The following is a 143,555-nucleotide window of genomic DNA, read 5'->3' as shown; positions in this document are numbered from 1 at the left end:
TCTGGGGAGAGTCACCTCTCCTCCCATTCCTGCTTTGCTTTTCAGGGAGGTAGCAGTAATTCTGCTGGGCACAGGGAAAACGCACCAACAGGAACACACTGAGCCAAAATTTTTAAAAATCTTCTGAAAAGAGGAAAAATAAAAGTAAAGCAGTTTTCTGTCTCTTTCTCATTTATCACCCCTACTGTTTTCAATATAAAACCAGGAGAGGACAAAAAAGAAACACTGAGGAAACAGCAGCCTTTCCATTTCTTTCATGCACGTGAATTGTTCTCATGAATTAGGATACTTTTGTTTTGGACAAGTTCCCCAAAATTAGGAGGGGTGAAAAAGCAAAAAAGAACTTCTTGGATCAAATTTCCCAAGCAGGAAGCACTTTCCTACTCTGCTTTCCTTACCTTAGTCTGGATTCTTCCTGTTACCTGGTGGCTTCATTTACTTCTGTACATTTACAGAGCAAACCTCCCTGACATTAACTAACCCCAGCTTTTTTTTTTTTCCTACAGACCACCTTCAAAACCATCACAAATGTGAATTTAAGGAGGAACACACCTTGAGAAGACAGAGGGGAAGATAAAAGACACGGAGCAAAGCCGTGGCCGACGCGTGTTTGCTGCTGCACAGAGAGATGGGGAAACAACCAGGCACGAGGAGGAGAGTGAAGAATTGGAGCCAGCTCTGCAGGTCACACACTGGCAATGCCTCAAGGACAGGAAACAAATGATCCACTGCTGTGTTTGTAATAGGATGGAGGGGAAGGGATGGCAGGCAGGCAACACACTCCCGTGGATGGGAGGAGTAGGAGGGAGATGCTGGCGGAGGCAGGAGAATCCACCTGCTGAGTGACCCCTTGAGGAATGTTATTCCTTCATTTTTTCCTGTCTTGTTGCTGTCCTGATGGAGTTGACAGGGTTCTGGGCATTTACAGGGTGAGATCCCATCCAATGAAGGAATGGGATGAGAAAATGGGACTGAAAAGCCAAGGGACAAGGAGAGGAGGCTGCTGGTTGTGGGACATGAGATTCCTCCTGAAAGCACCTTGGAGTTTCCTGGAGAGAAGGAAGGCTGAGAACAGAAGGGACAGAAACCATCAGAAGGGGACACAGAGGTTGGGTGATGAGTGCCAGAGAACCTCAGCGTTATGGAGCACAAGGGAAGCAAGAGGGATATGGGCAAAAAAATAAACAATAATAAATATTTCAGGACCTGCACTACTCCTGACAGCTGTAACGGGTGTATATCAAGAGCTCCCACAAACCCTGGAAATTTCATTAAGAAGCCCACAATGCTTGGACACATATGAAATTATGATACTTCTCATCCTTTCCTGTGTCAAAATCCTCCAAGCCTCAGCTGCCTTAAAAAGTTGTTTATAATAAATACATCTTCTTAATGCTACCATATAGGGTATTTGCAGCTGGGTAGATTTGACTGATATAGCACATTCTTTATGGCGATCATTCCTTGATTAAAAAAAATATTTTTTCCGTGTCAGGCTCTTTCTGTCACTATCGACCATAAATCAATTTGTCACATAAATGGTAATAAAACAAGAGATGTTTGTTCTCTCAAACACCACACAAGTGGGTTTTGCAGCATGGTTACAGCTCTGCTCTCATGTCAGGCTCGGTGGTCCTTGCCCTGATGGTCCCGGGAGGGCAGCACAGCTCCGTGGCACTGCAGGCACTGGGGGAAGAGCCACGGGCTCATCCAAGCATCACTGGTGTCACAAGGGTGATGTCTGCAGTGAGCACTGGTGTCACTGGTGTCACAAGGGTGATGTCTGCAGTGAGCACTGGTGTCACAGGGTCACAGCTGAGTCCTGGGCCAGTGCTCACTGCAGACCTCCCCACACAAAAACCCAGATCCAAATGGAATTGTTTGAAATTCTGGCTGTCCCGCGCTGTTCAGGGGTGCTGCAGAGTGAGGGTTTGTACCTGCGAGTGCCTCTGTGTATTTTAATTAGAATAAAGCTCTTCACTCACTGCAATGTCTGTCAGAGTCCCACAAAGTGATGCTGGAGCTGCTTCTCCTTTCTGTGTAAGATTCCCAGAAACACTGCTTTGCAAAAAACACTTTCTCCTAGTGAAGGGCTCTTATTTTTTAAGATTTCCTAGCCTGGGAACACAGCACAAGTGTGTGTGCTGCAGGGACCCAAGTTGCAGCCTGACTTGCCGGCCATGCATCTGCCACTCCTCACTCCACGAGCGTCTCCAGTTTCAGCCTGGCATCTCCGATCATCGTAAGTCTGCTTAGCCATTTTAATAGCACTAAATGGAGCCTGTGCTCCTGCCCTTATCTGCTCTCTATGTCTTCCGGGTCACACATGCTTAGTTTACTGTCAGAGACAAGTTTTTACTGCTGTCAGCACTGCAGCGTGCGGTACCTGCAGAGCAGCAGGCTGCGGGCTCTGCGCTGCGTCCTCGCTGGCAAGGAAATTACCACCCGCCAGCTGATTCCCCAACATTTGTCTTGTGCTTTCTTAATTGGTACCATCAAGGAAAGATGCTGGAGAAAAAAAAAAACAAAAAAAAAGAAAGCAACAAGAAAAAACAACCGACTACATGGTGCAAAAAAAAAAAAAAAAAAAAAAAAAAAGGTGATGTTATCTATTTACAAGCCTTTTGTGCGGCGGTAATAATAATTAACATAACAACAATGACTAATAATTAGGATTGCCTGCACTGAGTTAAGGACATGATTTTGTTTTCCTTTGTGCACATGCAAATCTGGACTCATTTTCCTCTCGTCACCAAAGGAAAAAAGTGTGAGAGGAGAATAAGTCCACAAGCAGGGAACATGCATTTATCTGGGCATATTTAACTCTGGTTACCCCCAGACCCTAATCCACTGCTGGCAGGGTAACCCCCAGCACATACCCGTGTTCCCATGTAGGATGCTGGGGCTGTGCATGTCCACTCCCTCTGTATTTGCCACCTGGAAAACCTGGTCAGCTGTCTTTAAAATCACATCAAACAGAACAATGCAAGTGGAGACGATAAAAGATGCAGAAAAGATGCACACGTGGCTTCATTCTCACCCCCCTTCACTCTGAGCCCTGCAGGCTGGATCTGCAGTTCCAGCAGCTCAAGAAAATCTTTGTCAAATTAATAGATTTAAAAGTAGAAAACCCCAGCCGAGAGTCCAGGCACGCTTCTGAGATCACCTGCTCGGGTTCTGCACCAGCAGCACTGATGGAATTACTTTTGCTTTACACCAGCATAAATAAAAGCAAGATCAGTTCCACTATCTGGAAGGTAAGGATGAAGTTTTACAGCCTCCTTTTTCCTTATCACACCCAGACTTTTTAATACCCTGGAAGGATAATGAGCAAGGTTGTGCCAATGCCTGGCTCTCTGGGCTTGCAGGCACTGCTGGTGCTGGGGCTCTCACCCCCTTTGCCTCTGGAAATTTGGGATGCGAGCAGCAGTGGGGCTGGAAAAATGATCAGCTGTTTATGAACAGATCATTTGTTAAATCCCCTTGGCTAAAGTAATTCCTGCCAGTGTGAAGGTACAACAGAGTGAAAATGAATAATCTCCCCTGCAATTCTCAGGGGCGAGGGACCACACTCCCTGTGCGCTCTGCTGCTAAATTTAGCACAGATACAGTGAGTGCATTCCTGCATGGAGCTGCTCTCCCCAAAGAGCATTTTTTGGACCAGGAGGGGCTGCAGAGCAGCTGGATCTCCCTGGCTGTGTTATTGGGGTGGGCTCTGCTGCAGGGTTGCTGTAAACCGAACCCTGGGGTGCAGGGTTGGAGCCCCTGAGCTGGGATAAATCAAATGGAACAGCTGTGACTTACCCCAGCGGTCACTCCAGCTCTGGAGTTATCTAGTTACAGGCACGTTGCTCCTGCTCCATCCAGCCCCGGACCTTAATATAACTTTTAAATCGTTGCAAAATGAACTTGGCATTTTAGTTCCTTGGACTGTGTAAAAACCCCATTGCTGTATGGTGCCCTGGGACAGGGACAGAGACAGCTATTTATATCATTTCCAGCAAAACACCCCATGAAACATGAAGGAAACTGGAAAATCAATAATCATTATTACAGTGTCTCTGGGTCTCGGGTGTGGGGGGCACTGCACATCCCTGCTCCAGGATCTAGCCCCTGCTCAGAGCATTTCCAGTGACGCAGTGCGGGAAGGAAAGGAAGAAACAGGGAAACTGAGGCACAGAATTGTTTATAAAGAGTTTATGGTGCAGCAAATCTTCTCTATCCTCACTGCCCACAGGTCCTGGCAGGGAGGGAGGGTGTCCCAGCCTGTGGGAGCAGCTCTGCAGCAGTGCAAGAGGCACAGGGCCAGTGCAGCATGGTGTGGGGCTGATGTTCTGAGATGTGTGCGATTCTGGCAGGGATATAAACCTGCTCAGATGATGCAGCTGTGCTCTGGACCATTTCAGGACGGGCTCATGTGCCATGCTCCCCCAGGGTTGGCTCCTTCAGCCTGTCCTGCTTCCATCCTCTGTGCCTGCAGGCAGGGCAGGGTGAGGGGGTTTGTCCCTTCCAGCAGGATTTCCATCCCTTGGAGGGGCTGTAGCCCCACAGTGGGGGCTTGGGCTGGGTTCACCAAGGTGGGCTTGGGTGCCACACCTGTACAAAACCAGGGTGGGCTTTTGTGCCACACCTGTGCAAAGCCAAGGTGGGCTTGTGTGCCACACCTGTGCAAAGCCAAGGTGGGCTTGTGTGCCACACCTGTGCAAAGCATCCTGACAGAGACACCACAGAGCCCATCAAGGCTGGGAGGTGACAAGGAGAGCAACCAGCACTGCTCTGACTGCACTAACACTTACCATGCTCTAAAAACACTGAATTAGGAAACTCACTCCAGCACCCAAGAACCTTCTGGGTGAAGGAAATCACTGAAGAGAAACCCCAAGGGAATTTCAAAGCTGATGGCGCTCACACATTTCTTTCAGAGCAGTCTCCTCTCTTTTGGGGGCAGTACTGCAGGGAAAATCCCATTGCATTTTTTCTGGTGCAACCAGCACCTATCTCCTCACTGTGACAGAGGGCTCAGGAGGGAGGTGAACTCAGTGGTGGGGAGTCCTTGCTCTCCCTCCCTCCTTCCCCTGCACCCCTGATGCACCCCAGAGCAGGCTGGTAGCTCCATGGGTCAGTTGTGAGAGCTGCCCCTGTGCCCGCCTTTGTCTGGAGTGTGTGCACAGAAGGCAGATGATGGCAATTGATGTGCTGCTTCCTTCAGGTTTAGGTTTCCTGTCAGCTGAGCTGCAGATAAACCATAAACACAAAGAACAAACAAACAATTAGCCTCCCTTGGACCCAGCACACAGACACTCTGCTGAGGTTTATAGCCATTTTCCAGCTTTACTGCTGGGATAAATCTTTCACCACCCACTGCCCAATCAACCTCAATACAAAAAAGTTGTTTGTTCTGTTGGTTGGTTTTTTTTTTTTCTTTTTTGTTTTATATTTGATTTTTATATTCAGGAAACATTAAAACAAGTGTGCAGAGAGAGAGGTGGGGACTGACATGTAAATTCTGTATTGATCCAAAGGATGTGCTGGCTTGATTCTTCCTGGTGTGGGACCAGATGAGAGGCAGAATAACCTCTGCTTCCTCTGAGCAGTGTTTTCCAGCACTGCTGGACCTCCATGTGCAGCATCCTTCAGCCCCACGCATCCACCATCGCCCTGGTCACACACCAGTGGGTGCATCAGGCCAGGGGATGCTGCCTTCCATAAGCCCCTAGTCTGCTTTATTACCCAAATTTATTCTTCAATCTGAAAAAAATAATTAAGATAAATCTGTTTGTTTTCCATCCTGCACTTGTATATAGCCCCAGGTAGGGTTTTCTTGTCACTGGGTAAAAATTGCCTTCATGGTGTCACTGGTGCATCACTGGCACAAAAGGCTGATTCAGATTTGGTGGTAAATTACCCATAGCTTTTTTTATTTTTTTTCATAGGACTGTGAATTTTGTCAAAACTTTCTGTGGCAGTTTCATTTTGTGTCTTTATCGTCCAGCGAGGGGGAGCTGGGAGTGCTAAATTAATTTCTGTGGTGAGACCAACAAATTCAGCTCTCCTGCTGTAAAAGATACATTAATTTTGCTACATTCCCCTTTTTAATAGGCACAAAGCCACCTGGATAAATACAGGTAGCACAGAGAGAGCAGCCATGGACCTGGGCACAAGGACTGTCAGCTACAATAAATAAGTCAGACATTAAGAAAACAGTACATGCAGAGAAATTGAACTTTCATTTTACTTTGGTTTTTAGCATTTTTTTGTGTGAGGTGAGGGAAAATGATAAGCTCCAATAATTTCATCTACCACAAAGATGTGAAAAGAAGATGAAGAATGTCCTCTGGGTTTAAAATATTTAGATGTTTTAATGTTTAATGTCAGATACATTGGTTTTGATAAATACAATAAAGGAAGTATTAATCTCACATGCTGCGCAGTTGGACATGGGGTTACTCCCTCATTACAGCTTCACTGCCAGTGGACAAACCTGGGGAGCATTTCTCGGGGATCTGCTGATCCATGGGACTGTTTCCTGCAGGAGTTCAGGGTGACGTTTTGCAGAAGTTGGACGAAGATCACCAACCTGACTGGGAGAACAATCCTCTGATACCCACTGGCAAGTCACATCCAGAGACAGATAAATGAGACAGCCAGTCCATCCTGGGAATGTGACTGGGTTGATTTTATGAGGACAGTGAGGAATTTGTGCTTGGCGTGTGCCTTGGTGTTCCCATGGCATTCCCTGCCCAGCCCTGGGAGAAACTGGAGACACCAACATTGGCACCTGAAACATTGAATCACAGGCAGAGGCTTTGCTAGAGGTGCAGATAAGACAATTTGGTCCTTGCCACACTTTGGGGCTGTGCAAACAGCACTGGCCAGAATTAAGAAATTATTTTGTGGGGGAAACATCTTTTAATGAGCTCATTGCAAAACCTCTTTTTATACTGCAACTGGAAGGTAGCAAATCTCAGGCTGGTGGCTGCTGAGGGAAATGCCCCTCCAAGGTCAACCAGTTCGGAGCTCTGGATTGGTAGAAGGTTCTCAGAAAATGCTGATTTTATCATTGGTTTTGTGCCCAGTTCTGCTCTGGAGGTGATCTTGTTATCGCACATTCAGAAGTCAATCAAAGATACATTGAACAATGTTTTGGATGAACAGTTGGATGGCTCTTCAGTCTCTGAGTCTGAAAATCAAGCCCAGGGGCCTCCAGAGGCTTGTTGAAGTGAGGACAGGCAGTGATGCCAAATGATGTCTGAAAGAGCTCCATGTCCACAAGAACCCTGCTCACGGCAACGCGTTCCCATTTCTTAGACGGATCTGTGTCCTGTGCTGTCTAGCCAGAGCATAGATTTCCTGCCAAATTCTCCTTGCTGTGCTATTACCTCATCCCTCTGACACACTGTTTGTCCAATGCCACCATTTTTCCTGCCCTGTCTGGAGGGTGAACTCTCTGAGACAAGGACTTTGCATCCGCTGCAGCTCCACCTTGTCCCCAAACACTGTGGATGGATCACCCAGAGGTTCTGCAGTGATTTCTCTGCAGGAACACAAGGGACTCTTTTCTTGCGTCAGTCTCAGCTGGTTTGGGGTAGGTAGAGTGAGGTGGGGAGCACAGCCAGGGCTTGTCAAATGCAGTAGGAGAAAATCCATAGGACAGAAGGCACCTTTCCTTGCAGCTCCTAACACGGCCCCATCACTGAGAAGGAAACAAAGCAGGGAAATCATGGAGAAAAAACCCACAGAGCCTTTGTGTGGCAGAGCAAACATGGCATGTAAATCAGCATGCAAATGAGGCTGGCAAGGCTCTAACGAGGAGAAGTTACCACCAAGCTTCCCATGCAGCCCCAAGGCTGAGAGGAGCATTTCACTGCACAGAGCATCCTGAGCTCAGGCACAAACCGCGCTGGCGAGGAGTGGAATAAAAAGGGCAATTTAAGACGAGGGTGGCTGTAAGTAGCAGATGAGAAAACACAATAAAAGGGAAGATTTCTTACTCTGCAAGTGAATCCATTTACTTCAAAGGTACCACATTTCTTTGATACAATAGCATAACGTTTTTATTGGGGACTAATTGAGCCAGTGATATAATTACGACAGTAAATTAAGGCCTGAAGTATACTTTGAATTTAGGAATAAATTCGTAAATACTTCCTTATCAGTGGCATGTAGGAAAACGACCAGACTGATTTAGCAGGGAGGGATCCTTATGTATTGGCCACCTCAGGAAAACGATGAGCCCTCTTTCCACATAAAAATGAGTGATACATGAACTGCTTTGACTGCAGCCTTTTAGTCACTGCTTGCTATAATCAGCTTTACTAGTGGGTTAATAAAATTTAATTAATAGTTAATTAAGGCTTACAGTCAAGTATACCCATTTTTGATTACTTTATCATCACAGTGTTTACATGAAGGTGAAAAGCAGAGCCTAAAATTCATCTGTCTCTGAGTGTTGCTCAGGACAAGCAAGGGAGAAAAGCTGCATTGCCTTAGAGCCTTGGGAAGGGGACAGAGGTGATCAGAAAAGCTTTTCTTGGGATCTCAGGCTGTGTCTGTGTCTTTCACTTGCAAGTCTGCAGCTGAGTTCTTTAAAACCCTGCATTCCTCCAGTCTGACTTTCCTTGCTGGTTCCAGATCAGCTATTGCTCAGGAAAACAAAAAGGCAAACACCAAAGAGCCAGAAGTGTTCTCAATCAGTTCATCCTTTCCCCATCACTGTTCTGCCAATTAGTGTCCAGATATCCTCAAAGAGGATTAATAAATCCAACTTTAGCTCCAAATCTGAACCACGCTTTCTACAGTTCAGTGACAGTCTGGGTGTCTGACATGTTGAAGGAAGCCTCAACCACATGTACACCCAGCAGAAACTGGATATTGGAAAGGAGAAAAGCCCTTGAATAATGTGTTTAATGCAGAAAAATGCCATCAAACTGTTTTTTATGGAAGTGTATCCCTCAGAAACTGCTGACTTCTCCTTTATTATATTTAGCAATACAAATAGCTGAGAACTGTGTTTGGGCTCATTGCAGATAAAGTGCTGGAAAGATAGTGGTGGAGTGAAGGGACATTTATTTCTCTTACTGAGACCTGCACCGTGCTGCCACAGCTGGTGAATCTTATCTCTAAGGCTTTTCTTGGGAATAAAGCATTTAGCCTTTGTAGCTGGGTCTTGTTACAAGGAGCAGGAGAGAAGATTCAATTATGTGCCCTGGCACGGGGAGAGGGAACGAGCAACAACGGAGTGCTGATGCAAAGGGAAGAAAGCCATGCAACCATCACCAATGCCCTGAACTGCACACAGGAGATCTCATTGACCACAACAGTGTGATCCCAGAGAGAAAAGGAAAGATGAGAGCCTAGAGTGCCCTCCAAGACAGATACGATCTCAGGAATCTGCGGATGGGCTGTTGCATGCTATCAAGATCTCTCTAGTGTTTCTCCTTGGAGGGGTTTACAGACAGAGAAATATTGCTCTCCCCAGAGACCACCCTAAACAAAGCAAGAGCTCAGTGAGCCTCCCTTCCTCAAGTAAAACAGTGCAGCACAGTCCCTGGATTTATTATTGTAATTGCTAGAGGAATTACTGATATCCTTGCTGTATCCTTGCTCACCTTGCCTCAAAACCAGTCAAGTATCAGCCAGGGGATGATGATACTGCACGAGTGCAGCCCATCAGGCAGTTTTACACTCTGACAATATGAAACCCTGGCCAGGTTTGGCCCAGTGTGCTGCCAACCCCTCGCTGAGCTGGATCCTCACTCAGAGGATGGTGTTTGCTCCGAGCTGCCAGCGTGCCCTGAGCCTGCTGAGCCTCACCTCCCCATCCCCAAACAGGGCAACCTGCTGGGCTCCCATCAAAGGCTCGTTTATCTCTTGTGAAAGTACATGACGTATCAAATGTTTTGCCTTGATTAATGATGCTAATTAAGCTAATGGATTTGAGCAATTTTACAATTGATATTTTTATGTAATTTTGTTTTCGCTCTGCGGTAGCCAGAACTTAGTGCCCTGTCAGCTTCCCTCCGTCATGTTCAGCATTATGCTCAGACATCATCTTTAAGGTCATATAAATAAACAAAGCAAGAAAGCTCCTCAGATTTATCCCAGCCCTCTCCCCCCCCACTCACTGCACACTCCCAGGATGTGCAACGAAGCAGATTTCAAAAGCAGGGAGCAGAGTCACAAAAAGCAATATCCCAGCAGAGAAAAAGATTGGATTTGGGGGGTCAAGAGGTTGGATTTGGCTTCTAGAAACCCAGGTCCTTGTCTCAAGTCTCCTGTGAGTCCTTGGGGGCCATGAGGAAGCTGCTTCCTTTCTCCATCAGTAAATTAGATAAACTAGAGGGATGTTGTCTTGCTGGGGAGGAGGCTGTGAATTCAAACACAAAATTCTGGACTTGATGACCTTAAGGGTCTTTTCCAATCTAAATGGTTCTATGATTCAATTCTATAGCACAGATGCGTCAGAGAGAGGGATGCTGACCTAAATTTGGGGTCTGAAGGAGATGCTGTGACACTGACTGAACACCTGAGCTACCGAGCAGGTGGTGCTGCAGGGAAAAGCTGTTTGCATGGCAAACACCAGGAGCAAAGGGCAAGAACTGGGCATGCAGTTTCCTCAGTGCAGTATTGCACACACTGAGGAGGCTTTAAAAATCCTGTCGTTTTTATGGAGTGCCTGAATCCCCACAGGTGGAATTTGTGGGTCTTTATTTGTTTACAGGACACCATCAACCGGAGGGCCATGTAACTACTCACCATGTAATTACACTGTGAGGCAAGTTCCACATGTTGACAGGGTAAATAAAATAGCAGGTTATTTTTTCCTGTCTGCTAGGGAGAGGATTATCATGAGATCCTACAGCTGCAAATGATGCAGTAATTATGGCTTCAATAACCAGGCAACTTCTAATATCATTACCAAGTGATTGCCAGGAAGACTGTCACGTTCTGGGACACATGAATCATGGATACTGGAGAATGAATGACCTGGCAGCTCCAGGCACCAATCCCACCAATTCATTTCCCACTTTTGTCCAGTGTATTTTTAAGCACCTCAAAGGAGGCTTTCCACCACCAGCCCTGGGAGATGCTGCTGCCCATCAGGAGGAGGAATGCTGGCCTTCATCCCTGACCTGGCTAATTATGCCCCACACTCCTCGCTGCTAACAACCACCCTGGCTCCTGCATCAGCCTCCTGAGAGTGCCTGGGTCTGAGGGCTTTGAAGGAGCCAAGCAAGGAGCCAAGAGCAGGAAAATCTCTGTGGAGCCTTACTCAGCACCCTGCTAAAGCAATAATTACCTATGCAGAGCTCCAGCTCAGCTGAGAGCACTGGGCACTATCTGTAAGCCTAAATCTTGGCCAAACTTGCAGAAATGTATAATCTCTCATGCTGAGCATGCTTGCAGGAAGAGGCACACCTGGAAAATGAAAAGGCTGTGTGTGGGTGAGAAAAAGAAATGAATAATGATTTGTAGGGTTTCATATACTCTAGGTTTTGTGCCTGAAATGAAACAGTGTTTGATCACTCGTGTGTGTAGTGAACCTAGAAACCAGGTCAATGGGTCAGCAAGGAAATAGCTGAGAGGCATTTGGGTGTGTGCCCTGCTCTGCATTAGGGCTCAGAGGAAGGAGGCAGGAGTGAAAGCTTTGGCTCTGCCAGAGCTGCAGCAAAATTGCACTGTGGGATGGAGTCCACATTGCTTGGAGAGCCCAGTCCCTTCCCAAGGGAGCTGCACCCCCGGGGTTTGTGGGGTGTCCAGATTTCACAGACTGCATGAAGGAGGTTCTGCCTTGGCAGATGGGCCATGGACAGGCCTCTGCTGAAGGTGATGGAGCTGTACCTGGACTGCTGCCCTGGGGTATCACAGCATCACTCCTATTTCCTGAGTATGTGCCACTTTTGTAAAAACAAAGCCACATATTTTTCCTTAAACTTTACAGCCCTCTAATTCAATTTTTAATTATTGTTCCTTATCATGCTCAGTGTGCTTCTGCTGCACTTAGGAAACTGTCTCTTGTGGTTAATTTAACACCTGCAAATTCCCAGAGCTGTTAACCTAAATCTAGTGGATAAAATCTTTGCCATACATTTAAAAGATCACGAGGTCAGGTCTACTTGGGGCTGAACTTTTGTTACCAAGCACATAAGTGTCTATTTTACTTCCTCTATAAGACAGACCACTTTATGCTTATTTATCATCATTATTGGAGACATTCTGGAGTTGACTGAAATGTTATGCAACAGACAAAATCTCAGAAGTGAGTGCTTTTGGGAATATTTCTTTACCATACCCTGCCTGAGAAGGACAAATATTGATTCAGAGACTTTGGGTACATCGATTATCCTTTTAGGGAAAGCATGATAGCATTAATAAATCTTGGAATTTTACTCTTTGTGTTTCTGACTGTATTCTCAGCATGGTCACATGCTGAATAACTGATTAGGGTCTCTTGTATCTGTTTTGGGGTTTTCCCTTTAACAGCACAGTGCCAGCTGTGTTGAAATGAATGTGAGTCTTTTCTCTGCCATTACGTGAATTCCTCCCTTTCCCCCTAAGCACATGTACAGGAGAGAAAGGGTCACTAATCAGAGCTCATAAACCTTTTTCAAATGACAAGCTATTACTTCCCTGGCCTGTAAGAAGTAAGGCTTGGCTGCCCTTTTTCTTAAAAACGGAGGGGAAAAGAAAAACTTTGAGGGCTAAACCACAGCCAAGCATTTCAGATGGTTTTGGATGAAAAGAGAGGAAAATTTCAGTGTCCAAGGCCACCACTCATCAAAAATTTTAGCCATCCTCCTCTTCATTCGAACTAAAGAAGTGGTGAGTTGATTGTCAGAGAAGATCTTGTCTGCCCCTATAATTGGCTGAGGAGACCCAACATTGCTTCAAACCTGAGAGGAGGAACTGTGAGCTGCCAGCAGGGACCAGAGGAGTGATCTGATCTTCTCCCTGTGAAATGTCAGATCAACACGCCCTAGACCTTAGCTGGCCAAGAGATCAGCAGACTTACAAGCTCTTAGGAAAAAAAACCAGCATAATTGCTCAAAAAACCTATTCCTTCCACCTTCCCTGAGGGTATGGAAAGCAGATGACGGGTCAGAAGGGTCAGGAGGAGGCTCTGATGTCCCCTGGCAGTGGCCCTAAAGGAGTGGCTGTTTTTCCTCAGATGAGGAGCCAGCAGGACAACCATCACTGCAGCAAATTATGCCGCTCTCCTCGAGCCTAAAGGAAATCTTTCAGGGGACATCTGTGACCCCAACAGATCAATGGCAGGTCAGATACCACTCAGAAACATGTATGATATTGGCACCTGCCTGGCACGGTGCTCCAAGGAAAACCACCGTTGGCCAATTCCTGCTGAAGGCAAGGCAGCTAATTTGGGCTCATAAATCATGGCTGGTGGGGAATCACATCCCAGGACCAGGCTTGCAGTTCATTCTTATCAGTGTTTCTCAGGTCTTTGCTTGTTGTCAATAGCCCTCCACTTGATGTGGCAGAAGGCATTATCATAGAGCTGTAATTACAGGCCTCTCATTTTGGAGGCTCCTTAGCAGTTATAAACGTGGGTTTAAATCAAAGGAATTGCGCCGATGCGCAGCCGATGAGGATCTGCCCTTCAGTTTTAGAGGCACCACTTACAATTTGCTTCTATCATTTTCCTGCAGGGGAGCAACATGGCAAACTATCTGCACACAGATGAGAAGCAAACAGTGTTTTCCCAATTCTGAACAGATTTAAGCATGTTGGTTTAAAGCAAGGGCAAGTTGGGAAGTACAGTCCAACACAAACTGCACCTTCCCACCAGAGCACAAAGAACATGTTTTCTCAGTTTTATGTGGCACTTTACTCTCAAAATGAAAGCCAATAGGAGGCATTCTACAATATACTTGTCCTCTAAGGAAGTGGGAAAAATCTACTGGCAGGGCAGTATTCAAACCTGCCTCCTTGTGTCCTGCAGAAAGTTGCTTGGTTGAACAGAAAGATGCCATGGTTGAACTGACGGAAAGAGCAGCACCTGTGTCCCCAAACCCTTTCTGCTCAAAAAACCTCCCAAATTTGTAGCCTGTCAGTGCTGGGGCCAGGCTTTCAGCTGGGGTGACTCTGTGTGATGCCACCATGCCGGTGACAACTGAGGAGATGCCTCATGTTTGGCAGCTCAGCCCCCCCAATCTGCCCTTCCCCAGCACTTGCTCTGTCCCTTCCCCTGCGAGGAAGGAAACCTGAGAGCCCTTTCTGGTGAGAGCAGCGAGCTTGACAGGCTCATAAATACCCCACCACGTCCCCTTTCCTTTCTGTCCTTTGAAAGCAAAGACTGACACTAAGGAAGCATTTGATCACGCTGGATTTGTGCCATTTTGCAGCTTACTTGAATGAGCTGAAGGCGAGAGATGGGAGCAGCAGAGCCTGGGGAATTTCATGGCTGCAGCAGGTTGTTGATGCAGAGAAAGGGCAGCCAGGACTGAGGTATTGGCTGCTCCATCGCCCAGGCCAGCTGGAAACAGCCCCAGTGCCTGCTCAGGAGTGAAGAGGAGGGAGCACAGCAGGGCTGGGTGCTGAAGGTGCCTTGGTTTGCAGAGCCCAGGGCTGGTGCATGTGGCTCCTGGGTCACCCCTTCTGGTGGCTTGAAGTGAGAAGGGACAAAGACACCTCTTAGAATGGTAAAGAGTGTTTTAATCCTCCTTAATGGCATTTACAACAGGAAGAGCATTTCTCCTTCTCCACTAGCTAGATCTGTGTGTCACTGTCATGCACAGAACAACCTACAGTGGGATTTACCCCAATTTACCCAATTTACACTGGGCACTCAGTGTCTCCGCCCCATTTAATACATTTCCAGCCCCATTTTCCCACTCTGTATATCTACACATGAGAGGGATCAATGCTCTGCATTTGCAAACTGCTAAAAGCTGGTGTTAGTTTTATTTTAAATGGCCAAGGCAGTTCTAACAATGTAACTAAATTCTATATCTAATTTCTCATTTTCAGGATTTGTGGCTGTAAATCTGAGCTCTCGACACATCCTCTAGTTGGGACAGATTGGCCTTTTGAAATACATTCCTGCTCTCACTTTGGAGCTCTGCTTTGCCCTAAGATATGGGCTCTTAGTTTGCAAATGCAGTGTAAATTTATAGTGCTATGTAGAAGAGAATAAATGAGTCTTTATACCGGGTTCTCGGATTTTTTACAGCTCCTATGAATAAAATACAAAGCGACTTGAAAGGCTTTATTAAATAAGAAGGTGGGTGTCTTAAGAGCGATCAGTTATAGGCATTGTGTCGGGGTGGAGAATTGTTGGTTTTAAAGCCTTTGGGGCAATCTATAGTTGATCCAAATGATAAAACCTTTGCAGGCTTCAGGGAGCTATGACAGCTCACACCAGCTGGGACCTGTCCTGCATTCCCAATGAGGATTAGCACAGCTCTGCATTTTTGGCTGTGTTTTGGTAATGGGATGTCCCCTAACAACCCAAAGGGAAATCAGCTTTGGTGTGAGGAATTGCTTGGGGTGTGAGTGCAGCATCATGAGCACTCTGGGCCTGCTGGGCCTCATGTGGGACTGGAAAAGGCTTTGTGTGGAATAGCCCAGGAATGTGCCAGCAACAAGCTACTGTCTCTCCAGGACCTTGGGATGAAACAGAGAAGGTTTTTATTCCTTTGGAGGGTCTATAGCCCATCTTGTCTCCTTCTCAGGTGAGATCAACTTCATCTGTGAAGCTGACTCCATGGAACAAAGCCTCATCCTGGCACTAATCCTGAGGCAGCCTGTTTGCCTGTTGCCTACACCATGGCACAGCTTCCAGTGTGCTCCTCTCTCCTTTGACTCCTTTTCCTGTGCAAGCCCTTTTTTCCTTTTATCTCTCCACCGATATCAGCAGTTGGAAGAAAACTGGTTACCCCAGCACTAGTGTGGAGCAGAATCTGGAGCTGAGGGTCCCCACAACCCTGCCAGGGCAGCACAGTGACAAACCCAGCCTGGCAGCTCATGGCAGAGTGGGGATGGATATCCTTCCTGGCACATCCTGGGATGGGGTGGGATGGGATGAGGGCTCCTCGCTGCCCTCCAGCTCGCAGTGTGCTGCAGGAATGCATGTCAATGAGAATCTCTCCTGGCTCCTGCAGCTCTGAGCACAGAGCAGCTTTTAATTACCCACGAAGGAGAGAGATCCACAGCTATCCCATACTAATGATGACCGAGTGTCATCCTCCACACCACCTTCCTCCTTGTACCTAAGGGTATCCATGGAGAGGAGCAAGTGGGAGACAGGAATATATGCCTGACATATGTTGTATAGGTGTATAAACACATATATCTGTGTATAAATGTATCCTATAAAGGTTCTGTCTGACAGGGCGATGATGCAGTCAACTCACATGAAGAGCTAGCAACAGTAAATAATTTTGTCATTTTTACCACCAAAAAATATTTTCATTAGTAGATGTGGAAGCACCATACAAAGACTTCACTGATGCTTCCCCTCCCTTTTTTCTTTGTCTTTTTTTTTTTTTTTTTTTTTTTAATAAGGAAGTAAAGAATTGAAGGATAAAATAACTTTGCAAACACGGTACCATGGTTTACAGATTCACATCTTACCTGCAGAATAACTCTTCTTTCTTGCTAGGGAAATCCCAAACTAAGCTCTTTCTTACTGTGTTTACTTTCTTGTCCAATATACTTGGGGTTTTTTTGGTGTTTTTTGCATTATCACTTGCTAAATATATCACAACCTATCATTTACTTGGCTCTGCAGCTCCAAGACCTCCACATGCCTTTCCCTCCTCACAAAATGAATTGCTGGCTCAAATATTTAAATATTAAAAAAATACCACCATACAGTATACAAGCAATTTGTTATCACAGTGTGCAAACAAGGTAGAGAGGGCAATATGCTAAAGTAAATTTTATGTATAGTTACTGTGTAAATTTGCCTATTTCCCAAGAGTGGTATTGTCACTATTAATCGTCAGAGCGTTTCTAATATGGCATATTTCCAATATTTTGCCCTTAATTAGGATTCTGATCATACAATCCCATTTTATTCCTTTGGTGCTTCCCCTTGGCTTTCTGAAGCCTGCCCAGCTCTGGTGTGAGGGGTCATGGTTGGTGGCACAGGGGAGGAGCAGGCAGGGGCTCCTCAGCTCTCTGTGCCCACCTCAATCCCCCGACACCCTGTGCCCACCCCACCACCCAAGGACAGTCACTGGTGTCTCTTGCATCCCTCCTGTGTGTGGAGCCCTGAGGCAGCAGAAAAGGGCCCCAGCCCCTGTTTCTACCACCAGAAGGGGAAGTTTTTGTGAAATTAAGGCTCTCATGGGCAGTCCCTCTTTCTAACACCAGAACGGGAAGTTTCTGTGAGACGAAGGCTCTCATGGGCCCCTCGCTGTTTGCTCAAATGTTGTGTATGGGTTTAGGGGAGAATGAGATTGTCTATAGAGTGACACTAGAGCGATGTGGGAAGGGAATAAGATCATTTCCAAGTGGGCTGGGCTGTGTGAGTGTCCTTGAGTGCGGCTGTGAAGGGTTTCTGCCAGCGCTGATGCAGCGCAGCCGCTCCCGTGGGCAGGAGCCTGGGGACTGCTGCTCCAGGTGAGCTCCACGGGCCAGGGCAGGTCAGGGACTCTGGGTGAGTGTTTGCATGAGCCACCCGCCTGAAGGATGAGCAAACTGCTGCCTTTAGCTGCTTTAAAGTGCAATTCTCCTGTTTATGGAGGCATGGCTCAATACAGGCTGGCCTCTGCCTAAACCCAGTGGTTCTGTGAGACCCTGGCACACACACCCACCTCAGGCTCTGCTGCTTCAAACACACATTTATGTCATTATGTCATATTCAAACACACATTTAAAACAAGCAGCATCCTTGCACACAGGTCATACAATGCACATGTGCCTTCCTGCTGCCACAGTCAGGCACAGGATGCTGATGCTGCACCACTGGAGGGTTTTTTCCAGGGGAAATGCAACCAGATCAATAAACCCCAGTTGAAAGGAGAGAGGCAAGAAAAGACAGCAAGTGCTGGTAGCACTGAAACGGTTAAAAAATAATCTGGTTTTGTGTACAAGCTAAAGTAAGTGCTGTAGGAAAGCTTCACATATTCTCTTGGTGGGAGGGTGGTATTTTATAACAAGCTTGGTGAGCTCCTGCTCTGTGGTCTAAAGCAAAACCTTTAACCTGCTCCACGTCTGCCTTCTCAGCATAAAGAGAGAACACCAACTCACCCTGCCCTGGCAAAAAGCTTCAAATGCCATGGAAGAGGTGCATAAAAGAGCTTCTTGTGTCCCCATGAGATGAGAAGGGCAGGGCCAAAGATCTTCACACACGGTGGATCAGGAGAGCTCCTCTGACTTCAGTGCAGCATCACCAGTTTGTCTCCTCTCCCGTTTTATGCCCACCTTGGAAAGGGCAGAAAATGGGTCATTCTCAGCTGGGCTTGACCCAGTTCAGCCAGGGCTGGGGCTATTCCAGCAGTTCCACTATTAACCCTCCATGGTTATAAACTGTTCTTAGGGCACAGCTAGAGCAGATTATCTTCTTTTTTTTTTTTTTTTTTTTTTTTTACTCCCGAGAAGTGTGTGAATGGAACAATTTACAAGGCACCGATAATTACCTTCAGTCCTTTCAAATATCCAGAAGAATCATTCAGAATCCAGTAAATAAAAAGGGACAGTGTTGCTGTGACCCTTCCCAGCTTCTCTTGGTCTGAGTTACCCATTACGCAGTAAATAAATATCTGTTATATGGCTATTTTTTTTTAATAAAAACACTTCAAACTGCTTTGCTTTCCTTTAATTAAAAACACATCAAGCCATGGATAAAGCATTGTGGAATGGCTTGTTGTGGCATTGCCTTTTACAGCTGGGAAGCAAATTTCTAATAAAATGGTTTTTGAAAGGAATATTGCCTTCATTCAAATCTCCTATAAAAACTACCCATCCATTAATTCCAATTAATGACACTACAGCATTTCCACTAACACTGGTAGTAATTCTTGGCTAATGGATGATTTTCAAGAAAATCAGAATCAATGTTATTTTGGACAGGACCCTTGCAGAATTAATTTACTGTCCCCATGTTAGTTAAATCAGCATATAAATCACAGTGGTTTGAACTGGTTTCTCAGTGACATTGAACACAGCCCATGGCATGAGTTTCCTGTGGGCTTTACAGGGAGAATATATAAAATATTTTAAAAAATATTTAAAATAAATATATACACCCCATCCCCCAAATAGATGTATAATATGTAATGTTTGTTGTTTATGACAAAAATGGAAGAGGAGAACCAATTACACACTGAACTGGTCAGGAAATATTGAGTAAAAATGAAGTGTCTGTCTGATAACTTCTAGTGAAAACTGAGGAGCAAAGCACACAGTGATGGAGACTGCATGGGAATAGAAGGGTTTGACAGGCAAGCAGGGAAAATTTCACACTGCCCCTAATAAGAGGCTTCACACAGTGGTGGGAAGGGTTAAGTAATTTCTTCCTCCTCCTAAAGGACTTTAATTAACAGCTGATCATGTTGCTTAATCTATGCATCTCTGCCTACCTGCTGCTGTTCTTTTGTCCTTTTGGAGAAAGGGTGGTAAAACTTAAATTGTTGACCTTGAAAAGCAATCATTCTGCAATCACCTCATTGGGAGAGCTAACAGCATCTCTGGAAGCCCCACATAAACACCAGAAAGGGTGGACAGCAGTAAAATCAGGATGGGCTTGGACCAAGTAACCCCCTTTCTCCCTTCCATATATCATCAGTTTTACACCCTCACCAGCGACCTTGCTGCAAATGGAAACCTTTGTGTGTAAGAGCAGAATAAAGTGCAATTAATGTAGAACTAGCTGTTTATGTGGGCAGTTCTGGGTTAATTTAAGTCTGTTCACCAAAATGCACCCATCACTGGAGCAGGAGCAAGGCAGCCCCTGTACCAAAATCCACTGGCAGTGTGTCCGCAAGGCCCATACCCTTGAAACGCCCCAAAAATGTTGATCACACCCCGTGACTGCTCATCTGTGGATAAAAAAATTCCCACAGTACACCTGGAAGGAGACCAAAGAGGTGCCTGATGGGATGACAGCACATCCCGGATGGTGACAGGACAAATTTCCTAAGCTCATTGACCGTCGCTGCCGACTTCCAGGCCAGCGGATGCTGAAAATGGTCTTATCAGGCTCAGGGTGATCTGGGATCGAAGGCTTAAGAATAGAAAGGGAGGTTATTTATGCTTTATTTCATGTATCAATACTGTGAGAAAAATGCAGAGAGCAGCAACATGAGAGATTTCTGAAAGAGAAAAGACACAAAGGCAAGCTGGGGGATCACTAATGTAATTCTTTTCTTTTTTTTTCCTCTCTCCCCCAAAGCATTCATTTTCTAATGATTCAGCTGGGCAATTCAAGTCAACTCCCCTTTTGTGTGGTGGATTTAGGTAGAAAACCCAAAGGGTGTTTATTTTGCAGTGTATTACAGAGAAATGACACTAACAGCCAGGGGTACAAGGATGGCATTAGCCGCTCGTGTTCGAGGGCTCGGCTGGGGCCCACTATCACCATCCCTCCTGCCGCCACCAGACAAGAAGGCAACTTAATAGAAGCAGTTTCCAAATCACAGAGCCCTGTAACCTGTCATTTTCTGGATGGGTTTATTATAGCTTTCTGTATCTGAAAAAACCCCAGGTTGATCCCTCGCCAGGTTAAAGGGATTGCGGGGTTTCCCGGCTGATGGTAACGCCGTGCTGTGCGAGAGCTGGCAGCTGAGGAAATATTATTTCAGCTGATAATAAGGGGCATTAATGAAAAGAGCTACATCTGCTCTGTTGTAGCAGCGTGTCTGAATGCAAACAGGCTCCTGGAAAACCTCACCTTTGCCCCAGGAGGGCTCAGGCTCAGATTTTGGGAGCTATGGGGTGCAAATCATCACCTGTCCCCCATGCAGGGGTTTCCCAGAGAATCTGTCCTCACACCACATCTGGATGCTGCATTTTGAGGACTTAATTCCAGCTCTCTCTCAGTGGAAAATATGCTTAACACTGAGCCATTCAATAGGACTTAAGCCCTTGCTTGAAGCTAAGCAAATGCTCAAGCATTCACCTGGTTAAGGATTCTTCCCTGAACGAGGAGTGAGACATGGTGTTTTTTAAACTGATTGATATATTTGGAGTAAGTCAGTATTAATGATCATGTAAATTAAAATCTGGAAGGCAGCCAACTTTTTAAAAGCTTCATCTGACACTGCAACTCCTTGCAAATCGACTTTGTGTTCCAAAGATACCAACATGGAAATGCACTTTTACTCACAAATATTTCTGGGCACAGGATGCTTTTAAAAAAAACCTCCAGTAATTACCCTGACAAGGTGATCACAAGGATCAAGTAGCATTAAAATCAGTTTGGAATTTATTCAAACTAACCCAAACATGCTCATCATTAATGAATTCTGTAAAAAAAAAAATAATGGTGATATACACTGATGTTCTTAGCCTTGTTAACTTACTTCTTCTTACTGTGGCATGAACTGGGCTACAAGGAGAGGTGAGGATCTGCTCTGAATGTGTTGAAAGAAAATAGAGCCAGGGAAAACAAAACTGACGTGAAGGAAGACCTATAATTCTGTGTCACATGTTAATCTCAGTGAAAAATAATGCTGTCAGGTTTTCCCCTCACTGATTCCCATTTGGTACTCATCCAGGGAAGTTCAGCATGCCAGGAACCGGCACGTTGCATTAGTCAGGGCTTGTTGATCAACCCCACTGAAGGACACGGAGCTGCCCTTATGTCTCACAGCATACTCAGATTAATTCACCTTAATAACATCCTGGGAGTAAAACGGGACTCTGCCTCCTTCATCTGCCAGTGCAGCAGGGAAATGAATGCTGCTCGTGGTTACACAGCTCAGAAATTCAGTTTGTGGGGACTGGGTGTGTGTCAGGCTCCACCCTTCCTGCAATCAGTGGGATTTTTGCTGTGCTCCCTTTTCCTAAAGGGAAGAAGTGACTCCTGTGGGCACGAGGATAGACAGGCAGGGAGCTGGCATGGATTGCCTTGGATCAGAAGGTGGGATGGCACCTTCCAGAACATAAAGGGGCTCCAAGAGAGCTGGAGAGGGACTTTTTACAAGGACATGAAGGGATAGAACAAGGGGGAATGGCTTCAAGCTGACAGAGGGCAGGGTTGGATCAAATTTGAGGAGGGAATTCTTCCCTGTGAGGGTGCTGAGGCCCTGGCACAGGGTGCCCAGAGAAGCTGTGGCTGCCCCATCTCTGAAAGTGCTCAAGGCCAGGTTGGATGGGGTTTGTAGCAACCTGGGATAGTGGAAGGTGTCCCTGCCCATGGCAGAGGGTGGAATGAGATGGTCATTAAGGCCCCCTTCCAACCCAAGGCATTGTCTGATGCTGTGATCTGCCCGGGGCAGGGTTTGGGGTGTATCAGACACAGAGGGCTGGCAGAGGGATGCTCAAGAAAGCCACTGTGGCATGGCCAGGGCTCTGTGCTGGGTATGACAGAGGTCACCCCAGAGAGACAAAAATCTGTCAGGATTAGGAGCAATCCACTCCTTTCCTGCATCTTTGCTGCCCCACTAATGCCAGAGCCACCAGCTCTTCCCCCTGCAGCACATCCACATGCCAGAGCATTGCACCCAAGAGAGCCCCAAACACACCCCCCAGTGCAGGTACCTCTGACATCATCCCTGTCCTTCAATGATGTCCCCTTGGCTCCATCTGAAGCTTTTCCAAGAGAGAGATCCCGGGGCTGCTGTGTAAACTAATCTTGTAAACGTTCCTCATTTTTGCCCAGGCTATCAGAGCAAAATGTCTCTACAGTGCAGTACATTTATTAAAGTCCTAATGGAATTAGAGTCCTCCCACCAAAAAGCCAGATGGTTGGTGTTTTTATGTTATTAGTTAATGCAATTTAGTATTAAAGTTTTGAGTTCAAAACAGTGTATGTTGTTTTCTTTATGACATCTGCTTATATTCTGCCAGCAAGATGAAGTTATGTTTAAACAGGGCCTTTCCTTTATTAATGAAGTCAATTAAAAAAATGACCCAAAGGAAGGGGATATTCAGTTTTGGAAGCAATCACCTTTTATTACTGCGGGCAGGGCTGGCTCTGGGAGCTGCAATGCTGAGCCTGCACTGGGAAAGGCCCTCGGTGCCCATCGTGTTTAACAGGCAGGGGGAATAAAACCTGCAGAGTGTCGCAAGGGACTTCATATTTCTGAGGCTGTAAAACATCTTCCTCATGGTGATTGGCAGCTGCCAGCAGCATGCAGGGGCTTGAGGAGGGATGTCCTTGGGCAAAGAGCACGCTGACGGCCACAGGTTTGCTCAGTCCTCTTCCTTCATTTCCAAACCCATCACACACGGTGCAGAGGCAGCTCCAGGATTATTTCTCAGGCGGGCAAAAGGCTCGATTGCACAAAATGCCACTCTCTGCCTTTTATTCTCTCTCTTCCTTCTTCATTTTATAGATGTGGTTTATGATATAGCAGCAAGGACAGGTCCCTCTCACTGATTTTAGCACAGTATTGGGAATGGGGAGGTGTTTCTGATCATGCCAGGCTGCCCTGATGGTGGCAAAGAGAAGCTCGAAGGGGGAGGCAGGATCCTGTGCCAGGCACAGCCTCCATTCCCTGCACCAGGACAAAGCCCAGGTTTCCCTGCCCATCGGGGTGATGGCTGGTGTCCCCTAATTCCCCATGCTGGAGCTGCAGCCTTATGGAAAACTGCCGAAATTTACTGGAACTCACCTCTACATCAACACCACAGCCTTTCCCTTTTCACAGTGCCTTCCTTCCTTCCTTCCTTCCTTCCTTCCTTCCTTCCTTCCTTCCTTCCTTCCTTCCTTCCTTCCTTCCTTCCTTCCTTCCTTCCTTCCTTCCTTCCTTCCTTCCTTCCTTCCTTCCTTCCTTCCTTCCTTCCTTCCTTCCTTCCTTCCTTCCTTCCTTCCTTCCTTCCTTCCTTCCTTCCTTCCTTCCTTCCTTCCTTCCTTCCTTCCTTCCTTCCTTCCTTCCTTCCTTCCTTCCTTCCTTCCTTCCTTCCTTCCTTCCTTCCTTCCTTCCTTCCTTCCTTCCTTCCTTCCTTCCTTCCTTCCTTCCTTCCTTCCTTCCTTCCTTCCTTCCTTCCTTCCTTCCTTCCTTCCTTCCTTCCTTCCTTCCTTCCTTCCTTCCTTCCTTCCTTCCTTCCTTCCTTCCTTCCTTCCTTCCTTCCTTCCTTCCTTCCTTCCTTCCTTCCATTTCCTCCTCGTTCTTTTTCTCTTTCTTTCTTTCTTTTTTATTTTTTTACATATACACATTCCCAAAAGCCATCCAAGCAGCAGCAATGCCATCAAGCAAAAGCTCTCAGCAGTCATCATAGCTGCTCTGGAATGTGAAATTGTGAAATACCCACAGCTATACACTGGAAATATTACCATAGCATTTATGGACAGACACTGCCAAGAGAGCTGGGTCAGATTTTGGCTGGGTTAGTCTCTAATCTCACTGAAGCCAGTGAGAAAAAGTCAAATTAAACCAGCGAGCACCTCAGCTGTAACTTGGTTGCTGTTTCCTGCATATTAACATTGGTACTAAGTCAGTAACTATCTTTTAATTAGAAAACTAAGAAAAAATTTCACATCCATCTCAGACAGGCAAAATGAATCATCAGAATAAAATGAAGTGAGGTTTATTTCATCTGCCTAAACATCAACCTTTTCCTGGCACATACAGAGTGGATTTCATGGCTGCTGTTAGGACAGTAAATTGGGTGTATTAAAAATTGGGGGCATATCTGTAAAGCTGTTAACCTGCAAAGCACAGCTTGATACACAATAATGTAAAATAACATAAAATAAAATAATGTTTCCTATTCTATTCTATTCTATTCTATTCTATTCTATTCTATTCTATTCTATTCTATTCTATTCTATTCTATTCTATTCTATTCTATTCTATTCTAATGATCTATTCTAATGATCTATTCTAGTGATCTATTCTATTCTATTCATCTATTCAATTCTATTCTATTCTAATGATCTATTCTATTCTATTCATCTACTCAATTCTATTCTATTCTAATGATCTATTCTATTCTATTCTATTCTATTCTATTCTATTCTATTCTATTCTATTCTATTCTATTCTATTCTATTCTATTCTCTGTTCCCCACCCTTGGCAGAGCTCCCTGCCACGTGTGCACTGAGTGCTGCAGCTCACCCACATCTGTCATGCATGGCAGGTTTCCTCTCCTGCCTCCTCTCCTCAGGCCTGGAGCTGGTTTGTGGCTTGGTGCTTTGCATTGCTAATGATCAGCTTGTTAGATTTGATGCCTGTTCAGGAGAGGAGCTTTTGCTGACTGGGGGCTGTGGGGTGATGGACACTGGGGTGGTCTTGCAGAGGGTCCCTCTCACAGTGCTCTGAGAAGAGCATGGAAAAGCTCACACCAACCAAAACAGCCTGTCCCAGGCTGCTCAGACATGGCCAAAGCAAAGGGTGACTGGTGGTGTTTAACAAAGAATTTGGGCTGAGAAAAGTGGGAATGGCTATGGCTATGGAGTTCCTGCATCTGGGGATCTCAAGCAGCTTGCTGCAATTAAGATGAGATTCACCAGTGCAGAAAAAAAGCAGAGCTTAACTTATTGTTTGCATGAAAAAAGCTTCAGCTTGGTTTTTCTTTCCCGTTTTCATATTCTGCAGTGGCTCACCTTGGAGAGGGCCTTGGGGGAGTGGGGCAGGGGACACAGGGGCTGGGGTGATGCTCAGAGAGCACAGGACAGAGTTTCCCTCACTCCACGCAATACTCATCTCCATGAATCCCCTGGCTCCTCATTCCAGCAGCAAAGGCTCTCCATGAACCCCAAGTTAGCTGGGAGTCAGGCTTGGCTCTCTTGGGCTCCTGCAACCTTCAGGTAATAACACCTTGGCAAGAGAGGGTCAGAAGAAGCTGCTTGAGCTCCCTGAGATGCCCACAGCAAGGTGTGGGCCCCAGCATTTGCTCATCAGTGCTTCTGGAGCAGGGAAAATCATCTGCACCAGGTTGCCTTCCTTGTGTTGGGGTCAATAAAATGGAGCCTGGCCAGTGTTCAGCTGGGGATGAAGCTCCCTTCTCCTCTCTGCTCCTTGGAAAGTGTTCTTTCTTTTTATTTTTTTTTTCCCTTCACTTGAAGCACTTCCTGTAAAGCAGAAGATATATGGCTGTTTCAGGGAGTTTTAGTACTTTTCCCAGTAACTCCACTGCTCTGAGCAGCGAGGCGCTGCGGGTGAAGGAGTGCCTGGCAATTTGGAAGATTTAATAGAAGTCGATTTTACACTTACACACATTAACATTCACACACACATTGATAAGGAAAAAAAAAAAGCACTGTCCAGTATTCTCACAGCTACAAGATGCTGTTTGCCAAAGTCTTTAGTTATAATTAGTCAGATTAAACGCCATCCATAGATAGCTCCAACTCCATCTAGAAAAGCTACCTCACTTTCTATTTTTACAAGCCCTGCTGACAATAAGTACTCTCACATCTGACAGGATATATTGTCTTTGCCCATTGCCTCTTATAACCTGACAGTGAAAAATGTACACTTCAGCATCCAGGGAGTCGTTTGTTACCTCTCCACTTCCTTCTAATTAATGAAAACATAAGGGAAGAAACAATAACTGGGTCTACTGTTCAGGCAGAAAATGATTATTGCTCGGATGAAATAAAAAAAAATATTTTTGGCACCTGATTGCCTCAGCAATGACATAATCAGCAGGGATTTTTACTGACTATGCAATAAAGCTGCATATAACTATAAATGCAAAATGCTTAAAGGGTTTTCCCCCCCTCCTTCCTTTGCATGGAGTTACACCTACCATAAAGGCTATCTTAAAGATGATAAAAATGAGGTGCTTTATAGACAAATGATCTTGTTACAGAGAAGTGAGAGATTGGACCCAAAGAGCAGTCTAGCCTGGCTTCACTCAGGGAGATGTGTGGTTTGGCATGCAGCACTTAGATTGCTGTATTTGGGCCAGGGAGCATATTTTTTATACTGGTACATGGGAAAATGATTGATACAGATGAAACCTGGAATTCAGCAGAGCACTTCCCAGGCTTTTACTCCAACAGAGACAGTGGAGGGGCTGGGGGCCATGGGAGCTGGGGAATGCACACTCACTGACACAAAATGAGCTTCCCCAGTGGCTCTGGGGTTTCTGCTGTGAAAGGTGGGGAATTTCTCAGCCTTTTTTTGAATTTTGTTGTTTTTCATGAGCACCAAACCTGGCCAGGGCATTTCTGCTTGAGATCTACCTGTAAAACATCTCTGGGGTATCCAAACTTGTTTCAGAAATCTGATTTTTCCATTCATCACCCATTCCTTGAGACTTTTCATGGAAATGCCCTGAATATAATGACTGTCCTGACCTCCATAAATACAGGGCAGTATTTTCTCAGTTGATCAAAATTGCTGAAACGCTGCTATTCCATTTCCCAGGCAGCAAGTTGCAGAGAGCTATTGGGATGAGAACAGATGTCTTCATTACCCACCAGAAGTAAATGGAAAACCAGTGCAACCAAGGGAACAGAAAGAGAGCAGCAGTGATATGTTGATATTCTGGTTGTTGCTGAGTGGTGCTTTATTGCCTACTCTTGAAGGAGACTATGAACAGTGCAAGATGCTTTAGGACACCCAGGTGTTAAACCCAGGCCTCAAGTAACCTGTGACTGTGTTTCATCTTCACTGTAAATCCAATCTTTGGCTTGCACCAAAGTTTAAGCAACATATCAAACTGGAAAAGTGTGATTATAGGCTGGAGACAGTGGCCAGCAAGGATGGATGCATGGCTACCTGTGAGTAACTCACCCAGAAGAGGCTGAAAGTCTTTTATCCTGTTAGGAAGAGGGTGGATACTCAAGTTAATAATTGTGATGCACAGCCAGAAATAATTAGAGACTGCAAGACTGGCAATCATAAATTACTTTTCTTTTAATAACATAACGAAGGCAGAGTTGCAGAGGTAATAGAAAAGTGCAGCTCAAGCAGAGAAGTTCAAATGAAAAAATCAAGGCCAAATCCATTTCTTTAATTCCTTTCTCTCACAAAGGACAATAAAATATTCACGGTTTCCAATTAACTAACTTTAACTATTGGTGATTTTTTCCACAGCCAACTCGTCTAAGGGAGAGAAAGAAATAAAATCTTAAAGGGGAGCTCCACTGCCTATTTCAATCTATTGAATATAGCACTGGAAGGATTTCCTCCACATCTGCAGTGGGATGCTCTGACCAGGTGATGGTGGTTGTAGGCAGGAGTGGCTCTGGTCTAGCAAGCTGATTTAGGTTTGAAATTCCAGGAGAAATTCTGGATGCTGGCCAGGGATGCTAATGGGAGCACCAAAAGCATAATTCTGCTGTGGGATTTCCCTGGGACACATCAAAGTGAGAGTTCTGGTGTGGCTGGGGACACTCTCCAGCCTCCTGCCCTGTCTGCCCCCCGAGCCAGTGCAGGAGACACTAACAGGCTGAACACAGGTGGCTGAGCTGGCATGGGACAAATCATCCCCCAGTGAGGCTCTGACTGATGCAGGGCCTGTCTTTAGAAGCTGGATTTGGGAGAGATGAGCCCTGAGAGCAGCAGCCTGGAGACTGGGGCTGTTTTAGCTCAGCATGCAAAGAGCAGCAGAGTTTGGAGTGCTGAAAGCAAGATCATTGGAATCTGCCGGGTTGATGTTATCCATTGCAGTGATTTTCTTTAATTACAGCAGAAGCTGAACATCCTTTTGTCTGTACAGTATGACAGACTTATTAAAATATAATGTAAAGCTTGAAATGTAACAAAAGAAGATGAAATGATTCCTAAATCATTGAGATTCCTTCAGAAAAGAGGAAAGGCTTTGCTTCTGTGCCCAGACCTATCTTGCAGAGATAATATCAGTATTTGAATTACAGTAGTATCTTAAAGTCCTGAACTCGAGGTTCAGTTATCTTGGGTGGCATCAAGAAAAAAAATAAATGATACAACATTTCTCATGGATATAATTAAATACAGTTTAATATATTTTCCAATATGAATGTAAACATGTCTGAGCCAAAAACGGGCTCAATTTGAATTTTACAAATAATGTAGGCTGGAGGTTCCTGTGTGACTTTTACGTAGGAGTCTGCAATTTGTTCTACTTTAATTTGACCCATCCATCTTGATGGGTAGTCTCATTAATGCAGCAGAGTTTTACATCAGAAATATCCCCTTTGAATGATATGAAGCCTAATGCATTCCTCCCACACTGGAATAAACATAATATGTGGTAAATACTACATCTGGTGATCCTTAACGTAACTGATCAATCATCAATTTTCAAAAAGGGAAACCATCATTGAGTAGAAAACAGATCAGCTATTGAGCCAGGCAATTATCTCCCTCCTGAATGAGATGCTTCCTGCCAAACCAGAAAGAAATAGCTATTTGGCAGACCAGTAAATATAACTAATACCTCCAAGACATGTTGGACAAAATTCCACGTTAATAGCGCTCCAAGGACTGGAAAAGGCTCCAGGACCGAGGTACATGTCACATTACTGGCATGAAAACCTCTTCATGGTGGTGCAGGGCCCTGCTCTGAGCAAGGAGCTGTCTCTGCTAGGAGTGGCACCTGTTGACTTCAAGACTTCTGGTAGGACCAACCATGTCCTCCAGTCCTCCCCTGCATGGGGAACACAGTGCCAAGACACATTGCTCATGGTGGGAAGAGACATGGGTGTCAGGAGCAGGCAGGAGAGGATTTTCCATCAGGAGATCATTCCCACTTGGCCACCTACAGCACCAGCACCACCCCATCCTGGATGGGACTGTGCTGTGGGGCAAGGGGGTTTCACCTGCCTGGGTTTCTTTTGCAGAAAAAATGAACCTTGTCTTACCTGAGCTGCCTGTGGCTGTCTCCAGGTGTGGTTCTCACCAATAAGAGGACCAATCCTCTGACGTGGGTGACAGGTTGACTCTCTCTGCAGGAATTTCAAATGTATGGCTACATTCTCCTGCCCCTCAATATGTGGTTGCTGGCTTGACAACCTGCTGCTCCTGGTGGAGACCTCAGCCTCCAGCTAGAGGCACCAAGAAAGAAGTCCTCCACCAAAATGAGATTATCAGCTGTTCCAATCCAGCTTGCTCTTTGATAAGGTGTGTGTCTCTTTACATCAAACCCTTTGCTGGCTACTGAAATATAGCAAAGGGACATTGCCAAGGGTTTTCAGGCCACGGGTTTGACCTACCTTAAAATAGGTCTTATTAACCGAGGTAGTTCTTTAAAATCAAGATGGTTTTGTTGGGAGTTTTTTTTGAGTAAACTTGCTCTTGTAAATTTGATGCCCGCAATTAAAGAAACGTGATGAGGGGGGAAAAGCGTGATTGAAATCGAAAGAAAAATGCTGGGTTATTCTGTTAGGGTGCTCAGCAATGGAGGCATTTCCCCTTCAGCAGCTCCCAAGGCTGGCTGGCTGGAGCAGCCTGTTGCAGGAGCTGCACTGTCATCGCTGCTGAGCCCGATGCACACGCACACAGATTCTGGCATGAAGCTCGCTTCCATTAACATATTTTTTCTATGAATGGCACTGTTTGTCCTGCAGAGTGGAAAATCCCTCTGCCTGAAAAAATGGTCTCGAGGGACCACCTCTAAAAGGGAAGGAAGAAATTTATTCATCCAGGCTCGCACGGTCTTGGTCCCTCTGCTGAGAATGACAACTAGCGTGACTCTGCGTGTCAGCAGAGGTCCTGGCAAGGAGCTGGGCTGAGAAATATGGGGTAATTTGAAGTTGACATTAAAACCTGTCACCATCTAAAACAGCAGGGAAGAGAAGAAAAAAAAAAAAACAAGCCACCAAACCAACAATATTTGCTAAAAGGCAGGAGATAAAATCACTAGATGAAATTGCTGCTTCGGAATGACCTAAAAATACCTGCGGTGATCCGTCTGGGTGAGCTGCGAACCGGAGAGGAGGCGACTCCGGGTCCTCCCTGGAGGAAGGCAATTTGCACATTACAAAAACAGTGTCCCCAAATAAATTACGGCCTTAATGAGCCACAAAGACACCAGACAAAAGGAGCCCTTTCCTTGTAAACAAAGTAGCGGGAGGGAAAGCTCCAGCTCCAGCCTCAGCCAAGAGTCTGGTTGTTATCTCTCATTAGCACAAAGGTTAATGAAGAAAATATTAGGCTGGGGTTGCAGTTTGGGCAGAGCCAGGCGGTTTCTCTTGGTGCAGCTGCCAGCGCGTGTCCCAGGCATCTTCCCTACACACCAGGCAATGATTCAGCTGCTGCTCCACTTTTCCCGCATCCAGCGACACCTCCTTGAGTTTCCCGGGGAGCTCGGTGCCGCAGGAACTTGTTTGCACTTCCCACTGCCTCCCAGCAAGGGTGACATTCCTGATGGACTCATGGCAGGCCTGCACTTCCTATTCCTCGACTTTTGATTTCACAGCCTCTTTGCTTCAGGAGCACAAATATTCATCTGGGTACAGATCACCCACGGGCCCAGGAACACTCTTAATTTCCAATGCATTAGCAGCACACTCCAAAGACTCCATTCCAAGGCACAGACAATAAAAGTGAAGTAACTGAACAGCCATTAGGATATAATCTGGTAGCGTTAAGGTGAGTCGCAATGTAATTACCATTATTTCTAATGGAGTTACCACGCCATTGCTGCAGAACAACACAGCTCACCCCTGCCACGGAATGGGCACACACCTCACTCACACACACTCAATTCCAGGACTAAAATCAAGGAGAGGTCTAGAACTTGCTTGGAAAACTGTAGCCCCAAGTCAGATGTGTGGAAAACCCACGGATGCTTTCAGAGGCTGGGCTTAGAAAATCTGGGTCTGTGCCGCTGGCATCAAAATGAGCCATTTATTGACTGCAGTGAGTTTTGGATGATGACCCTCAGGCTTCCTGGCATGGAGTCCTAAAGGAAGGTGGACTGGGCATTCACAATCTGTGGGCATTTCACTAAGTTTTGAACATGAAAGCTGAATTTAATCACATTCATGGGAGGAATAGCAGACAAAAGGATTTTGACTTCTGTCTATGCAGCAAAACATGGCTGAGGAAAAGGCTCAGACTCCTGATGCCCCCAAAGGGAGAAGGTTGGGCTATCTGCTCTCTCTTTCAACCTCCAAGGAGACCTTTGGCTTTAGCATGATCCTTCAAAGGTCTGGGGTTTGTTTTCCTCAGGACTCCTGGTTTACAAAGTGGTCAGTGAACTTCTCAAAATATTAATTTTGCTCCTAGTTTTGGGGCCTGTTGGCTGGTTCCTGTGGGATTCTCAGGAATAAGGAGCTGGCAAAACCAGGAAATATGGAAAGTGACATAAATGTATTCTGCTAATGCTGTAAATTAGTCATCTCAAATATGTATTTAATATAATAAATTTGGAAGAGAGCTTCTGTAGGTTAAGTGGCAAGTGGCAGCACTTATAATGAAGATTAATATACATACAGATCCTACAGATTTGTTAAAATTCAATAAATATTTATTATAATCCACTGGTTCTTAGCTTACACTTGAATAAATTGGTAATGTTAAATAAATAGAGAAGCATGACCAGAAGGAATGGACAAAATCCTGTTGGTGCCATTGTAAGTTCGTGGCTCACGAGGGCTATGTCCTAGCTAAACCTGGTTTAGGTTTCTTGGATCTTTCAGAAGAACTTTTCCCCATATTTGGTGATAAATTACTTTCTCCTGTCAGTGCAATATGGTGCAGACTCTGCTGTGGCACTGCTGTTCATTCCCTTCCTTCATGGATCAACTTGTTGGCTTCTTCTGCCATCATTATGTCTTTGCCATGATAACCTTTGCCATGACACTGTCTCACTGATATTTCCTTAGCCTTCCTGGACCCTTTTCCTGCTGCTGTCACACACAGGTTTGCAGTGAATATTTCCTCATTCCCATGTGACAGATAATAATGTTTTTCTTAACTGCTAATCATGTCTATTAGTGAGTAACTTGCAGGAGAACAGTTAATTCCGGATCGCTTAGGAATTCTGCAGAAGGGCTGAGGGTACGTGCTGGGCTTCCCAGGTGACTCCCAAACCTCGAGCCCTGAGAGCTGATGAGCCCTGCACCACCAACATTGCTTCTAGAAGTTCTGTGGTTTCATTCCCAGCTCTGGAATGGCACAAAAGAGGAGAAGATGTTATTTGTATGGATGAGGTTGGTCCCCAGTCATAGCCACACATACAAGTCCTGTATAATGCATTTTGGGTGGGAACACAGACCTTGTAGGAAAGGTGAACTTGCAGAGGGTTTGATCAGAGCCCTGGGCACAAAGCTGCTGGCACCGGTCCCTCAAAGATGTCTCACCTGCTCCTGGGCAAGCAGCACAGCCTCACAATGCCCCTGGCTGCTTGTTTTTAATGCCACAGTGCTGCCGGAGTTCCTTGGCTCAGACGCTGTGAGAAACTCAGAAATAGTCTCCTAGATTAGATAACAGTGCTGGGGTGACCCTCAGAGCCAGGCAGTCCCAAGAACTCCAGGAAATGGAAGTGAAGGCAGAGTGAAGGGCTGAGTGAGAGCCTGAGGCATCCGCGGCGCAGCCTGACTCGAGATAACGGCGGGGGAGCCAGAGGCAGGGAGGGGGTAAAATGAAGCAGTGAGCATTTGTAAATGGGACTCCTCGGGAGCTGAACATGATTGCCTAAAAACTCCTGCACTGCCTCTGAACAGCTGCTTTCCCCGTGCTAAATAAATCATGCATCTTGTTACCTTAGCCGGTGCGCAGGGAGAGGATGTGTTTGAGCAATAAAGCGCGGAGCCCTTGCAGCACTCTGCCTTTGCCTCTGCATCTCCCCTGTCAGCTCCTCACCTGCTTTCTCCCCATCCTCCCCCAGCTCCTCTGCTCCCAAACCAGTCTGTACAGCCCAGACTCTAACCAGCCACCAGCAGTGACCCCAAGGCACTCCTGGTCTGAGATTTGCAGTGGAGAATGAGCCTGGTAAAATACCCAGAGCAGGTTTGTGTGCAGTAGGTGATGTGGGGGTGCTCAAGGAGACCTGCACCTTCTCCACTAGTGTGTCCCTCATCCCTCCAAGGATGCTCTTCTCCCTGCTTTAAAATCTCTCTGAGGACAGTGCCTTGCACCTGGGGGAGCAAAGGGAATTTCTGCATTTTAGGAATGAGTTGTTTGAGGAAGTGAGTCTTCTCAGAGGAATGCTGCAGAGCTCCACGACAATCAGGAGATATATTCTGTAGAGTGTACCAAGCCACAAGTGTCCTTGTTTGCTGTCAAGCACCACCAGAGTTAACCTGGGAGGGGCAGGAGGCATGCTTGCTCAAGAAAGATGCGGGAAGCCAATTACAAGTTCTTATATAAATCCAAATGTGTCTTCTTAAATATGCTGCCTCTCAAAATGAGGCTGAGATTTAGTCTTCACAATAAGCCTGAACTGTGAACTTTTTAATTTGCACATGGTTTCAGGAAATCTAACTCATCCTATCAAAAAAAATAAAACAAAAACCACCCCACTTTAAAAAAAAAAAGGCAACAGCGCTCTTTAGCTTGTTTCTTTATTCCAGGAGCAGAGTAATTTATGTACTCATTTAATTTTGTTCTGCCACAAACAAAACCACAGTATATAATGCAATCCCTGTTGCTGGAACACGTATTGTTGGAAGAACATTGGAGAAGACATAAATGTCCCTGACACAAAAGAAGATCCCAGGTTTCAGAGACATCAGACAGATTGGAAAATATGGGGAGTTTGGTTAAATTTATGAGTGGTCCTTTGTTCTTTCCCTCAGAATATGATGGCATAATCTTTTAAAACTACAGTAAGAGCCAAGTATTTGAGAGATGGGTACTTTAAAAGCAAACAGAGTGCTATGAAAATATTTTGTTCTGTATTTTTGCCCCACTGTTCATTTTGCTCCAGCAATGAAGGGGAAAAAACCCTCAAATAATTAAACAACATTTGTGCTGGGAGGTGAGGTGGATAGTGCCTTCAGGGAAATACCTTCCAAAACAAGAGTATTATATTACACATGCAAACTGCAGGCACAACACGCTGGATTTGCATATATGTGCATACAGAGAGAGCCAAAGCTTCCCACCAGCCCCTGGAACAGCTGTATTTCATCCTTGGGAGAGCATCCCACAGCTGGATTCCACAGCTTCTGAACAGTCCAGGAAAAACCCAACCCTCACATCTTGCTGAGGAAAAAAAGAGGCCCCAAGATGTGAATGGACTCAAGTCAGCTGTGGGTAATGGCCTCAGTTATCTCTAATGTCACTGTTTCATCTGCCAGCAGGGAGAAGCTGATAAGCCTGGAGGTGTCTGGGCTGGGGAACCCAGCCCCAGCATCCCCTGGCTGCTCCTTCCCTTCCCAGGGAAAGCAAATCCTGCTCCTGCCTCAGTTTCCCAGTTAAACAAGGAAGACCAACACCACAATGCCTCCTGTATTGCGATTTTGAGGGGAGAAGGTGTCACTACTGTGCTGTCAATGAGCATCACTTCCGTTTGTCACTAGTTTGGAAAACAATTTTATTTCTTTCTCTTGTTAAAAACACCAAATGAAAGGAAAAAAGCATGGAGGAAAGAAAAGACCTAGCCCACATTTTTCATTACATGGCATGAATTGTGTGTGTCACTACTGTGCTGTCAATGAGCGTCACTTCTGTTAATCAATAGTTTGGAAAACGATTTTATTTCTTTCTCTTGTTAGAAACACCAAATGAAAGGAAAAAAACATAGGACGGGGGGAAAAAAACCTCTAGCCCACATTTTTCATTACATGGCATGAATTGTGTGTGTCACACAGATGGGTTATGTCTGTGTACAGCAGAGAAGGTTGGAGCTGGCCTCTGAAGAAGTTTTGAGATGTGTTTTTAAGCAGTGTTATGTTGCAAAATGGTGATGCAATTGCTGCTTTCATCTGGTGGCAGAGCTGTAGGCAGCATCTTCCCTCCATATTTCCTCACCAGTGGGGCTGAGATTTTCTTAAGTAATGGGAAATGTTGCAATGGGCTCTGTTACTGGAGAGGTGAGTCACTGAAAAAAAAAATTGATTTTTATTTAAATAATAGAACTTAAATGACCAGAAGGAAGAAAATTAGCTCCAGGGAGATGAAATTGAAATAAATCCTTTTCTTTTGGGTTAAACTGTGTATTGTATGTTTTAAAAGCCTGATCTCATGCTGACTTTGGGGACTTTGCAGGCAGCTCCAAAGCCCAGATTTGGTCTTTCCCAGATATTAATGAAAGACAAAGTAATAAAAAAAAAAAAAAGATTGCATTTATAAAACAAAGCATAACTCATTTTTCGCTAACTGTTTGCAGTATTTTTTGGTAAGAACATGCCAAATTGTCAGAAGCTTAATTTTTTGAAAGAATTTATCTGTGTTGAGACAACTGCCATTGGCAAAAGCTAATTCCACCTACTGATGGAATTTCGTGTCAAAGTAGGGGAAGAAAAAAAAGACCAGAAAGGGAGAAGGCACATCCCCAGCAACCTTATCAGCTTGGAACAGGACAGAGCCACACTCAGGCTCCTGTGCCAATAAAAAATTAATTATTCATACAAGTTCTTGTGGAGAGCAGAGGAAGACCAACCACTGGGTGACCAAGAGCCTCCTCAGCAGCAGCAAGGAGGGAAGGTGGCTGGGCCAGCAGGTTGCTGGAGGTGCAGTGGGCATCCCAGGAGCTCCCTTGGGCCAGAGGGGTTTGAGGAACTGGCAAGGGGAATGGGGTGCATGGTCCGGTCACTTTGGCCTCATCCCAGCACAGTGCAGCAACTCCTGCAGGATGTGAAAGCCTGACTGACCTGACTCATTTCACAGGGTACTGGCCAGTTTTATGGTTTGAGATCAGCTTTTGGCCCAAAGAAAAGGAGAAATCAATTTTAAAAAATGCTCCAATCAAGCCAATAATTCGCGTTTTTAGTTTTTATTATTGGAAATATTTATATTACAGTAGCTTGGTATTTTAGAAGGCTATAAATGCATTTTTATATAATCAGCATTTTTAAAAGTCTATAAACATCCACTATGTTTGCCTAATGCACTATAAAAACTTCCAAAGGAGCTGTTATTATCCAGCTTGTCACCTCACACAGGCTCCAAGGAGGAATTTTTTTTTCTTTTCTGCTGTTAATAAAATGAAGCAAACCATTAACAGCTTTGGAGTTGAAGGGAGAAGCAAAGGGGCTTGTAATCTTGGACTCCAAAGGAAACGTCTGCAGCTTTGCTCCTCACCTCTTTGAGATTCCCAACACGCAACAACAATTTTAAACAGACAAAATCAGTTTAGGTTACATAAATTCAAAAGCCCGAGCCTGGTTCTTTTAAAGTAACATCTTGCATTTTGTTTGGAGTGTTGCAATCTCTCACATATCACTTTGAACTGGCTCAGCCTTACAGGCTGCCGAGCAGCTTCCCCAGGTTTCTTCGTTTAGAGGAGTTTTAATGCAGAATTATTATGTGCACACATGAATATATTATTAAGCATATGTGTATATATGTATGAAAAAAATATATTTATATATATTTTTCGTACATATATATGTATGAAATATATGTATTTCATACATATATATGTATGAAATATATATATCTTCCTAATAATATGTATTTTTCATATATATATATACACATATACATATATATACATATACATATATACATATATACATATATACATATATACATATATACATATATACATATATACATATATACATATATACATATATACATATATACATATATACATATATACATATATACATATATACATATATACATATATACATATATACATAGCCTGTGTGATGGTGGTGGTTGCACTTCCAGGCCCCATCTCTCCCAGCACTCCCTGCATCCCCAACTCCCAGCATTATCAGCCCATGGAACAAGCCCCAAACCAAGTCCTGATAAAAAGATGCCACGTACTTTGGAGAGAACACAGATATTTTAGTCCCATTAGGAGCTCAGGGGTGAGTGTGTTTTTTTAAAGCAATTAGTGAAGAGAGGAAATCTGTGTGCAAAACCCAGGTCTGGGTTTTAAACGGTCTCTTAATTCGCATCTCAGAGGTTTGCTCTTGGTTCATCTCCCTTTATAGTTTGCTCCTGACACATCTCGGTGTGGGGATGGATTCTCCACCCCGGGGAACCTGCCAGGGAGGTGATAACAACTCGCTCAATCCAAAGAAGGGCATGGCTGTGCTCTAAGAGTGAGTGGTTCCTAAGGGCTCCCCTGTGGCCAGGGCAGGGTCCTGCTGGGGCACAGGCAGCCACACACCCCGGGCACTCTGTGGTTTCAGATGTGCCCCAAAACAGCATGAGAACCTGTTGCTCCTGGCGCTCGGGTTCTCAAAATCCCCAAGTGCTCCCCAGGGAGTACCAGGCAATGTTTCCCTGTGCTGGCTGGGCTGGGATTTTGGGGAAAGGCCTTCCTGGGGTGATCCTGAGGTGAGTCAGGGTGGGGAAGAGCTTCCATGGCTTCAGTTATTGAAAGCTGGGAAAGCACTGACAGTCCTGACTGATGTCCAGGGAGGAGCAGCTCTGACATCCCTGCAACAATGGGAAAAGGGAGGAGAAAAACTCAACGGTGGTTTATGTCACTGGGGAGAAATTCCCAGCTGCTCCATGGGGAAATGAGCTGAGGGTACAGAGGGGACAGTGGTGATCACAAGGACCATGTTGGGGCCGAGGAGTGGGGACGGGGGACAGGCTGTCCTGCAGTCTCTGTCCCCACTGCCAGTCCCATGAGGGGTGGCAGGTTTGGCTCCTGGGCTCAGACAGAGCTGCCTGAGGGCTGCTCTGTGTTGTGGTCACTGCAAAGATGGCTCTGGCACCAACAGGACACCAGAATTTGTGGCTTTGCTGCCACAGACCTGTTCTGGGCTGTCCAAGCACTGATTATATGGAACAGCTTGTCCTGGAGTGCGGGGCAGCAGAGGGAATCCAGGTTCCCAGCAGAGCTCAGGAGGAGACATGGAAAAGGCCAAAGCAGCCCAGCACAGAGAGCAGACACGTCACTGGTAGTGGCTATTTCTGGCATTGTCCTCGGAGCTGGGGACCTGAGAGCGCAGGGACACACCTCTGGGACCTCCTGGGAGCCCTTCCCACCTCATGGCATTATGAGGTGGTTCCTGCAGGCATTTCCTGTCCTTAGATGTCTTGCTATCAGCTCCCAACAGCCTCAGAGGTGTGTTGCCTGATGGTCTCCCAGGAATGTCCTAAGTGGAGGTGTCCTTTGGGGTCACAGTGCTGGGTGTCTGTGGGTGGCTGTCCCTGCCACACACCACTCCACATCCATGGATTGCTGACAGGAACAGAGGGTGTTGGGCACCTCACCAGGCTCATGCAAACTTCCCGACCCAGATCCACATCCAGCCACCACCAGCCATGCATCCATTGCCAGGCCTGGTCCCTCCCTGATCCCTGATCCCCCAAAGCCCACTCACAGCGCTGATCTATCAGCAGCATGAGGCACCCTTGGGGTCTGAGGTGCCATGGTCCTTCTGGGGAGCCTCAGTGAGGTGTAGAGGCCTGCAGAGAGCTTGGCATGGAGGGACATGGGCCTGGGGAGGTGCTCCAGAACGGGGTCTGCTGCAAGCAAGCAGGACAGGTTGGCTGATTGCAGACATTGCCACGTCTGCCATCATTTATCTGCTATCCCCAGGTGACCTCCCCAGGGCCCTGGACATCTTCACTTGGAAGCTGGGTGTAACTCAAGTTTCTAGAGATGTTCACCTGCTTCTCTGGGCACAAGCCAAGGGCAGTGCCTGCACTGCCAAAATCTCCCCTCCTTGCGGTACCACTGGATGAAACTGTGGAGGTTGGAAAGATCCTCATAATCCAGGAGACACCACTGTGCTGGTGGTCCACATTAACCACCCTGAGAGGGGCATTTCCCTGCCTGGCAATGAGGGTCCCCACTGCTCTCCATGTAGGGCAGAAAGTCCAACACCTCCCCAGCCTTCAGCACCTTTGGAGACTCAGGAGGACGGACATGGCCAGACAATGAGGTGCCCAGGACATTGTGGTGAAGGACTTGGCCCCAGCATGAGGTTTTTTGAAACGCAGTTCTTCCTTCTGTAAGGTGAAAATCGGGATCTTTTGAGTTTCTTCTCCACCTTCTCACCTGGAAACCTTTCTAGCACAGAGGAAGAAATACAAATGAAAGAAAGGAAAGGAGAAGAAAAGAACCAAAGCGGGAGGCAGCCTAAGGTTTTCCAGCATGGACAAGGTCTCCGATCTGTGTCTCTCAACGCTGGCACTTACCAAACATAGCCAGGGCCCCGCGGAACCTCGGGCCGGCACAGAGTAGTAAGATGAGCTCCCTCTTTATTTGGCCTAGCTAAAAATAGCAGAGGGGAAAAAAAAGGCAGAGTCAGGACCCTGCAGGACCAGTAGTCAATGGGCTGCGAGGAGCGATTGAACTCCAAGCCCTGCTCGGCAGGCTCCAGCTGACGGGCTATTTTTTGCCGTGGTTGACTAAATATGGTCAGGGAGGGAAGAGCAGGAGCAGGGGCCGCGCGCCCGGGGGTGCGTGTTTGGGATGCTTCGTTGGGTATATAAGCACTGGAAAGGTGGACTCGCGTCCTGACCAGAGCTGCCCCCTCCCTCCGCCAGCCCCCCCAGCCGTGTGCATCCCCCCGCAGCCTGACCCCCAGCCCGGGCTGACCCCCGCTGGGGGGGGGGGGGGGTGACAAGGAGGAGGAGGAGGAGGAGGAGGAGGGAAGAAGGGTGGGTGGGGGGGTGGGGGCGCAGGCACTTGTGCCGGCGCAGCCTCTCGCATCAAGGTGTGCTGCAATCCGGGCGGGCACGGTGGCTGCTCCTTAACCCGCGGCTGGCCGCGGCGCTGCTCCCCGCCCGCCCCGCGCAGCCCCCGCGGCACCGCGCTGCCTCCCCGCACCCCGCGGCTCCGCGCTGCGATGCGCTGCGGCCGCGGGCGCGCAGGGATGGAGTTGTGCCGGTGCCGGGCGGCGGGGGCGAGGTAAGGGTGGGTGGGAGGGGAGGGTTTGCCTGGTGATTTTTATTTATTTATTTATTTATTTATTTAATTTTTTTTTTTTTTTTCTCTCTCCAAGTGAGGACTAATCCCATCCCTGGGCCTGCTCTCTGTTCCCTTCCTGCATTAGAGATTGGCTATAAGGAGAAGGCTGACGGCTGCAGCATGAAGCGCATTATTACCTTGTGATTCCATGACCCTCCTCTATGCATCCCTAACTCTCGAAAGCTGATTCAGCTTTCAGCTAGTGCTCTGGTGAGTCCTCTGCTGCAACAGAAGCTCCTAACTGGTATGTCTTCTTTTTTTTTTCCCCTCTCTCTCTTCTGCTCCCTGTCTTGCCTTTAACCGCTACCAGCTCAGCTTGGTTTAAACACTTTTCCTGGCCAATGCAGGACTCACCTGCCAATCCAACTTACCCGGGGACTTAAATGTGGGTTTCTGCATACACAAATGTATGTGTGTGTGTTTGTGTGGCTGTGTGGGGATTTGCTGGATGTGTGTTTAATCTGTGGATCGCTTAGGAAACCTCACCCCCCTCTTTTTTTTGTTCTGCTGTGGCATTCTCCGCATTTAAAAAAAAAAAAAAAAAAAAAGAAAAAACAAAAAAACCAAAAACTAACAAACTGCAGAGCAAGCAGTGCACTAGAATAATCTGAACTGAAATGTTAGAACTTTGACATGCAACCGTTCTGCAAGGTTAAACCGGCCTTTAAATGCCTAATTCAGACACAGGCTGGCTAATGACACCTGGGGGGATTGGGGCTTTATTTATTTATTTGCAACAAACTAGTGCTATAAGCTGATATCAGGCAGAGCAAAAGGGTGAGAGGTGGTTAAACTTAGCCTAACTTGCAATGATCTCAATGCTGTAGTGATTAACTGTTAAAATGCCGAGAAATGAGTATTAATTACAGGCGCATGGTTTGTGGATGATCAGAAGGGGAATATGGGGAGGAGGAGAAGTTAGATTTCCCTGCAAGGATTTGGAATTCAGGTTACATGAAGTGTAGCATCAATTGACTGTTATTGCTTCTGCAACTCAGAGTTGACTGTGGTCATTATATTTTATATGATAGTGGTGGTACCTATCACATGAATATATAGACACCAGTTTGGTGAGGTGGGTACTGTGGTGCACACACACACACTCATGCAGATTTAGATACCTTTTATAGCATGCATATGGATATTTTATATGCATCTTTATGCATAGGTATATAAATGCTATATCCAAGCAGGTGTAATGTATCACCCAGACACAGCCCATCTCCAGGCTGTGTGGGGAGTGTGGATACAGGTATATATGTGTGCCTGTGCCTGAGGGAGTGTGCTCTGTGTAATTGTATAGGCAGAAATCCGTGATTTGTGCTGTCAGTTTAATTGCTGGGTTCCTCTCGAGCAGATGGTTGTGTCTGTGGCTCCCAAGGTCTGAGCCCAGTCTCTCTGCCATGGGCTGTGCTGGGATGAGCACCTGCCTCCACCTCGTTCCTTCTGGCATCTCCCTTCTCCAGTGCCCAGCCCTACACAGGGGCTGGATACAAAGTCCCCAGAGGTTTGTGCTGCACAGCTTCAGTTTGACTTTGACACTCGGACCTGAGCAGCACCTTGAGCCCTGGGCAGAGCAGGGATATGATATACAGCATGTTGCTTTCCATCCCTCTCACCCCACTCCTTCCCCTTTCGCCTTCAGGCAATACCTCAGGCTCTTCCCTCCCCTTTTATTTGCCCCTTGGCCTCTGCATGATCCAGGTCTCCATCCATTTTTCTCTCCAGAACAGCCACAGTTTCATTGCTCACGTTTTTCTGCCAAGAACAAACGCAGCAGCTCAGCGAGCCCAAGTGGGTTGACGATAGTGGCTGATGCTCACCCACCACCCCTCTACTCCTGGTGGTAGCTGGAGGATGGGATCCACAGGGTGCCTCTGATGTTACATTAAAGGCACCATCACGGCCATTTGGCTGCTCCTCCACCAAATGGCACAACCCTGGTAAGCATAAGATTGCACCCAGAACCTCAAAGCAAATTTAAACCGCCGTGATGAACTCTGCTGCTGTGGTTGTGCCATTGTCTTCAGTTCTAGTAAGGATTTATAAGGTCATTTTTTAAAGCTCCTCCACGGGGTTCGCTTTAGGTGGCTGGCAGCTGCTGTCCCACTGGTCTGCAGAAGCTGGGGACTGTTTAGGACAGCCCATGTCAAATGCATTTGAGGAAATCAAATTGGGTACAAGGTGCAGATGTTTAACAGCCCAAGAAGTCCAGTAGCTGTCCTACTGCTGTCAGTCTGAAGGAAATTCAATAGCATGGAGTGCTTGGCTGTGCAACACCCCACCACCAACACTTTGGTTTTGTTGTTTGTTTTTTAATTTGAATTAGACTTTCCCTCACACTCTTCAGCTCTCCCTTTGCTTTAATTTCACTGCAGTCATGCATTACACCAGTGCCACAGCTCCATCTCTCTTCCCCTTAATCCAAACTAAAGGTTGAAATTTGCCTTTAAATGAGACAAATAATGATGGTTAAAAGGGCCAACAAGCTGATGGAATGAGGGGGAAGCTGCACAGAGGCGTGTGCTGGTGTTGCGTGAGGGGTGTGAAGCGATTTTGGGGCTTGGGGCCGAGCCCAGCGGATTTACACCCGAGCCCCACGCGGCCTTTGCTTTCCAGCGCTGCTGGAAGTCGATGGGGCGCGGGGAAATATTTGCTCCCCAGCTAGCAGAGATATTTTAAAAAGCAGCGAGACGCATCGATGCAATTAGGTACTCCAAAGTGCTTAGTTTGCCACTTGCTAAGTTTACTTAAACCCTCTTTAAAGGGTTCATTAGAAGACTGCGAGGAACGGTAAAATTCATTAACACGGAGGCAGCCATTGCACATTTGCCTGTAAATTGGTATCGACCGGCGGCAGGTGAGGAGGCACCGTGCCCGCCCTGCTGAGCGAGCAGGCAGCGCCCGCCGTGACCTCCGCCGCGCTCCTGCCTAAATCCTGCCCATTATAGTCTCCCATTCAGCCCGGGCGGCCAGCGCAGCCCTGCCACTCGGCCCACATTGTTCAGGGAGCTTTAAAGCTCAGCACGGCTGCGAGGGAGGCGAGGGAGAGGGGCAGAGCAGGAGCAGAGGCAGGGCTGCGTGCGGGACCGAGCCTGGCGGGGCACGGCCGGGGCGCGCATCCCACGGGGGATGCGGGAGGAACTCGGCAAGGCTTTGGCCCGAGCTGCCAGCACCTCGCCTTGAATGCCTTTTATGTCTGCGGGTCTTCCCAAAGCCCCTCAGCTGGCGTGGAGCTCCACCGGATGAGTTATTAGGAGCGATTTTTAATTTTTTTTTTTTATTTTATTTTTAATGCCCTGAACGTGCCAAAAGGCATGTGCTATGTTTTGGGGGCTGCTTATCTGTGGGGGTAGTGTCTCGCTCCCAGTGACCAGCAGAGGAAAAATCATTGGATTCACTAGGTAAGATGCTTTCTTCTTCCTATGCTTTAATCTCTACTTACTGATAAAGCAATCGCGTGTCTGGGGCTGATGAGTTCTCTTACTCTGGCGGATGGAGCAGTCCTTCCCGGTGGTGGTTTGTAAATCAGTAGCTTGCCATTCGATTCTTGGCTTTCTGAAAACAAATTGGCTTTTTGTTTCCAAATTGTAGGATGGAGGCAATTGGGAATTGACAGATATTTAACTTTCTCCCACATGGCTTTGTCTGGAATGAAACCCATATGCGTGTACAGCAAAGGCTTTCCTCTAAACCACGTTTTTGTCTTTTTTAAATGCTAGAAGTTTATGATTTAGAATGAAACACCTACTTTTTAGGTGGAGTGGGAGGCTGGCTTTTACTCTGTGCCGTTTACGTTTCAAAGAGCCCCTGCTAGGGCAGCCACTGGACCTCTGCCGCTTTGTGTCCGGTGAATTATGCAGTTCCCCTTCCCAGGACCCAAAATCCATCATCTGCCGAGGGCTCAGCCCAGCATTACCGGCAAGGATGGGGAGCTGGGGTGTGTGTCTGTCTGCACATGGGCTGGGCAGGAGGAAAGTCTGCTGGTTTGAACTGAGCCGTAACTCACTCTCAGGATGTAAATTGTAAATCAGCGTTATTTTTCCTCCTGTGACCATATAAATGCGCATATTGAAACTACCTGCTTGAGAGACATACTTCTTTATATGCCCATATGAACCTGGCAAGCTATGGAATGTAAAGAAGTATGTATTTCAGGTGGGAATCCTTCTCAGAGGAGCAATGTGTGACCCCGGGCAAGGCGGGGGAGAAAGACAGACAGATTATTTTATATTATTATTTTTTTTAACTGCCTGACCCGGCAGACTGACTGGGGAGTCAATTGATGATCTTGTTCCAGCGCGTGTATTGTTCTGTCACTTTGCCTGTGTCAGCAGGTGGAAATGCTCATCAGGACATTAAATATTCAATATGCTGACTGCGGCATGGGCTTTGAAAGGCGATGCCAGAGGAAAGCTGGCTGTCCGCTCCTGGGTTTTAACAGGGATGCAGGCCAATCTCTCCCTTCTCCTGCTTCCCCACTGACCCTTTTTACCCCAAAAATAAGACTGGGTAGCAAACAAAGCTGGCTGATCTTTAAATCTAGGAACAACAAAAGGAGGTGGATGGTGGGGGGAGAAGAAGAGAGAGGAAAAGGAGACAACAGTTGTGACTCAGGCGTGCGGTGTTCTAGCTGTAAATTAGTGTGCAAATTCCGCTTTTTGAACATTTCCCACATTAAAACTTTTTGTGCTTAAAACTGGTGAGGAGGACACCTTGTCAGTGTGGTGAGCCATCGAGTCAGCGGATCACAGCTAAAGCCAGAGGAGTGCACTGAATATAGGGGTCTTAAAAATTAGACCCTTTAATTCTGGAAGCCTTTTCCTTTGTAACATTTTCCAATGTAAAATAGTTGGCTATTTTTCCAGGATCTTACAATAATGTAGCAAGATAAAAGATATTTGGTTTAAAGACATGTTTAATGTTCTGCCTGGGCGGGAGTCACATCTGAGGGTTTAAAGCTTTCAGCCCCAAATTTCCTTGTGTTTCTATGAAGTTGCAATGATGTGCAATGCTGAACTCCTCCAAAAGCCACTCCCCAGTTCCCCAAAATCCATTTTCCATCTCTGTGGGGCCGCTGAGGGCAGCATTTTACTTTTGAGTGGTTTCCCTGCAATCACAACCCCGTCTTCGCCTTGCTCACGGACTCCTCAGGTATCGTCTGATAGGTGTGGTGCCAGGACATGTCATGCAGAGGTTAATCAAGTCTTTCCCATGGCAGCATCCTCCCCCAGGCATGGGAGCAGTCGAGGCTCTGAGTTTGGATTTTGGGGAGCTTTTATCCGTCTCTATTCACGGTGAGCGCCGCCATCACTTGTTCCAGGTACGCCAAAGGGGATCGAACTCAAGCAGGTGCTTGTGAGTAGTGGGTGAGAAAAGGCAGGTTGGGCTATCAGGATTTCCTACCTGTAGGATTTGTGGGGTTTATTGAGGTGCTTCTTGTTGTTGTTGCTGTTGTTTAAATTAAATACCATGGTTGATGGAGGCGTGGGCAGTGCTGAGCCCCTTCCCAGCAGAGGAGGAGCCTTTGCCTTTTCTGCCAGGTGGCTTTGGGAAGGCTGGGTTTGCACTGGAGGATAGTTGGTGTGTACATTATCCTGTTGGCTTTTTCAGATGCTCTGTTTGTGCTGGGCCCTGGAAAGCCGGGGTGTTCCTGGCTGGCTGCGGTGCAGTCCCTCAGGACCAGGCTGCAGGGATGCAGCAACCCCTGGGCTCAGCCCCACCAGCAGCCACCCTGCCTGGGGACAATCCTTGGCCCCCATGATCACAAAAGGATCAGTCCTGTGGGTGTCCAGCCCCATTTTGGGGTCAGACTTAAATATGAAACTGGTGGATGCTGGGGACGAGCTGAACCCGGGCAGGAAGGCACTGGTTCCATACAGGACTGCAATTCTGCTCCTTTGCAAATCAGCAATGTTACCTTGAGTCTCTGGATGAAAAATGAGGACAATTCTCACCATTCTGAATATAACATAACATTACATCTAATATATAATTTATATATGAAATTCCCCTCCTTTCTTTGCTGACCCTTTGTCTCACTCCTTCTCATTTCCCTTCTCCTTCCTTTTTTCATTTTTATTTTTTTTTCCTTTTTTCTTTCTTTTTTCTATTTTCTTTTTCTTTTTTCTTTTTTTAAAGTTTCTTTTTCTTCCTCTCCTCTCTGTTTTCTCCCCCTTCTCAGCACAGGTTATACTAAAACCCCTCTGCCACTGCATGTTGCTCTTTCAAAGGTGTTCATGGTTTGATTTACAGCCGATACCTGCATTTGTAATGCAATTTTTATCTCCTTCCCCCCGCCTCTCTGAATTAATACGCTTGTTAATCACATGGAATTGCTAACTTTAGGAAGTCGCTAAGTGCTCAGATTTATTTTTTATGTAAATATTTTCAAAGGCATAATTCTGAGCGCTGTCTCGCAGCATGGCAGCGGAGATGGGAAGCTTTGCATGGCAGGGGAAGCTGTGCCATGGATGGTATCACCTGGGCTTGGATGGTGTTAAAAATGGATGTGGCCCCCCAAGAGCCTTGGTAGCCTTGCTGTTGACACCAATGGAAGCAGGTGGTGGCTGCTGGCCTTCACCAACCACTTTGCACCATCCTTCTGCTGCATGGCGGCTCTTCATCCCTTTTACACCTCTTTGGATTAAAACTGTGGCCGTTGCATTGCACTGGGCCCGCTCTATTTTACAGCTAAATTACAGCCAATTATCTAAAGCTTTCTATAAATTTGTGAGCATCTCCTTGCCCTGAGAGCCAGGTTGGTGTGATATGAGGAGCACTGGTGCCAGACCCGCAGCGCTGGGATGCTCAGGTGCGCCCATCCATCCTGTGAGCTGAGGACTGTGCAGTGCCAGGCACAGAAACAGGAGCTCTGAGAATTGTAAAAGCCATAAATCCAGTGGACCAAATTAGTTAAATTTTTCTATTCTATGCCTCACAAAATCCAGCCGTTCTGGAGATGAATTCCTCGCATGTAAGCGGAACTACCGGCAGGTATAAGATGGATATTTCGCACGTGCACATGAGAGCACAGGGACAAATTTGTGCCATGCGGTTTTCCCTGGCGGGTTTTTCTTTTTTCTGTACTTTTGCCTGTTTGTTACATTGATGATCCATTATTACAGTTGTTACTATTACTTAATGTTGGAAGACAGGTGGTCCCATAAATTCTAACACCCTCTATTTTTTTTTTTTAAAAAGGGGGGGCATGTTTGCAATTCAAGTTTAATAGTGCATTCATCAAGAGCAATAAAGCATTTTATTGCACAAGTATTTCAAGGGATGTGCTGGCCCTGGTAAAAGCATTAGTAAAGGGGTGCATCAGCAATCTCATTTAAAACTGTCGACCCAACGTGAAAAATGTTGCGTTGAAGAATAAACTGCTATTAAGCATGATTAGATTGACCTGCAGGACAGATATTTTAGCTGCAGCAGCACAAGTCGATCAAAGTGAGCATCGCTTAGATTGCAAATTTTTTTTTTTAATGCCCTAAATTAAAAATGAAAGAGCCTCAGAATATTTAGGACCAGAGTGTGACTTTGGGGGTGAGATTTGTGCATTCGATTCAAAGCAGTTTGGGAAAGTGGGGAAAGGGGGGAAAGGTATTAATTGCTGCCCCTTTAGCATACATTGAAAATATGTTACTCAGATCAACCAATCAAAAAAGAAATTGTGCTGACTCAGCACTCGGGCTAGTCTGCACGTCCGATTGCAGAAGAGATCAGCACTGCACTGCAGTATCTTTCCCTGCCTTTGACACCAGCCTAGCTGGGCAGGGCTTCCCTTGTGTTTCCCAGGACTGGTTTAGGCCAAGAACAACAGAAGGCCCTGAAGAGAGGAGGAGAGAGTCAAGGTTGCACGAGCCTCGAGCTGCTAACAATCCTTTTTAGTTAGTAAGAAAGAGCTTCCATGCTAGGTTTGCCCTGCCAGATGCAAGCGGCATGAATTGCTTGGGAATATATCTATTTTTAAAGACTTTCACCACATCTTGCACTTAGCAGTGACTGTGGGCGAGGGGGTGGTGTGTTCCTAGCAGGAGAAATATCCTCGCTCCTCGGCTCATCCCTCCCCGGAAAGCCCAGGGCTGATTTCAGTGCCGCACTGGCGGGTGCCTCCCAGAGAAGATGCTGGGTTAAATGTTTGCCGCGTGATGCTGGAGTTGCTCTCGACCTCAGCCAGGCAGACAGCGATGCTGAGAGCTGCCTTCCTTCCCTCTGGGATGCAGGAGGTCACGCTGAGAGCAGCCCAGAGCTGCAAGGATGGGAGCCAAGAGAGGGCATGGACTCCACTGCTGGCTCGCTGGCGTTGCAGACAAGTTGTGTTGCTCGCCTGCCTCAGTTTCCCTCTGAGGCAAAGCAGGTTCTTGCTGAGGAGTTGTTGAAGCTGTGCTTGCGCTGTGAGGCTGAAGGTGGAGGTGGCCAAGGCAGGTGGAGGTGATGGTGTGAGGCCAAGGTTGTTCTGGTTTGGTTGGCATTGGCCTGCACAGTTCTGCCCTGTGTGTATTTGGGGAGATGGCACAGCCTGCCTGGGCTGTGTCCCTCTGGCTTTGTGCTGTCATGCAAACACTCATCTGCATTCCCCACACCTTGGAAGAGGTGCAAGGTGTGAGGTATGGAGGCTGGACACCAACCACGAGCCCATGGAGCCATGGATGCCTGGGGGTACTGGGAGCCTGGGATACTGGGGGTATCCCAGTAGGATGAGGGGTGATGGGGTCCGTGGGGTGCTCCAGCACTGCGGGCCTGCTCGCTGGTCACCAGTGTGATCCTGTGTGCTGGGTGACTCTGCCAGCACCAGGCTGGGCTATGCCAGCCTTAACCAGCAATACATCCCCAGCCCTGAGCACCTTGGTGGGCACCCACAGGTGGAGCAGTGTCCCTGTGGGCTGCTGTCTCCTGACCACTGCAGCACCCCGTGATGCTGTTGAGGTGTTTTTGCCTGCACTGTGTAAGCAGCACTGGCGAGCATCCCTGGGTTAGTCTGTATTTTTCCAGAGCAGTCTGTACGGAGGAGCAGCGCTGGTGGATGACCCCCTTGTGTGCAAGGGGAAGGCTTTCAGACACAGATACGTCTTGACTAAAGCAGGATTTGATAGTCAAAGGTTTTAGCAGTTGGAACAGTTGCTGGTGGTGCTCAGGAGGCTCAAGGGAAGCAGGTGACTGACATCTCCAACAGATGCAGGGTTTTCCTTTTTTTTTTTCCTTTTCCTTTTTTTTATTCTCCTGAAGCACAGAGCCATGCCTGCAAATGCCTCGCCATGCCCAGATATGGCCTGTGCTGGGACCTGTGCCGCTATCTAAAAAAGCCCTGGGCAGACTGATGAGCCTGGGGGGACTGGGGAACAACTGCTATAAATAGTGCTCATTCTCAGCTGCCCTTCTGGGGGGACAGGATTAGGTGGCATCTGGGCAGCCAGGAGGCGTGGGACTCGTGACCACCAACCGCAGAAGTCACCCAGCAGCTGTAAGGACAGGAGCCATCCCTGCAAAGACCTTACATAGGCAAGTCAACCCTGGCATTTGGGGAGTCGGATAAAGCCACAGGAGCAGGAATCCAGTGACCTAAGAGCAATCGAGAATAAAGTTCACCGCAACGGCCGCTTCCAATCTGAGCTGTGACCTGGCACTGGAGAAGGACTTGGCTTTTGACTTTTTGAGCTGTTTGGTGCAAGCAAAGGAAGGTGTCAGGAGGGAGATGGTGACACGGGAGGCAAAGTGTCGCAAGGAGCTGCTGAGATGAAAAGACTGGTGTTCCCTTCTGGGAGGCTGCGGGTTAATTTGCTTGTTAATTTCCTGGCAAGCGAGACTATTGGAAGCTCTGATTTAATATTTGTGTTTACTTTGGGTAAACAAATTAACAAAAAAAACCCCAAGTCTTAATAATTTAAGACACCAGCTTGATTGAAGCTAGCAGAAAGTAATGAATCTCATGCGGTCAATTCACTCCCAACCTGACAGGAGGTGGGCAGTGCCTGGAGCTCATGGCCATGGGGATGTGGGGTAACTGATCCCTAAAAGTGAGGGGTGCTTGTAGCTATGGACTGCAGGAAAGTGAAACAGCTTCTGAAGGAGGAGAGGAAAAGGACTGTGCTGTGCTTGAATTAAGCTCAGCTTTGAGTATTTGAAGGGAAATGATGGAGCAGGGAGTGAGGAAGGGTTGGCCAAACAGAGGAAGTGGCTGTGCAGGTGATACCTGAAAGGGATGTCCTGAAATGTGTGCAGTGGGAGATTGGGGATAAAATCATGGAGCAACACTGCAGCTTGTCCCCGAGCAGATCTGCTGTGGGATGGGCACTGGAATGTGCCGGCAGGGTGAGATGGGTATTTATGTCCAGGTTTTGCCCCTTCTGTCCCTCACGGTGTCAGGGCTGTGCTGCACCACTTTGCCTTCTTTAAATTAAGCCAGCTTTGTCCTAAAGCCTTGTCTTTGAGACAATAAGATGCACCCGCTAAAATCTATTGTGCCATTTTTGCAAAGCCCAGCAAAAGTCGCCCGTGCGCCGTCCCCTCCCTGTCCTCCACGCTCATTTAGCCTGTTTGAAACTGAATTTATTCCTGGGAAGGTCCCCATCAATTTGACTTGCTCTTTTGTTGACAAGTTTATTAAAAACCTGGGCAACTACATATTAAACTTTTATCAGTGTCGAGGAAGAATACGTCCTTTGAGCGGCCACAAAAGTTATGGATTGGGGCTTAATGTTTCTTGTTCCACCATTTGGCTGAGTCAGCGTAACAAATAAAAGCTGCCACTTCTTTTTTTTCCCTTTCTTGAGAGACAGTTCCCTTAACAGTGTAAGTAACTGTGTCCAGTAATGCAAAAGAAGGTTTCAGGTCTGGGCAAGCATGAGGGTTTTTGTTTCTCTTTGTGCCCATAAGTCTTGAATAATTTGAATAGCTAATATAAAATAAGAAATTATGACCCCTGGAGAAAGTTCTTGCTGCTTAGCTCTGAGCTAATAGTTTTGGTGAAATAACTGTTACTTTATAGTATTTATATTTCAAAAATTGCTGCAAATTAATAATTGTTGTACGGCAAGTGATGTGTTTTCATCCAGTGTGAGGGCAGGCAGGGGTTGGAGCGATGTTTGGTTGGGGATGTCCCTTTGTGCCGCTGCAATAGGGGATCTTCGCTCTTTTTCTTTAGTCATAAGATGAAACAAAGAGGAGGGCAATATGTTGCACCAAAGATGTTAAAAATAAAGCGTTAGAATTGCATAACCTAGTTCCCATTTTGCCGTGCAGCTGAGTTTTTAGGAGTTGAAAGGAGCCTGAGAAATAATTGGTGGGAAGGAGTTTAAACTGATAAAACAACAGTCAGGCAGGGGGGAAAAAAGTGAGCATTGGTGGGACTAAGCCACAATTCTTAAACTCTACTGGGCAAATAAATAAATAACACAGCATCTTTCTCTGCCTGTCACCATGTCCAAGGATTTTTTAGTTCTTAAGCAGGTTTGCTGGCATAATTTGTCAAGTCCAGCCGGGAGGTTTCCGTGTGACAGCCGATTGTTTTTCACCAGGCACAGTGGTGCACCAGAGTCCTGCTGGCTCGAGCAGCTCCATAATTAGACAAGGGTTAACATTCCTGCATGAGGTGCTCATCCGTCCTGGCCAGGGCATGGCACAGCCCATCCTGTGCCATGCAGGAGCGTTCTGGACAAATCCCTCTGCCTCCAGGAGTTTATCTGCATCACCATTTGCTCCAATTATAACTAATTGGACACATATTGCATTTTCATAGAATCTAATTTTCTATTGATTTTAACGGGACTGCTGGTGTTTTGTACTATTAAGTGGTATCTCCTATCAGTTGCTGTTTAAAAACGCTGAGTGCACTCCACTGTATGGGATTATGCAGTCAGCACATGTTTTAAAACCTGTTTAATTGTTAGGTCCACAAACTGTATTAGGGAACGGCTTTGTTCTCTTTTGAGAGTGTGAGTAGCAAAACACAAAACTCCAACTCCACAACTATTTCCAGAGCCGGTTTCAGGAGGTGCAGCTCCCAGAGACCTGCTGAGAGAAAAGAGCTTTGGAGGGACCCTCCTGATCCCACATGGAGCCAGCTCCCTCCAGGTAATGATGCTCTGCATTGCTGGAACAGAGCAGGTCCTGCTTGACTGTTGTTTTTACAGGAGGCCCAGGACCAAAATTTGGGTTTAGGCAGAGATAAAGTCACTTTAGATGCTCTGTATAATGAAGGAATAGGGTGATAACTGTAGGTTTTGGGACTTTATTCCCTGTCATAGATATTGCCATGTACCTGGGCAATACACCCAAATAAAACCAGACTATCAAATGAGCAAATTTCATTTCAGCAAGTACTCCTTGAAGCAGGGTGAAAGCAACAGTCCTCCATTTAAAGAAGAGAAGATTTAAATGAGATATTCAGGGGAGGAAGGGAGAGGTGGCCTGGCAAAAGAGCATTTCCAGCAATGCAGGGGGATGGCTGGCTCAGGGAAGTTGGATAGCAGCAGTAATGGTGGAGAAGGCAGATGAAAGGAGGTGGAAATGATGTTTTGGGGCAGTTGAGTTACCCTGGGGTGCTGGTGAGTTTGCTGTCGAGTTGCTGCCTTGGCTGCTCATTAGCAAGAGCCATGTTGTGTCTGTTGGAGACAGGTGAGTTCATGAGGGTGTATAAATTAAATAGACACTTTATTAAGTTCAGGTAATAGTTTTGGTTTGAAAGACTGAGTGGCTACTGCAATGTCAGCAACTGCCTTAGTGCACAAAGGAACTGAATGCTTTTTAATTAAGTCAAATAAAATCCAAGCAGAAGGCTCTTGAGCCTTGTCTGGAGTCTACTTTTTGGGTTGAACATCTTTAATTTTAGAAATGTTAATAAAACACAGTCTACTTTTTCCCTGTAATAATATAAGTTCAATTAATATTTGATGTCTGTAAGGAAAAGGATAAAAGCAGCGAGCTTGTATTTTCTGGTTTACAAATGGCACATTGGGCAGAATCCTGCAACTGTGGCATTGATTTAAACATCCTCACAAAGACACCATGCAATAAAGTTGAATCATCTGCAGTATAAGTATGTCTGTTTGGGGGAAAAAATAGCAATGTAAGAGAGTAGACATTTTCCTGTATTATCAAAAGCCACTTCATTTTGAGGAAATTTCCTCCAATTTAGTAATGTTTGGATGGAAATCAAATAACACATTAGCTTTGGGAAAGGGGAAAAAAACCCCTTCCAAAGCTAATTACAAAGGGAATGTGCACTTCATTAAGATAAAGCTGTAGGAAATCAATGTTCTGTATTGTTGTTTTTTTCCTTTTGATTGGATTTTAGAATGATAAATTGTTCATGCATTTGATCTAAAAATGATTTGTTTATTCAGATGAAGAGCAACAGTACTTTGTCTCATTTGGCCTTTTAGCTTATAATGATAATGGCTTGGAGGGCTGCTCATTTCTCAAAAGTGTATTGGACTGGAATAGGCAGGAGATTTCTGGACTCAGAAGGATGGGCCCCATGCAAGGGTTTGTTGTAGGCTAATTCTATTGCATGTTGAATCTTCTGCTTCATTAGGAATATCGACAAATGCTGATAAATTCTTTGCCTTTTCTGCACTGTCTATAACACGTCTTTATTAGAATATTGAGGCTGAAGTGGAAAGATCTGCAATAGAGGAGATTCTCATGTTGGGTACTACGGATCCTGCTTGCCACAGCACTGGGGGCTTTTGCCCATTTTCCTGGGTATAATCCTGGACAGCAGAGCCAGCAGCCAGGCACAGCCACCACAAAAGGGTGAGCAGAGAGGGAAAAGCCAGGCTTGTGTTTGCCCTGCTATTTTGGCTTTGATTCACCTCTCGCTCCTCGTGCCCATGGCTCTCCAGTGCCACCCCACAGCTCCTGAAGGCTTTGCCCAGCTCAGGATGGCAGGGCCAGGAGCAGGGATGTGCAGGGAGGCACCAGCACCTGCTCCTTCCACGCCTTTCCAATGCAAGACCCAAATTCATGAGGAGATTATTAGACCTGGCTGCTCTGGACACAAACCTGACCGTGCTGGTGTTGGTGGTTGAGGTTTTGGGTCTGGTTTGGGGTGCTGTCACAGGCTGCACTTGCAGCATGGGCACGGGCAGGAAGGGAGAGCAGCACCGATCCCTGCCTGGCTGATAGGATTGGCAAACTCTGCTGCCAGATCTTGCCTGTTGAATCCCTCCTATTCCATAATTCCATAATTCCAAAATTCCACAGGTATTTGGAAATGAGCCTCACTAGAGAGATCAGGGGCTTGAGCACAGCTCAGACCTCTGACCACATCTGTAATCCATCTTGTTAGGGTGGCTGGTACAGCCCCAGAGCCCAGCCTGGCAGTGCCTGGGCTGGCAGAGACCAAGTCCCCATGGGTTGCAGCCCTCTCCTGCTTTATAATGTGGGCTGCTCTTTCTCAGCTGCTGGGAAAGCCTCACCACCAGAGAGACATCATTAGTTTTGATTAATGGCATCCAGAAGAGAAAACCTAATTTTCTAAAAAGGAAAACCTTACCCATAACTCACTGCAGAGAATTTAAACAAAATGTTATAGAACATCCACGCTGACTCACATTGATTTCAAATATGTTCCAAGGCACTCCCCAAAGCAAAGCAGGGGGGAGTGGGGACAGCTCTGGTCCCCAGCAGAAGATGCTCAATGTAACCCCACATCTCTCTCCCACAGTGCTGCTTTCAAAGGACTGACCCCAAATCAACAGCGCTGGGACAGTGCTCACACACCTGGGGAGCAGACTGTGTTTGAGGTGGTGATGCTCAGGCAGTTTGATGCACTCTATCCCAAAATCCATGTGCCCATCAGGACTTAGCTCTGTACAACCTCAGTCACTAATGGCATTTCCACCTGTACCCAATCACCAGCAAATAATTACTTCCCTTTGCCTCCCGTAAGTTACCAAAGGATGAATTTAATACTTCCAGGTCTTCACTAAGTTTCCATTAGTTCCTTGGCTTGATTGTCTCTTGAAAAGGTACCTACAGATAACTTGATTAAATTAATTGTAGAGCTCTTTTTAAGGAGCTATTCTCTCTCCCTTTCTCTCTCCATCTCTCTCTCCATTTATTTATAGGCAGCTTAGAGTAACGGGTTTGGGCAGTTAAGCGATCTGCAGTGCTTGCCGTGACAATGCGAAGCCTGTAATTCTTCAGCAGATAAAATGCTGGCCCACTTGCAATATTTCTGTGTGCAGAGGTTCCAAGCACAGGTGCTTTTCCCTGGTATCATCTTGCAGCATGGTGGGCTGCGATGGAGAGGGGGGAAAAGTCACCTTTGCCTTATGACGCATATAAATTCTTTAAATAGGTTATGCACATGGCAATGTGCAATATCTGCGCGTGGCTCCGGATTCAGGAGGAAAGGCCTGACTTTATTGGCTCCCACTGCAGAAGTGATCGGAGCTGCTGTGATTTTTAAATTTGATTTACTGGGTTATTTTTAGCTGTGGGGTGTTCATGCTGCAGGGCTCTCCAGGAGAAATCAACACCCCAGTGCTGAGATGTGAACCATCATGGGAGTGACTTGGACAGTAGCGGTGTAGCAGGGACTTGCTTTCCCCATTTGGGGACAAATTGCTAGATTATGAAATTGCAAGAAAGAAAAGCTTTTTGTGTTTGTTTTTTTCTTTATTCCTTTCATTCCTCCCTTTTGTTTCCTTTCCACCACTTTCCTGTTGGTTTCTGGTGATGGAAAATACAACCATTGCTTGAGCAGGCCTTAAACCTTCTGAAAATGCTGATTTTAATGCTAGATGAGAAAACACAGGAGGCTTCACAGTAGGGAAGCAAAGTTTGCTAACCTCTAAAAAAAGACTTCAGGTGTTCCAGCCTTTTTCCTCCTGTTTTTCAAGGAGAGCCCTGAGGGGAGAAGAGTTCTGCAGCCTGAGTTCCTTGGCTGTGGGCTGGGCTGGTTGTAGCAGACGACATCTGTGCTGCTGCGTGTTAGGTGTCACTTCAGACACCAAAACAGGGCGTGGAGGAGGACAGCACACCATAAAACACTGAAAGGAAAGGAGGCAGGAGGTGATAATTAAAGCATCTGGATGAAAACAGTAGCTTAACATTTACTTATGTCACACTGTAATAGCAACGTGGCTCTCAAAACAGACAGAGCCAAATATCAAGTTTAAAAACGCTTCAGGCTGATGGTTACTGCTGCCGACTATTCCACTGCTGTTCAACCTGCCTCTTTAATTCAGACCCACTCTTCAGCTGTAGCCTCTAAGAAGCTTAAATAAATCCTGACTGCCTGAAAGTGAAGCCATTTGAACCAGTGCGGCATCAGGCAGCAAGTTCAGAAGAGGTCCAGGCAGCTGGGAAAGAAAAGACCCCGAGGAATTCTCTTCTCTGCTGCCACAGCCCGTGAGGCCAAATGCTTTGCTAAAGCTGGTAAAATGGAACCAAATCAACTGTTCAATGGATTTGGTCCCCTTCAACCAGCTGTAGCTGTGCATTGATCTCTCAGACGCACCTTGGAGGATGAAACAGTTGAACCCGACCAGGGCGGCTCAGGTAGAAGACAAATGGCCACTTGAGCACTGCTGATAAGGAAATGATGATGATTGGCATCTACAGATCTATCACCCGGGCTCTAAACTGGTGGGCTGAGCCTAAGTCATTATGTGGTTGCCAGTCAATTCTGCCTAAGGGAGACCACTCAAGATTGATAATCCCTATCACCCTCCTGATCCATTGATCTCAGCTGTAACCCAGTGTGTTCCCACTGCAAATGCTGTGCATTTTCATGTGTGTTTGCTCATGCCCACCCAGGAGGCCCGTGCCTCAGTGTTTCATCTGCTGCAAAGAAGAATAAAGGTTTTGATCTGAAGTTCCCTCCTTGTGTTTTGTACCATGTGCCGAGATTGCTCCTTCAACAGCTCTAGTGGAGAAATCAGCTGTTACAGGGCTGCCAGAGCTGGGAAGGAGTGGGGAATACCACTGCTTCCTCACTGCCCCAAACTGCAAATATTCACTGTCTGCATTAGCCAACAATGTTTTTTTGGTTAATGAGATATAAGCTGTGCTCCTAAAGAAGAGTTTCCTCTTTGACTTTGTTGACCTAAAAGACCTGTAAAGTCTCTAGCCCAGCCTGGTCCTTATAAGCACTAATGTTATGCTAATGGAGCTAAAGAAAATCGCTCACTTTCCCGTGTAATAATGATTGGTGGGAAAGTAAGCTGGGCGTCATCCTTTCCTGGCCCTCGTAAATCTATAGGACTCTCACGAGCTATGAATATTGCAGCTTTAATGAGCCATTTGGATGCAAAAGTCTGATGGGAGATTATTCATGTCTTTACTTCTTAACAACACCTGGCCCAAGTTAACCCCTGGCATGAGAGTGTGCAGAGATTTGTCTCTTTTCACACGCTAGAAATTAGGTTTACTTCATTTCACATCCCTGGTCCTTTAGGTACCATTTAAGTGTTCTTACTAGGGCCAAGAGTATTCATGTGCTTGAAGATAAGGAGTCGTTTGATGGATCTGAGGCTTAACATGCATCTAATATTTATGTCACTGGGTATTTAAAAGGCAAAGACATGAGGAGCAATGTTACTGCAGGACTGCCTTTCCTCAGCTAAAAGGAAAATAGTGCTAACTCAATCCTGCTGGCTCATTTTTCTGCACTTTAACAGTGCCTAAACATCCATGTCAATATCCTACTGAAGTCTACATGTGGTTTTTTTTCCCATATACTTCAGTCAGATCAGGCACGTTTTCCTTCTTGCCACCAACTGATTTCTTAGGAATATGTAAAAGAAATTACAGGTTCTATTTTTTAATTTATTTATCTTCACAACTGCAGCATCTTTCTAAGCACCCAGTGATGCACCCAAAAGGGCTTTGGCCTGCCCTGATAGAAGACTGCAGAGAATGCAAAATGCATTTGTTGATGTTTTCGCCTGCAAATAGAGGAAAAGGAGTGGCTTTAACAAATCCCTGTGTTAGAATGGAAGCAGTTTGCAGCTGTGGGTAGTGAGGGTGCTCATTGCTTTCCAGCTGAAGCCTCACAGCACAGCTCTGCCCTTGGCAGAAGAGCCAAGTGGCCACCACCTCTGTACCTCTGAGTCACCTCTTGACACGTTATCTGCCCTGGATGATTAATTGCTTTGTAATTATCCATGCAGGTCTCTGTGCACTACTCGATCCCAGTTCCTAATTCCCATCTCAGAATCATCAAGCAAAGGCATCTGCTGAGGCACAAATGGCTGTCCAGGCAAACCACCTCAACGTTGTCACTGCCCATCCTGAGATTCCTGAACATCCTTGGGATGACAGCACAAGGGAAGGGAAATCCTCAGCACAAGTCCCTAATTGCTGGCAGTCTGGGCTGTGAATGATGTTAGGACTCTAGAGGAAAAGGCTGAGTAGAAACAGATGCTTCCAGCAGGTTGTGGCCTGGGTTTCCAAAATACCATGCTCCTCCCGCCTGCTCCCACAATCTGGGTTATTTTCTCTTGTTCCCCAGAGCTGCATCCAATTTAAACAACACCATTATTAACATTCTTGCTTGGTATTGATAATTAAGTTACTAAAAAATGTCAAATGGGGAAGCTGGAGGCATTGCAACTGGAATAAAACCGGGGAAGGTAAATGAATTATTTTTTTTCCTTAAAGAAGTTTGGTACCCCCAAAGCCACCTTGAATAGCAGGGAAGTTTCTAGTTCTCTGGAAGCAAGAGAAGATATGAATACACAGTGATCCCAAAAGTTGGGCCATGCATTTAAATGCCTAAATGTGGATCCCACCTTCAGGCACCCATGCTTGAAGATTTCTGGCTGTGTTTTTATTGCCTAATTATGCCTTTCTGGAATGAGAAATTCAGTTCACTTAGCATGGAATTTCTATAACAATACAGCCATTATGGTCTACTCAAGGAAATATGAGGCCCAAGGAGAAGGCAGCAGGTAGACTTCAGGGGAGCTCTCTAGGGACTGATAATGTGCAGGAACAAACACAAGGCATGGGCCAAAACCTTGTAAATATCCTTCCCAACAGTTTGTGTTTCAGCCTTGGTCACTCCCAAATCCTTCCTGAGGCAACAGCAGGGTTTGGAGCTCACTGATATCCACCCTTTGCAGCCAGGAGCTGTCTGGATCCTGAACCCATCCATGGTCTTAGAATTGAATCTGCTTGAGTCGATTTCCCATAAAGCACAGCTCTGAGTGGAAATCTTACCACTGACTTTGAAAATCCCAGCATCAGGTCCTGGCTAAGTCATTAGAAACCTTTAGCCAACCATCCTTAACTACATCAAATCTAATTGTTTCCCATATCCACTGAGAGGCTGCTCTGATGGCTCACCAGACACTGCTGGTTTCCTGGAAACCCTATTAGCTTCTCAAACAAGGCAATCCTGAGGACTCAGTCCTGCAAACCTTTTGTGCAAATATTAAATAACAGCGAATAATTAGCAAGAATAATCCTTTTTGCTTGACCCTCTTCTGTAATAAAGACCTTTGTCAGCGAATGCAAACGTTATTTTGAGGAGCAATTCATAATCTAGAGCTGCTGAACACATCAGCCTAAATACACTAATACTCTAATATCCATATTTGTACAGGAGTTAAGTCAGACAAAAACAGGCACGTTCTCTGTCCCAAAGACCTGAGAGCATTCACCAGTCAAGCACAGGAAGAGGAGGTGGCAAAAGACAGAATCCACTTCTGCCTTTGATCTTCAGGTGTCTCAGGCAGTGTGATCAGATCAGCCACATTCTGCTCATGGAGTGTTTTTCTGCACATCCTTTTTCTTCACCTGTTTTTCTTTTATTTATTTATTTTTTTTTTTTTCTGAGAGGGGAGAGAAGAAAGGGCAAGCAAGCCAACAGGCAGATAATTGTTCTGTGCTGACAGTTTGTCAAGTGATGGAAGCACAGTTTTAGTCCAGAGATCTGCGTTACAGCGGCGAGCAAGCAGAAGTCTCTTCTTTTCCTCCCAGATGGCATTGACATATAGCCTGAAGGGGCAATCAGGATACAAAGCTAAAGATGGTTAAAGACATTAAAAACTGTACAATGTGAGCACCATCTACACCAGGACCGTCACCCAGGAGGAAGATTCATCCTGACATATCAGGCAGAAGTCAGATCTTCTATTGGTGTTATATAAAGCCATTGAGCCAAAGGTATTTTTGAGATAGACAAAAAAGATATATTCCTGCTATTAACCATGTATTTTCCAGTAGGTCTTTATTGACTCTTGAAAAGCAATGACCAATAAATGTAATGATCTGCCTTCCCTTTTCTTTCTGTGTGAACAATATCTTCTGCAGGGTGTTCATCACTGCAGGCAATGAGTGGCTTGAGCCATTCCCGTCTAACTCCACTTCCCAGCAAGACATTGAATGCATTCTCTTCATCACACGGTTTCCCAGAGCCTGCCAGGGCTTTTGTTAATGATAAATGTTGCACACAGGATAAGATTATAAATCTTGCCATAGGATGAAGGGAATTTGAATTCTGCATTCCTTGGATTTGGTGTTGTGTTAAGTTGCTTAATTAACTTGCACAAAGAATGGGCTTAATAACATTGCATTTTTTAATAAGCAAGCAGTGCAGCTGGAGAGATAGAGAACCACAAAGAGAGGAGTTCACCTGCAGGAAAATATCCTCTACTTCCCCCAAAAGCGATAAAAATGTCAATACATTGACACAACCCCTAATTAAAAATGACTGCCATAATCACGCGTATCATAGCCGTAGGACATTAGTTTGGATTAAACACAAACACAGGGATGTGCTGCACATGTTTTCCAAAGGAAGAAGGGGTTGGATGATGGGATCTCCCGCACATCCAAGCGAGAGCAGAGGAAGGATCCCTCAGCTCCTAAGTTTGGGCTGCTCCTTCACCGCCCTTCCTGCTGAGCTGTATGCCAGTGGGTGCCTGCACAGCCTGAGCTGCTTGCAGCCAGGATATGAACCATGTCCACGTGCCCTTTGTTGGCTGAGGTTGGAGCAGACGTCCTTCCCTTTGTGTCTGACGTGGCCAGACAGCAGGAGCGTGGCCATCCTGCTTCACCTCAGCTCCTGCAGCGCTGCTGAGCTGTAGTAGCACCCGGCCTGGGGTGTGGATACGGCCTCCTTTCCCTCACAGGGAATAATATCCCTCATTTTGGGGCATTCAGCAACCAAAGGGACAACAGAAAATAGCTTGTTGATGCTCCATGTCAATTATTTTATGCAATTGGCCTGCCTGGATTGGACATGGGTTTAATGGTTGGACTTGCTGATCTTTTCCAACCTGAATGATTCCAAGAGAGACTCCCTGTTTTAATGTTCAACTGCTCTTGCCTTATGCTTGTGAAACTGATGCGCACCCAGGGATCCGAGCTGGCTCTAAGCACTTGTCTTTTATTCCACTACACCAAAAATAAACACTGAGATGCTCCATGTAGCCCCGGGGCTGAAAGGTGGGATTGCACCACAGAGATGGGGCTGAGGAGAAGCAGCATCTGCTACAGGGGGCTACAAGAAGCTACAAGGAGTAACTGAGCGATGGGGCAGAGCATGGGCAGCCTTTCTCTTGAAGAAACTCAGCACCAAGGGCTTCTTTTCCAATCCCACGTGGAACAGTTACTTCACATCTTTTAGCATCTCTGATAAAATCTGCCTCCAGCTCTTTCTACCCTCCCATCCTATAAATAATTTTGTGCAATGCCTGACAGATGATTTCTGCTTTCTCCAGCATAGAGGGACAGGAGTGGGGAAAGAATGAGAGATTTGAAACTGTTTCCCAAATATTCCAGTGTCCAGCCATGAGCTGATATCCTGACAGGAGTAATAGGTGGCTCCATGCAGCACTCACTCAGGAACAAATAATGAATGATCCTGCAGCCTCTACTCAGCACAGGGAAAGGAATTAATTTCTATCCCCCTTTTCTGGATCACCTGGAAAGTACAGGTGCAATCCATCTTTCAATGGTGAGGATCGTGGCCCTGTGAGCCAAAAAAATCCTGTGAAGGACAAAACTTGGGACAGCCCCTTTAGATGGGACATCCGTCGGTCATAGAAAGAAGCAGGAAAAGAAAGAAAGGAAAGAAAAAAGGAAAAACCCCAAATGACTTTAACTGATGCATCTTCATCTGCAAGGGAATCTGGAGCTAAGCCTGATGTAAGATCCTCACTTCATTTTGGGGATCAGCATTTCATTCCCTGCTGTCTAGGAAGTGCTAAAAACTTCACAATAATACCTTTCCATCATTAAAAAACTTCCATTGTGATCTCCAGCCTGCAGTGTCACGCCGGACGATTTAATGTGGGGTGTGAGTAGATTTTCAAGCATAGACAGATTGATTCATGAGTGAATTAATCTGATGCATCTTTTAAATGGAAAACTGGCATAATTTTCCATCAGAGACCTGCTAATAAAGCACATTTACTTGGTGAATCCATTTTTTCCTGTACTAAGTGCACTATATAAGGTATAAAAATACCAAATCAATAACCAAAGAGTATATAAAAATGAGACTGGCAGATCAGAAACCATGGATGAACCATCCTCTCCTTGACTTCTTGGGGGACTCTGTTTTTGCTGCTGAGAGCCACATTCACACAGTCTTCCCAGGACAGCAAGGCTGCAAAAGCCCAGGTGTCCTTGCAAGTCCCAGAGGGGACTGGGAGCAATGAGCCACCTGCTTCCAGGGGCGTGATGGCATCAGTTCCCCTGCAGCCCTCCCTATTTTTAGAAGTAGATAGTTTGAGGGGGTTGGGTTTTTCTTCTTTATTAGTTTTATTATTATTGTTGCAGAAGGAACTGGGTAGAGGAAACGTGTTTAAAAGACAAAGGCATCTTCCACAGCATATTTGTGCAGGGAGCCCGCCAAGGGAATGAGCACAAACTCTCCTTTTTTTATTCTTTAGCTGGAGTAGAGCGGCGTTATTTCAAAGGAAATGCCTGCACAGGCTTCCCTCTGCAAACACTGCAACCATCATTCCATCAGTGCAATTCTCCCGTGTGAGCTAATTTAACAAGCAGTTGCTTTGCAGGCTGTGGAGAATTGCCTCTTACCTAATAATTCTGCTAATTTGCTTAACTTTCCCAGATTGCAAATGGCCCTGCTCTGAACAGGCAGCTTCCAACATGAACCCCCAGACAAGCTCCTGACAAGAGCCAAAGGAAAGGTGGATGGCTCAGGAGGTTAAAGCTCACAGTCTTTTATTTTGACCTTTGGGCTAGCATTCAAATTTGCTTGTTGGGAAAACTGCATTCAGCATGTATTTTCTTCAGGGATTTACGATACCCTTTTGCTTGTAATTATTCTCAGTTGATGTCTTCCATAAATTAAAGAGGCTTCTATTAGCAAGCTCCAGTCCTCTCAATTATCTTGCCAAAGTCTCCTTGTTTGTGGCTGGGAGTTACCCCACCAGGACTGCCATCCCTGCAAAGCTCCTGGTCCGTGGCTACAGGCAGAGAAATAGGGAATGTACACGGGTAATACAAATGTCTGAGCAATCCCAGAAAGAAATGAAAACTGCAGTAAAGGTAAATGTCAGACTATTTAAAGACAATGTTAACTATTGATTTTTTAGAGGAGACTACCTCTTCAAAGGATGGCAAGCATGACTTCAGATACAGACAAAGCAACCTAGATGGATGGCGGGGAGAGGGAGGCGAGTGATCTGGGAAGACAGAGATTTTCCCGGAGAGCAAAATGAACCCTTGATGAAGCCCCTGGGATTAAAGAGGTGGCTTAGTTGTTTCACAGCCTCCACCCTTCAACCCATTTAAGCACCATGCCTTTTCCAAGAAATGAAGGGCAAAGAAGCACTGATAAGCAATAAAGAGATAAGCAGCAAAGCACTCGTTTCACTGGTGTTTCCCAGTGAAAAATGAACCCTCCAGCACACCCAGTGATTTGTTGTCTAAGTAGCAAAGCTCACCCAAGTTCCTGATTTTGCTTCCAGCAGAGAAGCTCATTGCTCATTCTCACACCCTGGAGCAGCTCGGACTCATTATCCAGCCCTGGTGCTTCCTGCCTGCCCCTGCCTGTGTGCAGCTCACACACAGCCATGCACATTTTATTTATACGTGTGTGTACCCTTGCCTTGTGCTGTGCTGTGCTGCCCCTGCCAAGCATCCCAGAGCAGATATTCCTGGCTGCAGGAGCCTGCATCCGCAGGGAATTGTTCCTTTCAAGCTGCAGTGCAGAGACAATGCTGTACATGGTGCTTTGGGAAAACAGCACCATCAGAATTTAGTTAGGGGAGTTAAAGGTCTTCCAAGGCTGCATTTTCAAAAAGGGTAACTTCTTATCTCCACGGGTGTTTGGGAATGGGAGGCATGAAGGATGATCTAATCCAGAGAGGTGTAATGTCAGCCAGGGCAAATTAAGTTTGCATTTGGATACAAACTCTCTCTCAGAGGCAAATTTGGCTGTTGAAAGGAAAATCCTTGTACACATCTACATAGCAAGGGAAATGAGTGATGCTGGGGGGGGGGCACTCCTCACTTTAGCAGGCTTTGACATGGGTACAGGAGAGGAACAGACCCTCCCAGTGCCCTCTGTTTCCCCTCTACAGAGTCGTTTGGATGCTCCAGCTTGAAGATCCCCACAGGTTTTATAACCCCAGCTAAAGGTGCAGAAAACCCCAGCTCCTGGTAGCTCCTAAACACAGCAGCACAGTGTGGCATTACTGCCTGGGGTAGCTTTGGGTTTAGATGCATTATTTCAATAAGGAGATCTTCAGACAGTGTTAAATGACAGATGATATAATTTTTGAATGTGAGGTTCATCTGAATTTTATTTTCTGATGTTTTGACTCATTGACTTGATGTCTCTCTATTATGCACACACCTCTGGAGATGTTGCTGGCAATGATTATGCATAGCATTGAGTTAGTGAATAAAACCACTCCAGGAGCTGCTTTACAGATCACAGTATTGTTTTCCCTATAATTGTCCCACAAATGGTGGAAGTTATATGGAGAGAGCAGCATGCTCTGACAGACTGCATATTTTTGCAGTGTGCATCAAATCTCACTTTGGCCTCTGAGACTTATTTCTGATGGTTCTTGGGGATTTAACTTTAAGACCAATGTATTTTAGTATCCATATACGCTCCACTGTTCATGTCATCCGGCAGCAACTGAGGATGAGCTGTCTCCTTAATATGGATGAGACACCAATTTATCTAAGTTATCACCTCCCAATCTCTCATACATCTCTGCTGCTAACTGCTGTGTTTCTGACATCCATACCTAAACTCTCTACAACTTCTTCTCCTTCAATTGAAACCATAAGTAATTTTTTGGCTGGAAGTTCTCGATACGTATCTAATGGCTTCTTCATCTCCCAGCTTGAGTTCAACCATGAGGTGATGGAATCAGCCTCTGGACACTGCATTTTAAACCCACAACTCTGCATAGATCCACACAGCACACTAAATCAGGGTGTCTCTCCTGCATTTGGAAATATATGACTGAATTAACATGTCTCAGGCTCACGTTGAACAGCACTGCAGCCCCGTTGTGCACAGCCCCAGCATCTGACTGCAGAGTCAGCAATACTCTCCCCTTCCTGATGCATTCCCAAGCCAGCAAAACTTAGCCCTACTCCTGATATTCTCTTTATAGAAGGTCCCAGTGGTATTATGTATCAAATAAAGGTCTCATTACTTAGATTCTGGTTCCTCCATGGCACTGCTCTCGTTAATCATTCTGCTTTTCAAGCCTGTGCTGCAAACCATTAGAACTGTTCCCGCTTCCCACCCCTAAATTAGAGATTCCCTCCCCTCCCCTCTGTGCCACAGGGGCCACCAACCCCCTTGGGGACCTCTGCTGCTGCTGGACCAGTGCTGATGGTGGGATCATTGGCCATGAGCTATGGGCTTGAGTCTCCATGCAAAGGGACAGATTCCCCTTCCTGCCCAGCCTCATTTTGGGGGTGTTCCACTGCTAAATACCCCACACTGCTAGCTTTGTGCCCTGCAGCATCTCTAGATGCAGCCTCCTCCCAGGGGAAAAGGAAAACTCTTCGGTTGTGCCCTAAATCTGTTTAGTGACTCTCTGACTCCCCTCCAAAATGGTTGGAAACAACAGAGGGCAGGGAATCACCTCCTCTCCCCCGTTCCAGTCCCCACTGGGGTTTATTTCCAGGCAGCTCCGAGGTCTGGCACAGAGATCACCCCAAAGAGTCACACTCTGCATTTCCCACAGACGGAAATGCAGTAGCCCCCACCTGCCTCCCCTGCTCCCACTTCCCACACCCCTGCCCTCCACACTGCTCTGGGCAGGCTGGCATCCAGGGAATTTGCTACTTTCTCCAGGTAATATCTTTTTTAGGGCCACAAACGACTTGCATAAAGCACTGGAATGAGATTCTCTTTGTGCTGAGGATGAAATGCAAAAAGGCAGAAGAGCAGGGGAGAGCACATCCTCCCTCAGCTCTGTGAATTCACCAAATCTGATGGTTTATTCATTTTAATTAGCCTTGGAATTCATATATAAGTGCATATATTTATACATGTGAATTCATATAATGACACATAATTAATTTAGAATTTGGCATTTCCGAACAGGTAATTAAAATAGTTCATTGTTGATTAATCACTTGCAAAATAAATTATTAGCAATATCACTGTTAGCATTATGTTTATAACTACAATTTAGAGAAATTAAGGCAGTTCACTCACATTAAATTAAACACCAAAGCACAGCTGTAATATACCCTAGACAATATCTACTTGCTGGCAGAACAAATGTGATGTGTGCATTACAGTACATTTGCTGGGTCATACATCTTGGATGGCCTCTTCATGTCACCACCAGAAACCCAATCCCGACACACAGATGATTCCTGTCTCTTTCCCTAAATATAAAAATAGGATCTGCTGGACCTGAGCACTGGCTCTGCACTGCAGCGTGCTCCAGGCACTCAGACCTGCCTGGGATGGAGGGAGGCTCTGCAGCAAAAAAACCTGGACCAGAGGAATGGGGAGATGAGGGGGGTGTGAAAGGCCACATCCAAACCACAGAGTCACAGAATGGCTGGATTGGGAAGGACCTTAAGGATCATTCTGTTCAACACCCCCCCAAAAACCATTAGCAGGAAAGAAAATCAAATTCTTCACTCCTCAGCAGGACCCTGGGTCACCATTATGAGCCAGATTATGGCCAAACTGCAGAGAAATGGGATAAATCTCAGCCTGACTCAACGAGGTGCTAAAGGTTTAAACAGATCATTTCAGTAAAAGCTGAATTTAATTTTAAGCAGCTCTCTGCTGGGGTGGGAAGGGATTTTGCCCAGTGGGGAAATAGGTATCCCTTGCTTTTGACAACTGTTTTGTCTGGAGGACATTCAGCCTGGAGTTTAAGGAAGCAACAGGGAGAAGCCAGTAGAGATGAAGAGGACACAGATCACCTCATGACATATTTTCTGGATCTGTCTCTCCGTGGTTTTATAGCTATGGGAAATAATCCATAATTAGGTGTATAAAATACCTCTCTGATCTCTGCTTCTGGCCCAAAAGAGCACAAAATTGATAACTCAATTATCGCTGCTGGAAATACAAATAAATGAAAAGCACCTGGTAGGAGGAACTCTAAGGGAGGGACACCCATGCAGCAGAGTGGATGCTGCTCTTAAATTGTGAGCTCACAGGCAATTAGAGCCCTGGGGCTGGAGCAGGGCTGGGACAGTGTCCATGGATTATCCCCAAGCTTTGTGCCATCAGTGCAACCCAGAAATGAAGGCAGGGGAGAGCTTTGGGAGTGGTGACACTCCTCTGGAAGAGAGGGACCCATGGAGTGACCAGTGAGCTTATCTTGGTTACAGGGTGAGGGAAAGCTGGGTTAGGTTTTAACAGCTTTCAGCATAAAAAAATAATTAGTGCCTAACCCTGTCGCCAGCAAATTCCTGGGAGTTTTTGTTCCGAATTTACAAGCAGAGCAGTGCAGGATGTTGAGGGTCTTCTTCACTTTTTGCCAAGTCATCTGGCATTTACAAAAACCTCTCTCTCCACTGAGGCTTGCTTTTAATGACTCTTGTGCTGAATTAACAGTCTGCACCGGTGTGACAATGAGAACAGTCACTAATGACCACTCTGTTTGTCTAAGCCCCATGCTGAGCACTGACTTCAGTCCCTGCCACAGACTCTCTTTGAGGAAAGGCTTCTGTGTCTTTTTAAGCAATTTAAAATGGGTAGGATGAGCTGGCCTGTCCATCCCTGCCCCATTGATATTCTGCTGCCTGGAAGTGTCCTTGAGTCAACAGCAAGAACCTGTAGGGAAGTGTGACCTGGAATGATGTGAGGAGCAGGAGTAGGAAAGCCTTTGAAGTTACACATATCCAGTTCTGATGACCCACACTGTAACCAGTGAAATATTTAAATGATCTGCCCTTTGATGCATCCTCTGCCAGAGCAGAAGGGCGAGTGCGGTTTTATGGAAAGGTCTGGTTTTATTGGGCAACACACTCTGTGACCCCACGGAGAATGTGTGACAGTGCTGACACAGGGAATATGTGCAGGTACTATTTCAAAAAGGAAAAGGGCTCCAGACAACCCCCAGGCTTTGTCCCAAACTCATTCCCCTCTATCACACTGAGCAGGACACTTCCACCCATGGAATTGTTTATTGGTTGAGGGAAGCATCACCTCAGCCATGGTGCAGGGTTTGAGTGATGCAAAACCCAGCAGGGCGAGAGCCCTGCTGGGGCCAGGACACCACCTGGGCAAAGGTGCCAGCCCTTCTCATCCCTTCCATCCCCAGCACTGCTCCTGCTGCTCAGCCTGCCCACTGGCATGTGCTGCCCTTCTGCCAGAGCTAACCAGGGCAGCACAGTAATATTCAATAACATCCACTTTCTGGATGTGACAGGGTTTTATTCAGGCAGCAGTCACCCTTCCTGTGCCCACTGCATGAGGCAGGTGTTAGAGCAATTCCATCTGAAAGCTTTTAGTTCCCGTAACTGATGATTTATGTTTGTGCTGGAATGGCAATAATAGTAAGGGTTTAATTGTTTTAATGAAAGTGGCTTGTTCTGCAATCGAATCAATTTGCTAAGTTTGGGTGATGGAATACAAGGCTGACCACACTCTTTGTGTGCCCTGAACAAAAAAGGTGCAAGCCATTTCAAGAAGATCTAGCTTGGCACAGTGAAACTTTTAATAAGTAATATCTGCACAACTAATGGCAATAGGAGCAGCCCAACCTGAAGAAAACAGATTTTACAGGAATTACAGTCTCACTGTCACATTTATAAAAGGGACACATGCATTTTTCAGATCTTTGCACATTAATGGCTGTATTTGATTCAAAATACAGTCAGTGAACCCTCAGTAAATGGAATTAAATGGTATGTGTCTGATTTGAGGGTGACAATCCAGCAATTGTTTCTTGTTTGAATTACTACCTGCGTGGCTGGGCACAGCGGTAATTGAAACTATAATGTTTCATTCCTCTTTAGGTATAATTTGTCTGAAAATTCATTCAGTGCTGTTCTATTCTTCCTCCTGAAACCCCTCCCTTTACCATCACGGTGCTCTCAGGGGCTGCATCTTCTCTGCGTGCCCAGAGTTTGACCTGGTTTGGGCAATTCAAGCACACAACAAACCTGGTTTGGTGTTTCCCTGGACCAGCCCCATTGCCCCTCTTGCTCTGGCCATGGGGTCATCTGCTCTTCAGGGCACAGAGCTCCATTTATCCAGCCCCAGATCTCTGCTTTGCCTTTGGCTCAGAGCTCGGGTGAGCGTATCCTTACAGGGTTCTTCAAATTCCCCTTCAAAGCCAAGAATTTGCAGTGGCTTTGTGAACATTTAATTCTGTGTGACCACGATTTTGAGCTGCAGGACCTGGACCTGCTTGTGCTGTAAATGGAAAGGCAGCAAGGGTTGCTCTTTCTCCATCTGTGCCTTGTTTTGTTGCTTTATGTGGTTCTTTCACACAGCACAGAAGTGGCTGTGGCAGTGCTGTGCATCTGCAAGGGGTAACAAATATATTGCCTTATTCTCAACACTCCCCATTTATAAGCAATTTCTAGTCTGTTTTCGCCCAATATTGATAAACAGAAGAAAATGGAATGTATTTTATTCACCCATAAAGTCTGACATTTCCAAAGATGGAATCAAATTATCCTCCTCATCTGTCTGCAGCTCGCTGGGTTGCTTGCTAAGGTACAACTTTATGCCCGCAGAGTAATAACACCTGGTAATGGCACCTAATTTCAGAGCCTCCAGAACGAGCTGGTCTAGGACAAACAGGGTTATTTTGCTTACAAATCATGTATAACACAAAGACAGGCTCTGTGGCCTGGAATGGGATGACAGCACTTTTTTCTCCCGTGGGAAGAGGCTGGAAATCCCTGGGAAGCCCTGGTCAGCAATGGGACATGTTCCTGGCATTTCCACAAAGGCATTTGCATCTTCTTGATTGCTGCCACTGCCTGTGGTCCAGTTGGGATTCATGATGATGAATCTTGGATTTTTTTCGCCGCTTTTGGGGTGGTTTAGATGGAAATTCCATGTTCACATTGTCCGGGAACGTGGTGGTGCTGTGAGGAGCTGCAGAGGGAGGCAGAGCTCTCCACTGCCCGCAGAAACAGAGGGTTGGAAGGAAGAACAAAGAGCAGATCATAGGAAAGAGCATAATGAGGTTTAAAAGATAATTAAGGCTGCTGGTTCCCAAACACTACAGCACTCCTAGCTGGGCTGGGGAGCCCAGGGGAAAGCCAGGGGCTGGAGGAAAGCTGGCAGGGCTGCAAATGTGGAAATGCTGCTGCAGGGAGGGTCCTCAGCACCTCTGAGCCCCTGGCCCCTCTCTCCAGGCACGGGATGTGCAGAGATGCTCATCCTCTGGGATGCTTCTGTGGCATTGATGTGCCAACCTTCACCTCCACCAGGGGATCCTGGCACCTTGACAAAGCAGCTTGAAACTAGGCTGAGCTAAGGGGATGGGTGGAGAATAACAATGAGCAAGGACAGACTGGCATCTAAATGTGGAAGGAGCCAGGCAGCCCATGGAGAAAAATCTGGGGGAAGGAAGGAGTGGGGATGGAGTGAGACGGAGCACCCAGAGGACAGTGCTGAGAAGGGAACAAACCCCCAAGGCAGAGTAGGACAATTCCTCCCCGAGGAATTCCCTGAATTTCCAGCACTGGAGGGCCCCTTGGTCCCTGTGGTCATGTCAAACCAGGGGAAGGAAGGCTCTCCTCCATCCTCTTCAGGACCAAAGGCTCTTGAATTTCTCCTTCCAAAGCCAGAGGTGTCACATCCCCCAGGACAGGGAAGCACAGGGGTCTCAAATGTTCTGCAGGGGCAGAAATACCCACCCAGGTCCAGCAGCATTTTGTCTGATCAGATTCCAATGGAAATTCCACCCAAAATGAGATCTCCCGAGTTAGTCCACAATGCTCTTCCACTCCTTCATACACAAACCATTGCACAGACTGTTTTTGTTTGGGGTTGTACTTCTCCAACCCCTTGCCTTTCCAAGTTTACCTACTAAATACTTTAATTACCTTTCTGCTTGCCTTAGAGTGCAGCATGAATAATTAGAGCAAGTGGCTGCATTTCTCACAATAAAGCTGTGATTTTTAAGTGCCAGAGGACATTTGTGGTGCTGGAAGGGAAAGGTAATTGACATTCCCTTAGGGAAACCTCTTCAGAAATCTGGGTCCTGCTTGCTTTGAATTAATGTCAGTGGTATGATAGAGGCAGGGAAGATGATAATCCATGCAAGCAAACAAACAGCACAGCCAAAAGCTGCCAAAGCAGGAGTTCAGCCCTGTGTCTCTGATGGCTGTGACCTGGATGATCCTCCAGTTCTTTCTTACAAACAGTGATGTTGGGGCATCACAATTCAAAAAGAAAAAGCCAATAAAGCTCTTCCAAACAGAGCTGAAAGGTCTCATCAGCAAGCCCAGGACCCAGGAGGTGAAACCCAGAGGGTGCTGAGTGTTGTGCTGTCCCTGGGGTGCTGGGGCAGATGTGTTAGTGTGAGTGAAGGCTGCTCCAGGGTGTCCCAAAACACCGCAGAGATCTCCCTCAGTGGCACACAGTGATACAGAGCTGATCAAGTGCAGGCTCCCCCGGGCTTGCCAGGATTTCCAGAGCAATGATAGAGAGAATTCGTGTGGCATTCCACACCCTGCCACGCTGAGAGGAGAGCCTGTCTGCTCCCCAGCCCGCATGCCATAGATAAATAACTATCTCTGTAAGATATATATAGATAAACATGCACCCAGTGTGCTGCCGAGGCAGTGAACGTGTGCCAGGTGCACAGCACGGCCTCCATTAACCCTTGCCTGGGTCACCCTCCTCTGGCAACCAAATGTGCACTAATGGTGCTCTCAGGAGGGGAGTTTGCACCAGCCTCTCATCAGCTTCTGGTGTCCTTGTTGGGATATTTCCACCAAGGAATGAGTTGTCCCTTGTCCCAGACCCCTGCCACAAACTGCTCAGTCCTTGGGAGATGGGCACTGGCTGTTGTCACCACCAGGGTCTGCAGTCCTTGCAATCCAGCCTGCCCAGATGTTTCGCTCCCAGCTGGGTTGAAGCAAAAGCTCAGCTCAGTCATCCAGATTTACAGAAGGACTTGAAGTGTCCTGAAACCAAACTGTTGCAAAAATAATCATAAAAAATATAATTAAAAACCAAATTATAGCAGAGTCGCTGACCATAGCACAGGCCCAACCATGCTGTGGTGTTGGATACTGAACTCCTGCAGCACCAGGGGCTGGGGAAGGGATTTGCTGCTGCAGGGCTGCAGTGAACTTGGGACAGTTTGGGCAGGGAGCAGTGCCCAGGGACCTGCCCTAAAGAGTTTTGGGGGGTTTTCCAGTCACTCCCCTTCATCTGCTGCATTCCTCAGGGCAGAGAACAGCTTTATCCCTGCCCTGCTCCCTGTCCCAGGCTGCACAAGCCTTTGACATTGTCACGTCTTCACCAGCCACCATCTGAGAGACCACACGCCTCATTTCTCCCCAGCAGCTCTCTTTTCCCATTTGGTGATTTTGTAAAAGCACCAAACCTTCCCTCATTGTTCCTCCACTCCCAAACTGTGTGCCTTGTGAGAGCACAGCAGCTACGGTGCATTTAAATAGCTGATTTCTCAGGGTCTGATTCAGGTCTTGCCTCCAGTGATATCAGTTTGGCTGCTGCAATGGGAACACTGTGTTAAATGTGTTGAAGTGAAGGAGAAAAGCACTTGGGAGCATCAGGTGCAGTGCAGGAGGGGCTGGCAGGCAGCACCTTGGCTCCCCTCCACCCTGCTGTGCCCAAATTGGGTGCAAGGCCCGAGCACGGAGCAATGCCTGCCCTCCAGGGGTGCCAATGCCGTGCCAGGGCAGGAGCAGGGCTCATCCCAGGGTGTCACTGATACCTCCAGCTCAAATGCCAAGGTGCTGCCGTGACATCGTGCCCATGTCCCCAGAGATTTCTCTGTGCTCCAGAGGCTCACACGCATTGTGACCTCCTGCACGCTGTCCCCTCAGCCCCAGCACGCGGAGCACTGAGGGTTTTGGGTGCTGCTAAATGTCTCTGAGCAGGGGAGGGCAGGCAGGGAGGTGACCTGTGCCAAGGAATGGGTGCTGTCCTGATGTCCCCCCTGACCTGAGCAGGGTTTACCTGCAGGACACCCAGAGGAGAGGGTGCAGAAACACATTTAACACAGTGTTCCCATTGCAGCAGCCAAACTGATACCACTGGAGGCAAGACCTGAACCAGACCCTGAGAAATCAGCTATTTAAATGCACCATAGCTGCTGTGCTCTCACAAGGCACACGGTTTGGGAGTGGAGGCACAATGAGAGAAGGTTAGGTGCTTTTACAAAATCACCAAATGGGAAAAGAGAGCTGCTGGGGGGAAACGAGGCATGTGGTCCCACAGATGGTGGCTGGTGAAGATGTGACAATGTCAAAGGCTTGTGCAGCCTGGGACAGGGCTAAAGCTGTCCCAGATGAGGGGCAGTGACTGCACTTGGGGTGCAGCTGGGCCCCAGGACCCTGCACACCTGCACACCCTCGGGAGATCGTGCACCTCCATTCCCCACCTGACACCGTAGCTCCAGGTGTGCTTCGCAAATCAAATGGAATCACGGTTTAAAAAGCAAATTAAGATTTAAATTGAATATTAAATTGAAAAGAAAGAATCTAGATAGAGCCTGAGAAGCACTTAATTTCTTGTTCTCTGCAAGCACTTTTGCCATGGAGAAGTGTCTCTGGGGAGCCAGGCACGGGGCAGGATGGCTCTGGGAGCATTCAACTCCAGCTGCAAAGATTGCCTGGGGACCCTCAGCACCTGCAGGCACCAAGGGCAGCTGCTGCTGCTGGGGAAGGGCTGCAGCAGTGCAGCCTTGCTGAAACCATGCACTGGAGCTGGGCTGGGAGGCAGCAGAGCATCCCGGGGATGGGAAGGGGCAGAGCTGTGGCACTCCGGGGTGATGCAGCAGTGCAGCCTTGCTGCAATCATGCACTGGAGCTGGGCTGGGAGGCAGCAGAGCATCCCAGGGGCAGAGGGATGGGAAGGGGCAGAGCTGTGGCACTCTGGGGTAACACAGCCTGCACACGCTGGTGGCACTGCTGCCCTGGGGACACCAGGGCTGTCACCAGAGGCCACCCCGGGGCCCCAGTGGCTCTGCTGGCTGGGCTGAGGCCACCACACGCTCGCACATAATTCCTGACCTCAAGCTGAAAATATAATTCTTTCTGCCACATCTGACATTTAGCTGTACAGCGATCCCTGCCAGGAAATTGCCATCAGTTCTGCTCCCAGCTACCCTTCTGATTTATATTTTTGTTTTTATCCAATTTTTCTGACTTGTTTTGGTAGGGTGGACAAAATGTTCTCACTCAAGACAGATGACAGTTTGCCGATAAGAGGAGCAACTTATCACCAACAGCTCCGATTCTTTCTCAAATGCTTAGTCTGTTGGAACAGCTTTAAAGTCTAATGTGATATCACAGGTTAGCCCCAAATCTGCTTCCCCTCCTGTATTTCATACTTTATGGCTCTAAGCATCACTCCTTTTAAAACTAAACACTTCAATCTTTTTCAGATCATCGTGGCTTTCCTTCCTCTCTTTTTCCCCCCCTCTCTTCTTAATTTAACTATTTAAAAAATTCTTTGGGTATGGCAAATAAAATAAACACCAGAGATGAGTGACCTCTTGGAAGCTTGGTGTCCTTGAGTCTAACTTTAGAAATCATTTGTCACAGGCACAGAAATGTGCACTGCAATCAGAATTAGCTGCCAGAATTTTTTTTTCAAACAATGATATTGTAATTTGAGTGACATTCTTGATAACAGTTCAGGTTATCCAGACTCCTCCCCATGCCCCTACAAACCATGCACTAAAAAATAAAACTTCTGTCTTATTCTGATTTTTTTTGTTGCTGTTGTTATTCATCATATGGAAAATAAATGAGAGGGAGAAGAGAGACAAGGAAGTGAAACAGCTTTGAGCTCTGGATATAAGCCCAGTAGGCTAACAGGGTATTATACAGTTGGGTTTAGTTCAGCAAAAACCAGGACATTCTATGAGAACTAGGTGAATAATTTGCAATTAGTAATTTGGGACATAAAATCCAGGTTATTTTGAAACATGCAGCTTTACAGGGTGAATGCCCTCCTCTGCTCGTAGTTGCTAGCAAAGCACAGCGTGCTCTGATCAGGGCTTTCACTGCCTGGAATTGTAGATTTTGTAGCAAAATTACTTTTGATCTGCAAATGTGTAATTCCTGTGTGAATGTTTATCATTCTTGCTCATGCAAAGGATGCTCCAGTGCATCCGTGTCCTGTGCAAGGCACCATCCCTTGCCTGGTGCCTTGAACAGGACAAAAGGTGCACTGGAGTTTGTGAAGGGATCAGGTCCTGTGATCCAGGAGCAGCTTCACTGGGTTGCCCTGCATGAAATAGTTTCAATTTTTATATTTTTATACATCAGGACAACCCACAGTCACTGAAACCCCCCTGTGAGTCTGCAAGTACCAACCAAGAGAGCCCTGCTGGGTGCTCAGGACACCCCCAGGGGCAGGGGACATCACCCTGCTTGGCTTCTGGGTCAGTCCCTGCAAACAGAAGAGTCCTGAAATCCTTTTTGGGATCTCCTTGTCCCATCCAGACTGATTGTGGGTGGGTTTGCACACCCCAGGAAACACGAGGTGTGAAGAGCAATTCTTGATCCCTGGATTTGGAATTATGGATGAGAGCTCTCCAGGGAACTCACTTGAATTGATGCATCTTTTGTGAAAAGCCTCTGGATTTGCAGCATTATGTGAGAGCAGGAGAAAGACTCTCTGTGCTGAAATTAGGTCTGCTGGAGCTGCTGCGCGGTGGTTGCTCAGGGTCGGGTCTCTTGGAGGATTTTAAAATTTTAAAAGACCTTTTTGGGGGCTCAAAGCACAGCAGCCAGCCTGCCTGGCTAGTCACAGCACTGCAGACCCCTCTCGTGTGGGTCTGGCAGGAAGGTGTCCCAGGAAATCAGCCTGATGCCCCCACTCAGAGGTGCCTCAGATGTGCCACAGCATTGCTGCGCTCCCCAGAGCAGCTGCACCTGAGCAGCACCAACCTCTCCCCAAGGAGATTCCCCTCGCGGAGCAGGGGGCTGAGCATCCCAGAGAGCACAAATCCATGGATCCTGCCACAGAAACCTCTCCCAAGGTCAATCCCCCCACACCACACAGCACAGTGGAGCCTCCTGGGACCACCAAGAGTAAGAAAGTTTGAAATTCAGCTCTAAAAATGTATACAGCCAGCAAGGTGCCTCCTTGACACCTGGTTGTTACCTGGAAATAGCACATGAGGGGTCTTGTAAGGGCTTCGTTTTCCCTGTGTTTGAACCTCCCCAGTGCTGGCAGCTCCCCCTGTGACTTCCTGAGTCCTGAATGTGCAGCTGGAATTGCAGGAGACACTTCCACATCTCCGGGTGATGGAGTTATCCTCCTTCCACTAAATAAATGCTCACGTGTGCACTTCTAGCCTGTATCTGAACAGGAGGCACTGTGTGCCCGACTCTTTCAATTTTTCATCCTCCTGGAGGAAAAAATATGAGAGGAAAAGCCTAAAAATTAAAAAAAAGACAGAGTGAACAGCTATACCTAACACCTTTTTCAGCACAATCCACCCAATTATTTTCCTTTCTCTGGCTATTTTAGTTTTAAAGCTTCCTCCAAATGTAGGTCCCAGGTCAGCAGGGCATTAAGGCACCCCTGAAGTACTTTGACTTTAAAAGATATCTCATGGAAAGGCCACTAATCATCTCTTGCATCTCTAACTAAAGATACAGCATTTTATCTGGGATCCTGAGTGTGCCTATAAATACCAGGCAGGGAAATGCTCAATCCATTAGAGAAACAGGTAACCTAAATCATGGAGCAGGCTGGGGTTAACCTTTGTCCTGGGAGGGAGCTGGACCAAAATCTGCGCAGGGCAGGATGTCCAGAGGATGTTACAGTGCAAACAGCACAAAAGGTGTTCCCATAAAGATGTCCAGAATAACTCCACCTTCTCCAGGCTGTCTCACAGCCCATGGGCATCTCCTGTGATGGCTGATCCAGAGGTGTGAGGGTACAGGACACATCTGGAGGAGATTCTTCAGAAAATAAGATGGGCAAAAGCCTCTTTCTCATCCCTGCTGCTGCTGGATGAGTGACCACAGTGAAGAGAGAGCAGGAGATCTGTTTGCCATTGCCCTGTACCTGCATCACAGGTGTACAGCTAAATTCAAAACTCCATGGCATTCCCAACCTTTTAATTTTGGCTAGCATTTTATCTGCTTTTTATTATCCTAAGACCAAATTTTTTTCAAGGCAAATTTTTTTCAAGACCAAATTTTTATATTTTGTTATCCTAAGACCAAATTTTTTTCAAGGAAAACCTCTACGCAAGCCCCAAATGAGCCTTTTGTGAAGCAGAGTGGGCTGAGGGTTGGGGTGAACAGGTCTGCCTTGTCCCCCAAGCCCAGCTGGGGTCCCTGTGCACCCCAGGACAGATGCTCACCTGCAGAGAATGTTCCCAGGAATGTGCAGGCAGGGACAATGCCAGCCCATAGAGCAGGAACACTGCTGCATGTGTTATTAGAGTCATTTGTTGTGGTTAGTGAGCAAAACCACCCAAGCTCATTTCTGTTCCATTAGAGGGAGGGAAAAAAAAAAAAGGGAATAGAATAACTCATTTCAAGGTAATTTGCTGGGGATTTTGTGTATGATCAAGAGGGTTGTAAAAAGTGGGAATACTTGCAGAAGTTTGATATGGCTTTTGAGAGAAAAGCAGCACAAACTTATCAAACATGGACAAAGTGAGACCAAAGTGGGTGCTTTCAATGCATTTTGCCTGTCTACAGATGACAAACCACCCCACTCCGGTCTGCCCAGCCCACAGCTGCTTTTCTGGATGGTTTGATGAATTTTTGGTGGAATCTCAGAGGAATGTCACTGCACTGGCTGGCAGCTCCTTGGGCAAGGGTTTGATCCTGAGGTTGGACACATGCAGGGTGTGATCCTCCTCTGTGATCAGCTACCACATGGACCTGGCACAGGTCCTGATTCTTTTCTCTGCTCCCCACATCTCTGGGGAAGTGATAGAAGATCCACAGTGGGCAAGGACCCCTTCCCATGGGACACAGAGCACAAGGAGTCCCCCCAAAAATGGACATAAAATTCCAAACCAGCACCAAAAGCCAGCCCATAAAGCACTGGCTGCTCTCAGAGGCAGACTGGAGATTTCTCCTGCTAATTATAAAAATGGCAGACAAAACCCTGCACGATATGATTTCTTACATTAAACAAATTTTATGGTGGAGGAGACTTTTAGTGGCACTATTTGCAGACCTGGCCTTTTGCCAGCTCGCTGTCATTAATTCTGCTGATCTTAAGTATCAGCTGCACTTATTCCAAGGGGCTATAAATAAACCCCTGAAGCCTATTAAAGGAGCCAGCTTCCTCAGGCTGTCTGTCGAGCCTGGACAGACTGACATGGGCAGTGTTCAGGCAGCTCTGGCCAGTGCTGAGCATGGCTGGGTTCAGGTCTTTCACATGCTCACAGATTTATCTTTCACGTTGCTGGGAACAAGGAACTTTTTTATTAAAAGAAAACCTCACTCTAGGCAGGCAACAAATAGTGCTGGTTCTGTTAGGGCTGGGAAAATCCTTGACCACATGCCTGAAGGATGGAACTGTTTGACCTTCCCTAGCTGGAAGGGTTAAAAATGAACAGGAGATTGGGAAAGGAGAAGAATTGGAGCTGATATTTTTATAAGACAAGGAGATGTTTTAATGTAAGATACGGAGAATTCACCACTGCCAGAATGGTTATCAGTCACACCTGCACACAGGGTTGGGACCATTCTGGCTCTCCTCTGGGATTTGCAGGTAAAATTCCAGGCTCTGGGTGCCCCCCACCACCCTGAGGAGCCCATGGGCTGCAGGCAGGATGCTCCAGGACACAGCAGCCACGCTCTGCCTCTCTGGTGCAGCTCCTATGAAAAATGGGTGGCAGTACTAATGTGTGCCTAATGACCCGTGGTGCAGAAACGACTACGATGCAGGAATTAAATTTACAATCAACTTTCTTTTTTCTTTTTTTTTTGTCTTTTTTTTTTTTTTTTTTCCCCTTGAAACCAAAGTTCCTAATCAGAAAAGTCCATGTGAGTGGCTCTGTGCTCCCAGGCAGGGCAGGTGACTCAGGCAGCAGCAGGATTAGAGCTGGGTGCTGTCACCGTGCCAGGCGTGACACGGGGCTGCATCAGTGGCAGGCTAAATTGATGACACAATCTCAGGAGAGCTCACTGGTTGATGCCAGGCTTATTTTTGTAAGTGCAAACTAATGAAATTTAGAGTTTTAATAAAAAAAAAAAAAAAAAAAAAGGAAAGAAAAAAGCGGAAGCTACAATTTATAAATGGAATTCATAATGGACCAGAGTGCCAATTGCATTAAGGAAACAAGCAGCTCAGGCTTTTACCCAGAAGAGCCCCCAAGGGTTTTTTTTGCAAGAGGCAGGGAGTCCCAGTTTGTCCCAGTGAAGCTCCTGGCTCCATCTTTCCTGGGCTCAAAAAGGGGGAAACCACCATGAGGGGTTTGGGATGATGATATTTGTCCTGGAGCACTGACCTCTACCACAGACAATGTCTCCCTTTCCCATTCCCACTCAGAGACCTTGCTCTTCTTGTTCTGAATTTTAAAAGGTAGCAACAAAATTGTTTAAAAGGCAGTGAAAGGCATGGAAATGTAGTGTAAGGGATGGAAATGTAACCATAAATGTAACCACAGCAGAAGCATCCCAGAAAACAGAGGTGAGTATCCAGAAGGAGATAAAAAGACATGTCCCAAAAGGAAGGATGTGCAGTTCAGAGCGAGCAGGAGGCTTTCTGTAGCTTTTTTTATTTTACAGACTTTGTGCTCTCTTCTCCTGTGCTTCATCACCTCTCTACTCACAGATTTGGCCCTAAACACTCTGATGGATTAAAGAAGATGGAGAGGGCTATTTTCAAGAGTGGGAATAGGCACATCCTCAGGCACTGAGTCTGGCCATGGCCAAATCTAGACAACTGCTGTGGGTTGGCTTTCTCCAACATGAACAATTCTGATCCTATGAGTCTATGGCTCTGGGATTCTGGGATTCTGTGTTATGGGCTCAACACAGCTTGTCCTGAGCTGGATTCAAGCCAGCACAACCTTGGAGCACACAGCAAAGGGAGAAGATGAGGAGGTGAGAGGAAACCTTCAGATCTCCAGCCACAAGCAAAACTCTTCCTCTATCCTGGCTTGACATCAACAAAACCTCTGGAAAACTTCTGGGGACCAAAAGGCAAGTGAGATTCTCCCCTAGATGTGTTGTTTCCATGGAAGCCAAGTAAAAGCACTTCTGTGGGCCTGGGGAAAGGAGGCAGCAGCTGGAGCTGGACATGGGAAGGGACTGCCAGGAGAAATTGTGACTTTGGAGGCTGTCAGAGCAGACTGGGACAGATTGTTCCTTGAGTCACCCTGCATCCACTGCCATGGTGACCCTGGAACCTGTGCTGTGACTGGCAGGGCCTGGGCTGAGGTTTTGCCCTCTACCGAGCCAGCAGTTTGGGCTGGTGACCCTTCTGGAAGGAGGGAACTTGTAGTGGATGAGCAGGAAGAGCCACTGGGGAGTGTGAAGAAGCACAGAAAAAACCTTCCAGCATCCATTCCTACCCCTTGCCCAAGTAAGGAATGAAGCTGTGGAGGAAAGAGCTGCTGAACACACCGTCAGAAGGGAGGAGAACATTAATTGGTTGAACAGCAGAGTCTGAGCAATATGAAAAACTAGGAACGACTAATTTATGAGTACAGATTCTTTCTGGAGAGTGTGACTTAAACTTGGGGAGAAAATCCATGTGCCTGGAATACTAAAATCAATAGTTTTAACCTATTTAGAAAGAATTGAGTGGGCAAAGAAGGCACAGGAGGGTTAATCAATATCAGAATTGACATTGCTGCATTCCAAGCACCACAAGAAACTGAAGAGAAAGTGACCTCAAATACAAATAAAAACCAAAATAAGGAGTTTCTCCAGACCACCAACACTCACTAGAAAACAGGGGCTACTCACTTCTTAGTCACATACCTGTAATATTTAAGAAAATTTCCCTGTGCTGTCCTGGGGAATTTCAACTCAAATGATGTGAGCTGCAGAGGTCACAGGGCTGGTTTGGGATTTTCTGAATATCCTAGAAGAGATTTTCCTAACCAAAACCAGGAGGATCCTCGACAGGATCATCCCGACAGCTGCAGGACTGCTTACAGACCCCAAAACTGAATACAGCCAGCACAGAGGTGACCCTGTTTGATTGTACATGCTGGGCACAGACAGGACTGCCTGAGCTGACAGTGGGTCCCTGAGCTTTTCAGTGTTGTGAGCCAGGTCACCTGCAGGATTCTAAACAGAAAATGTGAGTGGTATTTGGCAACTCCTTGTTTAAAGAAGCTCTGGCCTCTAGGAAATCTAGTAAAACCTCAGAGTCAGGAAAGAGAAGGTTATTCTGGCTGAAAAATGAAGCTCAAAGGACAGTGAAAGTAGGTAAACTCCCAGAAAGAAGGAAGGGAAGGTAAATAATAATGAACATAAATCAGCCCCAAGCAGAAGGCTGTCAGGTGAAACCTGTGGCTAGCAGAGCTGAGGGCAACAGGGATGTGCTCTTTAGATATAAGAGACTCAAAGTAGTTGTCTAGACAGAATAGCAGACATTAAAAAGAGAATACATAAAAGGCAGATGCTAAATATTTAATTTCACTATTTTGGGGGGGAAAAAAAGCTGAGTGAAATAGCCATGTAATATGATGATGTGGAATATCTTCTGCTCCAACTCAGGATGTTAAACAGCTGTTACTACAGCGAGAGGATTTTTATTTTTGATCAGCAGCTCCCAATATTCAGTGCCTGAGAGTTTTAAAATCTGTCCCAGGAGCGCCCCAGGCTGGCACAGAGTTTTCCAGAAGACTGAAGCAGTGTTGACTTTGAGCCAAGGAATAAATGTCGATGAGGAGGATGACTTGCGTAATTATAAATCTGATTGTTTGATGTTGATTTTGCGGGGAAAAAAAAAATAATGGAAGAGCTGATAAGGGACTTGATTAATAACAATTTAAGGAGAATAACTAATTACAATCAACATGAGTTAATGGAAAATAGATCTTATTAAATGAAATTGATATAATTTTTCAAGAATGTGATTATAGATTTGATTGATTTAGTACATTTCATCAACACTGTTACGTTTGACTTCAGCGAGGCATTTAACTTAATGTTGTCTCATTTATTAGGAAGCTAAAACAATGTAAAATCAACACAGCCCGTGCTAAACGGATGAGGACCCTGGTGATAGGTTTAGACATATCTGAGGAGCATCCCAAGCAGCCTCCTTTCTGTTCATCGCTTTTAGCAAACGGTAGAAAATCAAAACTCATTACAGTCAAAGTTTGCTGATGAGATTTGGAGTGTGGATGGGTCCGTGCCTTAGAGCTGCTCCTGAACCAGAGGGAAGTGAGCTGCAGCTGGTTTGACACAAAGCCACACTTCCAGGAGCCAGGATTTCACTGCAGAGAGCACAGATCCTCCCACACAGCGCTGGAAACTTGATAAAACAGCGGAGTGAAATATCTCTGGTGCAACAGCTAATGGGACAGTGCAGCTATTTGTGGTGCCTGCGACTCCAGAAGGATGGTGATGAACGGGAGAGGGCACACGGGAATGACTGAGGCGTCACAAAACATGCCTTGCAGTGACAGCCTCAAGGACCCCAATGTGCTTAGCTTAACAAAGGGAAGGCTAAGAGATGGCTTAATGACAATCCAGATGTATTCAGACAGGGTACAGGGATGCAGGGAGGGAGAGCCCTTCAATCTCACAGACAGAGCCATAAAAAGAGCTGGTGACTGGAAGCTGATGCTGTTAAATTCCATCTGGGAAGGGTGTGCTTTATGTTTGGGAGAAATAACACCAGAACAACTTCCCAACAGATGGTTTCATCATCACTGGCCATTTCAAACTCATGCTGGTTTTTTTCCTTTTTTTTTTTTTGTAAGCCATATCCTGGATCCACCAAAAATCACTGTGAAACAACACACAGGCACTCACACTGCATGAATGGGATGGGCCTTTTTAGGGGTTTTAACCTTCCTAATAATGAGTATTTAAGCCATCATCAAGCACTCAAGCACTAAATGCAACCATTCCCTTTCCCCAGAGTTATTGGTCTGGCCTTGGTGGGTACTCATGCAGACACCTCAGGGCTATTGGTGCTTCATCTTTGCCACTGCAGAAGCTGGAAAAGTCCTCTAAAACCCCATAAAACGAGCCCAGCCTACATCCCCCTGCTATAAAAATACCCCAAAATGCAGTGCCAAATGCAGTGCCAGAGGGAGCAGCTCAAAGCTCAAAGTACATAAGGAACGTGCATTCCAGTGGTTCAGTAAAATCCTGCTGATCCCCATCTGCTGCCATAGCCTGATGGGCTTTTAAGGAAATGGCCCATCCCTGTCCCTTAAGAGTTGCTAAAATTGTGAGTGGAAAAGGTGCAGTTTCATAACAGACTCATCTACACCCAGGAAAACACAGAATGAGAGAGTGCTGCAATCTTGGGGACTTTCTGCAAGAGTTCCATCACATCTCTGCTCTGGTTTGGAAGCTGCTGAAATTTCCCCTTCCATGGAAAATACTCAGCAGAAGTCCCAGCTACAGATCCCTCAGTGAGGAAACTCCAGGAGCCACACATGGACTTCTCCTGGGACTGGTCTGAAAGACCCAGCTGATATTTTACTGTGCATCCAGATGTCCCTGGGGACCAGACAGGTATAAATGTATATACATATATAATATTTTTTTCTTTGGATACTAGGCCATTGTATCTGTGTTCTAAGCTCAGAAAACAGTGTCACAAAAAAAAGTTTTCCTTCCAAAGAAATACTGTGATTGGTAGGAGTGATTAGATAAGAGCCGATATCCAAAAGCTGGACAACTAAAGTTGTTTCATAATTGATTTCTATATATGGGACTTTATCTTCTGCTGAGGTCTTTACCTTTAAAAGCAGGTCTGTACCTTATAGAAAGGATAGAAAAGAGAGGTCATTTGCTATCTTATCTTGTAATGAGATCAGCAAAGAGAGACTTTTAGGGCCCTCCACAGCTTATTCATGATATCAATGTGGTTCTTCAATTGCAGAATCAATCCAGGTGTAAACTGGGACGCTGGGACCTTGTCTCTTCCCTTCTGCCCACATCAAGGAGCATCTGGGACCATATCTGTGGGTCCTGAGCTGTGCTGGATTTACCTCTGGCATGATCCAAGCCATTGCTGCTGTCCCCACCAGCTGCCACCTCTCTGCTGCTGTCACCACAGCTGATAATCCAGGTTATCAGTGAGTGGGGAGGGGGCAGCACTGCAGGACATGTCCTACCCTAACCCCCTCCCCACACACACCCCTTTGTGCCTCCTGCTCAGGGCAGAGAACATCACCCAGAAACTTCTTCAGTAGTTTCAATTCAGTCTGCCAGAGCCCTTTGCTCCTAATGCCATTTAATCCAGCTCCTTGTTAGCCAGCCAATAAGACTTTCACTGATATCAGGTTTTGGCCCAAGAACAGTGCAGATCCTTTTGAACTGAACATCTTAAGCACAACATATTTTGTCAGGAAAAAAAGCCTGAACCAGCAGAAACTCTTTTAAAGCCAGGGCAGCATCATTACCATAGAGGCAAACACTAATTTAATGTGGTTCACAGTAACAACACACCATTTATTTAAATACTTCACCCTTTAATTTATTCAGCATTTTATATTGAAGAGTATTTTCATTAGGATTCCTCTGCAAAACCGAAGAAGGCATTAAATCATTTAATATACTGACAACTCGCTTAATTTATTTAAGCACAGGAGTCTAATTCAAAAAAAGCCAGACCTTATACAGAGGCCTGTCTTTGCAGCCCTGGCATACAAGAGCCTATTAATTTCAGGGTAGTGCATTACATGAATTTATTTTGAGATCCCAGGACGTGTTCTCCTCTGGTCAGCAGCCTGCTGTGGGGCTGCACCTGCCAGAGCTGCCTTTAGGAATTCCTCCCAGTGCACACCAGTCCTGCCCCATGGCCTTTGCTTCTGGTGAGCACCCAGCCCTTTGCATTTGTCACCTGGCTGGGTTTGGTCCTTGGTGTGACACAGAGCGACCAGCACGGCTGGAGCAGCAGGGAAACAGAGGAAATCAGCAACACTGGGGGCATCAGTGATGTCTTCGGTTTAAATCTCATTAAATGGCACTCAGAGCACTTGGTAAAGTCTGGGGGATCCACTGCAGTGCACCCCTGACTTGGCTGATACTGAATTAAGCAGACACACTCATTTCTGTGGTGAGACCCCTGCATCCCTGCTCTGAAGGTGCTGAGCAGCCTCAGGACTGTCCCCAGTTGTCACATCAGAGCTCTCACACCCTGCCTGAAGCAAATACTCCACTTGATATTCTGGGGGCTCAGCTCCTTGGGCAATCCAGCCCTTGTGGCTTATTACTGATGTCCCCAGATGTGCCATAACAAATGGCAGAGAAGAAAATTGTCACCTGTGACAAAGCTCTGGGTGATATTGGGGTCCCCAGTGGCTCCTGGCTTGGCTGCTTTCCGAGATTGGTGCTGAAGCAGAACCTGGCAAACAATAGCACATTCTCAATAGGATGCAGAGGGTGACATTAATAAACATTAGGGGGTTTGATATGATCAGGCAAAAGCAGCACAACGAAATGAGGTACCAAAAGCAGGCTGGAGAGGAGGGGAAGGCACCTGAACAGGGTGTTTAATGACTCACCCAGCTGAGAAATGCAGCGCAGGGCAAGGCTGGGAGAGAGAACCTTTTAATGAATTCAACATGTGTGCACCCTTTGAAGGCTCAGCTCCCCATTCCCCAGTGGTGTTTGACCCACCTGAAGATATGGATCGCACAGAAAATAATAACCAGTAAGTAATAATAATAATAGTAATAATAGGAAGAGCAGGACCTTCATCTCCAATTCATATTTATAATCCAGCAAATATCTCACCTAAAGCCACAAGATTTATGGGTTTGCATCTATAACTAATATCCTTCCTTAAGCAGGAAAGGGTACTTTTTCCTACAAATAAATCTGGTGCTCTAGACCTGGATTTTGAAGACTAATATTTAAATCCCCAGCAAGACACAGTTATTGATTGCATAGATGTATACAACAAAGACACACCATGCACATTTAGAGAGATAGCATTGTACAGCTATTTTAAAAAGAAATAAAAGTTTCTCTTTTAAATGCAATAGATTAAGCTTAATCAGGTAAAAAAAGGAGGAAGATGGGGAGGTTGGCTTGGTGTCTGCTCCAAGCTGTCCCAATTTCCCAGAGATTTCATTTGCATCAGGCCCTGGCTAAAAGCAGGGCTGGTCCTGGGCGCCAACACACATAAAGTGCTTTGAGACAAAGGTAATCGATTTGGTTTTACTGTTATGAGGAAAATAAACAGTCAGGCTGATATAACAGTAAAAGGGTCAAACAGGGTCAGGGCTAATGAAGTGACTTACGGCAGGTTGGAATTAAAGCACCCTTCCTTTTCTCCATCTTCCCCTCCAGGAGTGATCCCTGTGAATGCCCAAAATCACACCTGTGGGTGACAGCAAAGCACCAGCTAAGGGTCATTTGGGGCTGGGCACTGGACTTGCTTTGGCTGAAGGTTTCCATGGCCAGCAGCACCTGCTGAGCTATGGAAAACTCCAACCAAGAAAAGCGCTGCCCTTCAGCTCCACATCATGGACCACAGCCACTGCACTCAATCAGGGAGGCTCAAAGGTGCCCAGAATCATCACTCCAGAGCTGAACTGGCACTTTCACTGGTGGTTGGAGGGTCCCTTTTTCCTCAGGGGTTTCTTTTCACTTTTGTGAGTTGTAACGAGCAAAGTGGGAACGTGCTGGGTAGGGAGCCAAACCTAGGAAAATACAGCTTCTCTGGAGCAAGCATGGATATAGCTGAAAAAATATCGAGAATTACTGGAAATTTAAATGTAGGCACTCAACCAAGGTCAAGGGTGGAAGCATCACCTCACTTAGTGGTGAACTTAGCAACAGAGGTAAAACACTGCTGCTGTTCTGTATCTAAAGAGTAAAGACATGAACAGAGCCCAGACACTTGTATTTATACTGTCCTAAGGCATATAACACCCCCATTTAATGAAGATTTTAGTTAGTCATGTTTAAATACTATTAATAAAAAAATTTAAAAATGCTTTTATGCACTCAGTCATTTAAGGAACTCATCAGTGACTGCATGTGAAAGACTCATTCAAACCTCATGAGAAAAGAGTTTCTTGTCTCCAGATTATGGGCTCCCAGAAGGGAGATTATGCCCAGGGGAAGGAAGGAATTGGCAATAACACTTGGGTGGTGCCGCAGAGGTGGTGAGCCCCCAGGCTGGCTGGCTGCACCTTCCTTTGGGGAGTCAGCTCCATCACCCATGGATTGGAGATAGTCCTTCCCCCAAATGTTACATTCAAGTGTCACAAAGCCTCTGTGGAAGAAGGGAAAACAAAAAGCAAAAGAAACCTTCTGGTGAGCATCGTGCTGCTCCAAAACCTGGTGACCATGGAGAAGCTTTCCCTACAGACATGCTGTCCAACGCACACCCTTGTGATTTTTATCTCCGTGCAGAACATGGGCTGTGGGTGCCCAGACACTGCTCTTCTCTGCAGCTCTGAAAAGGAAAAGAAATTCATGGCTGTTGCTCTGCAAGGCCTGTCCCAGAACTCTGCAAGTACCAGTAGCACAGAGGCTTGGGAAGCTGCAACCACTGTGGGGTACTCAGCCAAGGCAGAGCTTTTGTGCAACTTGGTTTTCATGATTTAGCATTCCTGCTGTAAATAATTGATACTAATGTAAGTGAGATAAGAGACAGACTGTCTGTGGGCTGGGAGGAAGTGGATCCTGGTGACATCCACCAGGAAATGTGCTCGCGGATTTGTCTGAAATAAAAACGTTGAAAAGGCAAACATGATGTCCGAGCGGTGGGGAGGGAGCAGGGGTGGGAAAGGTAATCAGTGATCAGCCCCAGCATTCTCATCTCTCTAAAGAAAAAGCTACCACTAATAATTTCCTTAATAAGAGAATTCCTGCACTAGCTAGCACTTCCTCTCTCCCTGAACATGGCTCTCTCACTAGTCCATAAGCTGTGTTCCTGCATTGCCAGGGAGCTGGGTGGGTGTTAGCACAATTTAAGGAATTAAAATGTCATTAAGGGGGTGCATGGAGCACAGCCTTCCTCGTCGGACACCATGCCAGCAGGAAAATGCCAGTGAGCTCAGCGTATCTGATGCCTTTGGCTTAGGTTATCTACAACCAGCTGAGTACCAGGAAGGAGCTCTCCTGAATCTCAGGCTCTGAAACTGGAGAAGGCAGAATTATATCTCTGGTCCTGCGCGGGCGGCCGTGAGACGGGCGATGGAGACAATCCTGCTGGGTGGGGAAGGGGAGATTTCCCTGCTGGGAACCTTGGAACCCTGCATGTCCCCAGGACCATTACACCATATCCATTTCTAAATCCTGATGTGGAGGCTGCTATTGGCATTTCACATCCTCTGAGGAGTCTGTGCCCGGCGGCAAACCGACATTCACTTCCCCCCGCATGACATAATGCCTGTTTTCATCCTGTCTGGTGGATATTAAAAAAGATAATGTCAGCTGAAAAAAAAATTAAAATGACATCACTATTGAGCCACTTTACAGCTCTCTGCTTCTGTCTCTCGTGTGTCTCCATCTTCACATCCCACCTGTGCAGCCCAAGGACCATCCTGTGGCCACTGCACAAGGTACCTGTGCCTGATGTTTTTAATTTGCTGGAGGATTCAAGTGCCAAAGTGAAAGGAATTTCCAAAGGCAATTCCTTCATTTTAAACCACTGTAAACATAGGGAAGGTCCCTCATGTCCTCTGTCTCCCATGCCTACAGCAGGCAGCTTGTTGTACTCCTCTCCTGAAGGCCATACCTTTACACATTACTCTGGTGAGCACATATTCAGGGCTCTAAATTTGTTTTAAAATACACTTCTTAATCTAGAGATTTCACGCAGAAAGGCAGAGGAAAAAAAGGCTGCTTTGGAAATGTTAGGAAGGAGCAGCACTGACTCATCAGTGATATGAATGGGGAAAGCCAGAGGGACCTTCTCATCTCTAATGTGATTTTATGATTCAGTGAATAATGCATATTAGCATAATACTAACTAAAAAAATCCATACTCATCATAGAATCACAGCTATCAACATTATCCTATTATTAATTATTAACATTTACACTATCAATCAGCCCCTGGCTGACTGATAGCTTAAAATCTTGCATAAAGATTGTTACAACAATAGCCACAGTACATCACGTAATGTGCTTCACAGTCGGGTTGTCATATCCTCATCTATAAAGCTTTTTACTAATGCACTTTACAACATATCTTACAGTACATGGATGAAGAATGTGGCTGCACCCAGTAATAATTCCATTAATTATGAATAAAGCATTTACAAATGACATCCTTATTTAAAATTAGTGATGAACACATTTGGGTTTAATGCAGATGCACTGTGTAATTTGTAATTGGATAAAAAGCAATGCTGGCAACATGGGGTAGGGAAAAAGGGCCAAGATCTTATGGTCTTTGCATCAGCAAGGAAAGAGGGGGAAAAACAGTGGAGAAAATGAGTGACAAACAACAAAACATTGGCATAAAGCTCACCAAACTCCAAGGTGATGCTTGAAAGCAATGATTAAAGGTGCCCTGCAGAGCAGAAAGGGAAAAATCCTTACCCACTGACCTTGCCTTGCAGTTGTGTTAATAAAACTCACTCCTATATTAATAAAGTCTATATTTTCATTGCTTTCTCTCATTTCAGTGTTTTCAGCTGGCTGGCAGCTCACCAAGACTCGTTAGCCACATCCAGTTTGCCTTTGCAGTACCTTGGTACCGCTTTGTCCTGTAGGCTCTTGGGGATGGCAGAATATTTATTACATACAATATTTCACTGAGGCTACTTACGTCAAGAGGCTATAAATACATTACTCTTCCTGGTTTACTTAAGGGATAAAAAGTGAGTAGCTAAGTTTACAGAGCAGGCTCAGGCTCTATTAATGTGTGGTCTGTTCTTTTTCATATAGATCTCAATTGTTTGAAATTATTTTCCAGATTAATCCTGTGAGTGATTCTTGCCTTGCTGATCATTTCCAAGCACTGCTGGTCTACTTGTGCAGTGGTCATATTCAGGTCATTCCATGTATTGTGGAAGAAAGGTTAATCTAAACTCATCAAGCTTTTTGGTAATAAAGTAGTGAATATTTATGTGTTCATAGTTTTCTGCTGAGAGCCTTGTGCCAAGAACTTCTTATACTGAGGTTCAACTACTTCAATATGTCCCAACTAGGGAGGCAAAACTCCCAGCAGCTCACTTCTGGCCACAGAGGTGGGGGGACAGGAACTTTGGTAGCCAGGAGAAAGCCAGCAAACTCCTTTTAATGACTTTTCTCCTGAGTTTCCCCAGTGTTTACAGAAAAGTGCCTGGAATGGTGTCATGTGTCTGTTAGCACAGAGCCAGAGCTTGCATGGTGCTGGGTGCTGAGGGTGGTGCAAGGTTCTGCAGACTCAGAGAGTCAGAGAAAAGAGACCTGGATCCATCACATAAAGTTAAGGGGGAAAATTGCCTTGGGAGGGACCTAGGTTTGGGTTCAGGCAGAATCTTTCTTCAGGTTTTCCAAGGAGATGAGATTGCAAGCCAGAGCCAAGCCAGGCAGGAATTCTGTCTGAATTATTTTCACATTCCCTTTTAATGTCCCATCCATGGGTGATACCCAGTGCAGAGCATGACACCTGACACAGCCCTTTCCCCATATTTTCAAGTTAATAAACATAGTGGAAAATAATATCCAGTGTTTATTACCAGCACTGTCAAGGAGGACACTGTGCATTCCCCCTCTCCTCCCAAACCCAGGCAGTGTAGGAGAGGCTGCCGTAATTACAGGTCTCCTTGTGCAAGACTGCTTTGAAATTCCCAATATTTCTCCAAACCACCAGCAAGTTGGTTTTCAGAGCTGCCTGACAGAGAATTTATTTATTAAGGTCTTGGCTGTTTGCAGCAGTGGCTGGGCAGCAGCAGTTCCACAGAGTTATCAAAAATCTATTTCCTTGCAGAGTCACAAGTAAAATATCAAACCCCCTTTGAAAAGCCAAGTGCAACATTTACATTTTAATCTCCCCAAACACTTTCCTTTCTGACAAACTGTGTTTTTTGGTCTGTGTGTTATGGAGAGGAAAGGCAGCAGGGATGGAGGAGAAAGGTTTATAGCCCTGGGAGGAAGCGTGGGCTGCTCTGAGCGGCACAGTGACTGCAAGGACTGTCACCCTTCAGCACTGCTGGGGCCAGGTGAAAAACAAAAACAGCCTGGCCCCAAAATCTAGCAATGCAGGGGCATCGAACACCGAGCTGGGTCAGCAATCACATGTACAGGTGTAAAAAAGGGGCAGCACCAGCCCTGTGCTGTGCTGGGCACAGCCTCTGCTGGCCACAAACAGCCCATCGAGGGGTCAGCGTGGGGCTGGCGCTGCCACCAGCAGCCACTTATCTATAGGGGTAAATAGCTTTTATTCCACTGTTTCTTCACCCTTCTGCCTGCAGGTTAATCGGGATGAAGTGGAGGGGCCCAGCTCCACAGTTTGCAGCCTGGCAACAAAAGCAACTCAGCCTTTCCCTTGTTATCAGCGGGGCTGAGGTCCTGCGCTGCCTCTGTGGAGCCTCTGCAGCAAACCATGAATTATGGATGGAATGAAAAATCCCAGCCCGGTGCACTGAGGGAATATGCAGAGTGCAGAGAGATCACCTTTGTGTGTGAGCCTTGCTTTGTGCCACCCTCATGTGCAGGAGACCCAAAACACTGGGTTTTGCTTTGGCCTGCCACTGCCTTAGCCCACAGGGTCAGGATTCCCTCCTCCCGAGGGATGTGGGCTCTGAAATGACATTCCTTAATTTGAAAAGCGTGTCCTTGTGCTTTGTGGGATCTTCCTGGTAGCTCCTGAGGGTGCTGTGTGGATGAGCTGTGTGGAATTCCCATGCAGAGGTGCAGGCAGCAGGCAGGATGGGTGTCTGGATCCCCGCTCCAGGTGTGTTCCTGAGCACATGGACACACACTGCAGGTGGAGTTCCCACCCAGGTTGGTTCTGAGGGCTGAGCCAGGCACAGAGGAGCCCCCAGGGGATCCGCAGTTCCCACCAGAGCTCCCTTTTCTTGAAGCAAAATGTTGGAAAAGTGCTCGACAGGCTCTGGCTTCAAGACTCTGTGATTTGGGGAAGCTCAATCTCTCCACTCATAACTTCTCCTTCAGAGAGAAGTTGCCTTTCAGGAGGCATTTTTTAAATGTCTTTTAATTTTTAAATGCTTTAGTTCCTCCCTTGCAAATCCAGCTCTCTGGTTTTGTGCACCATCTAATAATGTGCTTCCACACAGCCATTTCTGAGTGTGCAATATCAACATCTGTGCTAAAATCAAGGAGAAATTTTTCCCTGAAGCGAAATTTCGCTCTGTATTATTGTTACTTTTTTTCCCCCTATTTAATGGTTTGCTTGTCACGGGGCCTCTTCAGCCTCTTATTTCCAGGAAATGAAGGTTCTCTGCCTCTCACTCCTTGTCAAAGACACCCTGGCAGGAGAGAGCATCGTCACCCTTCTCCCATCTCCTTAAAGCATTTTACTTAGTGCTCACTAAAACTGTGCTGCACTCAAGCACCTCACTGAGCTGGGTGCTTGATATGCAGCAGGGTGGCAGAATTAATTTATTGGTGTTTGTACAGCCTTTTGAACTTCTCCTGTTACATAGGTGTCAATAATGATAGTAAAAACAAAAACATTATTTTATTATTATTTTTATTGTTATTCTGACTTTCTATCGTAGCCAATGATGAGCATTCCCCTGTGCAGGTATTTAAGCGATCCAGTGGGAGATGCTTTGTTCTTAATTTTGATTATTTTAAGAAGTCCTTCAACACATCAAATAATCTCCCTAGGCAAGGATTTATAGGAAGGTCTTGAGAGCTGTCAGAGTAATGTTTTTCCAGCAGTGAAAACTCGACCTCCTCTTTGATTTTCGTTTCTGTTTTGTCCTGGGTGTAGCTGCAGCGAGTGCTCGGTCACAGCCATCAGGATGGAGGAGATGTGTTGTCAGTTGTTTTATTTTTGATCCCATTTGAATGTGTCAGTCAACTGCCTCGAAGCAAAGAAAGTGAGAAGGAGCCTTTAACAGTTGTGATTGAAAACTTCAGACTTACCTTTTCTTTTTTATTTTTATAGTCACTAAGTAAATGGTTGGTTCTTGTGAATCATAACATTTCTAAATATATCAAAGAGGCTCTTTGCCAAGCTGCTGGGGAAGGTGGTGTCTATTCCTATTGATTCCTTTCTCCCCTTCAGATTACTTTTGCATTTAATAGTTTCAAATCATAATGCAAGAAATCAGGGACTCTTAACTAGGCTGGCTAAGGCTGTGATTAATGAAAGTGTAATGCAAGCTACTGTACAGCCATTAGAAACCAGTTAGCTAATTAGTGTAATCACAGAGGTGGAAATAATTAAGAGACCATAAAATAGAGGTAACCTAATAACAACATTTTCCTCTGACCCAGAACTGGTGAGAAAAGGATGGTTTGTTAGGTTAGGAACAGAGAGGAGTGAAGATGGAATGTTCTGTGAGTAATCACTGTCAGGGAGGTCTCAGACAAGTAGAACAGAGCAGATTTTACACCAACATAACACAGACTGCAGCAGAATCCTCTGGCAATGGTGCTTCACACCTCTGCATCCCTCTCCCATCTCATGCCCTGCCACAATTCAGTGACAGACAATCAAGACAGCATGAGGCTGGAGCTGGCTGCCTTGCTCTTTCTTACTTTGTTCCTTCTCTTCTTTCCCAGGTTATTAGTAAATATAATATTAAAACTAACTTCACTTTGCAGCGCCTGAGTGACTGACCAGATTTGGTTTCAGGAAAAGGAGAAATCAGTGTCCTAAGGTGTTTAAGATGAAAATCTTAGATGATTTCTGGAACTCCTAGTGTATTCATGTATGCTATTCAAATAGTTTCACAGGACTCTGTAGAGTCTTTCTGGACACAGAATGGTGCAGTGATCAATGAGGGCGGCAGTCACCTCCAGAGCTGCTCCCAGGAGCTGGGTGCCAAGCAGATGTGTCACCCCTTCAACCCTCACCTGCTGCTTTTGCACCAGCACCCTGGATCCTGAACAACCCCAAAATGTGCTCCCCATGCAGGACTGTCCAGGTCAATGAGAGATGTGGGACATGTGATGGGCTGGATCTCACCCTTGGGGATCAGGAGTGACCTACCTCTGGCTGCTGGATGAAACAGCTCCATGTACCAGGCAATAAAAACTCCTAACCTGTAATTTTCCAGCTGGAATGGGTCACCACTATGCCCATCTCCATTGGCTCTTAGCATTTCTGCCACGGTTTGTGTGTGTTTGGTTTGACCTGGCTCTAATGAGCAGAGAAGAGGAACAGGAGCTGCAGACACAATCAAGGCTCAGCCGCCAGGGCTGATGAGTCTGCCGAGACTGCTAAGTGGGTCTTCATTAGCTATTCACATTCGAGGAGCAACCCTTGTTTATTCTTCTTGCCTAGGTGAATCTATTTTTGAATATCTTTTGTAGTGATCTTGTCTGGGGAGATTGGATGGAGGGCACCACTACTGCCGGTTAACTGGATTATTGTCCTGGAAAAACAGGCTGTGACACCAAGCTGGCAGCAAGCTGCAAAGAAGAAACAATGTGATGCCATTTAGAGAAGGAAGGAATCATTTTCCCCTGTGACATCTCTGGTGGGAGGCAGAACTTTATCTTCTCTTTGCAGCTCAAATGAAGCATCACAGCAGTAGCATTAACTGTGCTTCCAAGTTTCCAGCTTGGCTTTCCATTAACTTTTTTCTTCTTTATTTTGTGCTGCAGCAGGGAACACGCTTTCCAGGGAGGGTTTGAGGGTGAGTCACTGGAGCTGCAAGCCCAGGATGTCCCAGGTGGGTCCCCAGGCTGTGGCACATGTAGCCAAATGGATGAGTCTGGTGGTCTGCAGCGAAGAAGGGAAGCCTGATTGATGTCTACCACTCTGGTGGAGAGGGGATTTTGGAGCAGCAGCTCACGGTGAGCCTTGCTCCAGGTGTGCTTTCTTCCCCCCAGTTCGGACATGTGGATCCTGGCACGTCCTCGCAGACGGGACAGCGCTTGACCTCCGGCAGCACCAGAGGCTTCATGTCTCATATGAACAAGCCCCTTTTCCACACTGGGCACTCAAACGCTCTCCTTTAAGCTGGGCCGGGCCGGTGGGTGCGGATCTCACCTGCCTGTGGCCAAGGCTGCCCTCTCCCGACGCGCCGGCATCCGAGGGATGCGGGGGCTGAGCCGGGCCAGCATCCCCGGGCAGCGCAACCCTGCTCCCTGCACCGAGGTTAAAAAAGTTAATTTACTTCAACTGCAGCACTTCCCAGCTCCTGAGACTTCCCAAGGTTTTGCTGAGACTGGGTCTATTTAGGAATTATACAGCTGCAGAAGCAGTTTCTCTCAGCCCAGCGCTGTCCTGCCCCATCAGCACAGCCCAGCACAGCCTCGGGCATCCCCCGAGGTGTCCAACCCCATCACCGCCTGCCTCTGATGCTGGATCCAACCTGCATCCCCCCTCTGGCATCACGGGGATGCTGCTTGAGGATCCTCCTGCTGATTTCCTTTTTACCTGATCGATCCCAGTCCTTCCAAACCTGCTCAGTACCTCTTTCCTTTTCGTTTCGTTTTTCTAATCTGGCAGTGTAGGTGTGAACCCCGTACTCCTCTGAGTTATCTTTTCCCAGCTGAGTCAGTTTGTGCTGCAGACTGTGTGGGTGACACCCTCAGGAAAGCCACGTTTAGCAGCACGTTGCTCCAGGAAAGTGTTTTTATATGAACAGAGATGTGAGACAAACTCTTGCACCTCTGGGGCTGGCAAACAACTGATCCATGAGAGATGACTTTTTTTTTTCCCTTTGTGATTTTGACCTTATTTGCTGAAAGCGAAACATCATCTAGCCTTCCAGAAAATACCACAAATCTTCTATCTGTCATGAGAACATAAATCTTCTGTAAGGGTTCATCCATTCTGCATCTCAGGTCTCTGGAACCGAGTTGTGGACACTGGAGTGGGAATCTCAGCCTCCTGAACCCAGGGCTGCTGAACCTGAGCCCCTGCACCTCCCCAGCCTGGGGAAAAACATCTCCATTGGGTTGGTGTTTACTGAGCACCAGTTCCTCCTGGAAAAAAAGGGAGGGGGGAATTTGCCTGAATCACCTTGAGCCTCTTAAATTTTTGTGGGAGACATGAAACCCTTCCCCTCCAGCTCTGTGTATGTGGCTGAAATGAAGCACAGCTTTACAGAGTAACCCCCTTCCCGTGGTTCAGCCTCCCCCAGTCACTCCCAGGAGAGGTTTGCCCTGCAGAGGTTTTGGGCTCTGCACCCATGCTCAGCAGGGCAGCCCCAGCTCACACCTCTGAGAGCACATTTCCTGAGAGGATGCCTGTGGCTCCCTGACCCTGCCTGTGCACCGCCTTTGTGGGCTGTGCCCCCACCCCACCCTGCTTTTTGGGGGACTGCAGAGGCCTTTCTGAGAAAGCAGTGCAGCAGCCCTGGGGCTTGCATGTGGTTATTTGACTGCAACAGGTTATTTGTGGTTGCAAAATTTTCCACCTCTCGTTCTCCATGAATGGTTTAGGAGGTTCTTTTGCTCAATAAGTTCATGCTTTTACTTTTGCTCCTCCTGGGCTGTATCCCTCAGTGTGCAAACCTCTTTGCTTCATGGCTCTTTCCCAGAGTAGGGGCACCCTAAACCCCACTGGACCCAGGGAAGGACTCAGAGCCACCTCTGCTCTTCGCTGTGTGTCCCTCTGGATCAGCTCAGTGACATTCCCAGCCCTCAGCCTGCTGGGGATTACGGCTTTAGCTGAGCCTGCAATGACACCCTTCCAAAGGCTCCAAACAGCAAAAGTTTATTTTTTTTTTCTGCCTGGACCACTTTTCCTTGTTTTACCACTAGATGGGAGAGTGAGACTGGGCTAACTCAGCTGCTCCCCTCTTTATCCCGGCAGGAATTCCGAGGGGAGAAGAGAACTGAGAGATGCCTGAAGGTCATTCAGCAAATCCTCCCACCTCAGCCTCGGGTAACTCCGAAAATGGGCGGTTGTTGCTTAACCCCAAAAGTGCACTGTTAGAGGGCACTAAGGCTTGCCTGGTGCTTTCCCAAAATAACAGGAACCCCGTGGATGCCTTTATGGAAGGGGGATTCACTTACACAAAGTCTGGATATAGTTCTTGGGGTGAAACTCTTGATATTTTTCCTGTCCTAGAGCAAAGGAAGACAGGGAAAGCCCTTGCAATTCGTCCCTCTCATCTGTACCCCAAATCCTGCTTCCCAGGAATCCAGGTGACCCCAAAAATTGTTTGGAGAGATTAAAAAGTCAGAGAATCACAGAATGGTTGGGGCTGGAAGTGACTTTTGGAGATCATCTGTCCAACACTCAACAGGTAAATATAAATAAAGCAGCATTTTCTCCTCTTTTCCTTCTACAGGATTTTCTTTCTCCTACAGGATTCTCATGTAAGGATCTTCCCAGTGATACCATTTTCCTGCAGAAAATAAAACTGAGCTGTTGCAATGATTGCATGTGCAGGAGGAGAATTCATGCCTTGGTCTGACACCACTCACCTCGGGAGCTGCTGTGGGTGAGGGAGGGGCAGCCCCTGGTTCATTAATGTCTTGGTAAATTTACTTTAACTGCAGCACTTCCCAGCTCCTGAGACTTCCCAAGGTTTTGCTGAGACTGGGTTTATTTAGGAATTATATAGCTGCAGAAGCAGTTTCTCAACCCAATCAGATTGTCCAGTTGGGCTATTTTTATTATTGTTAGGTTTGGGGCTTTAAAAAGGAACATCTTGCTTCCTGGGGTTTTCACAGATTTTGCAAGAAACCTCACAGTAGACAATTTTTCCAACTGCCTGTGTGACTACATCAGAAGATGCCATCCCTGTAAAGTGGAAATTCTCTTTTTGGAGGGTTTTGCCCTCCGCCCAACCTTCTTAATTTGCAAGTTCTTTAGAGAAGTGACTCATCTTTATTTGTTTAATGCCTGGCATAGTTGGGCAATGGGATGAAATAATTCTAATTACTTCCCTAACTGCAGTACCCTTGTTGACTCCATTGGGGTCTCCTGGATTTGCCAGCACAGGAAATATCTGACATTATCCTGCCAGACAGAAATAACAGCTTCTGTAGAAGACAGGGTTTTTTTTTCCTGGGTTTTTACTGGATCTATCTACTCTTTTTTTCCATAAGCAACAGCCACCCCACCCTGGATGTGCAACGAGGCCACTGAGTCACCATGAAGGAGTGACCAGCTCATCCACCTCCCAAGGGAAAACCAAAAATCCCCTCCAGAGAAAAGAGGAGACATCTTCCTTCAGTTGATAATTAGAGGTGAAAAAAACAAACAAACAAACAAAAACAACAACAACAAAAAAAGACATTCCAGACTTGGATTTTTAAAATCAGGCAGAACTGGTGTGATCAAGACCTTATCTGAGATAGTGATAGAATTAGCCTCGTGATTTCTTCTCCATGTTTACAGGGATAATATTTTTCCAAAGTTCAAAGTCTTCCTCTGCAGGAAGCATGTGATTTGCAGTCACACCATATTTTGGTGCTATGAACAATTAAAAAAATCAATTTCTGCAGCGATATTTTCTATGTTTATAATCTCTGAACTAATTACAGGACTGGAAAATCGATAGCTATCTGGAAATCTTTCCAATATGGCCAACTAAGCATGCTGGAGACCATGCTGGAATATATTCTTCCCAAACACATCCTGACCATCTCTGAGATCCCAGATGATATTACTGTCAGTAAACCCCTGCACCTCATTGCACTGCAGCAGCAGCATTTACCAAAATCTGCAGGGGGCATTGGGCTGGGAAAATTGCTGAGAGCTGGAGCAATGCTTGTGCCAGCTTTTTAAGCCAATGACAAAAAAAAAAAAGACTAAATTAGTTCAACTGAAATCTAAAAAACTATTATGAAATAAAGTAATTATAAGTCCATGCCTTAGTTATAATGTTGGTTGTTTTCATCAAGCTTTATTAAAATAAAAAGTAGAACCTTTGGTGACTGAAAATAACCTCCTTCTCTGGTTTCCTAGCAAGAGAGAAGCAGAATTAAATGGGCATTTTGATGGTGATTACATTCAGAAACACACGTAAAGAGGAAGGGTGTTGCTTTGATGAACAGATCTCCTCTTGCTGTACAAACACACTCTGTTGACCGTGGCAAATGAGCTGGAAACAGAGCTCAAACCCTTGTGCTGGTGCTCTCCACCACTTCCCACACACTGCAGGCATTGCCAGGATCCTCTCCAAGATGCTGCCACCTCCCTCGTGTCCTGTGAGAGCTCAGGGTGCTCCTCCTTGTGTGCTGGAGCTTCTGCTGCTGCTAAATAAGGATTAAATATTCCCACTGGACACTGTGCCAGCAGCACAGGGAGAGGATGAGGAGCACAGACCTGGTGCAGGGGATTTTCCCCACACTTCCATCTGCTTGGTACAAGAATGTGATGAATTCTGAGCTGTCACAGTGCCACAAAGTGCTTGCTCTGATTTTACGTGTTTTTCTCTGATTATTCTTCATAGCTTCTTCCCTCCAGTGAACTGAACAGAGGGAAAGCAGGATTGGGGCACATCTCTGCCCTCGCTGCCTCTCCAAGCTGGGGGATTCTCACAGCTCCCCAAGGGAGGGATCCTCATCCTGGATTGGGGGATCCCCATCCTGGATTCCCACAGATCCCCAAGGAGGGGAGATCCTCACCCTGGATTCCCACAGCTCCCCAAATTGGGGATTCTCATCAGATCCTCACCCTGGATTCCCACAGCTCCCCAAACTGGGGATCCTCATCCTGGAGAGTATTTTTGTGTCTAGCAGCCCATGGAGGTAAGGTGCAGCATATGCCTTGTCCCAGCCCTCATCTCAGGAGACAAGCCATGATTTATAGTCCCTCCTAAACAAGAACTTGGGAGGTTGGTTTTGCTCAAAGAATTTAAATTTTGGAGCGGAACACAGCTCATGCAATGATGCGGATTGTAAATATTGTTATTATTAATTTCTGTTTGCACTTCTGTAGCACTCCCACGTGCAGCTGAGGAGCATCTGTGCACATTGGGACAGAGGAAGGAGCCCTGGAGCTGCTGACAGCAGGCCCAGACCGGAGAGGGGCCAGGGATGATGACGGCAACAGCACCAGTGGTGTGGCTTTGCTGATCTGGGCTGCTTTCTGCCAAAAAGCATTGTGTTAATCACCAGCATAGTGAAAATCTCCCTTTTAACTGCTGAGGCTGAAATGTCCTTGGTGGGGATGCAGAGCTGCTGGGTGCCACGCTTTGCTCAGACTCTGCTGCACTCAGCTTTAATGTGTGCTCCCCTCAGATGATGGACCTTGGACTCTGCTATCACTCTTGACAGTTTAATGTCATATTTCCTTCCAGTAAAACTCGGTCAGAGTGAGAGAACTCACTTCTGTTTCTCTCTTAGGAAAGGAAGGCTGCAGTGTCTGCACATCGCCTGAAGGGAAGGACCTGAGGAAAAAGAGCTCAGACCCTTCAGAAATCCTTCAAAGAGAAGCTCCAGCTCTCCTTTACCTCTTTTAAAATTAACACATGATACTTTGCACATGTTGAGCAAGAAAGTCCCTAATACAGCTTCCCATAACCCCCAGGCCCAGTGGGGCAGTGCTGTTATTTTACACAGAGGGTGAGAGCAGGACACTCACTGCCCTGGCCAGGGACAACCAGCACCTCAGGGACACCCTGAACTGGAGGTTTGCACAGAGATTATGGGGTTTAACAGCCACCAAAGCACGTGTCACCCGTGAATTTGTATAATTCTTCCTTAAACACAGTCACACTTTCAGCTCTGTGATGCCTCTGCCACCAGATGCTGTTGTTTAATCAGTGGCTACTTCAAACCTCCTACCTCACCCTTACATTTACAGGAACCTTTGCTCTTGTAATAATGAAGGAGCATTGCAATAATGCAGCTGCTGTAATAATGCAGCTCACAGACCTGAGCAGGACAGATTCTGATGGTCCAGTTTGCAAAGACAACAGGGTCTCACAACAGGATAACACAAAGTCTGGTAAAATCCCGGGGCAGATTTTCAGAAGTGCTAATCTCACTGTTTTTATAATATAATACATTTATATTATATAAATAATATAAATAATATAAGCATAATAATATATTATAAGCAAATAATATATTATAAGAATGAAGCATAATATATCTATGCTTTATACATATAATACATTTGCTATTTATTATATGCTTCCTGATAATTAATTTCCAGCTCGAATTAAACTTATAATAAAGCACTAAAAATTCTGTTTTTGGAAAAAAAAATCCAAATCTGTTCTTCCTTCCTGGAGATTCTCTGCTTTTTCTGCATCAGGAGATGTGAATTATGGAAGTATTAATAACAGCAGTATTAGGAAATGATCATCCAGGCACCAGAAATCCGTATGAGATATTATGGCTTTAAATAAATTGTTCATTGCTATGAAAATCTAATCTTGTAAATACATGCACACTTAACTATATTAAAAATGTAAATGCTCCCAGACCTGAACTTCACATGATGAATAAAAAACTCCCCTGTTTTGCCTTGTCAGCTCTGTTGTCTCAGAAAAACAAGATTTGATGGTCATTGAAGAAGTTGATGTCTGCACAGATTTATTTAGCCAAAAGATTGTCACGATCATCTCAGGGCCCACGTGGCTCACAGGACTGAACTTGAAGAAATCTCCTTCAACATCTGCTCATGACAGAGCAATTCCAGCTCCAGGAGTGCCTGCAGCCAGTCACTTCCCTTCCGTGGCCCTGAATTTGTATTCATTAAACCCAGAGTTTTAATGATTTATGGAGATTTATAAAAAATGGCAGCCCAGAGCTGCTGACACTCCCAAAGCTTCTGACAGGAGTATAACACATCATAAATCCATCCTGGTGTGAAATATTGAATGAAAACTGGTGCAGGCATATCTGCAAGTGTTAACATGACCCAATAAAATCAGGGATTTAGGCTAACTAAAATTATCAGTGTGCCCCAAACCCGAGGAGAAAACAAATCTAGTAACAATAATATAATAATTATAATGTTTGCAATAACACTCCTAATAGAGTTACCAGTCTCCTTGTCATTGTTTATTATTGTCACTGCCCTGATAATTCTCAGCTCCAAGGATGGACAGAGACAGGCAGGGCCCCATGCTCTGAGAAACAACCTCTGTGCTTTGGGAAACTAAAATCCATAGGGATTCCAGCTTCCCCTATCCCAAGATCTTTGGGATAAGCCTTTGAGAAGGCTCTGGAGGAGCTTTCTGCCACTCACACAGCAAGGTGTGCACTGGCTCATGCTGAGCCCCAGGGTTGGGGAAACTGGAGTTTAAACAAACATGCCCCAGGGACAGACTCCTTTTTATTTACAAGTGAATCAGCAGAGATGGCAAAGCTGATTTGCAGTGCCTGCCCAGCATCTCTTAAAGATTTTAGTAGGAGGAAGACTTCTACCAGACCTCTGTCCTGCCTTGCCACACCTTCCCCCTTGGTTATCTTATCACAGTTCTATTAGCTCATGCAAATCCACAGCACAAGCTCCTTATCTTTACATCTTCCTCACACAACAGCTAACCTACTTCAATATGCTGAACAACAAAAAAAAAAATCACTAAAAACTAAGTAAAAAATTTACTCTGCCCCTCTGAGGACAATTTCTGCCAAGGCAGAATGGACCAAAATACACGCGGAGAAGTGAGCTGAGCTGAGGAGCAGGATGCATCCCTCTGCAGCCAGAGCAAATTATTCACTCAGCTCCGCACCATGAAACAGGAAATGTGGGGGCATTGCCCAGCTCAGCTGCCTTTGATGCACTGCTTCACCTTTGCACATTTTATTGTCCTTTCCACCCTGATTATTTAGAATAAAAAGGGTTTGAAACAGGGCCTTATTCATCAGCGACTGCACAGCACCAGCCAAAACAATACCCCAGCTTTGTTGTGCAAGAAATGATTTGTATATAATAAAGCAATATCAGTTTGCATACATAGAGCAAATGTTTCCTAGTTTTCCTGGCCACAGCCTGCTCTAAACAACAGGCTCTCTTACTCTTCATTTTACTTTAAAAGCAGATTCAACAGCTCCCAATTCAACCAAACCCCACAAGGATCCCATCTAGCTCCTGCTCCAAGGGGAGCAAGGATGGCACAAAGAGGCAGCACTTTCCAGCTCCATCCTGGAGCCACAGAGGATGAGGAGGAGGCAGGGATGTGAACAGCACATCACCACAGCCCACAATGAGATCTGATGGGCTGCTGGGTCTGCTCCTGCCCCAGCTCTTGGTTCCTTGCTGTCCTTGGACGCTGCTGTCCCTGCACTGCACACAGAGGGGATGGCAGCTGATGTCAGATGTGTGCCCACGTCTTTGCCCTCCTCTCTGCCTCATGCAGCATTAGCTGGGCTTTTCCATTACCAGTCCATCCTGTGCACTCTGGGAAATGGAGCGCCGACTGCACTTCAGGAGCTAAACATGCAGGGCCTGAATTATTTATCTGTGAGCGCGCAGAAACGAGCCAAATCCCCAAGTGATGTGGAACAGCTCTTGGAAGAAATGCAAAAGGGGATGCAAAGGCTGCAGGGTGGACATGGGGAACTGCATGGTCAGAGCCCCACACGTGCACATCACATCTCTGGGACTCTTCCTCCCCAGGTGGTTTATGCACTGCAGGGTGTGGAGTGCTCGGGTGTGGATTCTGATCCAGAGACACTTCTGTGAAACTGCTCAAGAGCCACCTCTGTGCCTCAAACCAACCACTGTGACGGCGAGTCCCCAAAAAGCAAAGAAAAACGCCCAAACAAACGTATTAATGCAAATGCAGGGGCCTTGGGGTGTCCCACAGCTTTCCTGCTCAGCTCCCTCAAATCTGGAGCGGTTGACTCTGCAATCATTAACTCAGCCATGCCCAGCCTGCCATGCAGACAGTGCCACGACAGCCGTGTTTATCCGGGCTCAATAATGCCCTGCACCGGCTCCTCCACTTTCCCTTCTGCACCAGCAATAGCTGGAGGGAAGAGCAAAGTCCTGTCGCTGCTCTCTGCCGCCTAACACGCTGGTGCAGCACTGATTTTCCCTCGGTCTGGGGCAGAGATTCATCCCAGAATTTCCCCATGAGCCCGCCGGGGGTGCACGGAGGGATAGACCCTGGCGGCTGCGAGGCTGCAGGTGCGCATGGGGCTGGGAAATGAGCAGGGTTCGATGTGATACCGAAACCCTATCCCTGCTCTTTCCTCACCCCTCTCTTCTCGCTCCCCCACCCCTCTCCTCCTTTCCTTGCCCCAGACACAGAACCCTCTCCCCAGCTCCCATCCCCGTCGCTCTCCCCGCATCCCTCCCGTCCCTCCCGCCATTGGCCCGGCGGGCGGCGGCAGTGCCGGCGATTGGAGCGGCTGTCTGTCAGTCTGTCTGTCCGTCCGTCAGGGCTCCGCCCGCCCCGGCCCGGCCCCGCGCTCAGCGCCGAGCGGAGGCGGCGGAGCGCGGGCAGCGGCGGCGGCAGCAGGTACCGGGCACCGGGCATCGCGCTGGGCATCGCAGCGGGCACTGCCGCGGGCACGGGGTGCGGGGAGAAATGCGAGACCGGGGCATGGCCGGCAGAGCCTCCCCAGCCTGGGCAGGACCTGCCGGGCGGTGCCCACGCGGCTGCGGGGGAGCCCCGAGGGCGCGGGGATGGGGATGGGGATGGGGATGCGGAGCTCACAGCGGGCTCAGCCCCGCTCTGGGAGCTTTTGGTGGCTGGGAACAGCCCGGTGGATATCACGAGGGGAGAGTGACCGAAATGGCCCCAAATCATTGAGGTTTTCCGCTTTGCGATGGTCTGAGAGGATGCTGCAAGGCTGCGTTGCTGCCTGGAGCAGCGCTCGGACTGAATCACTGCGGTTTGGGGTTTTCCTTGTAGCGTGATGTCTTGCTATAGAAAATTTAAAAGATGCTCATTTCCTTTAAAAGTAGGGGAAGGTAGTAAAGTGGCATGGCGGGATCCTTACTACAAGAAAAAAATGTTACGTTAATGATAAACTAATCAGTTTCACAGGCGCCGAACTGAAGTTAGTAGCAGGCAGGATGCTGGTGGAATCAGAGCACTTTAGTTACTTGCCCTATATTACTTTTATAACCCATTTGTTCAGAATATACAAATCAAAAGCTGCTGTAATAAAACCATGTTTTTCAGCTCTGAGAGCCTAAAAAGCGCAAGTGGACCTTAATCACATGAGTTTGTTGCATTAACATTTTATTACCATTTTATAGTCTGTTTGATTTTACCAAGCAACACACTACAAACCTGAAGTTATCCCTGCCTGGCACCTCTTTTTATACATATATATTTCTGGGCTCTTGCTTTCTGTAGTGCCACTTGGTTGTAAAAACAGACACTAAAATAGCATTTGAGGCAGAAATAATCACAAAGGAGATCTTCAGAAAAGTGTGTCAGAGTTCTTGTAAACGCGAGAAAGGTTGAAGCTGGGGGTGGAACGAGTTAGTCAAATAATGAAAAGGAAAAAAAATGTAGCTATTTATATGCAAAGAGGTCTGGCTTGCAAACTGCCAAAAGTGGTCGGAAACTGAAGCAGCAGCTCTGTGCCCTGGGCGGGCTGGGGGGACAGATCAGAGCCACCTGCCCTGCCAGGACTCCATCAGAGCCCTGCGGTGAGTGATGAGGCGCTCAGGTGTCACAGGAGCCACCTGGAGCCCTGGGAAGCGGCCACTCCTCTGGCAGTCCCTGCAGTTCTCCTGCCCACGGGGCCAACCTGCTCGGTGACAGTGGCAGGAACACGAAGTGTGACCCTGGGATGAGAGATGAGCCTGGGAAGCAGCGATTCCTCCTTGGGTTGGATATTCTTGGCCTGCGACACCAGGAACTACCTGAGCAAGCACTCGCTGGAAGTCTTTACAGAGATTAGAGATTTGCAGGCACGGGGGAAGATGGGATCAGCCACTAACAAAAGAAATACCCACCGGCTTAGGGAGATCAGCATCCAGCTGCTCGGGAGCCTCATGACTGCAAACTCCTCCAGGCAGTTTTAATCTTTTTTTTGTGTGTGTGACTTTGCAGCACGGAACATGCTGGGGAGGATCCTGCCCTCCCATTTGGGGCTTTACACCCTGCAGTAGCAGGGAATCATTGCTCTGTTTTATGCTGCTCGTTTTGCTCAGTCCACCCCAAAACGCATCACTGAGGACTTATTTTACCTTTCTTTGTTTTAATTTGGTGTGCCAAGCCCAGAATCCTGACTTTCCACGGATGAAAGTGCTAATATGCAGGTCACCATACATTCTGCTTTACCATTTGGGTTCCTTGTCTTCCTCATGTGTTCCTTGAGGTGTTGCCTGTAAGGTGGTTATTCAGAGCCTGGGACATTTGTATCTTGCATAATCACAGTGAATGGTGGAAAAGTTTTGCAAGACTCTGCACCCACGGAACAGAGTTGGCAGCTTTTTCCTGGTGGGTTAGTGAGATGCTGGGTATGATTTCAGGGGAGAGATTCCCCCTTTGGATTTTGTGCTTAATGAATTGAGGTCTCTGTTAAGGCAACAGTAAGAGTTATCAACCATGCACAGGCTGTTATTGATGTAATTAACTGCATTGGCCTGGGTTTCTCTGGCCACCCTGAAGGGTGCTGTGCTTCCCCAGCACAGTTAAAAATCACATTGTCTTGGTCTGGTGAGGGGCTTATCCTTGTGCAGAGGAGCAGAATTTGGGAGCTGGAGCAGCCCAGAGCGCGCCCCAGGCAGGATCAGGGGCTTTGTCCACAGTCAGTGGCAGCGTGGCTCTCCCTGCACCTGCGCCCAGCTATCCCAGCCCTGTGTGCCTGTGGGATCTCCTCTCCTGCAGCCTCTCTCCTCTCCCTTTTCAGCCCTGATTTATTCCTAGAGCTCCCCACCACAGGATTAGTTTTGTTCCATCTTGGCCCCGAGTGACCCGGTGGCGTGCGAGCCGCTGGACGCGGGGCTGGAGAACAAAGAGTTCCTGCGCACATGGTCCGGGGAAAACGCTCCCACAGAGCCAGAGCCTTCATCTGCTCTGTGAATCCCACACAAAACCATCCACCCCACTTCAGAGATGGGATAAGTGATCGTAGACAAGTGCTCAGAGAGGGCCGCTAACTTCAGTGGATTTTATGTCAGAGCTCTCTCGAGTGCAGAGGAGAGCGTGTGATGAGGCAGTGAAGTGTTTATTATTAGCAGAGCACTGTTGTTCTAACCTTAAATCTCTCTTCAGGCAGAAGTACCCCTGAACCTGGGCTTCTGCAATGTTGCTGCTGCCAGAAATACTGTCAATTCCACCTCTAGATTGTAAATGAGCTTGAGCAGTGGGAAATACTCTGTTTATCCTGGTTCACCTCCTTCAGCAAACTGCTGATCCTTTCCAGCAGCTCTTGAAATTCCTGGAGCAGTCAAGTCCCCTTTATTCATTTGTGCTACTTCACTGACATCTGTAGAGTTACAATAAAACTGAATTTAATTGCTATTGTTAATGGCCTATTGCTGTATGGCATCAATAATCTTCAGTCACTGGAGCTCCCACAGCTTGGCTTGGTTGCTTCAAGAAGAAAAATGAAATGCTGACAAGCTTTGTTAACTGTGGCTGGTGGTTTGAAGGAGTTAGGGAGTCATTTCTATGTTGAGAAAGCAGGATCAAACACTTTTTTCCCTAAAAAATACTTTGAATCTGTAATATTCTGGCTGAACCAAAAAATCCAAGAAAAAGTACTTTTTGTCATTTTTATAGCTTCATATTTGTCAGTTCAAGTGCTTTGGATATCCTCTGTGATAGGAATGTATTTTTTGGGATGGGATTAAGAGAGGAAAAAAAAACATTTAGATTTTAGAGTTTTGATAAATGGTAGCAACCCATGACACAGAAATAAAAAGTCCCCGAAATATCTGAAGGTCTTGAGCTCTTTTAGACTTTTCTTGTCTCCTAGCCTCTCCTTGAAAAACTGCATCAATCTTTTTAGCTTGCCATATTCCAAATAAATCAGGTTTGAAATTTTAATTCAATATTCTTTTGCTTTAAAAGCCCAGTAGGAAACAGAATCTCAGCCAGTCAGATGAAGGATGTGGCAGCCTGCAGGGCCTGTGGTGCTTGCAGGGTGTGTGCACTCACCTCTGAACATCTCTGTCTCTGTCCCTTGGTGTGGATGTGGATGTGTGTGTGTAGAATTGCTGTTTCATACTGAGCTGGGCTTCTCAGTGCTGAAGGATATGGCTCAGCATTTTTCCACCTCTCAAAGGAGTTGGTGGAGTCTCACCTCTTCTGATCAGAGTGGATTTTTATTTATTTATTTAGAGGCATCCAGCCATGGGAGAAGCCAGCAGGCACGGACAGCACAGCCAGGATGCACCTGCCCATTTAAAACCCCTTGTGCTTTGTGGGCATCATGCTTGAGATGTTCAGGCCTTTCTGCATGAGATGTTGCTGCACCCTCTGTTGGAGCTTGTGATACAAGGAGCTGCCTTTGGAATGAGTCTGAGGTTTCTAAGGGAGGGAGCATTCCAGGTTGGCTTCTTCCACCCATCCTTGGTGGCAGAGGCCACTGTGCTGATCTTGTGCTCTGCCCCAATTCCCCTTTGGTTTTAGTTCCTGCCCTTCATTTCATAGCTGCTCTGATTCTTGGTTGTGGGATTTTGAGTCAGAGAATGAAGATAAGTCATCCATTTGAAAGTATTCATCATTTCCTCTCAGTGACACAAATAGGGATCTGCCCTCTTCAGAGAAATCCCCCAATGTACCACAGCCTGGCAAGATCTAGGGTATTGCATGAGCAAATGCAAATTATCTGCAAGATGGCATTCTGTTTATCTAAAAGCATGAAATAAAATGAAGTGTGACGCCTATTTAGGTCATCTTTAGGGGATGGGTGGGGAGTACTTGGTATCAGGAAACTCAGAGGCTGCAGATGCCATGTCAGAAGTCTTACAGCCATGTGAGCCTGTGCCAGTGCTGGACCAAATTCCCTGTGCCACATCAGATTTGTGCTGAATGGGTTAATTTTGCACCATCTGGCTTTGTGCTAGATCAAATATTGTTTCTGTTGTGGTAGCCAACACGAGGCCAGGATAAGCTGGGAGTAATAGCCTCAGCTAATCCAACAGAAATATGATTGTGTACCTGTTCCTTCTCCAGATCATATCTGCAATAATGGGTGATTTAGCAACGCAAAATAATCCTTGTGGAGACAGGGAGAGGACTGAGGGTGGAACACTTCTGTTGGGAATACAGGCTCTCACAGCTGGGGTTGTTCAGTCTGGAGAAAATGTGGCTCTGGGGAGACTTTAGAGCCCCTTCCAGTGCCTAAAGGAAGCTGGAGAAAGAATTTTTACAGGGGCACAGAGTGATAGACAAGTGGGCGTAGCTTCAAACTGAAAGAAAGTAGTTTTGGGTTGGATATTAGGAAGAAATTATTCCATGTGAGGGTGGCGAGGCCCTGGCACAGGGTGCTCAGAGAAGCTGTGGCTGCCCCTGCACCCCTGGAAGTGTCCAAGGCCAGGTTGGATGGGGCTTGGAGCAGCCTGGGATAGTGGAAGGTGTCCCTGCCCATGGTTAGGGACTGGATGGTCTCTGAGCTCCCATCCAAGCCAAACCATTCTGCAGTTCTGAGATTTGAGGGCTGTGGGTAAGCTGAGTGTGATGATCTCCTTGCAGTTGGCAACAGAGACACAATAGGAATGTCTAACTCAGATTAGGTACTTAGCTTTAAACAAGTCATTATGAGAGAAAAAATTGCAGTCCTAGAGCAGAATTGCTTCCTAGGGAGTCACCTGAGGCACAGAAATGGAGGTGATTTAACTTTGCATTTTGCACGCCGCAGTGACCTCCAAGGTGCTAATCTGAGGTTAACCAAAGCAGAACAGCTGGAGTTCTGCTGCATTTTGAAGCATTGCACATTTCAAGCAGTGAGTTAATTTAAGTGCTGTCTGGGAGGCTCTGCTGTTCCCCTGCTTGGCAGGAATCTCAAGACTAATACCTAAGAGGATTAGGGAGCATCGCTGGATGTTAAACAAGATCCAGGCTAAGCGGTGTGCACCGGTGAGCTCAGGCTCCCTGGGCTGTTTGGGGAAGCTGTTACTTGCTGATCTTTAAAAAACAGGAGGATTTGTGGGGAAATGCCCTTCCCTCAGCTGAATCCTTGGTGTGTGTCTCTGCTGCTCTCACCAGGCTCTGTGTTTCCACCTGCCCATCTCATGTTGTCCCATGGTGAGTGTTGCAGGAGGTGCTGATGAACAGCAAGTTTCTTCTTCTGTGATGATTTTAGCTCTCCTAATGTACTTCACTGAGCTCTGTGTTGTCTGGTTGGACTTGAATGAGTGGGCATCCAGCCCACCAACACAGCGCTAAGCTGGAGTATTTGTCATAGAAAGCTCAAGCTCTGTCCTTGGCTGGTAGAGCAAAATGACCTTGTAGTATGTAATTTTCCCCAGAAAGTCCCTGTAGTGCAGAGAAGAGGAGCTGGAAAGCAATTGTGTCTCAAGAAAAAGTGAATTCTAGGTAGTTTCATGCTAATATTCCATCTGGTTTTCTTTTTTGTTTCTACCTTCATATTGGTCAAACCGTAAGTATAAAAAAGTGTAAGTGCCTGTAAACCATGGTAAATGTCAGCATGAGATTATTGAGTCTCAATAATATTGAAATACATCTATTATTTGAAATACATCTATTATTGAAACACATCTATTCTGAAATCCATCCATTCTCAGCATCCTTGAGTTGTGTAACACAGGATGTTGCATTTTTTGCGTTTTAGTGCTTCTATCTTTAGAAGCACCAGAGAATCACGTGTTTCGTGTTCTTTATTTGGGTTTTGCTAATTTCGTTTAATTTCTTACATCATAAAGGATTTGCCTGAGTCTGCATCTTCTGCTTGGAAACAGAGAAGGGACAGCTGTAGGAACTAACTGGTAATCCTTGGGAAGAGCTGACCAGCAGCCCATGCAGAAAAAGTGCTGAATATGTAACATTCTTTAATGAGTTGTAAGAATCCAAATGATGGAAAATTACACCATGCAGGGCTAGGGGTTGGGAAAATGCTGGTGGTGTATCTGGAAACACCCAGCTCCATGGGCAGTGGCAGTGATGGAAGGCACAGTGCTATGCCAGCACTGGCCAAATGTATGGGTAGCAAAAAGACATTAAAGCAAGAGTGGCATTAGGGAGGGGGAAGTTAGGAATTATAGCATAAAAGACCCTTTTGTCTGGTTAATCTGTGCTATGGCAAAAAGCAATGTCCGGGTTAAATCTGCTCTGTACATTGGCACTGCAAGTTTCTAAAGATGTTCTGAGGCAGCTGCTGCCAATTGTATTTGCACAGATAAGCTGGAACAAGTAAATAGACTCAGAAAATCTGGCTAGATGTATCTTCAAAGCATTTTCGAGCAGCTAATTGAAAATTATCCAAGCCACCTTCCTGATTCCTTGCGTATATTGCAATAATTTCCCAGTGAATGGAAAGCACTTGGAAAACATACAAAGGGTTTGTGAGTGCTAAGCTCTACTGTTTGGAATTTATGTAATTATAAATATGTCCTTGCTCATGTGATGACTTGAAGCCAGTTTTTGCTGCTGTCTTCCATGTTTCAGACTCCAGTAGGTCTAATGATGTAAAAGCTGGTCTCTGACATGAGGGATGAGTCAGGATATTCCTATTGCCCTCCATTCCTAGGAAGTTCCTCCCTCATCCTCCCTCTGGCCCTGCAGCACTGATGGTGAGCACAGCATTCAGTACATGGTCAGCTGGCTGCTCTCTGGGTATGTTTCTCATTCCTGAAACTTTTCCATGTGTGCAGGACCACACTGTTCCCACAGGAATTGCTTATCAAACGTTCCAGTCCAGTCCTCGTGCCAATCCCACAACAGCAGCATCCTCTGTATTGCTGATCCAAAGGGATGCTTTGAAAAATTGGGCTAAAAATGTAATGTTTACACTTGGTGTGAGCTGGGTGAAGTTCCTCAGCTGCCAGGAAACCAGCTCAGTGTTACTCAGAACAACTCACTCATCCCATTCTTGCTTTTATCTCCCTTGCACTGAGCCAGTGCCCTAAGGACAAGCCCTGTTCACGGGACTGGGACGTGGATTTATCTCACTTCTGGAGGCTTCCCCACTCCTAAAGCAGCCAGTGGATTACACTTGATCCATATGGTGTTTATCAGCCATGACAGAAGGAGTGCTGCTAATCCTCTGGAGCCAAACTCTCCGAGGAAAATTCCCTGTGTGCTACCAAGAGAAGTTAAATGGACAAACCCAGATTAATTTATCCTTTGCTACAGTAATATGAGCTTGCTACTTGGATATGGACTTGGATATGGATCAGATTCTAAGTACTTGATCAGTAATTCCAGGCTTGCTCACACATTGAGGAAAATAAAAATAGAGGACACCCATCACAGCCACCAAGCATTGCCTGGGGCTGCTCTTATCCTGTTTGCAGTACACTTCCTGATCATTTTTAATCCCTTACCCCTGTTCATTAGGAAATATCTCCATGTATGCAATAGAATTGAAAAAAAGGCTAAGTCTACTCATAAACTGTGCTCAGCTGTGGAAAGCAGAAGTTATGTATTGATGTTATTTGCCACAATAATACCATATAAAAGTCAAAAAACCGTAATGTGGAAGGGAAGATTAACTATTATTGGGCATGTTTCAGCAAATGGGATTATTTTGCATGTCAGTTATGAGTTAATTTGCAACATTAATCTCATTGCAGTCCTTGGCAGAAATACAAAATGTTTTTAATTGGTCCTGTGACTTTTTAAATGATCACCTGATGAAAAGCTTGTAAGTTTTACTATTGATTTAATGCTAAATATTATGGGGGGGGAAGTCTTTACAGATTTCATCAGGAAATACAAATCATATGCTTTCATTGCCTTGCTACTTCTGCTGTGTTGACTCGATAATGTTGGCACTCTGGAACCAGCTGTACAGTGGAAAAAAAAGTAGAAATCTTGAGGCAAAATGAGGAAATCTATGGCAGAGAGATAATAGCATTGGGACTGATTCAGTGTAAGCAAGAAATCACCCGCTGAGTCATTAAAAACAGAGATGAATGGGAGGCAATAAATGGATGGCTCGGAAGAATATGAATGATTAGGAAGTGCATGAAGTTGCTTGGATTTTTTTCCCCTGAAGATTATATTTTGTCCTCTGAAGTGGCATATGGCTCCTGTGAAAGCTGATACCCACAGTGAAGGTGTCACAGCCAGTTTATAAATTCTTCAGGAGGTGCCAAGCAGCTCTGGGGGGCGGCACAGAGCGGGAGTGGGCTCCCTGCCCACAGCACCTGGGCACCAGTCATTAGCCCAGGTCCACTGGGATGGGAACAGGAGGGGGTGTTGGGGCTGAGAAAGCTTCTGAGTGGGGGGAAACATCTGCTGCCTGGAGGAAAGGCTGGCTGCTTTCTTGGAAATGTTTCACCCTGTTTGCTGTTAACAGTGGCAGGAGTTGAAGAGGGGATGATGTGGTCACCTGGGTCTGGTGGCCCAGACCGCTGCCACCAAGGAAATAAAACCTTTGATGAAGAGCTGTAACCTCTCTCCTGACTCATGAAATACCAAAATAGCAATATAAATTCATGAGGTATCAAAGGAGAGATCCCAGTGTTTAAAGGAGTTTTTCCTCCAGGGTGAAGCTGGGCCGGTTGGGGAGCTCAGGGCTCCTGCTTGCATATCAGGTAATAACAGAGATGTGCTGCTTCTATCTGCTGAAATCAGTGAGAGCAAAATCAATCCCCAGCCAAGAAACCTTCTTTACAAGTGCAGTCAAGTGTAACATCAGACATGAGTCTGATACAAGTTTGATAGGAGGAGGAGGGTGCAGCTGCAGCCCTGGCTGCTGTGCAAGGAGGCGTTTGATTTACATGAGTATGAACCATTCCGCCCCTTAGAGCCTGATTCAGCACCTAATAATCACTCCTGACTTTAACAGAGTGCTAAAGCAGGCTTATTTATTGCTTCCAATATTGCGTCCAAAGATGAGAAACAGATTTAGAGCTGTGAGAGTCATAAGAACACTGGAGAGGCAAAAAAAGTGGAAAAAATAGAGCCTTGCAGCAAGGCATCATTTTTTTGTGCCAGCACATTACAGCAGTCTGTCTCTGCAGCAAAATTTCCACCCCTGCAGTCAGTTTTTGCATTTACACTTTACAGATCAAAGTTACCTGGCTGTACTCAGCCAACTAAGGTAGGAGTTACCTGGAGGAGTCCAGTGTGGAGCTGCGAAGTGATGCCAGGCTCACCTGCCCTGCACTGTCATCAAATCTCTGCTGGAATCTGGAGCTTGAAATAGGAAATAGTCCATGAACACTGCTCCCCAGACAGGGTAATTGAGATAAAGTTATTTGCAAGTGAAAGTTGGACCTCATTTGTTTATGAAGCCCAATACTTTGACCAGATGTGTTGTAAACACGTGTTGTAAACTCCTGACATGAATGTTTAAGATTTGGTAGCACGTGTGGGCTGTCCCCCCCTGCCCTTCTGGGGTAGGAGCAGCACCTTGGTGGTGATCTGAGCATCACTTTCTGCCAAGTCCTCCTGCCCCAGTGCCTGCAAGACCTACTGGTGCGGAGAAACACATCTATTTAGCAAATGTCGATCATTTTTTTACAGCAACACACAGATAAGTATTAAAGTCTTCACCAAGGGTTGCAATATTACCAGGTTACAGTCATCTGAACATAGTTCATTTTATCAGGGAAAAAAAAGCCCTTTTTTCCACTTCCATGATGATGAGGCTGTCATCTCAGGGGGAACGTTTTTATGGGAAGCTCTCAAACAGATATTGGCAAAATTACTGAGAAATACAGGATGCTTTGAGGATGCTCTCTTATTAAACAGTTCTTGCTTAGCATTTGTTGCATGTTTAAGACCAGTATTCAAGGGAGAACCTTATTATTTTCATCATTTATAGTTCAGCCAAGGCATTTAAGGAAAAATACTCTTGGTTGCTGGCAGGGTCAGGTGGTGCAACGCACAGGAACAGGGTGAAAGAAGGCAGTCTGCATTGGTAATCAGGTTAGAGTCAGCTGCCTCTGCCCTCCAGCCTGCTCTGAAATGGCATGTAGTCTAATTAGTTATAGAAAGGATTTTACTGAATAGTTGTAAACAGATCTGAGGGCTTGGAATAAAATCAATCTGACTGTGGAAACTTTTCAGGATAATTATAAACTGTTATTGGCAGAGTGCGAAAGAGAGACCAAAGGACTTCTAGCAGTGGGAAAGTTGTAGCTGTGTGGGCTGTTCTCTGCAGGGGGAAGAAGGGGGATGCAGGTCTTTATCAGAGGGGAGGGATAGGGGGCTTCAGTTGGTGGGGACACTGCCTTAGAGGTGCTTTTCTTTAAAGGCTCTTGAATGTTTTGTTCTTTTCTGTAATGTTAGTGATGCCCTGACACCTGAGGTACCAGCACATCCCATGGTGGAAGGCATGTGACCAGGTAAACTGCACAGTGAAATGCTTATACGTCTTAGAAAAAAAAATAAGAATATTTGAGGGGTTTGAGCATTGTTTTGTATAAAGGCATGTAAAAATTCTCTTCGCACAGATCAGAATGGTCTTGGCTCATACCTTCACCGTCTCCCTCCTGAAGTAAGTGCTGAAAATTGCATCTCCTGGACATTGCATCTCCTTGCTGCCCCACAGAGCCACCCTGGCCACCAGCCCACCTCAGTGTGCCACCAGACTCTGCATTCCCGTTCATGGCAATGCCCCAGAACTCCACCAGAGAAAATGGCTTTTGTTTCACTCAGCCCCTCGACTTCTCCCGCCCATCCCCTCATGGCGGCGAGGCCGGCCGGCCATTGGGCACAGCGAGGGAGGGCGATGGCTGCAGCACCCCCCTGAGCAATGGCGTGGGCTCCTCGGGGGCCCCCAGCCCCTCAGGGGCTCCCAGCCCCTCAGACTCCTCTGCTGAGCCCCTCTGCACACCCAGCCCGGCACAGGACCAGACGCCGCTCAAGGAAGGGATCAAATACGTGTCTGCCCAAGGGGAGGAACTGGCCTGCGGCTGGGGGGCCTTCACCCCCGGCTGCCTGCAGCCCTGCAACACATCCAAAGGAGTCTTGTTCTTCCTCTGCGCGGCCTCCTTCCTGCAGGGCATGACCGTGAACGGCTTCATCAACACCGTCATCACCTCCATCGAGCGCCGCTTCGACCTGCGCAGCTACCAGAGCGGGCTGATCGCCAGCTCCTACGACATCGCGGCCTGCGTCTGCCTCACCTTCGTCAGCTACTTCGGGGGCAACGGCCACAAGCCCCGCTGGCTGGGCTGGGGCGTGCTGCTCATGGGGCTGGGCTCCCTGCTCTTCGCGCTGCCACACTTCACCACGGGCCCCTACGAGGCGCGCTCGGCGGCCCATGTGGGCGTCTGCGGGGCGAACCAGAGCCTGCCCTGCTCCCAGGCCGCCTCTAGCCTCTCTGGCTACAGGTTTGTCTTCATGCTGGGGCAGTTCCTGCACGGCATGGGAGCCACGCCGCTCTACACGCTTGGCGTCACCTACTTGGATGAGAACGTCAAGACCAACTACTCCCCTGTGTACATTGGTGAGTGGGGCTGAAGGGTGTGACCACGTTCACAGGGGGCTTAGGATGAGGGAAGGGACGAGGATCTGACTCCATGTTTCAGAAGGCTTGATCTGTTATTTTATGATATATATTACATTAAAACTATACTAAAAGAATAGAAAAAAAGATTTCATCAGAAGGTTAGGTAAGAATAGAAAAAGAATGAATGATAACAAAGGCTTGTGGCTCAGACTCTCTGTCTGAGCCAGCTGGGCTGTGGTTGGCCATTACAATCACAGATGCACCTGTTGCATTCCACAGCAGCAGATAATCAATGTTTACATTTTGTTCCTGGGGCCTCTCAGCTTCTCAGGAGGAAAAATCCTAAGGAAAGGATTTTCCATTAAAAGATGTCTGTGACAGAAGGGCAGCTCCAGCCCTTTAGCTAGCAGCAGGGTGGTGGGAGGGAGGGAGAGGTCATGGTCCTTCATCATTGTGGGAACCCAGGAAATTCCTCTGGCTGCTCTGGAGGGCTTGAGACCCTGGCAGGGGGCTCGGAGACCTTGGCACAGAGCCCAAGACCCCTGTGCCTTCGATTTAGCCCTTGGAAAAAACAATTACCAAGCTCACTGTCTAACATAGGTGATAGGTATTGGAAAGTAATTGCAAATATTGTACATGTAGTTTTTAGTATAAAAAGATAACACTGCCCCGAGGGCAGGCAGAGTGCCTCTGACTGTCTTGCTGAGTGGACCTCAGCAGGTCAGGAGAAAAAATTTTATAGATAAGATACAATAAACAACCTTGAGACCCAGAAATGAACAGTTCTGACTCCTTCTTCAACTGCTGGGCTGGGAAAAGAGACTTTCCAACTTGGAGTCACTCTGACCAGCTGGAGACCCCAAGAATCATCTCCCAGTCCACTCTGGGAGCACCTCTCCCGACACTACTTAACCTTTTCTTCCAGTTGAGGGGCAAGGTGGAACTCAGAGGGATGTGGCTCTGTTTTGATTATTTACCAGGAGGAAAACTGTGAGCTCGGTTGGGTATTTTTCCTCCCACAGCTTGTGCCCTGTAGGTGGGCAGTGCCTCCTGCTCCTGGCATGGGGCCAGCCATGTGGCATTAGCATCACTGGCAGACAGCCGTGAGGCCATACCCCATATCCGTGCAAAGGGGCACAGAATCACAGCATGGTTTGGGCAAAAGGACCTTTAAAGGTCATCTATTCCAATGAGAAGGGACACCTTCAACTCAGCTCAGAGACACATCTAGTCTGACCTTGTCAAGGGATGGAATATCCACCACCTGTTTGGACAGCCTGTGCCAGTGTTTTATCACCATCATTTATATCTGATGTAAATCTTTAGATCATCATCCCTTCAGGCCTCAGCACAGCAGGGATGGTCACTGGGCTGCTCAGCTACTGCTGGAGCAAAGCACAGCCAGGAGAAGAGGCTCAGCTCACTCCTCTGCATCGCTGGTCACTCAGCAGCTGCCAAACACTCACAGGCCTGTTGGTGGAAGTGCCAAAAGGGTGATCTTTTAGCAATTTCAAAATGTGTCTGTCTGCCCATGCTGTATCAGAAGGCTGTGTAGTGTGGGAAGGAGATCACAAGGAGATCATCAGAAGTTGATCTTTCCATGTGTCATGGTTTAAACAGCAAACTGAAATAAGTGCCACTGGCGCTGTGTTTAGTGTAGACATTTTGTGTTGTCAGTGGGGAGAGAATCCTGCTGCTCATTGCTGTGCCAGTCAGGATTTGCAATGGGTTCAGCAGCATCCCTGCTAAATATGGTTTAATTCTGAACCAGTTTTACCTGCCCCATACTATAAAACTTCCCAGGTTGGATGCAAAAGCTTCCCTGGAACAGAAGTGTGAGAGGAAAACTTGTTGGAAGGATCTGGGTTTGTGTCTTGGTGGTTTAGTGGGAAGGGTGTGAGGCAGCCAGAGGCCGAGCATCCTGCATCCAGGAGGGAATCACACTGGGCATCCCTGGCTGACCTTGTCTAACACAACTTGTTTTCCCTTTCAGCTGTTTTCTACACTGCTGCAATCCTTGGGCCTGCAGCGGGTTATCTGGTAGGAGGAATGTTTCTAAATATTTATACTGAAATTGGCAGAGAGTAAGTCGTTAAAAAAAAATCTTGTTCCTTTCCCTTTCTGCTCTGTGTTTCCTTTGGGGTAGAAAAAAAATAATACCAATGATCTGGAGCAATGAGCTGGTGGCTGGGTGGAAGCGTGCCTGGGGTGTTGGGTGGTGTGTCTGCAGGCAGGGAGGCTGGAAGGGTGGTTTGCATTAGTGCTGCTGCTGAGGGGAAATTGCTGACAAACCTGTCGGCTTAAATCCTTCCTCACGCTGCACTGCCTGTGCTAATGAGGCTGTGAGCAGCAGGTGGATTTTTTGAATGAGTTCCCTGATGAGGTGGTGCTCCCAGCAGTGCTGCTCGCCCTCCCAGCCATCCCACCAGGATGCTTAGTCCCTCCTTGCTTTGTAATATTTGTGATTTATTCTTCTTTCCTTCCAGGCTCTTTGGTAGATCACAGAATCACAGAATGCTTTGGGTTGGAAGGGACATTAATGATCATCTAGTTCCAACCCCTCTGCCTTAGGCAGGGACACCATTTACTAGGCCGGATGAATGGATTAAAAAGGGGGAATGGGTTTCCAGGGGAAGAAATGAGTTATTTCCACCAGTTTTTTTGCAAAGGATGTTTTTGGGGTGGAGTAAGGATCTTTGCAACCCTCAAAGCACAGCTGAAAAGCAGTGAGGCGAATGATGAGAATGGTGTGATTTCCTGGGCTCGTGTTGTGCTGAGACAGGAGGGATGGAGGACATGGCATCCCCATCAGATCACTCAGTGTCCTTTGCTGTCACCCCCATGACCCTTTAGCCCCTGCCAGCCTCAGGGCAAGACCCGCAGGGCTGCCCTGCTCTGTCCCCAACCATCTCCTCTGTCCCTTTGTCCCTTTGGCTTCTCTTCCTGCAGGACTGACATGGCCCCAGAGAACACGCTCTGGGTGGGGGCCTGGTGGATCGGCTTCCTGGGGGCTGGAGCTGCCTCTCTGCTCATCTCCATCCCCATCCTGGGCTACCCCCAGCGCCTCCCAGGTACGGGGAATCCTCCTGGGCTTGGGATTTGGGGCTGGGACTGCACAGTGCTCCTTCCTGGCCTTGGGATTTGGGGCTGGCACTGCACAATGCTCCTCTCACCCTGGGGCTTCCATCCATCCTCCTGCACGTGTCTAGCTGGGGACCTGGGAGCAAAGGAACAGCTTCCTGCATTTAAGTTGGAATTCCTAAATGGATTTCACCCCATCTGCCTCTGTTACTGCTTGTCCCTTGCAGCTGTTGGTGGAGGGAGGATGTCATGTTGGGTTTTCCCCCTGTAAATCCATGATTTCAGTGGCATCCATGCCCTGTGTCTGACACACTCCTCGTCCCTTTGCCTCTCATTTTTCATGTAGGGTCCCAGCGCTACATCGTCATGAGGGTGTCTGAGGCTCATCAGCTGAAGGATGGCAGCCACAAGAAAGCATTGGATCCAGACTTTGGGAAAACAGTGAAAGACCTGCCTCGGTGAGAAAAGCACCCCACACAGAGCTTAGGGAGCCCTGCAAAGGGCAGGGAGAGTGATGAGCCCGAGCTGAGCTTCCTTCAGCCCTGCCAGCTCCAAGGTGTTGCCCTTCTTCAGGCAATGACACTTTCTTGCAGAGCAGGTGTCCAAGTGCCTGGTCCTATCAAGATCTGGGAGCTCTTGGCAAAGAGGCTGAGCTAGAGCTGGTGCTGGGGGTCCCATGGGGGAGCAGGGGACAAGTGGCTGGTCCCATCTGGGTTTTCAGAAGCTCATGTCCACCTGCAGTGCTGTGCCACACACTGAGTTTCACTGAGAGTGGCTTGATGCCCAGCTTTAGGTGAAGGGAGATGCCCAGGCATTGCCAGCTCCCTCCTTCTCCCCAGCAGCATTATTTCTGCCTCACCTGGCCCAGTTGCGTGTTTCCAACAGCTCCTCCTCCCCAACCCCTCAAGGCTTTATTCCTTTCCTCTATTTTTACTTGAGTTAGATCCCTGTTTTGTCATTTTTAATAAGAAACGAGATGAAACAGGCCCTGTGATTCTCACAGCTCCCTTCCAAAGCCAGGGAACAAAATATACTACACTGTAACTTTCAGTTCCTTTTCTCTTTTATTCTTGGTTTCCTTTTTTTTCTTTTCCCTTCACATCTTCCAGCCACCTTTTATATATTACTACTTCTTATCTCTCCAGCAAGGCAGTGACACAGCAACTTGCTTAATCTTGAGCTGCTGCTCGGCTCTGTGATGGGAACAAAGCAAGAGCCAAAATAGAATGTGATCTTTTAACAACATATTTTTGTTATGGATTTTTAAAATATTTTATGATTTTTTTTTTTTGTTGTGCTGAGTTGTATTGAAATGGAGGGCAGGGGGAGAGGTGCTGCTTTATTTATTGCAGGGGGTTAGCTGGCATGGAGACTCTGGATGTTGCAGAGATACCTGAATATTGATTCCACTTGGAGTTTGCTGTCAATAAGGGGATCTGTCACCACTGAGATATTCCTTTTTCTTTTTTTTATTTCTCCCAGGACCGTTTTTAGGGAGGAGATTTTATCCATGTGTGATGGCTGCTCCCTGCAAAGATGTTGCTAAACCCCAGGCTGCTGCCAGCAATCACTTCTGAGCATTAGCTATGCTCTTTGTTGTGCTGGCAGAGGAGGATGGAGGCAGAACAGGTGCTCAGAACAGGAATTTTCAGCACCAGTCGAGCTGTGTTGTGTCAACACAACGACTCACACCCATCTGAACTGCTTGGAGACTTTGTAGGAAGTTTACCAGGGGTTAAGGCAGTTGTATGAAGAATATTACACTGAGCAGACTCCAGTGCTGTTATTAAATGGCATTCTTGACTGGGTGCCATTTTCCGAGGTCACGGCTTGTTCTGCTCACGGAAATTGAATTCAAAACCTGCATTTAAATAATGATAAGTCTCTGGCTAAAACCAACACAAACAGGGCAGCAGAGAGGGATGATATTCAGTGCTTGATGCTTTTCTTGCTTGTCTGGAGCAAAGCTCCCACTGTTTCTGCTGTCTGACAGCAGGAACAGAGACAATCCTCCTCCAGGAGCATCTTTCACTCCTTGTTTCTGAATAATAAATCGCAAAGGTGGGAATTTGTATCAGGGAATTCAGACCAGTCCAGACCTCAGTGTACTTGCAAAGCAGGAACCCAACAGACTTTTGTGGTCCCTGGTTTTGATTAATGAAAGGGAAGTGCCTTCAAGGCTTTCTGCTCTGGAAGCTTGCATTAAGGAGGAGATCCCATCTGTGCAGGCAGCTCCTGGGGACACGTGGACCAGGCTGGAGGGTGAGGCCAAAGAACATTCCCTGTTCCTTTTGTCTTGGTCAGGGACTGTGTGCCACACATTTTCTCACAGTACAGGCAGTAACAGTCTCACAAAGATAAGCAGAAATACTGATGAAATAAAATACTGTTCCATGCCATCAGGTCCTTTCTAAGTGAGGTTCATGAGTTGCTGCATTCACAGTGCTGCCTGAGAGCTTACAGGAATGCAGCCCATACAGCCTAATCCTCTGCCCTGGAGACACTTCTGTATTAACTCTTGTGTTGAAAAGGCCCGATAAAACAGCATTTTTCTTTCTCTGCTTCCATATGATTGTTGTCAGAGCAGAGGGACTCTGACAGAGGGGAGGGCATGCAGAGCTGTACCAACGGGAGATTTTGTCCCTGCAAGCAGCAGGGTGGAGTTTGTGAGGATCACTGCCTGGCATGGCAAGCCCTGATCTTCAGCACAAGGAGCTGTGGTCGATATTTCACTGATCACTCCTGGATTAGGTGCAGGGTGGGACTTAGAAAAGCCATGAAATGGAACAAAGGGAGGTTGGTTCATGTTCCTGTGGGGTGCATGTGGTGCCCTCTGTTCCCTTGGTGCTGGTGACAGTGGGTGTCACTTTTTGCTGGAAAAGCCCCCATTCACATGCTGTAAAATTGGATAATATCCATTTATCTGAGGTGTTCTGAGCATGCCATGCTCTGAGGAGCAGGTTCTGATCATGCAGGTGGTCCCACCCTGCTCAGAGAACCATTATGTGAGAAAGAGTTCCTGTGTGTGCCCATATCAGTAAAACCTTGGAGGCTCAGCTTTTTTAGCTGGTGGGATTCTTCTCTGCAGTGCTGGGCCTCCTGAAATCCCTTTGGCTGCAAGAGCTGAGCACTGCCAAGGCTATTCAAGAATTAGGTGATTTCTGGGTGTGTTTAAAGTCCTGCTGATGTAATAAAAAGGTTTGTGCTGTCTTTGGTAAGGTTTTATGTGCCATAGCTCCTCACAACTACATCTTCTGCCTTCAGACAGATTAAGTAAATCCTTATTCTTAGTGCTGAAAAGAATGCCTTTGCATTTTCCTACTTGCAAGTCCAGCCTGTAACTGTTGGGCAGAGGGTACAAAGTCACACTAGTGCAGGGAGCACTCTCTTTTACTCTTCTCTGTAAAAAGGTGAAAGCACTGTCTGTTTTCTGCCTCAGCCACAAGATCTACAAGCATTTTCTCACTAAAATATTAAAATTTATGCTTCTAAATAAAGCACAGTCAAAAAAATCTGGAAAATAAAATAGTACATTAAACTAATCCCAAGAGTTAGGCAGTGTAAAGCCCCCTGTAATCAAAGTGTAGGAATGTGTGGCATTTCTGTCTTTCAGCTTCTTTGTTCTTTTGCTGTAATGAAATTCTCCATGTGAGTGAAGTTGCATAAATCTGACTGTGAGCCTCAGCACGTCTCCAGAGCAGGAGGTGGTGACTGTGCCTTTCTGCTCTGTGAGCATCCCATGGCATGGCTCTTGCAGGATTTGTGCCCATCCCACAAATGGGATAACCCATGGCACTGGCCTGGGCTTGGCTAGGGGGAAGTCATGGGGCAGAATTTGAAACTGGTTACAAAACATCCCCTGAGAATCAATGTCAGTCCTCTTAGTCCAATATCCGAGATAGTGAGAGATAATTGAGACCATTCCCTGTGCCTGAGGGCCTTTCTGCATCTCAGGGATGGAATTGTTGCTGGATCTGCATATAAATGACACATGGCAATTTCTCAGGCATATCTGTGGCTCTCTCCTAAATCCCAGTGGGTCAAAGTAAAATGGAGTTACTCAATTTATACGTTAAGCTTCAAGTAAAACTGGGCTTAGATTGTGGCAGAAGGATTGCTTTCTGTTTTTCAGGTGTCTTGGAGGTGTTTCCTCCATATAGAAAGGCTTGCTTGGTATTTCCCCTGAGTTACAAAACATCTCTGCTTATCAGAGGTTGTTATTGTTCTGAGAGTGTGGGTGAACAAGTAACGTGTGTATGTGAGGATGTTGCTCTTGGTTGAGTCAGGAGTCCCAAGATATCTGCCAACAGGCACTAATAAAACCTTGAAATGATGGAGATTTGGTGAGGAGTAATGTCCGCTCAGTATTGCCCCATTGAAACAGACAAAGTACTCAGCCTGACCCCAAATGTTGGAAAATTCCTGCTGAAATCATCCATGTAGAAGTTGTGGATGCCCTTAGTGTGAGTTACACACATGTACTCTGTGTCATTGACTGGAAAACCTCCTTCAACCCCAATTATCTTCCTTTTGGTGTTTTTCCTTTCAGAGTTGCAGGATGATGGGATGCTGTGTGTGATCCTTCTGACTTGGAAGATCTGAAATCAAAATGTGCCTGAAATCTGTGATTCAATTCCAATATATTTGTCCTTCCCAGGTCAGTGCTGCTACTTCTGAAGAACCCCACCTTCATCTTCCTCTGCTTAGCAGGAGCAACTGAAGCAACCCTGATTGCTGGGATGTCCACCTTTGGACCCAAATTCCTGGAGTCTCAGTTCAGTTTAAGTGCCTCTGAAGCTGCCACCTTTTTTGGTAAGGAAAACATGTTTTTGCAATGTTTTCCCATTTTGCCAACAAATAGAAGAGCACTTTTAGCTCATTTAGAATGGAGACAGATGCTTTGCAGTTTGATTATGGACTGGTTATCCCCTTCAGCTGTTGGATGGGATCATTTCCTATCAGCACACCTACACCCAGTGCATTTCCAGAGCTGCGTCTACTGACATCAGGAGGAAATGTGTCACTTCTGTAGCCATCTGTTACCCTCTAGAGGAAGGCAAAATAATTGTAATTCCTCCTAGTGCATCACCAGGAAACACTGGCTAAACATTTCCTCTGAAGAGAGATGTCAGAGCTGGAGGAAATAGCATCCAAAAACTGGGAGATCCTCACCCAAGTGCCGTAACATAGACCCAGGAATGGTGTCCAACAAGCATCAGCACTCCTCAAAGAGCCAGTTGTAAGATCTCTGGGTAGGAAAAGCTGCCTTAACAGGTTCATGCCAAATTACCTGAGCTGTTACACAGGACCACCCACTACAGCAGCATCCACTGAACTCCCACCAAGAAGCCACACAGAAAGCAAGGAGTCATTTATATGCAAAATACACTGCAATTAATGTATTCAAACCTGAAAACTCCTTGCTGACATTTCCAAACTCACTTGTGGGGTTTTTTTCCTCTTCCTTTCCAGGTTATCTGGTGGTGCCAGCCGGAGGGGGAGGCACATTCCTGGGAGGATTCCTCGTTAATAAACTCAAACTGCGCTGCTCAGGAATCATCAAGCTGTGTTTGCTTTGCACAGTGTCAAGTCTGCTGGCCATCTTCATTTTTTTTATCCACTGCCCTAACATGCCCATGGCAGGAGTAACCCAGATGTACGATGGAAGGTAACAACAACCACCCTGTCTGTCTGTCTGTGTGTCTGTCTGTCTGTCCTGAGGGGATCTGCTCAGAACAGGGTAACTCACACAGTGCTGGTGGCAGTTGTGTGTGGGTGTGTTGGTGTTGAAAGTTGGTGTCTCACACCAGAGTGTGAGACAGAAAATAGATTTTTTGTGTGAGACACAGAAAATAGATGTCCTGAGTTTTGCAGTGAGATGGAGTTTATGGAAGAGGCTCCCTAGTTAGTAAGGGAGGGAAGATCAGCAGCACCAGAGTGGGAGATATTCCACCCTTCAGCTGCCTTTGCAGCAGCCCCCATCTCTCTCCAGTGGGGTAAACTGGACCAAAAGTGGGAATCTCCTCTCTGAATGGAAGTGTCACCCTAAGAGCTGGTCACTTAAACTGCCTGGGTAGCTGTGGGAGAGACAGTTCCAGGGCATGGTTAAAATTTGGTGGGATGCAAGCCTTTCCAAACCTGGGGATCCATCCCAACTCCCACTGTCCCTTCCTCTCTGCATTTCCTCCTGTGAAGAGCTGCTCACTGACTGCTCCTGTGTTTCCCTCAGTGCTTTGCCAGGTGGGCACCTCAACCTGACAGCAGCCTGCAATGCCCAGTGTGGCTGCCTGCAGGGCACCTACAGCCCTGTCTGTGGCACTGATGGCATCATGTACTACTCCCCCTGCCACGCTGGCTGCAAAAGTGTGTCTGTAAACCTCAGGAATGGCAAGAAGGTAGGTCTGGGAGCACTGTGCATGAACAGGGTGGTGGCACATCTCTGAGTGATTTGGCTGGCTCATATGGGTTTGAGATTTGCTGCAAATCAGTGCAAAATCAGGCAGGGCAGGGTGGATGCTCTCAGGTACCATGTGAGATGAAGGCAGGAGGTACTCTGAGGTCACCCTGCTTCTCTCATTGTGTACAATCATCTTTGCCTCATTCTGGGTCAAACTCTGCTGAAATCCGTGGAAAATCACCCAGGCAGGCGGGGAGCTTGGTAAGCCCCTGATTTCTGTCCTAGTGCTCCTTTAGGGTCTCGGATGAACATGATGCAGCTCCTCATCCTTCCAGCACATTGCCCATGGAGTCAGGTGAAGGCTTAGGGAGGGTAGAGGTGATACTCAGCTGCCTGGCAGAGTTAATTTCCCTTGCTTGATATTCCTGTTTGGAAACAGAGGTGTGTCAAAAATGCGGCTTGATTTCTACTTCCTTCTGGGAGTCTAACCAGCTGCTTTCTGCCCTCCCTGAATTTCTTATTTTTAAAGCTTTGACTGTCACCCCACTCTCCTCAGCAGAGCCCCCACCAGCCTTTCTTTCCCAGGTCTACCAGGAATGCAGCTGTGTTGACAATGCCCTCCTGCCTGGCTCTGGCAAAGCAGAGGCAGGGAAATGCACCTCCTCCTGTGCCAAAAAGCCCTTGCTCCTGTGCTTCATATTTGTGGTCATCCTCTTCACCTTCCTGAGCAGCATTCCTGCCCTGACTGCCACTCTGAGGTAAGCAGGGATGGCCTTGTCCTCTGCCAGCACTGCAGGAAGCCTCAATATCCTCCTCTCTGCTTTTTCCTGCTGGATCAAGCATGGGAAAGGTGTGATGGGAACCACTGAGGTGATGGCAGCCTGGAGACATCAGGACTAATTCCTGTCCCAGTCTAGCTGGGAAAGGAAATTTCAGCATTGGGAGCTTTGTCCTCTGACATGGGATACACACATGGGATACATTGACAGCAGGGGTGGAGGGACTCTGCACTGGGGTGACCCTAAATCTCCAGAGGGATGGAGGTCCCAGGCGAGCTGCAGGTCCCAGGTGAGCACAACTCCAAGGACCTGGAGTTGTGAAGCAGGCAGGTGATGCAGCCTGGCAGCATTTTTAAACAAACCCCTTTTTCTCCCCAGGTGTGTCTCTGACAGACAAAGGTCCTTTGCACTCGGGATCCAGTGGATTGTGGTACGAACCTTAGGTATGGAGCAGAGGGAATTTGAACACCAAAAAGGTCTGGTGGTTCTGTCACCCAGGAATAAAACACACTGGGTTGGAAAAGAAGGGAGTAGGACACACACTGCTGAAAATGAGGATGCTTTCTTTCTTTTGCTGCCTTTCAGGACAACCTAATTCCCTTTGCATGTGATTTACAAACTCAGTGGAGGGTTCTGTAACATATCACAGGTGACAGGTTCAGTGTCCTGCCAATGTGCTCTAATTTTAAGGAAAAGGAGCAGAGGTGTTGAAGCTCCTGTGAGTGTCTTTTGGCTCTTGTACAATGTAGGTCAGGATGGCCAAAAGACCTGCTGGACTCTCAAATCTTGAAATCCAGCATATTTTTGATACCTGGTAGCTCTGGATGCTGCAGGATGAGTTCTCTTAATCATGGTATCATCAGAGCTTGGTGCTTTTCTGCAAAGTGCTGCCCAAACTGAAGGTGCCCTCTCTCTCTGCCCACAGGAGGCATCCCTGGCCCCATTGCCTTTGGCTCCATGATTGATAAATCCTGCCTGCTGTGGCAGGACCAGTGTGGGGAGCAGGGCTCCTGCTACGTGTACCAGAACTCAGCCATGAGCCGCTATACCCTCGTCGCTGGACTGGTCTACAAGGTGATGCTGCTGCTTATCTCCACTCCCTGGTAAAGCAGACAGGTTTCTAGGACATAATGTTTTGCTCTGGGAAAGATTTTTACAAAATTGAGTTGCCCTGATCTGGCCCAGCCCCAGACAAAATTAAATTTTCACACAAGAAGTTTCTCAGGGAAGGCAAAAGCCCTGGTAGCTTCTCATCGGGTAATGGTGCTCCAGACACCATCATTCTGTTAAATTCCCATTATTTTCTAGGATTACAGCTTCTATTGCACCATATGAAATACCTCCTTCCAACAGCAAACAAAGTGATTTTTGCTAGAAATGGAGTAAAATATCCAAGTGCAGTGTATTAGGGAGAGTGAGGGATGGTATTGTGGGCAGGCTGTAAATAACCATTCCCCAGTCACTGCTAGAAAATAAGAGAGCTTAGAGCTGTGGGCTTTATTTATTAGCAGAAAACCATAATTTTAACTGCTCCCAAACAAGCACTTGCCCTAGCTAGTAGTGTTTAGCAGCTGCTGTGATAAAGGGGTTTTCAAAAGCCTTCCAGCAAAAGGCTGAGGCAGTGTTGGCTCATGCAGCACTGTGCTCCAGGTGTCTGTGTGGGGCTGAACTTTTCCAAATTCCCATTGCTATGGGGCTGGCTAAATTCAGATTTTTACCCCCTCTGGCTCTCAGTGCTGCTCTGCTTCCCAGGCTGGCCAACATCTCCTCCTCCCTAAAGCTTGCTCAGCAAAGCTCATTGCAGATGTGGGGTGGTTTTGGGGGAGAGCAGAGAGTAATGAGGTGTCTCCATGGCTGCAGGTGCTCGGGACAACCTTCTTTATAGTGGCCTGTTTACTCTACAAACCTCCACCTTCCGAGTCACCTCCAGGCAGCTTGGATGCATCTGAAAATGGCAGCAGAGACCTCCAGGAGCACAAGCCTTCACTGCCAGCTGAAGAGGATATATAGTGCTGTCCACATGCAAGAGACTTTTTCAAACTGAGAAACACCACGAGAAGACATTATGCAGTTTCCCAAGGGGTTTTTAAATCAACAGTAATATTTTAAATTTTTATTCTTTTTTTAGTTGAAGATAAATAATTTAAGTGACCACTGGTGTGCTTTGCTATTTTCTTAACAGCAGAAGCACATTTAAAGTTGTGCGCTGGTGCCACGTGCAGTTATTTAATTTTATTTAAAGAAAGGGCTACTGTAGCTTTATTCTGTGTCTGTGACAAGCCAGGACCACGTTCTCCACTTGTGGAAGTAATCACTGGTAACTCCAATGGAGCATGTGGGGTTTAAACCACCAGAGGATCTGGGCCAACTGTATTGAATATCTCAATTGTAAAGCCAACTGTAGCAAAGCTCCTGTTGGGACTTCCAAGCTGGGGAGGAGCACTGCTGTTCTGCAGTCTGCACTGCAAAGGGGTCACTGGCCCTTGAACTGTTGCATGCAAAGCAGACAGCCCTGGCAGTGTCCTCCTCCTTCCCACGGCACACAGAATCACTCTGTTCAGGAGCAGCTCCTCTCATTATGCAAGTTCCTATTACTGGGAGAGGAGATTTGATTAGCAAATCCATCAATACACTACAGGCAGTCATTCCCAGAGCTGCCAAGCACTGTACACTCACTGCCTCACTCATTGCAGGGTTTACACCGTGGTGACACTTCAGTTTTTTTATTTGTGTGGTTTAAAAGTGATGCCTTTTGTAATGTACTGTGCAAAACTTGAACTTCTTGCTGTTTGCTGGGCGTGGGAAGGCGTGAGATACAGATCTATGCAATGTTTATCTTGGGTTGTTCTGTAAAGACAGTGGGTTTGGGTAAACAGAAAGATTGAATTTAGTTTGTCTCTAGACCAGTAGCCTGAGGGGCGGGTCTGCCTTGTGGAAGGGGGATGCTGGCTTGTAACTCTTGCAGGGAGGGAGGGCAGCGTTCCCAAAACGACCTTTGAATGTGCTCTTGCAATATGGATCAGGACCTTTCTGAGGGGCAGAAGAGGAATTGGGGCACATGTGAGTCTGGCTGCCCTCTGAGTGGAGATCAGGCCAGGCTGGTGCTTGGTGTGCAGCCAGCCACAGGGTGCAGGTGCATCCCCGGGGGGGCACAGGGAGCCCCTGGAATCCTGCCTGGTGTCACCGTGGTCACAGGGCAGCACCTGCAGCCCTGAGCTGCACAACTGCACTTCCTTCCTGCCAGCTCCCACTCAGAATTGCTCTGTAGATGTTTTTTTATATTCTGTGTATTTATGCTTCCACAGATGCACACAGGATGGGCATTTGCTTCCTTCATTAGCAGAGGGCTGACCCTCAGAGTGTTCCTGTGGCAGGCAGGGATGGTGCTGCTGGGAGTGGAGTTGATAGTCAGGTCAGTGGAGGAAAGCAGCTTCTTCCATTCACAGATCCCCTTCCAGCAAAGCCACAGGGTGAGCTCTCTGCTTCCAAACCCTTGTTTCCCAGCCCCTGAGGAGTGCTGGGGCACACTGTGCACCCCCTGCCCCATCCCTGGAATTGCTCAGTGCCAGCTTGGCTGGGGTTTTGAGCAAAACTTCACCATCAAGCTGAAGATGCCTCTGCCCACAGCAGGGGATTGAAACAAAATGATCTTTAACCCAAACCATTCAATGATTCTGTTTCTATCTCTAGCAGCTGCTGGAAAAACTAAAAGTGATAAGGGCGAGATGGATGGTGGCTTTTGGTGCTTGTGGAAGGGCAGCTGGTGCAGCTTTGATGGGGCATGCAGGAGAGCCCTGTTTTTCTAGGGAGGCAGGATTAGACCCACTGATGCGGGATTTAACCCCAGCCCTGCCCCAACACCTTCACCTGGGTTTGGAGCCACCTGCAAGCACGAGCCTGTCTCCAGGCCTTGCCCTTCCCAGCTTAGACACCTTGGGTACAAGCAGGGATCTTAGATGGGCAAATGCATGAATGTATTTTGGGAGCTTATTTTATGTATGATGTATTTATGAAAGTTAGAAGTTTTTTCTTCTCATATATATATATATATATGTATGTATGGGTGTATATACATATACATATATATATACATATACATGGATATTGCAATGCAATTTTAGTGTTTATAAAATGAGCTTTATCTGAGTGTGTTGTTTCCAGAGCTAAACAAAAGCTCCTGGGATTCTGGGCATTTATTATGTTGCTGTGGGACTGGCAATTCAAGGATTTTAGTGAGCAGCAACATGGCATTCCTGTTCCATAACCAGGCTGTTTAGGTGTACAGGTAATTTAAAATATTTGGAAGTATGTTTTCGAATCTGATATGAAGTATTATATTGCTATAAAGGCATAGAAATATAATCACTCTTTCACAGGTACTTGTGTGTGTGTTTTTCATCACTTGTCCTCCTTTCCCAGCTGCAGTTCTTGGCAGGGGTGTATCCATGGTGCCATTTGCTGCAAGGCCAATGTGGCATCTCCGAGGAGGAAGGTTGGAACTCAGGTTTGTGCTTAATTTGTAGCATTAATAAGGCCCCTCATGGCTACAGGAGCTTCAGGCACCAGGTGACTGTGGAATTCACAGGGAACCCCTGACAATGGGAGAGAGAATGATGTATCTGACTCCATCTTATCAGAAGGCTGATTAATTACCTTATTATACTATATTCTTCTATACTATATTACATTACATCTAAACTGAATCTGCCAAGCACTCAACTGCACACGCTGCACAGAATCTCATGACTGTCCCCTGACAGTCCCAACTTACATATACACCTGGCCCCGACAGGCCAAGGAAACAAAACACCGTCACTTTGGGTAAACAATCTCCATATTGCATTCTACTTTGGCACAAACACGGGCACAGCAAATGATAAGAATCGTTTTTCCTTTCTCTGAGGTTCAGAGAATGTGAAACTCAGAAATATTCTTGGGAAGAATTGTGCCTTGCTTTTCTCTGTGAAAAGAAACATGGGGCTACAGGTGGCCTCAAGGCCCTGTGAGTTGGTGTCTCCTGCTGGATTACCCTCTCCTCCTGACACAGAGGATTGCTGCTTTTGGAGGCAAAAAGAGGTTTGTGGCTGCTGGGGAAGTGTTGGAACCCAGGACATTCCTCTGGCTGCCCTGTATGACTTGAGACCCTGGTGAGGGGCTCAGAGACCTTTGCACGGAGTCAAAACCACCTGTGCCTTGGATTTTACCCCATGGAAACAATTTCCCACTTTGTGTGAGGAGTTACAAGCCACAAGAGTGTGAGTAGAATGATAGTGAATTTGTCACAGGGTGAAACAGTAGAATTCTGGGGATTTAGAATGGGACTTCAAGAGGCAAGATGGAGGGATCTGGGTGTGCCCTGTCCTTCTTCTTCTTGTCCTCCATCTTCTGCTGTGATGGTGACACTTCTGGATTGGTTTAGAGTAGAGACAGACTGTCTAACATAGGTGATAGGTATTGGAAAATTATTGTAAATAAAATACATGTAGTTCTTAGTAGAAAAAGCCAACACCACCCCAAGAGCGGTCAGTGTGCCACGAACTGACCTGCTGGACAGATCTCAGCAGGTCAGAGAAAGAATGTAATAGATAAAAAATAAGCAACCTTGAAAAGCAGAGCTGAGGAATCGCGGCTTCTTCTTTGGCCCTGAGGCTGGGAAAAAAAGACTTTTTAATGCCTCAGGAGCCATTTCAGCAACACAAAGCCCGAGAGGGAAGAAGAATCATTTCCCTTCTTTGTCCACAGACCAGCCCTGTTGAGGCCATGGCGTGTCTGCCCTGCTCTGGTGAGTGGGGATCAGCAGCTGAGTGTCACCTGTGGTTGGCTCAGGGCCATTCACGCCCTTGGGGACTGCAAACAAAGGGGGTCGGTGCTGAGCAGAGCCGCGGGGAAGTGACACAAATGAGAGCCCGGGGCAGGGCAGGCAGCAGGAACTGCATGGCATTTATCGTGGCAGCATCCCAGGCAGTCAATGAGCCGTTTCTCTCTGCTGAGGAGTTTGTTTGGAAGCTTCCTGGAGGTTTGAAAATGCCAGTAAATAAAAGCTGTGAGTGACACACAGATGGTTGTGCAGAGCCTCCTACCCTCAGTCTCTCCTACGCCTGGATGTGCAGGAGTGGCTCATTCCTCCCTGTCCCAGCTCCTGCATCCTTTGGCTGCCCTGCCCCATCCCTGCAGCTCTCTGCCTGCGTGCCAGAGGCAGGAATAGGAGCAAACACCGACAATTCACTTTGCATACATACAGCACACGAAAGGAAAATAAACACTAAGCGAATAGAAGGTGATTGGCATGATGTGATTTCAGCAAAAGGATGAGCTCCCTCTTTTTCCGAGGGTCAGCCCCTCAGGGTTTGTGCAGGGCCAGGTGGGCTGGGAAGGTGCCACTAGATGGCAATGGAGCTCGGTGCCATGGCCAGCACATCCCTGTGTTGCTGGCAGCGGGTGCTTTTTGTATCGGACAGAAATCCAGTCCGTGTGCTGTGTTCCAGCTTTGCAGCAGCAAAACCACAATACCTTTCGTGACATCCAAATAAGGTCCAAAAGTGAAATCTATATGTATCTATATATACATATATTTATATATATGAATAATGTATCTAGTCATACATTACTCCATGGGAAATACACAATTTGTAAGCAGGAAGCTGTGCAACAGGTGAGGGTTCAAACAGAGCGGCTGTATTATTTCTACAAAAAGCTGGTAAATTCTTATTTCAAGCATTCCCTTCCCATTCCCTTCTCTGAGCTGTCATTCATATAAAAAGGGAAGTTTTTAGAGTTCGATTTTCTTTCTTCAGATGTTATAATTGGGGTTGCTATTAGCCTGATCTTTTCACCTCACTCTGAGACAAGCCTACCTGGATTCTCCTGAAGTTAAAAGGATGTTTGATTTGGAGCACAGGAATAATCCCAGGTGCTCTGGACCAGGAGGAACTCCATGGTAAACCTTATACTGAGCTCAGTGGTCTCTGGGTCAGGCTCATAATTAATAATTTATCTAAGTTGCTTTGAAATCAAACAGAAAAAAAGAGGAGTGGTAGTTTAAGGGAAATGTGCGTGTTTTACCAGCCAGCGTAACCTCAACCCAGCAAATGTGAGGGTGGCCAGGAGGTGTGAGGAGTGGCTGTGGCTTTGCCATGGGAGCAGAGCTGGGTTTCCTTCACACAGCTCCAGGGAATTTGAGGAAGCAGAATGGGCTGGCATTTTCTCTTGCCAAATAATTTTCTCTGGAACAGAATAAATACCAGGATTTTCTTGTCTTCCCTCAAGTTTTCATATTGACCTGCAAGCAGCAATTTTAGAAGAGGAAAATGAGACCATTCTGCTCCTTCTAATGAAGTGCTGCATGTCTTCTCCAGCCAGGGAGCCACCATCCAGTTTCCTAGAGAGGCACAGAAGAATGAATCTCACATTAAATTCGAATTTTCTGAGGTGTTACATCTCGCCTGCTTCATTACCAAGCAACACTCTGTCAGTTAAGAGAGTTCTCTGAGAAACCTAAAAGTGCACACAAAGGGAGGACTCACCACAAATTCTCTTACAAACCTCTCCTTCTAGTAAGGGGGGAGCAGAGCTGCTGTAGAATGAATATTGCAGTAGTTCAGTGAAACCCTGATGCACGAGTAACTATAGAAACTGTAGCTCCAGACATGAGTGTTCAACATACTAATGTGCTCTGCTCCAAACTAATGTGAAAAATGTGATCTCTTACTATTCTGGCTTTCTGCTTTAAAAATACAAAATCTGTTCCAACTGGAGCAATGCTCTGGAAGTTGATGAAGTCACAGATGAAGCCTTGCACCTCAGCAGGGGGAAGAACAGAAAATCCTGAGCTACCCAAGCCTCTGTGGCATTGCAGGTAAAATCTGACCTGTGGTTCATAGAATCATGGAATGGTTTGGGTTGGAAGGGACCTCAAAAATCATTGATTCCACCCCTCTGCCATGGGCAGGGACACCTTCCACTGTCCCAGATTGCTCCCAGCCCCATCCAACCTGGCCTTGGACACTTCCAGGGATGGGACAGCCACTCTGTGCCAATTCCAACTGTACGTTTACCACCTAAAGAGTAGCAATGAAAGCATTTTTAATAGAAAAATGAAGTGCTTGTTGTGCCTGCATGCTTTCATTCCTATGGAGGGATTGGCAGAGGATTTGTCTTGGGAGATGTAGAAACTTACTTTTGTTTTACTTTGTGAGGAAAATAAAATCCATAGGGTTGAGCTTGATGCACCAAAAAAAAGGATGGATTTTTGATTTTTAAACACTTAGGGTTGTCCATTTAACTTCTCAAAAATTTGCTGCTCCCTGTGCTTCTCTTGAGAGACAGCCCAAGCTGCTAAAGAAACCCACTCAGGGGCCTTCTGAGGTGTGGTTCATCTTTCTTTAATATCTTAAAACCTTATTTTTATCTCTTTTTTTTCAATTTTCTCTTTTTAAATGTGATAATTCCCAATTTCCCCACCAGCAATCTGGGAAGATCATTTCTGCAATCCTTTTAGCACTTCACTTGGATCTGCTCTAAGAATATTCCCTCATTAAGGCACTGCAGTGTCTTTCATTTTCTCTGTGCTGGGAGCTGGGCCCTCAGCAGTGTGTTACCTGCATCTGCATAAATCAGATAACCAGGAGGAAAACTCATGAAGGCCCAATTTATCAGTGCTTTTCAGGCATCTCACACTTTGTAGGTCAGTGGATTTGTGAGTGTTCTGGGTGCCTTATCTGCTTCTTGTCTTGCTCTACATCTCACGATGCTCTTCTCTGGGAGATAAGGCCCCTCTCATTTTTCCATAGCTCTGTTATTTTGCTGTCCTGGAGATCCCAGCTGCTCCCAGGTGTCTCCTGGGAATGGGTTTTAGATTCCTGGAGTGTTGGGGTGGATGAAACAGGAAAGCCTTATAAATATGATTGTCTGGCAAAAGATTTTGAGAATATAGAAACTATAAGCGAGATTGAAATGAAAGTAAGCTTTGAGATCCCTCAGTTACTGAACAGCTGGAAAACAATGGTGTGGCTGACTGAAGGTGGAACAATTGATGGAAAATTCCCTCTGCTTGTAAGCAGGCCCAAGGGTCTGAGCAGACCCTACCAGCTTGGCAGAAGGGGCCCAAAGAGGAGTTTTTAGGGTTTAAAATGTAGCACAGTGTGGTAATGTAATGATTCTTATAGGCTGTATGGAAATGCTATAGCATTTGTATATTGTACCAGATTGGTTCGTGAGAATTAGAATATTCAACACAGAAGATGATTTATTGTATTGTAATGAGAACTTCGCTCTCTTAGCTCTTGTCTCTTACCTCTGACCCCTTCTACTCTCTTATGCTTTTGCCCTCTTACCCTCTCATCCTCTCTCCCCCTCTCTTCTCTTGGGCCTGCTCCGAGCTGTGGCGGCATCTCCCATCAGGGCCCTGCACCCAGGCCCTTTGCAATAAACCCCAAATCCCAGCAGGGCCCTGCACCCAGGCCCTTTGCAATAAACCCCAAATCCCAGCAGTGCCCTGCACCCAGGCCCTGTGCAATGAACCCCAAATCCCAGCAGTGCCCTGCACCCAGGCCCTGTGCAATAAACCCCAAATCCCAGCAGGGCCCTGCACTCAGGCCCTTTGCAATAAACCCCAAATCCCAGCAGGGCCCTGCACTCAGGCCCTGTGCAATAAACCCCAAATCCCAGCAGGGCCCTGCACCCAGGCCCTGTGCAATAAACCCCAAATCCCAGCAGGGCCCTGCACTCAGGCCCTTTGCAATAAACCCCAAATCCCAGCAGGGCCCTGCACCCAGGCCCTTTGCAATAAATCCCAAATCCCAGCAGGGCCCTGCACTCAGGCCCTTTGCAATAAACCCCAAATCCCAGCAGGCCCTGCACCCAGGCCCTTTGCAATAAACTCAAATTCCGTGACCTAACTTCAGAGATCTCTCATCTCCATCCATCCCCACCGTCCTACCCCCCAATGCTCCTATGCTGGAGGATGCTGTGAAGCTGGAGAGCATCTGCTCCTCCCTGAGCTCCCCTGGGACAGCTCTGTGCGCACTGGGGGCAGCTCAGGGCACACTGAGAGCTGATAAACCTCTGTCTCCAACCTCAAACGTTTAAAAACTGTGGGGACAACTAGAAACCATCCCTGTCTGCTCTGCTGCCCGTGCCCAGGGCGGGCACAGGGGAATCGCCTCCCTCCGGAGCATCCCGCAGCAGCCAGATGGGTGATGCTGCTCCCTGCGAGCTGCAGGGGAAAACCCGAGCGGCCCCGCTCGTGTTCTGCTAATCTAATTAGGCTGAAGAACATCATTAATACTCGGTGTGCCTAATTGATTAACATTAAGGTTTCTCTCATTAGCGGAGCTCGGGAGCCGCGAATTCCTCCCTGCCCCGAGTCGCGAATGTGTTGTGTTATCTCGAAGGCAACATCTCCTCCCTGCCTTGCTGAAGTGTTTTGCATTTTTACAGGGCTGTTAGTGATGGGGGGAAAGGGAGGAGATGGGGGAAAACCCCCGAGTACTGAACAGCAGAGGGTTTTCACAATGGAGGTTTGTTATCTTTTTGTGCCTCATTAACAGTGAAAGGCAGAAATATTATTAATTTTTTTTAAGCTCATAACAATAACAATTTTTTTCCTATCCCAAAACGTGACAACAAGATTTTACATTCTGCATAGGAAAAAAAATTAACAGGGGCTTCAGCGAGCTGAAAACCTGGAACTGTACAACTTTATTTATCAGAATGAATCAGACCTCAAAATTTTCATTTTACAGGTCTCCTTTCTTTCTTTTTTTCCTCCTTTTTTTTTTTTCCCTTCCATTTCATAAATATCTGCATATTAATTTTTGCTTATACCAGGAATTTTCAGTTCCTGGAAGGATAAATGTGAGATGATTTATGTCTCTTGCCAGACACATTGACCAGAGGGATTTCCCAGGCTCCAGCAGCTGATCTGGGTGTAGGAACAGAATCAAATTTAGGCTCTCAAATTATTCCTTTTGCAAGCAACTACATGCAAATTCTGGTCGTATTTTCCCTTTTTCTTATCCTACCAGAGGGATAAAAGTTATAAAAATAATAAGAGCTCCAGACTTTCTTAGGGAACTTACCAAGAGGCTGTTTTATCAGACAGCTTTGCCCTGTTTCCTAGAGGGAAAACTGTTTTTCTGTTTTTTTCTCAGTTGTATTTACCTGCCCCAGTTTTCCCCAGCACAGAAATCAGTCTGTAATTTACACATGGTCCATCTGAGCCCATCCAGGGCAGATAAAAGCCCAGGGTGAGGCCAGTGCTACCAACCCTCCCTAAATGTGGACTGGCCTCTGCATTGCCGGGTCTGGTCTCATTCCCCAGAGTGGTGACAAATCCCCTGTGAATCTGGGTCACACCAGGACAGTGACAAAGGAGCAGCACAGGCTGTGTGTGCTGTGGCTTCTGCTCAAGGACAGCCCCTCTCCAGCTGGGAAAAATGGGTTTATTCTTCAGGAATGCACATTAAAAAAAAAAAAAAGGCTAAGCAAATTAATGCAACTAATTGAGTTTCATGCTTTCTTCCTATGGAGTCATTGTGGAATTTTATTTCTGTTTGTTTCAGGGGAGAAAAAGGCACTTCCAAGAAGCAAATAATTGTATTTACAGAATTATTTTTGTGTTCATGGGCTCCTGGGGGAAAGCAGTGGGAATGAGCCGGGCCCGTTGTGATCTGACTCACAGATAAACTGCTCAATGGACCCACTTCCCAGACTGCTGCTGCTAATTTGGGCTGGCATTTGTTGATTGTTTTCCTTTCATGCTGCTCGTTTCCTCTGTCTCGCCCGCCTGGCATCGCCCACACTTCTCCTTTCAGCAGGACAAAGCACCCCAAGGCTCAAGATGTTCAGGGAAGATCCCATGGCAAACGCTGCCCTGTGCCAGGGGGCAGCTGCAGGTTATTAAGGCTTATTCTTGTATTTTTCTGGCTTCCCATTTCCAAAGGGACACAGCTCAGGGAAGCCAGAGCCAGGGAAATGTGAATGAGGAGTCCTGTTAGTGCAGCAGAGATGGGACAGAGGGGCAGCAGCTTTGGGAGGTGATTTATTGACCTCCCCTCTCCTCCAAACAGCTGCCCTGTCTCTCCCATCCACATCCCCTCCATAGCCACAGTGCACAGACTGATCCCACATTTATTAAAATAAACTCCTTTTATGTCTCTGCAGCTCAGGAAAAAGCATCCATCCTATACCTGGAGTCCAGTTCTTTTAAAACACATATTTTTGCATGTTTTCAGCCTAAAATAGGGCTTCTGTGGATTTAGGGGGGTTTTACCCACATCTCTGCCAGATTAGGTTTTGAAAGAAATAACATCTTAGCTTATTCCACCCAGGATCACAGCAAATCCTCTACCTCTGGAGGGCTTTAGTTACCAGATTTTGTAGAATTCTTATACAAATCCTGTCACTAGATTAAAGGCAGATCTGAGCATTTTATACCCTCCAGGGCTGCAGGGCCCCTGGGTCCCCTTGTGGCCCAAAATGGGGGACAACCCTCCCCAGGCACGCTGCAAAGGGTAAAATCTCTCACCCACATTTTCCTCAAAATCCCTGAATAAAATAAGCCAGAGAGGAGGTGTTCATCAGGCCCTGGATTGTCTCAGCATCAGGAATAATTACCGTGACATTGTGATTTTTCTGCCTGCTCTATTAAGCCAACCGTGGGGACCAGGGCCTCCCAAAGGGTCCCTGTCACGTCTCCCAGCCCTTCTGGGGATGCCTCAGCTGCCCCGGGGGGCTCCAAAGCAGCACATGACGTGTGCTCAGGCACCTGGATCCCTCCTCAAATGTCAGCCTCCGCCAGAAGTTTCGCGCTGCACAAATTCACCTCACTTTCCCTCTGGCATTAGGTTACGTTGAGTATGGCAGGAATATGCATACACAGGGCTGGAGGAAGAAAGAAATGCTTTAAATGAAAGATCAGGTTATGAATTAAAGATAAAGGAAATGTGATTACTGCAGAAACCAACTGAGAGCAGGCAAATGCTGAGGTGGATTAAGGAGGAAGCGCCAACTGAGCGTTGCCACGTTTGCTTCCATAATATTCTGTTTATAGAGATAAAACCAAAAACAATATGTAGCTTGAAAAGAGCAACATTTAACCTCCCCCGTGCCAAGTGCTTTGATTTAGGCTTGTCTTGGTGCGCCAGGTGTAATTAAAACTCCTCAGCAGCTGTGGAAATGGTGGAAATCCATCCTTTCCTACCTGCAGCCACTGAAGGCTGTCACTGGAAGCAGGTGGGTAAGGAGGCACCAGGGACAGATCATTCCTGGTAATCTTTGGGCTGACAAATGTGATGTTTGGGGCTTCCCTTCCCTCTCTCTGCTCCACAGCACTCCCCACCTCACTGCCTGGGGTTTTCTCCCTTCTCTCACACACAGGCAAGGAGTGACACTGTGCAGCTGTGGGGAAATTCACCCTGTGCAGCTTCCTGACCATGCACAGAGTCCAGAGCTGCATCCTTCTGCAGTCCCGCTGCCCAGTAAGGTATTACATACCTGGGTAATGACATTAAATGGACCCAGACTGGAAAGTGTCTTGGAAAAGACAAAAAAAGTTAATTTTTGACTGGATAAAACATGATGACAATGGTAGATTAGCTTAAAACTCTGTACCAGACCCAAGAGCTGCTAAAACTCGACAGATTCAGTTTTGAATTCAGGTAAGATCATGCAAACTTTGGTGCAAACACTTAACTCAGACCTAAAGCTGCTAAAATTAAAACCCAAGAAGATCTTACATCTTCTTGCTCAGGACCTGAGCAATCCAGATGACTTCAACCCCTGCAGGGTCTTGGTGCTCAGCCCCACCTCTGGCCCACTCCTAAACTGAAATTTCTGCACAAATCTTCCCAGAACTAAGAAGTTTCACTTGACATTTTAGAAAATCACTCAAGGAAAACAGAGTTAACACACATCATACCTCCCAGCCAGCAGCACATGTTGGGAGAATAGGCTTCATTTCACTAACTCAGGATTTTTAGCACTATCCCTGCTGGAGAAGATGGCAGATAGCAAAAACACATGGTGGAACCAGGAGCTGAGAGAGAAATGTTCTTATCTCATGCTTATTCATTTATACCCCTAAGTTCTTATTTATCCCATGTCCACCAGCTGCTTTTCTCCTAATTAATCCCCTGTGGAGGGTAAACCTTCCTCCCACTGCCTTCCCCACACATGGGCTCTTCAGAGGGGCTCTGAACTCTAAGCTGCAGTTAGGTTGTGGTGCACAAAGGCTAAATAAACAAAGAATCACCTCTTTGGGGATCCTGTAGCTGCAGGGAGCAGAGGGCACTCCCCACATCCCCTGTGCTTTCTCCTCCTGCCTGGGACAGCATCTTGCCAGGTCTCAGTGGCATTTGTGTCACTGCCATCACACCTGGCCCTGGAAAGGTTTTCTGTGTGCTGTGCTCTCAGCTGCTAATATGAGTAATAGCATCACTGTAATTACAACGGGGGAAAAAAACCCACAGAAAGAAAAGGAGTCCTGGGGTGTGTAGGCAAAACAATGAGGTTTGTTTGAGATTCCTCACTGCTTTCTTGATCTGATCAGTGGTTGCAGTAAATACACACGAGTACATAAATTCGCTCAGCCTGGCTTTTTCCTCAGCTTACTCTCCACAGACAGAATGTAAAAACCATCATCATTTGATACTACAAAACTGCTTGACATTTTTCATCGTGAATATCAAGATTGTTTTCTTGCCACTGCGAATCCCTGCGGATGCGTTATGCCCGGTTATCTCAGCTCAACACATTTCACAGGGGGACATGTTGTAAGAGTGGCAGGACTGACAAAAATAAAAATTCACTTCAATGGAGAAGGCAAATCTATTTCTTGTTTGGCAGGCTCTGGCAACTGGTGCTTAAACAGCTCCTCATGCATTTCGGATGCGCTCACAGCACTGGGGCTGAGAAATTGCTGCCTCCCAGTCTGGAGGAGAGACAGGCACTCTGCACCACCCGTCTGATCGTGGATCATCAGAGCTAAAGCTGCACTAAAGCTGCTGCTTAAGTGCATTTCAGCCTGGGGAATTCAGAGCTGCCTTTGGAAAGCATTCTGCTGGTTTGTATCCAAGTGAATTGGTTTGAGCATCACCCT

At 46.6% G+C, this 143,555-nt stretch overlaps 1 protein-coding gene and 1 long non-coding RNA gene across 12 annotated transcripts; both read left to right on the top strand.

Moving 5' to 3' along the window:
* The first annotated feature begins 40,371 nt into the window (after nucleotides 1-40,371).
* On the top strand, nucleotides 40,372-89,950 carry LOC134427042 (uncharacterized). Of its 10 annotated transcripts, none has more exons than XR_010030088.1 (6): nucleotides 40,882-40,948; nucleotides 41,043-41,252; nucleotides 42,366-42,515; nucleotides 44,324-44,412; nucleotides 81,375-85,252; nucleotides 85,623-89,950. It is a non-coding gene; the product is annotated as an uncharacterized LOC134427042 (long non-coding RNA). The 10 variants fall into 10 exon arrangements; XR_010030086.1 differs by lacking the exons at nucleotides 81,375-85,252; nucleotides 85,623-89,950 and adding exons at nucleotides 42,737-42,951; nucleotides 60,804-61,241; XR_010030087.1 differs by lacking the exons at nucleotides 81,375-85,252; nucleotides 85,623-89,950 and adding exons at nucleotides 42,737-42,951; nucleotides 60,570-60,797.
* Nucleotides 89,951-106,113: 16,163 nt separating this feature from the next.
* Nucleotides 106,114-132,824, top strand: SLCO4A1 (solute carrier organic anion transporter family member 4A1). 2 transcript variants are annotated; one of them, XM_063172530.1, is made up of 12 exons: nucleotides 106,114-106,164; nucleotides 117,201-118,198; nucleotides 120,195-120,285; nucleotides 121,151-121,272; nucleotides 121,629-121,740; nucleotides 125,940-126,094; nucleotides 126,755-126,950; nucleotides 127,512-127,677; nucleotides 128,265-128,437; nucleotides 128,837-128,901; nucleotides 129,384-129,532; nucleotides 130,319-132,824. In XM_063172530.1, the coding sequence occupies exons 2-12, from the start codon at nucleotides 117,355-117,357 to the stop codon at nucleotides 130,466-130,468; spliced, it is 2,223 nt and encodes a 740-aa protein (XP_063028600.1). In that variant the 5' UTR covers nucleotides 106,114-106,164; nucleotides 117,201-117,354; the 3' UTR covers nucleotides 130,469-132,824. The 2 variants fall into 2 exon arrangements, with proteins under 2 accessions (XP_063028600.1, XP_063028601.1); XM_063172531.1 differs by lacking the exon at nucleotides 106,114-106,164 and adding an exon at nucleotides 117,035-117,092.
* Nucleotides 132,825-143,555: the final 10,731 nt, after the last annotated feature.

This window comes from Melospiza melodia, chromosome 19, assembly GCF_035770615.1.
Source record: "Melospiza melodia melodia isolate bMelMel2 chromosome 19, bMelMel2.pri, whole genome shotgun sequence".
NCBI classification, from domain to species: Eukaryota; Metazoa; Chordata; class Aves; order Passeriformes; family Passerellidae; genus Melospiza; species Melospiza melodia.
The sequence above is the reverse complement of the archived record's forward strand: the minus strand, read 5'-3'. Positions and strand labels throughout refer to the sequence as shown.

Bases quoted from the DNA above. Each gene is read 5' to 3' on its own strand.
- SLCO4A1 (XM_063172530.1), top strand. From the start codon at position 117,355: ATGGCAATGCCCCAGAACTCCACCAGAGAAAATGGCTTTTGTTTCACT. The intron at 118,199-120,194 runs GTGAGTGGGGCT...TTTCCCTTTCAG, and splicing joins CTACTCCCCTGTGTACATTG to CTGTTTTCTACACTGCTGCA. The intron at 120,286-121,150 runs GTAAGTCGTTAA...CTCTTCCTGCAG, and splicing joins TATACTGAAATTGGCAGAGA to GACTGACATGGCCCCAGAGA.